This window comes from Thunnus thynnus, chromosome 13 (genome assembly GCF_963924715.1).
Source record: "Thunnus thynnus chromosome 13, fThuThy2.1, whole genome shotgun sequence".
Taxonomy (NCBI): domain Eukaryota; kingdom Metazoa; phylum Chordata; class Actinopteri; order Scombriformes; family Scombridae; genus Thunnus; species Thunnus thynnus.
The window spans coordinates 24,719,125-24,826,741 of record NC_089529.1 but is presented as its reverse complement, the minus strand read 5'-3'; the positions used below and the strand labels follow the sequence as shown (position 1 = coordinate 24,826,741).

The 107,617-nt window shown below is 38.4% G+C and overlaps 4 protein-coding genes and 2 long non-coding RNA genes across 12 annotated transcripts; 3 read left to right on the top strand and 3 right to left on the bottom strand.

The window, feature by feature from the left end:
- Positions 1-364: 364 nt before the first annotated feature.
- Positions 365-17,153, bottom strand: LOC137196005 (smoothelin-like protein 2). The gene is made up of 14 exons (XM_067608767.1): positions 17,018-17,153; positions 16,062-16,878; positions 10,495-10,564; positions 10,280-10,420; positions 9,354-9,512; positions 9,053-9,211; positions 6,613-6,813; positions 6,351-6,500; positions 6,080-6,142; positions 5,698-5,755; positions 5,386-5,511; positions 5,169-5,283; positions 4,810-4,961; positions 365-3,011 (listed from the first exon to the last, which is right to left on the bottom strand). The coding sequence occupies exons 2-14, from the start codon at positions 16,569-16,571 to the stop codon at positions 2,885-2,887; spliced, it is 2,031 nt and encodes a 676-aa protein (XP_067464868.1). The 5' UTR covers positions 16,572-16,878; positions 17,018-17,153; the 3' UTR covers positions 365-2,884.
- Positions 17,154-17,230: 77 nt separating this feature from the next.
- LOC137196008 (uncharacterized) lies at positions 17,231-18,921 on the top strand. The gene is made up of 2 exons (XR_010931199.1): positions 17,231-17,489; positions 18,712-18,921. It is a non-coding gene; the product is annotated as an uncharacterized lncRNA (long non-coding RNA).
- Positions 18,922-20,005: 1,084 nt separating this feature from the next.
- Positions 20,006-60,556, bottom strand: tlcd3a (TLC domain containing 3A). 7 transcript variants are annotated; one of them, XR_010931198.1, is made up of 8 exons: positions 60,113-60,556; positions 59,925-59,979; positions 59,702-59,767; positions 43,056-43,142; positions 39,249-39,468; positions 32,439-32,534; positions 23,152-29,108; positions 20,006-22,744 (listed from the first exon to the last, which is right to left on the bottom strand). XR_010931198.1 is itself a non-coding variant. In XM_067608768.1 (8 exons), exons 2-8 carry the CDS (start codon positions 60,159-60,161, stop codon positions 28,803-28,805), a joined length of 879 nt encoding a protein of 292 aa, XP_067464869.1. In that variant the 5' UTR covers positions 60,162-60,175; positions 60,290-60,556; the 3' UTR covers positions 20,006-28,802. The 7 variants fall into 7 exon arrangements, 6 of the variants coding, with proteins under 6 accessions (XP_067464869.1, XP_067464873.1, XP_067464870.1 ...); XM_067608768.1 differs by having other exon boundaries at positions 20,006-29,108; positions 60,113-60,175; positions 60,290-60,556; XM_067608772.1 differs by having other exon boundaries at positions 20,006-29,108; positions 60,105-60,175; positions 60,290-60,551.
- Positions 60,557-60,758: 202 nt separating this feature from the next.
- On the top strand, positions 60,759-61,601 carry LOC137195052 (uncharacterized). The gene is made up of 2 exons (XR_010931065.1): positions 60,759-61,248; positions 61,464-61,601. It is a non-coding gene; the product is annotated as an uncharacterized lncRNA (long non-coding RNA).
- Positions 61,602-71,941: 10,340 nt separating this feature from the next.
- LOC137196004 (circumsporozoite protein-like) lies at positions 71,942-76,811 on the top strand. Its single transcript, XM_067608766.1, has 4 exons — positions 71,942-71,963; positions 72,633-72,777; positions 74,259-74,768; positions 75,829-76,811. The coding sequence occupies exons 2-4, from the start codon at positions 72,732-72,734 to the stop codon at positions 75,870-75,872; spliced, it is 600 nt and encodes a 199-aa protein (XP_067464867.1). The 5' UTR covers positions 71,942-71,963; positions 72,633-72,731; the 3' UTR covers positions 75,873-76,811.
- A 9,957-nt stretch (positions 76,812-86,768) lies between these two features.
- LOC137196003 (ubiquitin carboxyl-terminal hydrolase 2-like) lies at positions 86,769-98,305 on the bottom strand. The gene is made up of 12 exons (XM_067608765.1): positions 97,971-98,305; positions 92,637-92,684; positions 92,406-92,523; positions 91,331-91,442; positions 91,085-91,195; positions 90,593-90,657; positions 90,395-90,498; positions 90,053-90,133; positions 89,863-89,941; positions 88,545-88,652; positions 88,302-88,422; positions 86,769-87,745 (listed from the first exon to the last, which is right to left on the bottom strand). Exons 1-12 carry the CDS (start codon positions 98,166-98,168, stop codon positions 87,640-87,642), a joined length of 1,251 nt encoding a protein of 416 aa, XP_067464866.1. The 5' UTR covers positions 98,169-98,305; the 3' UTR covers positions 86,769-87,639.
- Positions 98,306-107,617: the final 9,312 nt, after the last annotated feature.

Below are 107,617 nucleotides of genomic sequence, written 5' to 3'. Positions count from 1 at the left end.
GGAGAACAGTCTGCTGAGACACAAAAAGTGATTTTTTTTTTTTTTTTTTTACTAAAAAGACTGTAACTGTGGAAGATATCCACTTTATTTGACTAACTCAGATGGCTGAAGTCTCATATTATCTTCAGATAAGCTTTTTAATACATTTTGGCTCAAAACGAGGACTGCGGATTTTGTCCCCCATCACTTACATTGAAAGTGTATTTGGAAGAGATCTTCTAATGGTCAGCATGAACAGGAGGAACGATTACAGCGAGCAAAAACTGTTGAATGAATCTATTTAATCTGGTTGCATGCTTTGGTTGCATTATTATCACACATTTCTGTTCCAGTTTTATGTGAAAAAATAATTTAGATCCACAAATTTGCACATTTTGAAGGAAGATTTATTTGAAGGTTTATTTATTCCAATGGAAAATAAAGACAGTGTTCATAATTGCCCCAGCAATTCATGTGTTTCTGTTAGCTTAATCACATTATGTTCAAATCTAAAGCTTAGCAGAAAGTATAAAACAGCAAAACACACACAACATAGAAACATCAGGATAATTAAACCACTGCTACACTATTCACACTACACTTGTGCTGCTGCATGTGTGAGGAGTACCCATACTGATGTGCAGGTTAATTGCACTAAATTTATTTCACCAGTAGATGGCAATGTGCACTCTATCTGATTTTTTTTATTATGGCTTCTCCAGTTGATGTCATTAATGTGGACCCCTGGTTAGTTATAAGAGCTTAGCTGATAGGTGATGGGTTGGTCATGGATAATAACTGCCCTCAACATCCCCTCTGTCTTCACATTGGTTAGTATCAGATCACTGCATAAACATGTCATTATCTCTCTTTCTGCATACTGTTGGAGCTCACACAAAGAGTGAAGTTTCCAGTATATTCAGATATCAATGTCAAAATGGCTGTTTGGGGAGGAACCCTACAGATGTTCACCATGAACATTTGTGCTTGCTTTTTTACATCTTCCACAGCAGATGGAATTTGCACAGATGTCATCTCTTGATCAATGGCACTTTTTGGTCCATGTACTGAGTAACATATAAAGTAATTTATACTTAAAGGGGATGTATCATGCAAATTTCCAGCTATGTTTTTATTCTGGGGCTCTATCTTTGCATGATTTACAGTTCCAAAAACACCTTATTCATCTTATACTGGCTCTTTATGCAGCCCCTCATTTCAGCCTCTGTCTGAAACAGGCTGTTTAGCTCCTGTCTCTTTAAGGCCGCCCTCCTGATGAGCCCACTGTTCTGATTGGTCAGCTTCTGAAAGCTGCCTCTGAATGCAGAGGCTACGTAAACAAACAGTAGTAGTAGGATTTCACCTCTTTTTCTCATTCTTTACTCAAAATGTCGGCTTCTCAAATACATCCGTAGATGTTCAAACAAAAATGTGATCTGAAATATGTGACATGAACAACCTTAGCAACAAAAACTACAGAACAGACAGCCATTTGTGGACATGCGTGAACAATCTGACATCAGTGCGTTGGGGAGGTAGAGGTAACTTTGCAAATGGAGCATTCAAAGCAGGTTAAAGCTCTGGCTTTTGACTTTCAGAAATCATATTTACATAGATTCACCTCATGTTTTAGTAATTTTGAACATCTTTAACATAGACATCCAACATCATAACAGTATGTAAATGATATTCACAAAAAAAGCATGTTATGTCCACTTTAGTACTGAATTATGAAATAGTGTAAAACCTGTGTGTATCTCTGTGGGTGTCATGCCAACTAAAGAAGCTTTGGTGAAAGTTCAAGAAGGAAGATGTCTTCCTTCGTGTTCTGCCTTTACCTGTATTTATCTATGGATGAACGTCACCTATTTCCTCCTGTTCTATTTTTCTCCATCATTTCCACTTTTCCACACTGTCAAAATCCCTTCATTCACAATTCTGACATCATCATACCTGACCAATGATCTTTCTGCCCGTGTTCCTCAAGCCAGTCAGTCCCCAGATGCAGTTCTCTAAATATCGCTGTAATTCTGCCATTCTGTCTTTCAGACCTGCTATTGCGCTACCAACCTCCACCCCATCACCACCATGACTCTCCATGATATCCAGGAAGACAGGAAGACTTATCCAAAGGTTTCCATCAACCATCTCCTAGCTCCGCTCCACCACCACCAGCATCTAGACTCTGGGGGGGGGGGGGGGTCCTTTATGCTTTTTTTGAAGATTCTTCACATTGAGGCTAATCCCCAAAAATGTTGCTAACATCAATAAATAGCGTTATACACTTACAACTGATCTCTCCTTATTGAACTATCATTAGCGGTGGCCTACCCTCATAAATTTAATAACTGTTACTGAACTGACTGACCTGAATTTGACTCCTGACACTTCAATTTGACACTTCAATTAATTAGTATTAAACTCCAACTCTTGTACATATTTGTTTTTACTCGTCAGTCTTAAGTAAGGAGCAAGTGATTTTCTAACAATGACGTAAAAAATTCGCACCTAAAATTGGAAATATTATAAAATTACTTTATTTTGCCACATTGCAAGACTTAGGCAAACCTCCTGTTCATTTTAACTGAAGCGTCTCCACAGTAGTAATCTTTCTTCCTTTGATTACTGTCATTGATTTTTAAGTATCACTGTCAGTCACTCTGATGAGAGAGGAAATGGGGGAAAATGGTGAACACACACAGTATAAAATCGATCAATATGTATATGATTTGGCAGAGAAATATATTTGTCAAACCCCAAAGTCATTGTTAATGTGATTTGAAGATTCTGGGTTCTTTGTTAGTCAGCTTATTTAAAGTGTTCACGACACACTGTGGTTACCAACAGCAATACAGGGAGTCAAAGGAGAATGTGTACTTTGTAAATCTACTCTGATACAGAGTTATTATTCAAACTTCTTCAGGTGGTTGTAGAGGGACTGGACGTACGTAAACACACACATGGGGTCTGGCTTGTCCCCCATATCCATCATGTCCTCCACCTCGATCAGACGGAGACAGTCTGCCTGCTCCCTGTGGGGGAGGGGGCAAACATAAAAGTACAGTAAAGATAATTAAAATAGAAAGTAGTGCAAGGGATGTATCTATTTCTAATGAAATGAAGAAATGCTGACATAAACTTAACCATCACTCATTTTCAAAGCACATCCAAACACGTGCTGCTGAGCTTCCTGAAGGCCTACAGTTTGAATAACTGTTGGATGGATTGCTATGAAATCTTTTACTGACATTCATCAATAAGATGATGGAGATGAATGACTTTGGTGATCCCCCAACTTTTCCCATGACTTTTCCTCTGGTGCCACCCTGAGAATGGCTTTTGTGATTTTGTGTGAAATGTCTTGACAACGTCCGTACTCTCCTGAGGATGAACTCTAATAACTTTGATGGTCCCTTAGCTTTTCAGTCACTGTCATCATTGGGTTTAAATGTCTCCAACGCTCTGCTTAATGACCAAATTCCTAAAAAACTAATGATATTCTCATCAGCCTCAGCTGTACTTTGTGTTTGGTGCTAATTAGCAAATGTTACTGTACTAAACAGAGATGGTGAACATTGTAAATATTATACACATCAGTATGTTAGCATTGTAATTGTTGACGTTAGCATTTAGTTCAACACAACGCTGTTCTTAGTCCAACTGAAATCACATTTAATCATCCCTCTTTGCAGTCAAAAAAAAATGTCAACATATTTTTTAAAATGTATTGTTAATAGTTTTGTATTATTAGAATGAAGAAAATTGCTGGCTGGCTGGCTGGGTGAGCATGTCAGAGGTTTGTTTGACTGCCATTAGCTGGCAAGCTACTGGTGTTACTCCGTACAGAACGGAGACAAAGTAAACAAACTGTAGTAGCTACAAGTCATGGACAGACAGTGTGTCGCTGAACAAGGATTTTGAAGAACAATGACCAAACCAGCATCTAATGGGACCGAGGTGATATTATATGTTTACATGCTGTTTATTGCGCAGCAGCTGAGCAGCTAATTAGCCATCTGGCCTGCTCACTGATGTTAGTGGTGCTCAACAAGCTAAGGTGCAAGACAAGACTTGTGTTCATGTTTGTAAGTCAGATAAGAAGGAGAGTTTTGCAGGAAAGCTAATGTGGGTCATTGTTCAGAGTCTGCGGCTCCTGTGTTGTGTAGCAGGATGCAATCAGGCTCAGTGTGACCATCTGCTCTGACTATGATTGAAAGCCATGTTATCACTTTATGCAAGATTTGCTTTGCTGGATTGAAATAAGGACTCCAGCTATGTAAGCAGATGACTGAATGGTATTTTATCAAAATAATGTTAAACTAGGGGGCACAATCATGAAAACAAAGAATGTAAAATATAAATTTCTCCCTTTTAGTTTTGATTTTTTTCTCAAAGCAGAATACAGGAAAAGTGATTTGCAGGGCAGATATGTATGCTGTGCCAGACAAAAAAGGCAATTTAATTCCAGCCTAACAGAGCTGCTAGGATATCTGTAGACTTGTGATAAAGTCACATAAATGCCTAGTTTTGTGAAATTGACAGTCAAATATCTTTTTAATAAAGGTTGTTAACAGTTCTCAGATTTTAATGTAGATTCTAGCTGTGCTATCCTCCAGTTCAAGTTTCGTGTTTTGTGTTTGAATTTTTCCAATTTCAGGTCATTTGTACATCAAAATAGTTGCTGAGTTGCTGCCAGTCAACTAAACTGTGATCCCTTTTGGTAAAATTAATTATACTAAGGTATCACAGCCTATAAAAACTATCACCGAAGTTAAAATACCTCACATTTTTGCACAGTATAGTTTTATTCAGTCTATTCTAGCCACTTACTCTGCGGTGGTGAATGCCAGCTGTAAGTTGTGTTTGCGGTTTGCAGGGTCCAGAGTGTTGTAATCAAACTCCAGTGGGAAGAAAGAGTGGACTAGAGCGCAGAAAGCCATCCCATCACTCCAACTGGAGGAGAAATTCTGGATGTCTATGTTCTGGGGGAAGATTATAACGGCATCATGTTTAATGCGTAAAATAACGACGGACAACATTTAGACGGCAAAGATTGTACATCTTTCATAGCAAAAGGGCTCCAAAGCATGTTAATAGGTAAATATACATGCAGTAGGTCATCAAATAAAGAGCATTTGATTTATAGAGGAACATATGACAGAAAAGGAAAATATATCCCATTGTCATACCCGATAACCAATGGTTTTTGAGCGGCACCACTCCAAGAGAATCTGTTTAATACCACTGGCACTGGACACTCCAAAACTCTGAGAGCGCTTCAGTTTAGGCTTGGAATCCCTCGGCCTATTCACGAGAAAGCAACTCACTGTATGACAAAATGTCATTCATATCTGGCACTGAAGATATGGCTTAGGATGAAATGGAAAATACTTTAAATACACGTACTTGGTAGGCTCTGAGTTCATCCTCTCAAATAGAGCCCGTCTGGCCTGAGCACCATTTGAGCGTGGAAGTGTTTTAGATTTCATCAAGTCCTGCTTTAACTCATCCCCTCCTGCTTTGTTTGCTTTCCTGTGGAGAAATATTGAACAACAGGCAACAATCAACTGGAGATTTCGCCGATATGGGCTTTTGAAGGCAGATACAAATATGTTTTTGTACTAAAGCTGCCAATAGGCTGCAAACACCACATTAATCTAATAATATTATATTAATTTAACTTGATGTTATAAAACAGGATTCATGCTAACGACTTACTTGTCCAACTTAGGTGAGAAACCAGATTTTATGATTGATTTGGAGGGAAGCAATTTTTCTGTGGAGAGACAAAGTTTGAGAAGTGAACAAGAGAAACAAAATGAGGTGGATGAAAAAGCAACAAAACAAAAAAGAGCAAAATAAGTGTTAGAGCACTCTGAACTGAATGAAGAATATCTGGGTGACATTTGTGGTTTTTAGTGACATGACAACTATTAGATGCATTGTTATTACATTTGGTACAGAGATACATATATTACCCTAAGGATGAACTGTAATAACTTTTGTGAAACCTTAACTTTTCATCTAGCGCCATCATCAGGTCACAGTTTCATTTTGTACAATAATTTATTATAAACTGTTGGTGTGGTAGTTTTTTTACCTGCTGATTGAGGGAAGCTCACACTTCTCTTTAGACTGGGACTTGATGTCTTGAGAACTGGTGCTGAAATGAGGAGGTGAGACAAAAAAACAAGCGTCAAAGTGAAATACAGTAAAATAGACAAAAAAAAAAAAAATTAAATAATGTTTAAAATATTTAAAAACATGCATTACCAAGTGAAGAGGAATGGAGAAACTGAAAACAAGGGACTACCAATGACTGCATGACCTATATTTTAGAGGCAGATCTTTGCACCTTTGGTTGAACTCACCTCGCTTAAAGGGATATTCCCCTGGTTTTACAGTAGAGTCCTGTGATCCTGAAAGACTTGGAGTCTGTGCTGGCATAGCAGATGATGAAGACTCTGTGTTGGGTTTAGTCATGGCAGTGAGCGGCAGGTACGGCTTGGGTTCACTGACATCTAATGAAGAGAGTAACAACGCGTGTCTCAAAACCACCTTTTGTATATTTTAAAAAATGCAATAATATCTCAAAATGAACCAATATTGCCAATTTTGAATCATTGTGCTCACCACGTCTAAATGGATATTGGCCTCGCTTTATTGTTGGGGATTCTGGTACTGAAGCAGAACTCTGATCAGATTTGGGTGCAGCAGAAGTGTCAGAGCTGTTCTTGGTCACAGCTGTGAGTGGAAGATGGGTGACAGATTGGGATTCAGAGCTTGACTGTTCCTGAGATACCCGGGAAGGCACCTCTTTTGCTCCAGATGTACCTGCACAAGTGGAAATTGAATAGTATAATAACTGGAATCAAGAAGAAATAGCATTAAAAGAGAAACAAAAAATGACAAACTAGAGAGGATTTTACATGTGTTCACTTCATTCATTGAAACCATTGAAATTGAAGGGGCATTTAGCATAAAAATAATGAAAAAGCTAGAATTGGCAGTTAAAATGAAAGGGCTGAAAGGAGTTGAAGTGTTGTTTTTCTCTTGTTCTTCAAAGGTGTAAACTTGAAACCTGAAAGGGTTCAAAGTTCAAAGTGTAAGCACTGAAAGCAGTTGAAATGTCAGTAAGAAATGAATGCGGATTAAATATTAGTTGATGTGTAAGTGCAGCCAAAGCGCCAAAAAACATAGAATGGAGGAAAAACAGACTGACAAACTAGAAAAGGTTTAATTTCCTATAAAATATAGTGGCGCCCTGTTACTAAGGAAAAATCAGTTGGATTGAGGTGATTGGTTGTCATGAAAACCTACAAACTGACAGCTCTCCATGGCACACTGTTGGCCACCACTAGAGTCTGAGATATTGGAGCTATGTGTTCTTAAGTGATTGTTGGGGCCCCAACAATGCCAGGGTTTCATAGGGCGTTGCCAGGTGAGTGCTACAGTATATTATATGTTTGCTAGGGTACTTCCTAGTGGTCACCAAGGAACCTATAATATATATAGGTTCCTTGGTGGTCACCTGGATGTCCTTTATGTCCTGGTTAGTTTCTCTATTCCTACATGGTTATTACAGTGTGGTTGCTAGGATGTTGTTGCTATGTAATTGTTCAGATTTTCAGGGTAGTTGCTAGGGCATTACTAAGTGGTTATTAGCAGGGTTCTTGAGATATTCTGAGTGGTTAAAAGGTGTTAGTTGGTTGGAACTAAATGTTCCCTAGAGTATTGTTACGTGGTTGCTACGGTGATTGGGATGGTTGCTAGTGCGTTGTGATAATAAGAGGTGTGAAGGGTAGATATTACATGACCGTAGATTGCCACAGCAAGAAATCTAATACTGGTAAAAACCCTCATCATCTGTTATTCCACTTTCAGACAGCAGATACTTGTATGACACAGGTCTTGTGACGCATATTCAACCCTCGTATGACCCATTAATATCGGACTGTCGGACATAAGACCAGCTCGGGTCCGCTACAGCATTTCCACATACGTCACTGCCTGACGTCAATAAAAATGGATGTTGTCTGTACTCTGTGGAATTAACATGTTGGGTACAGTCGACATTTGCGTTGCTCCAGGCAATCATCTATTTATTAGGATTTTTGTTGTTCATGCGACCACCTTATGAAACATTATAAAAGATACAATCGAGAGGAGCAGCAGATTCCTGAATGTCAATCTGCGTCACGGACCTAATCCATGCAAAAATTGACTCGCGTCCAACGAGGATTGTGAAGGAGGGTTGGCTGGCGTAGGCTGACCCATACAAATAGACCCCTGACACGAGTTTAACCCACATCACTGTGTTGGTCCGAATAGGGTAAGAAAGTTTATTACTATTAGACGGTCTCACATTGCACCTATACTTAAAACTCTTCATTGGCTTCCTGTTGCTTTTAGGATTCAGTTTAAAATTCTCACTCTTACACTCTTACTTACAAAGCTCTGCACGGTCAGGCTCCCGCCTATGTTGCTGATCTACTACACCCATACACATCAGCTCGCTCTCTTAGGTCAAACATGCAAAATTTGCTCTCTGTTCCACTCACCCGCCTTAAGACCCGCGGTAATCGAGCTTTTGAGGCCATGGCACCTAAGCTTAGGAATGCTCTGCCTGCACCCTTGAGGTCTGCTGATTCTGCTTATTCATTTAAAAAGCAGCTGAAAACACACCTTTCTAGACAGGCATTCACTTTTTCTATGTTTTTTACTGTGTACTTTTATTACAGATTGTGTGTTTCTCTGTATTTCTTTATGGCATCATGCTCCTATAAAGCACTTTGTGACGATTGTCTGTGAATAGCGCTGTATAAATAAATTTTGCTTCCTTACTTTTACTTACTATGGGGTAAAAAGATGACTACATATGACTGCATACAGAAAGTGGAAGGCAAGTGAGCAGCCTCTATTCTTTACAAACATGCAGAAAGCTACATGGCCCGATGTCATGTCAACAAAACATGTTTTCATATGAGTGCCGGGGACCAAATCCCATGAATGCATTTCCATATTTTGTAGAGTCTGTACACAATAACGTTAAATATATGTCCCACTAACTGACCTCTTTTAAAAGGATATTCCACTGCCTCCCCTGTTGGAGCCTCTGCTGCTTTAGGCACTGATGCTGGAGTCTGAGCAGGTTTGGCTGCAAGCAGACCCTCAGGACTGGGTTTGGTGCTCATGGCAGTGACGGGGAGATGGGGCTGTGGTTCATCAGCATCTGAAAAAAATGGAGAATATGAATAACTGAATTAAAGAGCAGTTGATATTGCGCCTGGTTATACTGACGTTCTGTGTCTCAGTGGTATGAAAAATTGGGAGAAATACATTGAATTACACAACACAGATGGTTTTCCACTCACCACTTTTAGCAGGAGACTCTAATGATTTCACTGGCGTTTCTTGTGTTTCTTTAGCCACTGAGGCAGGACACTGAGGAACTGCTGGAGCTTCAGAGCTGGCTTTTGTCATTGCAGTGAGGGGAGAATGGGGTTTGGTAAGAAGACTTGAGTCTTCCTGGTCTGAAAGAAGAAAAAGACTGATTCATTTTTCTTTTCATCATTCTTAAAATGATCACCGACTGTGACAGCAGTACAGATTTCTACACATTTACAACATTTACAGCAACAACTGATGAAATAAATCATTGCAAGTACAAAAAAATTACGACATACATAATGTAATGTATAATGCACAATATGTAAATGAATGTAATACACAGAAAAACATCACGCAGCACTGATGTAACCATTATATGAATTAGAGGTTATTCATTTCCATTGGTACTGTATCATATTAATCAACCACTATTTACTGAAGCTTAAATCAAAATCATGACTTCAACGGCTGATTGTTGACAACTTGACTGATCCTTTCAGGTTTATCTGGCTCCAAATTTATAGCAGAATTGATCAACACTGGTATTACAGAAAATCCTCGATTGATCGTCATGCAACACTTTGATTGAATTCTATGTTACTATATTGTGGATGTTATTTTCATCATTATTTATCCTGGAATATTGTTGGGAGTTTTATTGAAACTTTTATATCCTACCAGAGATACTATAATTCTGGAGAAAAGACTCAATACTTGATTTTTCTAACATGACCCTAATTTTATGGCACTGAAAATTATGGCAACCTAATTTTTTTTTTTTTTGGCAATCTTTTACAATCTGTTGCTGCATCAGCGTCCCCACATGGATCTTCTAACTAATCGAACAGAGCACTACAAAAAAGGTTTTTATTTTAAGTAAGTAATTAAAAATGAACCATAATCAACTGACCAGACATTTTGGGGGTTTCCACAGAAGAGTTAGTTATGGCTGAAGACACTGAGCCTGGTTTGGTGATGGAGGTGAGAGGCTGGTGGGATTGGGGAACAGTTTCAGCAGTTTGGGCCGCATCGGAGTCCACTGATATGTTTTCTGAGAAGACATACCCAAAAGTCAGGTCAGCTTGTCAGGTTACCTGTGTGGAGCTTCTCGGTGTATCTTCCTACCTTGATGCTTGTGATTCCCATTCTCTTGTGCAGTTGTGGTAACATTTTTCTCCCCTTTTCCATCAGTGCCCTGTTCAGTAAAGACAGTAACGTCAGCACTTTTTTCATTTCAGACTTTAAAACATCCAAAAACTGATCATTCATAGCCTTAAAGGTGTAGTCCAACTGTGAGGAAGAGGATATCTTATTGGCATGCACAAGATTTTTAGGCTTTCATACTTATGTTGTTAATTTATTTCTGGCAATGGATTACATATATAATATTTCAATAACAGCTGTATAATTGATCCATGGGTAGTTGTTTCCTCCTCCACATTGTTTGATGTTTTGTATTTTAAGGTATCATTACACGTGCTGGCTCAACTCTAACTTTTAAAGAGGGGGTATTGCGGAAAAACAACAATTGTCCAGTGTTATGTTAATGCTATAACAGGTGTTAAGGGCTGTTCAAACATAAAACTGGTGCTCCTCCACTGGTTTACCAAGTTTTTGCAAAATTTAGAACAAATAATTCTAAACTGCCCCTTGGTGTTTTGACATGGCTGAAAAAAATAATGAAATTCAGTACAAATTCACTACAATAGAACTCAGTATAATAGATTAACCCCAAGAATCTATAAATCTATTGGTAAAGAAATTTAATTTCTCCAAGGAAGGTAAATGAGTTATGCAACACATGCAGCTGACAATGTCTTTGTCTATTTGTACATTTGCCTTAGCAACATCACTCATTGGATACTATACTGATTTTCCCACAACAAACAAAGATGGTGCTTTCAAACTGCTGCGTCCTGTGGAGCTAAAATTAAATTTAGGCCTTTATCATCCATGGTAAATCTATTTGTGTTTGTGTATGTGTGTGTGTGTGTGTGCACTAACTTCTCTACAAGTGTGATCTTCAGCTGTTAACAGCTGAAAGCTTCTCCTTTAATGACAACTGTGGCCAACAAACACACATTCCTGCTGAGAGGCTATTTTAGATTTAGCAATCAGCCCCTTTGCAAGAGTTTCCGCTGCCCTCTTCTTACATCCCAATATAGCTACAAATGGATGCTTTGGAAATCAGGGAGTTAGTCTGAGCAGCTCAAACCATGCCTAAGTATATCGCCCTGAAGCATGGCCTTTATTTGCCCCCACTCCAACCCCCAAGCCTTTTGCTTTCCAGAGACACGCAGTGGTCTGGCAGCCACGCAATAAAGCCATTGCAGCCAGTCCATCAACTCGTTGTCAGGAGGGAGATTAGCACCAGAGTGATCTGTGGGCTCTGGTAGCTGCTGTAGGATATCACAGTCTGACTCTGTCTGACCCTGTTTATCCCTCCAACCTCTGGCTGTGTTTACCTCCATATACTTCACTATGGCTCCTTCTTAGAAACATGCAAACATACTTTGGTTAGATACTGACAAACACAAACATGTCCATCATTTCAATATTTTTTTTTGCCACATCATTGAGGAATTATCTTTATTGTTAAAGCCACAATGGATCACATGGGTACATCATGTGTAAGGTAAAAGGTTATGCTCGTATTGTCAAACCCACAGAAAATCATCACCCACTCAGCTCTACGGAGCGTTTTAGTATCTTTCAGCTCCTTGTTTTGGTTTTATAGTCTATTAGCATTATTCCCAGCTGCCCAGCACTAAATGACAGAGCTATAATGAGAGTGTATTTTGGACTTACATTCTTCAGGTGGACACAAACGCAACTCTAAATAGATGCTTGATACAACACCAGACAACATTATGTGTAAATAGATGTGTAAATAGCAACAAGTCCTCCAAATCAAATCAATCAAATACGTCTTTTGACAATGTGCACGCCAGAATGACACATAGGAGCATTTTCTAATCTGGTGCCCTATCAGGAGTTATCAGCAGGATAGTTTGTCTGTGCTTTCCAAAACTGTCACAAATCACTATTAAAAAATAATTTTGTTAAGGTTAGAGAAACATGTGGTGTGGGTTACAGTTACTACTACAAAGTGCACTATTGGGTTACTGCTTCCATCCACCCCACCTCCAAATGTGGAAATTTGTTGACATACAATACATATTAGGGATGTGCAGAGAGCCCAGTATTTGTATTCGTATCTACATTTGTTGAGGCAGCAAAAGTATTTATATTTGTATTTGTATTCGAATAAAAGTAGAAATAGGCATAAAAAATCCCATTTTTGTTTTTATTATGCTTTTAATTTTAGGATATTCAAGTGTTAAAATAAATGTTTATGAATAAACTATCTTACAAAGGAGGTCTCCGCACCGGGTTTTAACTCAAGTCTCCTAAATCATAGATGACCGCGCTGACTACTGAACTAAACTGAGTGCATCACCAATGTACAGACAGACCTCTACCTATTTATACACCCATAACACAGAGACAGCACGGCATGTAATGTGTAGAGAGGAACTTCAAAGGCGATTCTTGCTTTACACTTCTCATTTATTGCCTATTTTTTACAACCTAACTTTGTGGAAAGGAGAAGAGGACCAACAGGTTATGGAAAGTCTCTTATAAGCACTTTGCTTGTGTCAGTAGCTCAGATTTATGTCTGGGGAAAACCCCCGACTCCATGGGTGATGTCCAAATAAAGAAATGTGCGTCATGCAGCAGGTTTATGTGACTCCCCTCATTGAGACCTGCTGATAGACGTAACAGCGGAGCAGAGGAGAGAGACTGAGATAGCGATGTAACTGACCTGCATGCTGTTATTTGACATGTTTTTTTTTTCTTTCCGAAAATGAATAATTTTTAAAATATTTGTATGAAATGAATGTTCGTGAAAAATCCACTATTATGTATTTGGATTCGGGCACACCCCTAGTATATATATGTCATCTGAACTACGCCACTGCTCCGGGTCATAATTACTATGGCTGCTAGATGGCATCTTTCATTCAAACGTAACTATATGTTGCTTTTCAGTGACTGACATTACAACCTATTGTGTCGTTTTTCTTGGGAGGACAGTCTCGTAAATAGGTAGCTGTCTGCTAAAACGTTCAGCAACAAAGTGAAACAGAATAACACTTCAGCTGTTCTTTTTGAGGTTTTCTGGAGCAAACATCCAGTGGTCATTGGTGGTATTACATCTTACGGCACTTGGCACTGGCTTCAGCTTGGTGACAACGTGAGACAAGATACGATAATCGTTAAAATGGGAATAACAGTGCACACTTTGAGGACAGACTCTCCTCACTCGTTAGCACATATGAAAAGTGGCAGAAGTGGTTATGTGTAGAATAAAAAATGCTCAAACCCAGCCTACTATTTCACCTCTGCACACCTGGCCAATTGCTGCATGAAATAGTCAGATTGTTGGTTTCAGAAAGTTTAAAAAAAACAGTCGGATGCACCCTTTTCAATTGCCCCCTATTAAGGTCTTCCGTTGCTAGCTGCAAGGAAAAACAGGTTTTAAAATCAATTTGAAAACTGATGAATCAGAGGGCTCTCTTGGTTCTGGGGGGTGGAACTGTTATACGTCAGTGTAGGGGGCTGACGGGTTGGGAAAAGACCAACTGATGTCAGTGAAGAGGAATGTTGGCAGGGTGTGCGTTTCAACAGGACAGCTGGTTGTCCGTCTCAGGGTGTTGGGTGTGGGTATTATTGACAGGGAGGTAGATGCAATTCAACTTTCCATTAGGAGATTTGAGAGTTGGGTTGGCTGGGAAGCAAGATGCCTTAGCGATTAAGGGACGGAGATTTATTTCTATACCTGTCTTCAGAGTGTATGCATGTCACTTCATAAAGATGCATCCTTCTGACTCACATGTCAGACGGATGTATTATACTGGCCTTGACTGTGACGCTGAGTTCTGCTCCAAAGTTTTGGGACTTTATTTACAAAGCAGATATTGATTATGTATTGACAAGTTAGGCTTGCAAGGGTTTTGCAGTGCTATTGAAGTCTGTATGGAGCATACAGAGGCTCCAAAGAGCTGCAGCCCTGTCCCAAAGCACATACCCAAAAATACATGTGCCCTTTGGAGAGCTTGCTGTTTTAAAAGAGGGTCATGAGTGGCTTAGATGGGGGGTAGGGAAGAGAGTAAATGTGTAAATTCATTTGAGCAAATGTAAGAATATAATCTCTGTAATGATAATTATATTAATATGCAAGGATAATAATGTTAGAGGTTATTATTATTAGTAGTATTATTATTGGTCTGCAATTGAAATTAAGGATATAATAATATATAAAAATAATAATGGCAGGTGATGCAGAGTGTATAAGGCTTTGCTCCATTTACAGTTGTGTGAGGATGGACTTGGAGGTTGAGTATACCATATGTTAGACAAACATTTACTTATAGTTCAGGCGGGCTCAGTCTCCAAGCATGTCTGATCTTTTGAAGGGTTTCTTTTTACACGCGGAAAATAGCATCACACTCGGGATTACATTGAAATACTGCCATGCCGTTTGGGTTGAGGAATGTATGTTCCAGTCACCGGGGTGGTTTCTGGTTGGATGAGTCAGTGATCTGTAGTGACATTCAGCAGGATCATGATTCATGTACAGTACATCCAGACATTGTTTGAACGCCTGACATGAGCGGAACTCAGTCAAAGTTTGCGTGAGCTTTCAGCGCTAAAGGTTAACCCCCGTCTAACTACAAAGACAGAGCTGCTCAGATTCCTTGGCATGGTATAGGGTGATACAGAGGTGACTACACTAGGTTTTTGTTAAGATAGACATTGTGAGAAAAAAAGTAGCTGCATCTTTCATTTCAAGGTCACTGTGTTGATGCAACACATAGGGTTGTCTGGGGGGGAAAAAAACTTGCTGTAACGCAATGCAGCATCATCTGGCAATGCACTGCTTTGTCCAATAAATTATGAGCAAGCGCACATTTCTGGTACATTAATTTGTAAGGTGAGGGAGGAAATTCAAGGATGAAATGATTGTCGCATTTTTCAGAGTTGTTAAATCTTTCCTCACAGTATTACAAACAGCTGTACAGTCTTATAAGCTTTCAAACTCATGAGTCTATCGCTGAAACCAGCATCTCACCCTTACCAACATGCCGATTAACACAGTGCCGTTTTCAGTCTGAATACCTTGTTACGCAAAATGCAATAATTAGTAATGAGCAAGGATCAAATTAGGAACTAACTAATAATTAATAAACAGCTGAAGAGTGGTTTCAACTCTGAATCAAGGATTATACAATAGATGATAAAAAGCTATTGAACAGACGGCCATATCATATTGATGATCCCTCTGATCAGTTACTATTTTTGTGCCTCTTTGAGTGAAGTGCGGCATCATTCCGAGTTGTCACTGAGAATATCATTATTTCATGATTACTATTATTTATATTTTTGTCTCATCACCCAACCAAAGTGACAAGCCGGCAGGTGGAAGCCTGAGACCTGGTGCATATAAGCTGAAATTTTTTTAGTGACCAGAACACTCTACACCTTTTGTTCATCCATTCACCCGTTTTACAACTGATATAACAGACCTGCATGTTATTTATGTTGTTATCCCTCTTCTATTGCAATCAAGAGGCAGGAAGTAACATTCTTGATTGTGTAAACTGCACCAGCTTTGAAGGAATACTCACATTCATTTCAGCAAGTCTCTTTGCTCTCCATGGAGGAGGCACTGAGGTGTTGCTGGGAGCAGCGGCAGCGGCAGCAGCATGGCTTGATCCTGCACTTGAACCTGATGGTTCAGAGTTCGAGGTAGTGGTTCCAGAGTTAGCCAGACCCCTCTTGTCTTCCAGGGTCTTGGACTGTATTTCAACATGTCCATTCTCTATACTTTCCTGCATGATTGTCTCCTTTACTTCAGCAGGACTCCTCTCGATCTTCACCCCATCGAGACCTTCCACCAGGCGGTTGAGGGCCTCCAGCTTCCCCCTGAGCTGCAGGTTCTCCTCCTGCAGCTTGGTCACTGACTCGGCCAAGCGTCCGTTGGAGATGCACATTTCCTCGATCCTCTGCTCTATGCGCTGCTTGAAAGCACTTACGTCCACGTTCACCTCCTTTATGGCATCTTGCAAGGTGGCATTGAACTGAACCAGAGCCTCGCTGACCACTGTCTCCTGAACACCCTTTGTGGTTCCATCCATGGCTCTCACCACCCCTGTGTTTCAAGTAAAATGAGTAATGGGGTGGTTGGATCTCAGAAACAAAACCTTCTATTTTTCTTGTCTTTCACTCCGTCAGTTTGTTCTTTTATAATGCTTTTCTTTTGAAATTTTTCAAAGATATCTCCGGTGTTCCATGCCAATATTCCAGCAACGTTGAAGATGTAAAAGGGTTTTAAAGGACGGACGGGGTTGCAGAAGAATTCCTTGGCAGCAACTCATTAAAGTACCATCAAGCTCCATGGAGGACTTCTTTCAACGTGCGTGTTCTCTTACTCTCTCCTCTCATCTGGTCAAAGCAAGAGCAGTTGTTATTTATAAACCACGGAAAACTCATGCATAATGTCATCTTGGGAAAAGAGATTATGTACTGCACAGGCAGATCAGGTTCTCAGTGCATGCAGGAGCTGAAGAGTGATCAAACCAACCTTTCTAAGTAATCCATTTGAAGTGACAGATGATTTTGTTCCATCTTCCTGTTTGGTTGTGAACCTACTGTGTGTTTCCTGGAAGTTCACCCCTGCTGCCCCTGCTCTGTGTGTTGTCTAAGCTATCTGTGACTCTTAAGCTTGGGAGCAACAGGTTCGACTCTGTATTTTGGGACGTAAAGGGGGTGGGAAAAGATCAAATGGGGGGGGAGGGGCCAGTATTATTCATGTTTTTGTCTTGTCTTTGCTGCTGATAAAACTGATACCAGATAGTGTGACTGCAGTTTCTCTGGGGCGCTGTCATGACTTCCACTAGTCAAAGAGAAGACCAATTTTATTCTTAAAGAAGCTCAAACAAGAGGAAGATTAGATCAGTAACAAATCATAACCTGAGCAACAAGGGATATTTTTATAATACTTTAAAGATGCACAAGGAAGAGGCAAAGATTTTTTGAAAAATTGTTTCAACAAGGTAATGTATCTCTAGATTAAAGCTGTGATATTATACTGCAACTTGAAGATTTCACACATCTAGTGTGTGAAACTGGCATGCAGTAATTAACCATTTAAAACCTAAAGACCCTTAGATCTGTTGTTTTTGTCATTGAATCCAAGACTGAAAAAGGTAAATAAAAACATCTTTGCCACTTTGACAACACATGTTGCATTAAGATAACAGATGAGCGTGCTAGTAATTACTAAAAGGCTTATATTAGGTATAGAGCAATATCCCCACTAATATCAGTCAGAATGTTAAAACTAAAATAAACATCGTTAGCTCATTTTCCAGTACAGAATCGTGCATCCAGACATGTTCATCTGTTCATCTAGTCTCCTGGAAATCACTTTACAGAGTGTTGCATCTCAGTTACTTTTAGTTGTGTACGACTTACAGCATTTATGTGTTTACTGGTGTGGTACATTTACATTTCTTTATGTATTTCTTAATTTTCTTGCATTTCATTTAATTTCAGCTGTTGGTTTTTCCTAAATGTGACACCATGTCAAAATGTTGCAGATGTGCTCTTAATTTTCTTGTGTTTTGTCCATTTGCATGTGCTTTGTTTAAGTTGCAGAGCACTTTACACCTGAAAATAGCACGTTTCCCCACTCTTAACAGTAAGCGAATAACTTTACAGATGTGGCCACAGGAATACTGAAAAGACAACGAAACACTCCTTCCTTTTTCATGACTTGCAACGTTGGCAAACTCAGAATAGGCAGATATTGATGAATGTATAAAATAATAAATTACAGTACCCGAGGTCACACTACAGTGGACCTGAAACTTATAGATATCCACATGAGCCGTAAAGAGGAATTCAGATTGCATTTCATCTTTTAATGGAGGCTGATATTTTTCCTACTTACATTAACATGAAGAGTCTAAACCCACTTCTGTGTTTGTCTTGACTTCAGGAGGTCATACAAGCCTTCAAAGTTTTCAAAGACTCATGTGAAACAGCTTGTAACATGTTGCTGCATGGGCTGAGATTATACATAACTTCAACTAATAAAGCTATGGTAATTATTTGTAGGTTGCTATTTAGCCAAAAATGTTAAGGTTTAAGAAATATACTCTGGTTTATTCTACCCACAGATTTCAGCATTGTAACTCATTTTACACTTGCAAGAAGCATTTTTGGACATTTTGATCAGATAAACACATGAAATTTGTGTCTTCTCTCCTTCAGTTAAAGCAGAATATGACAAGAGTAGAAAGAGAGAAGCAGGATGATCTTACAGCACCACCATGCACCTCTCTGTGTAGGAGGATCCTCTTCGGTCCAGCAGCTGAGCAGCTCAGCCTCGGCTTGAGCCAACAGTGCCTCCGTGTGGCCGTGACTTCACATTACAGCCGAAAGAAGAACTACACCATGCATCATGCACACATTGTTAATGCACACGCTAAATTTAAAAAAAAAAAAAAAAAAAGAGGAAAACATGTGAGCAGAAAATGTAAATCACTTTTATTTAAAGCACACAGAGATGATGACAGTGGACTTGGGGCTTATTTCTCTGTTTGTTCCTCAAATTCTTTCATGATGGCCATTTAAATGTCTTTGCCTTATCTGATGTTGTGCTCATTGACGACTGTTTCAACTATTTGGAGAAAAAAATCGACCAATCAGAACTTTGTGGGCGGGATTAAGAATGAGGATGTTGTCTTCCGTTATAGCTACAGAGACACATTTGTAAAAGTTGGTATTGGTCTACTTTCATAAAAAAAAAAACACTCTTAAATCAATGTTTTTCTTCAATCGTCTTGATAAACTGTTCCTAGAAACCACGACTGCAGCCTCTGTTTTGAATGAAAATGACACTGGTTGATAGATAAATCACTTTCTGCTTATTGGTTATGGGGCAAAACATAATAAAATACCCTTCTGAACAGAAATCAGCTAACATGAGCACAGTCAGGCTGAATGAATGAAGTGAAACGAAATGGTATTTCAGTCTGATTTTCAGGCTAATGATGTCCTTGTATATTAAAAAATAATGTAAAACAAATTTAAAGGCCCCCGAAAACGTATTTTTTTAAATCATCTTCTTATGTGTGTAACTGCATCCTACATTAAAATATGTTATTTTCACAAAGTTATAACAGTTTTGGTTATTCACATGAGGGATTTCTTCATTTGTGTTTTTCTCTGCTCTTCTGAACGGTTTGAAGTGGGCGGGTCTCAGTTGGAAAAACACGATGTCACATACTTCACTGCACCAATCAGGATTAAGCAACAATTAAATCTGATTGATGACAGTTGGTGGGGTTTTTTTGTCATTGCCCATTTTTTGTTGAGTGTTAAACTTTTAAAAAATAATACTAAAATAAGTTTTTTTTCACTTTGATTGTTGGATATTTAGCCAACTTTTCAGGGTTTTTAAAATAAATCCTGCGTGAAAACTGTCTTTCTGGATAAAAGTTTCAGATTTGCAGAGACACAGATAACAAGACAAGGAAAATAAAACTGAGACTTGTTCAAAACAGTCTATCAAATCAAGTTTATTGAATTTTAAAGGGGTGCTCTGAACTCACAAGTTGCAGCTACAGTACATAACTCCTCTTACATCATTACAATAGTAGTTGTTTTTTTTTTCTTCATAAAACAGTCCAGTCTCTTTTCAGATAGGAAATTTCCTCAAAAAAAGGGTCACGCTACAAAAAAGGACAGATGCATCAAACCTGATATATATGTATGAAAAATTAGAATGCTATCAAAAATAATATGGGGCAGGAAGTGTTAAAGGTTGTGAAGGTGCTGCATTTAAGTCAGTTACACACCCATATGGCGGAACGGTGAGTGATATGGACAGCAGGTCAAGATTCAAATCTCCAAAAACACATCCACTGAACTAACAGATGACGGGTCTAAAAACAAACAACGGAAACACAGCAAACAAAGTCAAGACTACAATATATCTGCAATTTAAAGGGTATCGACCTCAAATGATGTGTATCCATTATGAAAAACAAAATTATGGGGTTTAAATGCTACAAAATATGAAATACTACAAAATATTAATATAAAGGCCTTAAACTTGCTAATAATTTCAACAGGATCACAGGACAGGTTTTTATTCTCATTCTAGCAGTAAATGCATAGCAATTTGTTTCACATAGTGTCAACCTGTTAAAATATAAATATGATTTTTTTGAAACAAACAATGAGAGTTTAACGATATGATGATACATTGATAAACATGATAAATACAGCCACAACCTGTAAACACTGCCTGCCATCTTAGTTCTTTCAACACTCTGTTTTGTGGGTATCACAAATAGATTCTTCACAAGGCACTGGAGACCAAATTTGGTTCACTGCCCACAGATCAAAATCAGTCCCAGCAACACAGTTTTTGCAGCGCAAGCTCATCCAAAAAGAAAAAAAAAAAAAAAAAATTAAAAAACAAAAAATCTGAACGCTCAAATGTTTCAGTCATGTTTGTGCATTTTCCATCAGCCTAATGCCGCATTCACATCATATCAGAGCAAATCTAACAGAATATTGACGTTTAAAATCAATAGAACACCCCACTCATAATTATATTTATTAATAAATTTAAAATCCATAATGAACAAAGTGAAGCAGAAGTCACTTTAGATGTCAGTAGAGCTGTATATGTGTGATTAAATCCTTTTACTACTGATCTCTGTGCATTTCTTTCTGTGTCAAACATTTTGCAATTAATATCAATTAAGTGGCAAAAAAAAAAAAAACTTTAAAAAATTACATGTTCCATTTGTAATAAGTAACAATGCCGGGATCAGACTAAACAGTATTTTTGCCTTTCAAGATGGTTACTGTGTCACATTCAAGAAACAACGCAGACTGTACATTGGACCCCAATCAGTCATTGCCAGCTTTCATGACTTTGCGTGACCCACATAGGTGATTGGAAAGAAGGGGCCAAGGGTCGATTTCAGGACTAACTCTGTTGCTCTCTGCTCCTTTGAGTCAAAAATCACAAACACATCGTAGAAGTTGTCAAACTGGGCGAGAAAAGGCCAAAAATGTCAGACATGCAAGTCTTTTTGCCTTCCGCATGACACACTCCATGGAATAAAAAGAGCAATTGTCAGGCCTGACGCTCATTTTTATTCCACAGGCAACTCTTGGGAATGATATTGTGTAGTCTGATCCCAGCATGTTACTGTCCATCCAGCAGCTCATATTTACATCTAACATGGCATGAACGTGGCATTAGGCCACAATTTTTAAACCCGTTCTAACTTCATAAATTTCAGCCTTACACCCCACCACCAGCCCACTCCAGCCCAAATCCTGTCACTACCCACAAAGAAGGGAACAACCCTGAATGCATATGTGAAAATACAAAGCAACAAAATTATACAAAAAGTGCCACAGGGGAGGGAGACGCAATTATCATCCCCATTCACATTTCATCAATCCACAGCAACTCCAGACACATGTATGATCTAAATGTGCCTTATCTTCATACTGTTCAGCACACTGGTTTGTTATTTTTGGATGTAAAAATAAAAAAGGAATTAATATGTGCCTTTGTCAACTTGCCCTTTAAATGATGAGAACATAGACACCAAAATTGCTGTTGATTATTGTGCTATTTACATCTCTAAAAAGATATTTTCTCATATATTTGTTAGACAAAATAAAAATGATAACATTTTCATGAAATGTAATACAAACAGTGTATTAGGGAGCTTTTCTTTTGTCAAAGATGTTTGCTAGCTTCAATACAGCAAACAGGATAATTTATTATTTCCTCTGCTCCTCAATGCTTCTTCTCACTGATGATTTCTTTAATCTGCATTTCTGACAAGCAACATCTCCCATAGATATGTCACCAGAGGGCCGTCAAAACCTCATGGGAGCTGACGTCATAGAAAGCTTAATAATAATAATTATTCTTTTATGTTTGTTAAAATTACAAGGTGCAAAAATCTTTACTAGCAGATACCCATTTAGCTTAAACTATGGGCATAAAATCAGAGGAGCATGCTTCAGCTTTTCAAAACACTGATTAAAGATATCTCCAAATGAGAATGCAGCTGCGTCAGTAATTGCAGATACTAAAATGTCAGAGTCAATAGCCTCGATGTAGTGAAGACCTATGCTAAAGTGTTAGCACGGAGCCTACTATCACTAAGTGGTAGCTTGAAGTGAAATCTCACTCAAAATAATGTTACTATTGCTCAACTTAGCATAGGCCTATGCTAATGTGTTAGCAGGGAGCCAACTGTCACTTGGCATATGTGAAGTGTTAGCTTGGAGCTTAGTGCTACTTGAAATATAGTGTTAGCATTTAGTTTACAACCACTCAACATATAGTAACATGTGCTCAAGTGGTTGCATGGAGAGAAATCTCACTCAAATAATGTTAGCAAGAAGCTAACTGATGCTAAACTTAGCACAGGCCTATGTTAACATGTTAGCATGGAGCCAACTGCTACTACCTAACATAATATGTGATAACGTGTTGGCATGGAGTAAACTACCAGTTATCACATATGCAGCGTTATCTTGGTACTATAGCTCAAAAGATGGTGTTAGCTTAAGTGTTAGCATAGAGTGAAACCTCACTGAAAATAATGTTAGCAAGAAGTCAACTGTTGCTACACTTAGCATAGGCTTATGCGTTAGCATGGAGACAGCTATGTGATGAGGTGTTGGCTTGCAGCATAGACTGTAATATACAGTATTGAGAAATTTATATAGTCTATGGCTTGAAGTTAACTACCAGTGTTAGCTTGGAGCTTATTATCACTCTACAGTGTAAGATAAAGTGTTAGCATGTAGTCTGTAGTGCTACAGTATACGATAACGTACACACCTGCTAATTTTGGTATCCATATTCCCATTCAACAGCTGATAAAAGGCAAGGGACAGGAAAGAATCAAACGCTTTTCTAGCCTTAGTGTGACCAAAAAAAAAATGCATTATGTAGTTTCACAACCAATGAGCTAAAATTACAGAGCAAAATGTCAGTGACTTCAACACAAGCAACATGTAGGGTGTGTGTTAGTGGAGCATCAACTAAACAGCAAGCAAGTATTTCCTCCACCAATAAATCTTCAGAGGAAACATCCATCACAAACCCAACAAGTTGGTCACTTCCTGGGATCAAAAGAAAGAGGATAAGACTGGAGGGCAGTTATGTGGGTTATGTATGAGAAGTGGGTCACTCAGCTATGAAGTCAAACAATCTAATGCTGGTCTAAAATACTGAAAATCAAATAGATTTTTTTATATATATCACAACAGTTACTATGATTAACTAAAGTGCCTGACAGTCTTTGGTTTACCAACCCTTAGTAGTTAAGTATCACAAGCCATGTCAGAAAGCATAAATAGAAGAAAAATCAATAAGAAAAAAAAATGCTTTAAAAACACCATATAGAAAAGAAAACAGCATACCATTCTAGATGTGATCATGTTCAAAATAACTCTCATAACCTCAGTTTCATCATCTTACAATAAACCTCTACATTATACATACATGTGTTAGCAACTTTATCATACTTCATCAAACCCTGAGCAAAGAGGATGAACTTAAGACTTCCTACATTAATAATCTATCAAGTGACAAATACACCTGTTAATATATGTGTAGTCTGCATGCTTTGAACCTTTCATGTGTCTTACTGAGGGATTTGCAGGTTAAGGATCAGATGCTGTTGTATGTGGCAGTGATCCAGACTCCTAGCAGTGGAATTAATGTGGCTTGTCGTCCTTTAATTGGATATGAACCTCACAAGAACTAAACACTGTAGTCAGGTCAATGAAACAACCTCTGGGCTGATTTCTGGTTATGCTAATTCATCGGATATTAGTTTGTTTGTTTGTTTTTAATCAGGTATTGGCTAGTCAGTGTCTCCAGATTTGATATGAATGTTATGTTGGAAGAAATAACAGAAATAACATCTGAATTTTGGACACACACACACACACACACGCTAACAAATATATAATTTAGCTTTCTTAATTACCAGCAGGCCAAAGATGTAAAGAAAGAAAGAACAAACTGCTTCAGAAAAGCTGTTGCAATCAAAAAGTGGGAACTTTTGATGATTAAATCTAAAGGAGAAAAAAAAGGGTGCAATGTTGGGTTTTCTGTTTTAATACCATGATTTTAGAGCAACATCTAGAGACCGCTGTTAAAATCTTAGGGATCCAGCGCAGTGAACCTCCGACTACATTACCTCCAATTACATTCCCTCTATTGGACGGTTTCCCCAACTGTCTGTCAAATGAACCTACCGAATTCAGCGACTTATTGACTTTTTGAAAAGCTATGAAGCAGTTCTGGGGAAAGTCAAGCTCAAACTGTCATGACAGGCTTTATCTTAAGGTCAGGAACTACTACTCCTCCTCAAAAAGGTTTGTCTAATCATGGTCTCCCAAGATAAAAAAAAGAATGAACTTCTACCAAACTATTTTAGGTGTTAAAATTGTCAAATTCAACAAAACCATTAATGAATCAACTACTCTCTAATCAGTACCACTGTTAATCAGGTGAAACCAATCCAAAAGCATTAAAACAAACGTATATGTCAGTTTTTTCAGTGTATTAGGTGTAGGGTGAGGTCAAGGTGGCTGAAAACCGAGATCAATTTATCTCAAGGTAGCAACTACATAAAGAGACATGAACAGTATCAATAGGAAATGCCCTCCTAGCCCTACTATTCTTGACTGGCCCTGCTCACTCTGCTCTGCCAACTCTCTCAGCAACTTTCAATCATTGCAGATCACATCAGCCAAGAGACCTGGTGACTGGAGGTCATAGATAACCAACATTTCATTTATCCCTGCAGACAAGTGGATGCAAGAGGCCGATGCTGGACAGGAAAGTAGAAAAACCGTGGGAGAGCTCAGCTGAAAGAAAGACAGAGAGCAGAACAAAAAGCCTGGGATGTTTCCAGTAACAGTGGCCTGGTGAGCCACGGACAAAAGAGCCCTGCACTCTCCTGGTCTCCAGCCAAGCCAGACAAACAAACCCATCATTCAGCACCCCGGCTCTCCTTACTCCCTCATCCTCACGTTGCTGGTCAGGCAGGCTACCAGCAAGATGACTCATCACCTTTTTCCCTACACTTCTGTTCCCACTAGATGCTGGATACCAATGTGTTCGCTATTCAGGGGGTTCTGGATCTAATCAGATCCCTACTAATAGGGCATGATGACACTGCAGAACCCAAAAGTGCAACACTGGACACTGGTCTTTGCAGCAGTCTTGATGGTTCCACATATGCCAGAAAGTTGAAAATTTGACTTCCTACAAGAAAAAAAAATGTATCTGAAAATTGAAAGACTGTCGTTTTTTTTACTAGAAAGTTGAACTACTACTTGAATGTGGATTTTTTTTAAGACTGTTGGAGCCATAATGGTTTGTCTGAATTTGAAATTCACAGTGTATAGGCACCACATGTTTGTGAAATGAAGCATCATTTTAATCCTATCAGTAAAGTCGGCGATTGTTCTCTATAGTACACAGAATGGAGGAAAGTAGTGAACCGTGCTGAATAGTCTGGACATTTTGGATTTCGAAAACCAAAGACACAAAAATGGCGGATAAAGTTAGGGCTGTCAGAAGTAGCTAAGCTGCCTTTTAAAAATGCAACTGCCTTTACACACAGCAACAAAAGTCTGTGGGTAACTGAGGGTAAGTGAGTTGCATTCAAACTTGATTTTTTTTTTTTGAACAGTGACAGTCCTTTCTGGTCGGCATCCGAATGGGGGAAACTCAGTCAGATTTGTCAACTGAGCCGCTGTTGTAAATGAGTACTCTACGATCTTTACACAGATTGTTAATAATGATCAATATACTATACTTGTTAATTCAGCACTACTTCAATTTGAATTCATCAAAGCACCTGTGAGGTAAAATCTGAAAGACAAGCAAACAGTTTTCGACTTCCTACTCGACTGGAATGCAACACGAGACTTGTGTGATAATTTGTGGTGTGGAGTCCCAGTAGAAATGTACAGTAGAAATAAATGTAGGGTCCCAAAACATTCAGAAACAAAGCAACATACTGAGACTTGAATTTGATATGACTTGACATTAGTCTTGTATACATGCACGGCAGCCCCTTTTGCATAGATTAAATTTGCAGGACATAGAAAAAAGCTCATTAATGCATTTTGAATCAGTTAGTTCACTATAAAGCTTATATGACCGAGAGTATTATCCAAGGGTCTAGAATGTGTGTGAAACTAACCCTGTAGCATTTTTTTTTTTTTTAAATAATAGCTTCTGTTTAATTGTATTCAAAAGTGAAGCATGTGACATTGATTTTCTCTCATAAATGCCTCTAAGATAAATGTCTTTCTGCATCTGTGACTCCGACAGAAATTAAAAATAGCTTCGCGTGATAAAAAATGGTCCTCTCAAGTCAAGCAACAATGTCTGGATATCAGTTTAGATATGATTTTTTTGTGATGAAACTTTAATATGATGTAAATCTCTAAAACATTACAGCCCTGTGTTAAGACCTCATACACAAGTGCATATAAATCTCTAGAGCCTCAAAGAAAAGTAACTGGATGTCATTCATTCTCTTACAAATGTTACAGACACTTTTCAGGAACTATACCTCCTGATATACTTGATTTTTTTTTGTGGCTAATTGCTCTGAAATTTCAATCCTCGGTATAAGTTATTGCTCTGACCTGGCCCTGAGATCAACCAGGCATCATCTGACCTCAAAGTGAAACCTACATTAGGTGTTACCATGTTCTTATCACCCCCCCTCTGAGGTCTGATGGGCAGATCTGACTGACTTTCAACTGGACGTTTGACTGTAAGTGACCCTAGGTGCTCCACATCAGCGCTGGCTGTCAGCAAGTCAACATTTCTACGGCAGCTGCAACGCTCCAGTGTCATCTAACAAGAGATTTTGGATTCATAAGATGAGTCTCTCAGTAGCAAAAAATAAACTTGCCCTTTTCTCTGTAAATACATGCAAATGATACAGATGCAACACAGCAGAAATTTGAATCTGAATTAGTCCAAATATACTACATTTTCTATCAGAGGGCTATATCTTGCCTTATATTGGCTTTACGTGATTATTCAGACATCGTCAGCGATGCGGTGTGTCGTTTTCGCCATGTGATTAGGTTGATGTCATGTCACAGGAAACCAAAATCCAGCATGTACTTGTTTCTTGACGTGTACTTCACGACGAGCAACCATGAAAGTGACTTACGTGATGGAAATCTTCAATTTGTGAGAACAAAGCATGAGTTTGATGGTGCCGCCATTCTCCAACTCGAGACGTTGGGAATTATTGCCAAACCGAATTCCTGAAAACGTTCAACCGGCAGTAAAAAAATATTTCCAAGTAGGAAGCTTGTATTTACAATCTTTCCCATGGAACATGGATGCAGCATTAATTCTGTGGGATACACTGCGCATACAAAACTCTTACTGAAGGGGACGGCTACTGGAAATAAATGAGCCGGGGCCTTAAAACTGTGCTGGATGTTACGGTGAGGAACGTGGGATTGTTGCTGCAAACTGATGCCATGGTGACATGATGATGTATGGGGAAACCACAACAAAAAAAAACAAAACAAAAAAAAACAGCAGGGGTGAAAAGTCAGAACCTATCACATTGAAGGAGTATAAACAAAAGAGGCTATTGCAAACAAAATATAAATTAGCTGTCAAATGTGAATGAGGTCACATGTGTTCCTCACATTTTTTCCTTCTAATACTACCTGAATTTGCACTCCCTAAACCTTCATGTCTGCGTGATAAGTGGATGAACGGGAGGTGGGAACGCAACTCCGACACATCACTCTTACAGCGAAACCATAAAAATAAATACAACCTGTTGTAATGGCCACTCACACACACACACACTGTAGCAGACCCTCAACATCAGCAGAGGCTGTAAACACAGTAGGAGTAATAGATAAGATTACTTCTTTCCATGGAAGCGCCTCCTCAGTTTCTGGTGCTTTTACTCCACGTTTTCATTCTTTCCTCAGTGCTGTAAATGTAGACAGATGCAGCGTAGCACTTCAACAAGATCCAGGCAAGAGCCAAACCCAATAAAAACCTAAATCATCAAACTTCAGTAGTAGAATTGGATTGGTGGAGAGGTCCACTTAGGCAGCAGATTTCTAACCGAGGAGTTAAAGTGTGAGGAAAATGCCAAGGAGTGCAGGCAGTCCTGGTGTACTACAGTACAATGGTGGGGTTTGAAATGTATTAAGTCAAACTAGTGCCTTTGCAGAAGTAGTTGCGTTAGTAGCTGAGTGTGCGGCTTGAGCGAGCATTCGTGAACTGGATATCAATCATCCTTAGAATTGTCAGTGACAGCAGCCGCGGGTGACGAGTCTGGCCTACGGCTACGCTGGTACAGACGGTAGCCCTTTCGGCAAAGCAGCACGAACCAGTAGACCTGCGGCGCCAGGATGCAAGAGTTGCCCAGGTTGGCGGAGAATGGCAGGTGGAAGGGCACGCTGTAGAGCGGGATGCCGTAGTGGTGGCCGTACATCCAGTACATGTAGGGGAAGAGGGCTATGCGGCAAATAAAGAAGGTGAGTAGTACCATACCGCCGTTGGCCTTGTGCAGCCAGAGGTCCTGGAGGCTGAGCTGGTGTGTGGAGACAAGAAAAACAGGGAGGGGTGGAAAGAGGATATGGATGAAGACAACATTTCAAGGTAAGCTGGTAAAGTAGCTTTTTTTTAAAATCATCATGGGCAGCTATTATTTTAAGTCCTTCGTCACTCAAAAATCTGTTTTTCTTCTTGTTCCTTCAGTTGGTTGTTTGAGCTTCACGGTGCAGAATCATGTACAGTGTGTATTTAAATTCTTTTTTATTTTTCATATGTCTTCAACCATGAGATGTTTAAAGTTTGCTGAGATTAGGGTTGAATTCTTTGGGTGTTCCACACCTTGGCTTGCCCTGCTGACATTGCATCTATGGATTATAATATCTGTTAAAGGATGTGTTCATCAGTTAGTCTGCAGTGGAATATTTTGGCCCATTAAACTGAGTACAGTCATTCATGGTCCCCGGAGGATTCATTCTAACGACTTTGGAGATCTCCTGACTTTTAATTGAGCGTCACCAACAGGTCAAAATTCCCACTTGTCTAATACTTCAGTTAATGATATGATCCCTCTAAAATGGTGGTAATATAGTGTACTACAGTCTTTATTTTATTTGTTAGTAGAGCTGAGATTAATAGATTAGTCAAATGACAGAAAGTTAATTTTGATCTACTATAACTATTTTGATAATCGAATAATCTAAGTCATTGTTTGAGCAAAAAAGCCAAACATTTGCTGTTTTCATCTCCTCAAATGTGATGATTGAATGCTTTTATTTGTCCTACATGATAGTAAATGGAATATCTGAGACATTTCTAGATGTCACCTTTGACTCTGGGAAACTGTGACAGTAATTTTTAATTTCATAGACCAAATGATTAATCGAGAAAATAATCATCAGATTAAACTGATAATGAAAATAATCATCAGCTGCAGCTCTATTTGTTAGGGTATACTTCTTAGATTACATGGTAATACATAATAAATAGTATATTATGTTTTTGTTATAACCTTTTTATTGGTACCTCTTCACCATTCTTTCCTAAGTCATACCTAAGAACGATTATCATAAGTGATTCAGTTATCTTCTTCTTATCTTTGAGGTGAAACACTGCAGGAGTGCTGGTCTGCACAACAGAAATCAATAGGAATCAACGCTGCGGTTGAGAGCAGTAAAAATGTCTGGCAGAGTTTCTGTTAGTGCTGATCTAGTCCAAAGGAGGGCGGCGTTTTTGAAGACAGAGGAGCAATGGAGCTTTGCTTTGCTCTTTTTCCTCTGCTGACACCAGATGTCAGCAAAGACCTGGAAGCTCACGGTCCAGTGATTTTACTGAGATACACAGCAAGGCTCTTCTATTCTTAGATTACTGCTTTTCTAAGACGTGGCGCCTCTGACGATACAGCACATACGTGCTTGTCAACACGCAGGATATACTGCCTGTTGTATGGGTGGAACCAATAAAAGAATTAACTGCAGTGGAGACTGAGAGAGTGAACAGTGCCATAGCTTTTTAGCTAAATGCTACTGACTAATGTTTGCTTTTTTTTTTCTTCTTCTTTTTTTGGTGAGCCATGCACCTTAATTATTGATGGTACAGTGACAAGCTACATCCCAAATGAAATGGAGGTACTGTGGTTTTTGATGATGCAAGCACTGCATATCACCTGAAAAGGAATTGCATAAGAAAAATGATGAATGAATTTCTTGTGCCCGGGCAGAGAGTCATAACAAGATGGCTTTAGAACTACTGCAGTCCAGCTCCTATTTACAGATATCAAATACCATTTATGCATCTCTGTCATTTACACTGATAGCTTCACATAAATCTGAGGTATCTCTGACAGCATTTGTGTATTTTTGAAAATCCATTAAAATTTTTTATTTTTATTAATTATTTTATACCAGGAAAATATCATTTCACATTAGGTTGGCGACAATGTCCTGAAGACAGTGACATTAACTAATCACACATATTCAAGGTGATGTATCACCTGACAGTTCAGGGAAATTACAATTATCCTGCTGTAACCCTTGGCCCAAAGTCTCACTAAGTTGCCTATTAATCATTTATATACTGAATAAACCTTTAAATCATATTTGGGGACGTTACAATTGAACATTGTGTAATCATATTTAAAGTGTCATGAAGGGAAAACACCTGAACATTTGGAAGCTTTTTCCAGCCTATTTAGCATGCATTTAGCATATTTATTTATTGCTAAAAGTGTTATAAATTTGTTTTGTTGGTCTTTTTGTGATGATTTCTGGAACAGGAACACAGACTACTGACTGTTTATCTCTCAGTAGGTGGAGCTGTACGTTTTTAAGGTCGGCTTGGTGCCTCATAGCTTTTAGCCTCCATGCTAATACAGTGCTTTAGCAGGAACATGTGTGAAAAAAAGTGAGAGCTTATAACTACTTTAAAGCTAAAAAGTAAACAATCTAGGGCTGCAACTGACAATCATTTTCAGTATCAAGTAATCTAGCAGTTCTGTTTTGATTGATTCATTAATTTGTCTATAACATGTCAGAAAATAATGAAAAATGCACATCACAATGTCATAAAGCCAGAGGTCACATCTTCAAATTAGTTGTGCTGCTTAGAAGTGTATCAGTAAGCATGATATATGATATCCTACTAATAGTGTGAGGCTAAAGCTACATGTCCCCGGGGCAAAAGTCAGCCTTCTCACTAGTTAATGATCCATGTAGAAGATATGGAGATATAGAAACAGTATTGTTCTTATATAACAGTGTAGAGCTTGTTAGCTTACATACATAAGACTAGACATAGTTAGATATCTGCTTTATTGTTTATATTTTTAAAACTGTAGGTTTTGCTTTAAATGTAACAAGAGAAAATGCTTTTAGGATGAGATATTGAAGTGTTTGGCTGACATTCCCCAAAAGCAGCAGGAAAGAGGTGCTAACGTTAGCCTACATTCTGATAAAATAGCCTGCAGGACCGGCTTTCGCACAGAGGGAAATACAACAAGATGGATGTAACAGTCGTGAACATGTAACCTGACAAACTGATGTAGTTAATGATAGGCTCTCGGCCTTTGAAGCAACACTATGTTACTACTAGTGAGCTATTTAGCTGGATATGCTAACGTTTTCAGCCTTGAGCAGACCAACAGATCATTTTTAATATATTCTCTCCACTTTTAAGATTGCTAAGCTATGATTGGACATTTGCTGTTTGGGGGAAGGGTTAAACCTGTCTGGCAAAGCAAGGGTGGCCTTGTCAGTGTCAATCATATAATGTGTACACTACATGTTCTCTTTACACAAAAGGCACAGAAAACACGACAGAAGTATGACCTCCTGTTTGTGTCTGGTGCATGCACACACACATGCTGTCTCACCTGAATAAGTATCTTCCCCAAGGAGACGAAGGGTGTGCTGAGCTCTGTTAGAAACAAGCAACCGATGAAGAAATCCCCCTGGTCCCTTCTGAAGAACTGAGGAACAGACAAACAAGAGCACACACGGAGTGAGCAAACAAACACGAGCAGGGAAAAAACACAGCTGACATTCAAGGACGACTTCTGGAACTGTCTCATTGAAAATATGCTAAGAGAGGCTTCAAAAGACACGGGATAGTATCAGGTTTTGACTTGTTGTTGTTTTGATTAATCGATTAACACTAATCCTGACATAATTTATGAATAAAGCTGCTGTTTGCAAATATACAGAAGTATAATGTTCCATCCAATGTTATCCTTTACATACTAATTTAAGGGTGTAAAAAACTCTGAATCAGCCTTTACTCCGTCATGTGACACTAAAATGATTCACTGAAACCGACCCTTCAGGCTGCCATATGGTTCACATGGTCATTAGTCCTCTGTAAAGCCAATCCTTTTGATCTGTTTGATAGCTGAATAGCAAAAATATAGCCTGAATAAAAAGCTTTCCTTTACTAGTTTTGTATAGAAGTTTGCTCTGTAGTGTTTTGTGTTAGATCTGTCAGAAGAGAACTGTCAGTGTGGATTTGTTGAGGCAGGAAGGTTTGGACAACCACTCTTCAGTTATCAATCAACAGCAGCACTTTAGGGGTTTGGTGTACCTGAAAGATGTCACTGACACTTTTTTCTTTTAACCCACCCTGACTCTGCTTGCCTCACCTGCACTTGCATGTTGTTACTGCGGTGTATCTTTAATCAAAACCGCAAGTTGAGAGTACAAAAATTGCACTGTACTCAGACAGCAAACATACGTCCACATACACAGACATATTGAGCATGTTTCAATATAAATCAGATTCAAACAGATTACATTTAAAACTGACAACCAGAAGCTGTTGAGTAAAATCCTTTTGCCAATATTGGACAGATAATCTCTACGTTTTTTTTTTTGTGTGTGTGTAATGCCACAACCACAAGAGGCAAATGTCTTACACCACCACAACTTCAAGATAGCAAAAAGGGAAGAGAGGCCGGCCAGGGCAGAGAGAGTGATGTCCTGTACATAAGTAATAAATTAAGTTTTGAAATATTGACCGGCTGCACGGTGCTGTGAGGTTAGAGAGGCCGTCCTAGAATAGGTGAGTCAGTCTAGATGGATAAAGGGACTCCAAACAAAAGACAAGTGCTGTCTGTTAGCCTAGCTTACTGTGTGCTGATGATGAATAAAGCATGAGTGGCTCCAGACGAGGCCTTGCCATCTGGCCATGAAAGAATGACTGAGACCACAGAGGGGAACTTTACACCACGCCTAACCAACTACCTGGCTACCTCATTCCACCTCCACCTGCACCTTGGTGTGTATGTGTTACCTTCATACTACTGTAAGTCTGTGCATGAGGCGTCATTCAAACTGCCAGTTTGCCTGCAGCCACTGACAAAAATAGGTGTATCTGCGGTTGTTAGCATTTGATGCTCACCATCTGTCCAGAGATTTATTCTCCTGTGTGCAAATAAAATGTCATGGTTAACCACTTGCTAACCAGACATGAACATAAAATCTATTTCATGCTAACTACCATTGAGGTTGATTCAACACCTTACACCATCATGTAAACCAGTGTCAGTACAGGGCTAAAATATAACAATGTTCCTCTCAACAGCCATATCTTCTTTCTTCCCCTGCACCTTCTGGGGTATTGTTAACCTTCCCAGGTCTGATTTGTAATATCTCAGGTACTCTATGTCTGCCCCGAGTTCTCCTCCTAGTTGGACTTGCCCTGAATACCTACACGAGATGGCCTCTCAGAGGAATCCTGATCTGATGCCCCTACCGTCCCCATCCGGCTCAGGAGAAGCAGTTCCACTCTGAGCTTCTCATCCTCTTCCTAAAGTTAGTCCACAAACATTGTGACAGACACACTTTATATTGGCTACATTCATTTTCTTTTGGTTATTTGGTCCCAAACAGGGCTGCAACTAATCATTATCAATCATCATTATTATTATTATTACCCTTATTATTGGCCTTTTAATACTGATACAATTTAAAGGATAAGTTTGGTGATTTTTCTTATGGTCAACTAATCCTGTGACGTCCCTAAAACCAACGATGAATTGATCCTTCCTCTGTGGGTGACATGCTTCTTTATTACACTTATTACTACATTGTTCCACTGCTGTAAATAACTTACTTGCACACCAAGTTTGCGGTTGAAAATAATCCCCAACAAATACATTATTTGCTCCTGTTTGAGTAACTTTATGTTATGCATATTTAAAACTACAGTGCCTGGCTGTTTTAGGAAATTACTGAGTCTTTTACTAAATGAAACTGTATGTTTGTGTCCTTTTTGTCTTCGGAAGGTGCTTGGAGTGCCACAGGAAAGTCAGAAAGTATCAAGAGACTGAATGAGAGATGGTTGGTTATGGTCTTTTCATGGGTTTTTATTATAAGAAAAATACAGAATAATGCCTTTTTCTAACTCTAACATTGAAGCAACAATGTATTTCTGAAATCAGCTGGGAAAGTTTTTGCTTGTCCTCAATTTAGTTGCTTTAACATTCAATCTACACGTCAAGGTTTGGTCTTTTCCTTCTCCTGCGTGTCACTGTCCTCCCAAACAGTTTTTTGGATAAGTATACCAGGTCATGTATTACCCGAGCAAGCCAGAGTGGCATAAAAGCTGATGAGTGAGGGAACAAGAGGAAAAACAGAGGGAGGGGTGGCGAGTTGAGAGAAAGAGAGGATGACTGCAGCTGCGGCTGAATAATGTAGGGTAATGTGATCTCATATTGCAAGTGACTGCTACTGCAAACAAAAGGGCCGGGTTTCCACTGCACCTGGCCTGCTAACCTGGGATACTACTTGGAAAGGAGAGTAGCTCTGGTGCATGTTTCTGTAAACCCTATGGGATATAAACTGTAATAGCAGGTTGACGGCGGTCTGTAGCAAACTCCTGAACAAGCAAATTCTAGTGTGTGATGAAATAAATATTATATATATCAGAGAAAATAGAATTATAATACATTTAGACAAAAAATATTCATTTATTCAACACTACAACTGTCAAGTTCTTCTATGGACTGAGTTTCATGCTTTTACGGGACCTTTCTTTGTTGACACTGTGAACTCAGGTGTAACATTTAAGTAGGTCTCCAATTTATTGTTACGCTGGTTAATCTTACATAATAAGTCATCCTGGTGCACAGTACCTCTCCTCTTTTGTTGCCTGCTCCCTTGTTTGCCTTCCCTTAATAACTGACTGTACCCATTTAAGATATTGTTTTCCAAGCTTTGATGCTTTTATGTACATTGAGATCTTTGCTTCAGTTTTCAGAAAACAACCTGCTTCTTTCACTCTCCCTTCCTTCCTGCCCATTCATACTGCATCTGCCTCCCAACACTTACAATTCAAGGACATAAAATAAATCGATAAAGAATAATTTGTTGCTATTTTTTTTTTCAAAGAAAGCAATCAATAATTACCAGTTAACTGTTTTCTTTCCCTTCCTGCTATTTACCCCCCTGAGGCCTGAAGTCTTGTTAATCCTTTGAACTGAGCTGGACTCGGAGGACCTGTTTCCTCCCATGAACCACACAGTAAATCAGTCAAGCGGTCCTTTCTACTGCATAAAGCTGTTTGACCAAGAGTTCACTTTTCAGGTACCAGGATTTTGCATAATAGCACACTATCGTCATCCAGTTATGACAGTAGTAGTTGCGTGAGACAGATGATCAAACCCTGCTAGCTACATTCATCTTTATGGTTGAAACATACTGACTCCAAGCCACTGCGTAACTTCATTAGATAGTTTTAGTGTCACTTTATGGTCTAAGTTTGGTTTTAAAGGACATTCCATCCAGGTGGAAATGACAGTTTAGGGTATCAACTCACTGGTTCAAACTTGTTGCATTTAGTTAAATACAAATCTCGGCCCATACAAGCTCTGCTTATAAAGGTACGTAGCTCAGCTGCCAATTACTTGCAACAGAGTTAATACATCTAAATTTTTCTGTGGCCTTTGCAGTCTTAATACGCTTCTAAACAGAAGGTAACAAACTTAATATCACAGCTAAGCTGAAAACAGAGCTTTCAGTCATCAGTGAGGTGAAAAGCTGCTAACTAGTCAGCGATAAAGACGATTCTATATCGTCAGTTCAGTTTGAAGATTTGGTGTTAAAGACTTGTTCATACATATACCCAACACCTCTATAATTAGTACAATTCATAAGCTACAAGCAGCTTCAAACCATGTGTAATCAATGTAGTTGAGATGAGCGGGATAATAGATGTTTTGGGAACCAGATGGATTAGTGCGTTTGCATGCTGATGTACAGCATGTTATGTATCTTTTACGTTTTACTTGCAATGGTGTCACTTTTTAGCTACATTCCAAGCAGCCTCTAGGTCCATTTATTTCAGTACAGGTTGAAATCTGATTTGCAGAGACTCGAATATGACTTGATAGGTAATCCATGACTGTGAACACCATGTGTACTGTTTTTGTCGCCGCTTAAAGTCCAAGTGAAACAGAAGTTAGAGCATCTTTAGCTTCTGTACTGTGACGTATTTTCCAGTGAAACAGAATATTTAAGTGGTGTACAGTTACAAGAGGAATTTAAATTAAATCCTTTGTATTTGATTGGACCGCTAAAAGAGTGGGTGGGCTTATTTATATATATATATATATATATATATATATATATATACATATATATATATATATATATATATATATATATATATATATATATACACACATATATATATATATACATATATATATATATACATATATATATATACATACATATATATATATATATATATATATATATATATATATATATATATACATATATACATATATATATATACATATATATATATATATATATATATATATATATATATATATATATATATATATATATATGTAGAGTTAAGTGGAGCTACAGAGGATTGCTTGCTCCACACACACCTCCCTTACCTGTTTGATGAGGAAGAGGACGAGGGAGAGATGAATGAATTAGACTTCAGCCACATTGTTTTGGAAATGAAAAACACACATCTCTTCAACTCTCTCTTCATCCGTTTCCATATTGCTCTGTTAGCTACTACGACCCACGAAACGGTGAAGTGCGGTTTACTATGACCGGTGTGGCTAGCTAGTCGCCCAAAGTCACATTTGACTGGATGAACTTTTGTAAACGCCCCTGAGTGCAGGATGAGTCATCAAACATGTGAAACTGTTTAACAAGAAGATAAAAGACAGGGATTTTGATGTAAAAATACTCTGATACTGATTTTTTCATATATATTTGGCATATAACAAGAAATATCAAGAAAACAAGAAAATCAACACAAGGACATAGAATTAAAACTGGGAAAATGTATTCTACATTTTACTGGGACTTTAAATAATCATGAAGAGGTAATGCAGCTTGAAGCGAGGATTGATTTTGAAAATGCACAACAATACAGCACACACTACTAACGCATTACTGGAAGTGGACAGTATGAAGAGAACACGACTTATTACTCATCACTGGGGCTGATGGAGTATGAATCAGAGTTATGAGACAGTTGTTTCGGTTGCTTGACTTGATTGTGTTGTTGCTGCAAACAAACCGCTCCAGGGTTCGACTGGAAGCGAACTGAGACCTCCCTTTCTTGGCGATCTCAGCCCGCTTGATTTGTCCCGTATCCGAGTGCGATTGCTGTGTTTACATACGTCCAAACGAACCAATCTTCGGGGGGGGGAAATGCTCCCGGTTTATTAGTTAACAGCCAGTAATCCAACGGTGTTGATAGAGATTGTGATGCAAATCATTTTAGCACCAGCGCTGCAAGATTAGGGGCAATCACTGCCAGTACTGCTTGCATCATATTCAGTTTTAATCTGAATTAGGGATGTTAATTTCAGTTTATTTTGCTTTCAATTGACCGACAGCCATTAACCAGTAACTAACTGGTTAATTTTTAAGAAAAATTGTGATATAGCTTTCACTTGTGAGAGCTGTCCAGCAGTCGGTGGTCAGAGCCAGCTTGTCTGCCCTGGTTAGCTTGACTTTTAGCTCATCCTTCTTCACCTCAAATTGTTTTCAATGCGTTTAGTCACAATAGCTATCAAAGGCATAACGTACTCAGGTTTGAGGTACTGAACTAGCTCTTTCAGTCTCTTGCCCTCTACCACACTGAGTGACAGCATATCGGTCTCTATCATTTGGCACACCAACTGGGTAACGGCCTGATAACAATGTGACACCTACGTTGTTATTACAGATTGACTGTAGCGTTAGCATGATAGGCTAACAGTCCTTCAGGCGTGTGAGTTTATATCCGCCCCGTGAAGTCTTTCAGAGCACACAAACATCGTGAACACACCTGTCACCTGCCCAGCACGGTGCAGCTACACCTTATTTTTACACAGTCTATGGGCTACGCACAACACGGCACGGCTATGCTAATGATTCTAGCCATGCTAACTAGCTGCAAGTCGCCGTGCAGGCTGGTAAAATGGATCCGTCATGTCTCTTCGTATCTGCAGGTTGGTGCTCCTGTCAGTGTCGGAGACGCTTCTTTCGGTAAATGTGTGTTTTTAAAAGTTATTTCAGGGCTGAGCGGTCAACCACTGAAATCCGTAACCTAAGTTACTGGTCTTGACTACAGACAACATGACCTCATCAACGCTGCCTCAATCTCTACCTCGTTTTTCTCATCAACCACCCCTCCCCTCCCCTCCCCTCCCCTCCCCCCTCCTTACCAGTGTGACAGGCAGCAGGATAGTGAGTAGGGCGATGTGATGCAGCACCAGCAGGAACTCTCTGCGGACGAAGGAGTTTATGGTCCTCAGTGAATGCTGCTTGTACTCCTCGTGCCCTTTGACGCGGAAGCGGTGGTAGTGGCTGAGGTACATGGCGAAGATGTCGTATGTCATGTAGGGCACACCGTACCAGATGACAAAGTAAGTGGCCAGCCAGTGCCTGAAGAGGAAAAGACAAAATACATGTTTATATTTATTTATCTACATCTTTATTAGAGCTGCAACAATCAGTCAATTAATTTTCTGTCAATCAACTAATCGATTAATCTGCAACAATTTTGATGATCATTTATTGGTTCATGTCAATTTTCAAGCAAAACTCCAAACATTTGATGGTTTCAATATCTTGCTTTTCCTTGTCTTAACATTGTAGTAAACAAGACATTTGATAACATCACCTTGAGCTGTAGGAAATCATGGTGGGAATTTTTCAGTTTTCTGATGTTTTATAGACCAAGCAGTTAATCAATTATTGAAAAAAAAAAATGTATATACATATAAAGCCTTGAAAACAGTAACATCAGACTCTCATCAGCCCTTTAGGCTACAGAAATTAACTGTATTTCACTTCTTTTTCTTGTTCTTTACTCTAAATATAAACTTCTCAAATACATCCGTACCTGTTTATAATGTGCATATAATTACACTCCGTCTAAGCAGACCAAATGGGCCATCTCACAGTCATTTATGAGTTTAGGTTAAGGTTTAAGGTTTAAATAATATCATTAACATGTACTTTGCTCCAGTAGGCTATGCAGTTGATGGTGAACTGCATTACCTTTAGTTTCAGTTTGAGTAGACACTCGCCTTCCTTCTCCTTCCCATAAGCATGCAAGGGCTTTAAGGCAGGCGTATGTAAATACAGTATAACAAACAGCTTGGATGGCTGCAGCAGTCTAATGAGCACAGATTATGGTGATGGTTAATTATGTGGACAGAACGGAGTAAAGCTGGAGGGCAGAGCTGAGCTACTGACCTCTGACCTCTGACTGGGTTCTTTAGCTCTTAAGGTCAGTGGATGGAGATTAAGAGCAGAAAGGCACAACAAACAGCTCGGGGTGGAATGAATGCTGCACGACTCAGTGCTGTAGTATACATATAAAAATATCTGTTGTATTAAGGGCAATGGAAAATACAAAATAACTGTTTTTATAAGCATACACAGAGGAAACACTCTTGAAACTTGCTGATAAGGCCTTTCCCATAAAAGTATGTGTATACCAACACACATCCTTACTCAGCCTCTGTGCTGCACCTTACAAATGATCAGAGAGTTGCTTTGGGATACGTTCAAGGTAGTAATGACTGCTGTACAGCTGTGCGTTACTGTATTATATTCTATAGGATACATGATTAGTAATTTTGTTTGACTGTTTTGTGCTATTGAATAGTACATTACTGCATTTATAGCAGTTATAATTATGCACGATTTGTGAGGTTACACTTAAGTGTACATACAAGATAATTACAGTTTACTACAACTTGGGTCCTCTTTTTGTATCTTTGGAAATTGTTTCTGTTGGTTACAATGACACTGTGCTCACCAAAGTCAGAACATAAACTGCTGAGATCTGGGAACATGGCAATGTTACAAATTCAGAGTTAAACAGCAAAAGACAGACAACTGACAAGTTTTAAACAAGTCAACAATTAGTTAGATTTTATAAACCACTTTATTTGGAGGTTTATTTGGACAAATAAATTGGATGGGCTGATATATTGACCAAAATTTACTTTGTGCAGATATATATCGTTATCTGCATGGCCTATACTAGAAGTAACAAGAAACAGTAGTACAGAAATGCAAGACATTATATGCTTGAGGCAGTTTAGAGACAGTGAACAAGCTTACGCAACAAAAAAAGATATTATTGCCTGATATATTGTTGTCAGATATGTTAAACTTTCAAAAACAGGAAGTCTAAAAAAATCTAGTATCACTGGGGCTCTCACTCTCAAAATGTTGGTAACAGTCGCTCAAGAAAACTGTGTATGCAAGTATATGGTGAATAGGTCAAACTTGAACCAGGAAGTCTGTTTGTAAATTGTGAAGTTGTTTAAAACCTGTCTGATCATCTGTCTGTTTGTGTTTCTTGTCCCATCTGACTTCGCTGTAGCAATGTTGCTGTCTGTTAGTCAATGTGGCTGTTCAGTGTGACAACACGAACACCAAAACTATTAATGATTAGCATGAGGAATAATATGCTCCATGCTGACACACTCCACATATTGTAGGCTGTTTCCTCAGTATTGGAGGTTTTTTCACTGCCAAACCTTGTAATAGTTGTTGCAACTGAGGCAATGAAGGCTAAATGAAGTGACAGATTGTGATGGAGTATTAGAGTATTCATGGGCCTGACTGTGGAGCATGTGTCTGCTAAGCTCCAGGCCCTGAGCACGTCACAGGACAGCAGAACTGAGCAGCGTTGTGGAGGAATTAAGCCCTGTGGGTGATGGGGAGGGGCGGTGGAGATTAGCAGCCTGAAACTGGGCCTGCCCAGGTCTGGCCGCTGACTCAGTAGGATTAATAGGCTAGCATTAGCTTAGCGTCACACTTTCATAAACTGCACAGGGGGGCTAACGCCAATGCTAATGCTAACTTGCTGCCAGGTGGCTGATCTGGAGGCAGGACTTAAATGAAAACGGTTGAATAACAGTCAGACTGTGCTGGAAAATAATGTGAAGGAAAATGTGTTTTGTTGAAATAAAGGAAAAGTTAACTTTTTTATTACTCTGACCTTATTAAAAATGAGCACTGAGGAACCCGTACCCCTTCTCAATGGACACCTACCCACTGTCATGGGGTGAAACATATAATATCTCTTTCACAAAAAGCATTGCAGTCATTATTGTAGACCTTCAAACTTGCTAGCATTTCCTTCTACAGATTACTTTCAAGCTAAAATAAACTAGCAGCACACTTTCTAGTGCAGATATGGCAGGGTGGTACAATAGTTTTTTCTTCATGGATATTTAGGGCAGCCTAAACCATGGACCATCCTAATGTATATAGGTGCACAGGTAACGCTTGTTTCCTAACTTGTGCAGCCATTACACTGTAGAGACAAGATGGCTAGAGATACAGTTCAGTTATGTAAGCATATGTGTGCATGTTTGTGCATCTATTTTCTTTTTATTTTTTTCTTGAATCACACCAAAAAGTGAAGTATACAGTAAAAAAATCAATCAAGTGTAAGTGGGAAAGAACATATGAATAAAAGAAGTCAGCTGAGTCTTAAAAAAAAAGCACAATGCTAACATTGTGTTCAGGCGTACAGATACAAAGAGGCAGGCAATGTCTTTGCTTGCAGGCATGTTAGCACTGAGCATGTAATTTACATGAGTCATTGACCATGCCAATGAAGCTTTCTTCAATTCTCTTTCAAGTACTTTCATGTAGTTGAGTGGAGGAGAAAACAACTATAATTTTCTGTTTATTTGAAGGAATCAATATGAATGTCACTCGGTTTTTACCAGGCTGTTGGTCCCGTGCTCTAGAGGACATCTGCATAAACTCAGACCTTTCTCATCTTTATCATAAATAGCATTCTGTTGCTTCTCCATTGTTGGAGTGCGTATGTCAAAATATGGAGTCTTACAGATCTTACCCAGCCTTCTGACTTGGTCCTGAGGGTGTGGGTGAAGCTAAGAAAGTGTAATACTTGAGATGGAAATCTAAAACATGTGAGGGGATTCAGAGAAGAATACGTTATCAGCAGTTTGGGGATTGATGACATGAATTCTAACCTGTCATTAATAACGTTGCCCCGGCACGATGACACGACGATGACTCCTGCCGTGGTCGCCATGACAGCATGGATGGAGGACACCAGCCTGAGAAAAAGAAAGACACATAGAAAGATTGAGACATTCATGAATATTCAATCAACACACTCCACATCTACAGTATCTAATACAAAATCAGGGCATTAATGTTGTATGTTTTTAGCCATGCTAGCCATGGCAGGGTCAGTCTGTTGGTCCACTTCTTTGGTCCAGACTGAAATATCTTAACAACTATTGGATGGCTTCGTGTGAAATTTTGTAAAGACAACCATGGTTCCCAGAGGAAGAATCCTAGTGACTTTGGTGATCCCCTGACCTTTCCCTGTAGTGCCACTATGAGGTTGACATTTATGGTTTTGAGTGAAACGTCTCAACAACTTTTAGATGAATTTCCAGAAAATTTGGTGCACATGTGCATGGTCCCCAGTGGACCAACTGCATTTTGATCTCCTGACTTTTGATCTAGTACCATTGTTAGGTCAGTATTTAAATTTTATTGACTAGATGCCTGCAAAAATAATGAAATTCCCATCAGGCTCAGCTGTACTGTGTTTAGTGCTAATTAGCAAAATGTTATGCTAAACTAAGATGGTGAACACAGTAAACATTATACCTGTTAAACTCAGCATGTTAGCATTTTCATTGTTAGCATGCTGACAATAGCATTTAACTCCAAGCATGGCTTGTTGTGATCAGCATTGGTTTGATTAGGACGTGACTGCAGCGGCCTGCAAGTCTAATTTGTCGTGCCACAGTTTCATAATGAACCAAAAATATTTTTACGCTTCTCATAATAACATAAAAAGATCTGTAATGTTGTGTTTTGCGCTGTTGCTTCAGCAAAGAATCACAGCTTTGTGTCATCCAATCCAAACTGACTCCATCCTCTGTTAGCGGCACAGCGGCCGGCTAAACTGCCTTCACCAGGCTGACTGACAGCAGAAATTTACTGAACCAAAACGGTTTTCATGTTGGCTCAACAGGAAAAATATTAACAGTATTTATTGATTCAATGATTTTATTTCCCCGCCCACTGTAGTGAGTGAGAGGAATCTGCCTGTAGTGAAACAGGCAAGCTCACAGCAAGGGAGCCTTGATTAATCAATGTAGATACAGTTAATAAGTTCAAAACACATATACAGCGGGATATTTGTGTGATTTAAACAGTTGTCTGTGCAGATTCTGCTTCACTAAACGTGACAAAAATAGACATGAAGCGTGAAAAAACATGGGGGGGTCCCCATGAGACGCACGAGTCTCGGATTCAATGCAGATTGATACATTTAATAAAACGGAAGCGTATCTATTCCCTGAGACACGTGAATGACAGATGTCTAAGTGAATTGGCCGTGACTCCCACTCAGTCAAATGTTGGGTATTCATGAATTGACACTCAACTCAACTTCAATTTTTGTTCTATGTCTGATCTCCAGACCACCATATGATAGTGAATCCCCAGTTGATCAAACTTTATTTAGAGTGTCAGTGTTTAAAATTGTATTTGGTGGTGTAGGGTAACTCTGGGATTCTTGGAACGGATAAAATGTACAGAGAAAAAGAGTTGAGCAACATGGACAAACTGATTTATGATATCAAATACATGGAAGATTACCCAGTAAACCTGCCACACTTGTCAAAATCCAAGAAATTATATTTGAATGGTCGACCAATTCATGTGATTGACAACCAAACAAATCTAGGTCAAGTTTAAAAAAAGTGTCCTTTCAGGTGAGCTACTCAGCAGTCAGACCTACAAGTTCCATCATGGGATTAGCAGTGCTTGGCCTCGACTTTCCTCGTCTATAAACAGACCTGTGACATAGGAGAACCTGCTACATCTCTATTTGAAGTGTCACTGTGTGAGGTGGCATAAGACACTACTACATGTATAACATTGCACCTATCTTAAGAGTTAACTCACAAGTCATGAGCTTCCAAGAAATGTTCAGTAGTAATTTGTATATTAAATACTGAATTTTGAGAGTTGAAAACCTTACTGACTGTAGTGTTATGTACAATAGATGTGTTGAAAAAAACATAATGAATGTGCAGTTTGGATAGTGCAGAGATGCAGAGTTTTTTCAGTTGGTTAAACAGAGTTATATTCTTGTCCATTTTAAACAGGACGTTGGATTATATCACCAATTTGTTCAAACTATGAATGACCGCTTTTGCTCAGACAAGCTCTCTCCCTGGCTGTGCTCCAACTTGGCAGCACTGACAGTAAGCTGCTTTGAAATCAGAAAACATGTAATTTATTCCCCTGCACTCACTGCAGCCATAATAGACAGTCACCCCTTTAACACAACACTGTTTTTAGGAATGATTTAAAACCAAATGTTTCAACTTTTCTCAGCACCTTGTGGGTTCTGTGGGACAAAAACAGTTTACCTTGAAAAACTGCATCTCATGCTTGTTCATTACGGATGAGAGGCTTGTGTGAGCTAGAAAGCAAACTAATTTTGAATTCACACATTTTCTGATTTGCAGGCCTTGTTTGGGTAAGGGTGAGGGCTGAGCAAAACTCGGGAGAGACTTAGCAGTCAGACATTTCTCTGTTTTCTGTTTAGGAGCAACTGAGATCGTCACTAAAATGAGAATAGCTGGTCCATCTTAAAAGGTCAGTCCACCTTAAGTGAGCCTGGTCAGGTTCCAATGGGCACCAGGTGTAGCTCATTTATGCTCCACCACAAGAGGCTAACTTCGCTTGCTAACTTCGGGGCTAACCCTTTTCACTTTAATCAGCAAGTGGAAAGCAAGACATGGGAACTTGGCTCAGGTCTTGAGGAGCTGTACCATTTATCAAATGATAAATAGCCTAGACTGTACACACACTTCACTGCTATGTTCACAGCTATACTGCTAACATTACGGCACGGACCAGCCTAATGACAGTAAGTGTTAAACTTTTCACCAGCACTGGGATGAGGTGCCGCTCATAATGGGAATATATGCACTCCGCCTTGCGTAACTGAACGCCTGCCTCTAGCATCCAGGCGACATTATCTGTGAAAATAGCTGCGTTGGGTGCATGTTTACAGGCAGGTGATACACAGATTCTACATGTACAGTGATCACTTCAGTGATTCCCCTATAATAGTACAGACCTGGCAAGTCGCCAGGCCAACGAAAACCCCCGCCAGGCCAAAACATTTTTTTTAAATGCCAAAAATAACGCCAAATATCCATTCATTCGGATATCAATAGCGTTTGGGAGCCTCTGAGCAGCGCTGTTTTGAAACACAAGTCAACGCCTGTGTCGTTGCCTGGGAAACTACAGGTAGGACAGTACCAGCGAGTGAGTGGTTAAGCGAGAGAGCGAGTGTCAGAAAAGTGACGGTGAATGTGAGCAGAGCAGAGGAAGAGGTTAGCAGTAAGGTCTAATTCAGACTAAATCAGGCAGTGTGACGTTCAGCCGCAGGGTCGAGCGGAGGTGCGTGGGGGTGTGGGCGTGTTTATTTGTCCTCTGGAACATAACCTCTACGAGACAATCAGAAAATAACGTTTTATTGATCTGATTCACCCGCATTCTCGCTACCAGCGCTCCCTCTCTTCATTCACTCTCTAGCTCGCTCGCCCACTGCTGCCCTCTCTCTCTCTCTCACTGGCGCCCTCTCTCTCTTTCTCTCTTCTTTTTTAAAATGAGTCGGGAAGCAGGCAGCAAAGCCTAACTTTACTTTTAAAGTTAGTTGTCCTTAGTAAGTTGTCAGTCTGGCAGTAAATATACAGTACAGACTACACTGTGTCAGTTAATAATTGCTGCAGCCCCCCCGCCCCCACCAGGCCAAGCCACTCAACCCAGGGGAAACACTGTACTTTGCTATGTGCTCTTGTCAGGGGTGCACTTCATCAGTTTATCAAACAACCAAAACAGGCAAGCTTTGGTTGTTTGATAAATGAACAACCCTGAATTTTTTTGCTGGGGCTCTCTGTGTTGGCACCCCCGCTGGGTCAACACACTGCCCTCATTCGAATGAATATGAGGGCTGTGTTTTTTCACACAGACCTGATGTCAGTCTGAATGCCACCTTAGCATGTGATGATTATAACGCACCCTGTGATTGGAGCTCACAGCAAATCCACCGGGATCAACTAGGGTATTAAGACATATGAAGCGCTTTTGGACCAAACTGTTCTGGTGACTCCCTGAGAGGAACTACCCCCTTGGGAGCTCCCCCGAGAACTACAAACTCCATGCTTTGTTCTGTTTGCATTCACACTGCCAATAGGAATGCTGAAGTGACATAAACCAGCCAGCAGCTGATATAGCAGCGTCACATCTGCGCAAGATACAACAAAAACAACAAGATGTGTGATCGGAGTTGTGTGTAGTTGGTTTCATGATAATAATGGAGTTGGAAAGGAGACATGCAAATTTAGACTATGTGGTTGTTTTACACAGGTTTTTAAAAATGGCGGTTGCCGGTACTGCACTTTGACCAATCACAGTACACTTTTTCGTCTGGACCAATCACTGTACACTTACATCAGTACCTTACCTGAAGTTGGAGCTAAAAAAAAGTCCCTCAAAATGGCATTGTAAGACCTGTAATTGTTCCCAGTTCCTGCAGTGCAGACACAATAAAAAGGGGGTAGTTCCTCCAACAGCTCTTAGAACTATGAAAAAGTTCCACCGGTCAGAAAGCGCCTATTGACTCTAATCCTAAGATTCTAGCCAATACGAATGGACTCTGCCCAGAACTGAATATCATTCGGATTCAGCTCGACTCAGTTCTCAGTTGGTAGGAACCAAGAGGACCAGTGAATTCCTCCAGGGCAGGCAGGACTTTAAAGACTTTTAGTCCTGATGTAAATAACGACTAGTTTTACAAGGCTAATAAAGACTGTGCTCTTTCTCTTTTTTTAGAGTTATAGTGTGCTGCAAATGGCAAAGATTGAGAAACAAAGAGTGCATTTGTGTGGCTTCCTGCTTGAACCTGCTCTCACCTCACACCAATCTCCATGGGAATGCAGCCATGACACCGGCATCGACAAGGCATCAGCAAGGCAACGACAGCCATGTGACTGGCAACTACTAAACCCCAGGCCAGAGCTGGAAAAGACTAACTGCCCCCCCCCCCCCCCCCCCCCCCCCCCCAGCACACACACACACACACACACACACACACACATTTTACCCCCACGCCTCGCTGCCTTCTAGGACTGTATGGTTGCATACTCTGTCATAAGACCCAGATTTTACACAGCCCATTCATTGTGTGTCCGCCTATAACCCCCTCTCCCTGCTGATGAAAGGTTGAGGTTGACAGGGTGAGGAGCGTGCAGAGAGGAAAAAGGGAAGAATGCCTTGCTGCCTTGTTCGGCAATGTTGTCTTTTCTTTCCTGCTGCGTCAGGCCAGTGAACAACCTCGGCTTCCCTTTCACTACGACCAAGTCTTCCTACCGACTGTTTTGTTATATACGGACCACTTGGTCTTTCATGTTCTGTCACACACACAGTGTCTGACAGTCAGGAGTGGTGTTTTTTTGCTCCTCCAGTAAATGGGCTACGTAATCTGTAGTTCCATTGGCGCAGCAGCAGAGCAAAAGAAAAAGTGACAGCAGAGGCAAAAAAAAAAGCAAACGGAGTAAAGTGCATTTCATGGCAAGTAGGAGCTCTCTTTCTCTGTCTCTCTCTATCACAGTCCTACAATCACACAAATGGATGCAGTTACATCACTATCTACATGGTTCCTTAACCAGTTTGGCAGTAGTAAATAAAGGTGGGTGGTGCAGAAACGACAAATCATTAGACGATCAGCACACAATCAATTCATTGTTTTAGTCATTTATCAAGCAGAAATACCAACTGGCTCCAGATTCTCTGACGTGGCAACTTCTCGATCTTGTTTTATATTAAACTTAGGTGGGTGGTTGGGTGGGTGGATGGATGGACTTTATTGATGTCAAATTGGGAAATTCTTCTGTTACAGCAGCAGGTTATCCAGACATTGCAAGGGACAGTAAATAAAGATGTAAAGATGTGCAAATTTACCATGAGCAAAGTTGTTGAAGGAACAAAACAGTAGAGTTTGGTTGAGACAGAAACTATAAAGCTGAGAGTTCAGTTAGAGTAAGGTGAGATGTTGTAGAGAGTTATTGCTTTGGGCAGGAACGGTTTCCTGTATCGGTCCTTGTGACAGCAAAGTAGTTACAAGCACTTAATGGGTTCTGGACGGATGGTTGGACAAAACAAGCAATTTGAAGATGACACTGTGAGCTCTGAGAAATTATCACAATGTTCTAACATTATATTGATTTTGGATTGGCTTTACTTAAGGATTTTAATATAAGTTGCAGCTCTAAAAGGTGGGTAGACTGAGTAAACACTCTAGTCAGTGATCATCATAAGGCAAACAACAAATAATATCGGGAAAAATTCACTTATTTTAAGTAGGGCTGCAACTAACAATTAGTTTCATTATTGATTAATGTTTAGATTATTTCCTCCATTGTTTGGTCTATAAAATAGTGAAAAATGTCAATCACTGTTTCCCAAAGGCCAAGATGCAACCTGAAATGTTTTGTTTTGTCCGGACTAACAATTCATAACCCAAATATATTCAGTTTATATCATAGAGGACTAAAGAAACCAGAAAATGTTCACATTTAAGAAGCTGGAATCAGAGTGTTTCAGCATTTTTTCTTGAATAACCAAAACAATTAATCGACTAATCGTTGCAGCTCTAATTTTAAGAAAGCCATCTATTCTATATCTATTAAAAGACCATGCCCTCATATGACTTAGAGTACAATAACATAATGTAGTTCAACTGACCTACATTCCCTTTGAATAACTCACTGTAAAAAGTTGAGAGGTGGTCGTCTTTAAGACTTTAGATTGTGGAGGCATTGAGCTTGACACCACCCTATTGTCAGCTGTACCTAATGTTTTTACTACCTTTTGTAGACCCCTTTTATGTACGCAAAATATTTTTACAAATACATCACAATTACCAGTATTTATGGAGTTATAATTAAGACCAAACAGTGAATTTACTCTGTTCATGAATCAACACAGATTTATGTCAGTTGCAAGTTGCTTGGCTGAAAAAGGCAGAAAGCACTCTTAACCAGCAATAAATTGTCACTGTAAGACCAATGCTACTGTTGAATTTAAGGCATGACTATGGCTCTTATGCTAAGAGTGTGCAGAGTGACACTGAGCATTATAATCCCCTGTGAAGTCAAGTGTTGTTCTTTAAAGTAGGCTACGGTTGCACCTGGTAATATATGAGATCCTTTTAGCTGATTTTATATTAAGGAGTCATCACAGCAGGTTTTATCTCTTTATTTTTGCATTTTTATTGCCAAGCTCTGGTTGTTGTGATGTTTCAGCACTGCTATTTACCTCCTAGAGACCGTCTGTCGATCAAGTCATGTGGCCAGTAGTAACATCTGTTTGTCAGTTCAGTCAGGATCGTTATCATTGCTGACACACACTACTCACTTCTCTATTTTCCAAACACACCAGACACTTAAAGGGACGTTCTTCCTGTGTGGGAGATCAAGCTGAAGAAAAACAAAAAAAGGGGCCTCTTCATCATTCTGGGAGACTGGATCACTGGTCTGCATTAGCAAACAGTGTAGCATGCTAACTGCTAGTATGCTAACTCTAGTTACATAATGTGTGTTAGCATCCTGACCTTTAAGGATAAGGTTGGCAATAATCTATATTTTCCCATGAAAAGGCCAAAACCAACAATGCTTTCATACTTCCAGGTTCCTACTTAAGATTAAAATCTTTAAAAATGGCTCACAAATATATAGTTTAATTTTGTATAAAAGGTTAAATAATTTCCTTAAACGGAGGAAGCTGTCTCATGTCTCAACCAAGCAGCAAGCTCTGGGTCTGAAAAGTGAAGCCAATGCAGAAGTGCCTCTCTAATGGCCAGCAGGGGGCGACTTCACTGGCTACATAAACAAGTCTGTGAGAAAATGATGATTGATGTGATTATTTATTTATTTATTACCCCAGTAAACATTTTCCTGATGTGTTTATGGTTTCAATCGCTAGTTTCAAGTCTTCTTCAATACAGCATAATGTTTATTTTGTTTTTGGTAATTATGGTACCATTTAGAGTAAAATAGACGATAAAGCAGAGTATGCTTTAGAGCATTGCTACCTTGTGATTGACATGTCGCTACCATGGCAATAATGTTGGTTATGTATGTTACGTAACATAACCCCAGATTAGAATAGGAGTATAGGCATAGCCGTCGCTATTTTAGTGTGTTTTCAGTTCATGAAAGTTAAGTGTAACATTTGGTTGCTTAAAAAAGTCTTATTCAGCATTTGGTTGTACTAAAAGACCCTCGAAGGAGTCGGCTGCTCAGTTTTTCTGATAAGTACATTTTGTTTTAAGCCTGATTTTCACTAGCCAAAATTAGTATTAGCATTGTCCCAGTTAACCATAGTCTGTAAATGCACCATACTATCCAAGCTAGCAGCCAGCAGCTAGCAGCTAGCGTTAGGGTCACCTCCACCCTATCGTCCAAATATGGTCACTTCTGGCTCCAAAAATCCAAGATGGTGATGGTAAAAATGCCGAATTTGAGGCTTCATAACAGGAGTAAACAAACCAATAGGTGACGTCATGGTGGCTACATCCATTATTTTTTTACAGTCTACAGTCTGAACTGACCTGGAATTAAAGGGAATGACGACATCTCGGAGGTACAGAATGACCAAGTGTTGCATGTATCCTGTTTAATAAGTCATAGATAACACCTATCACTTTACCTAATCATCACTACTGCATAAAGCAAATGGAGATCACCCTCTCTCTCTCTCAGTGGCTCAAATTAAAAAAGGAGGCATCCCACCGACTTTACACAAGCAAACAATCCCTGATTAAATTGTGTCATCAGGCTATGTCAGCTTGGGCTTGCAACTTACATTTTTTGGCAGAAAGCCTGCATTACAAACCGGGGATGTAGAGTTTAAAAGATGTGGGCACTTACCAGAACAAGAGATGCTATGCAGTTACATTATGGGTTTAAAAGCCTTTTCTGCATCCATTTTGACTTTTTTTTTTTTATCTGCCTCTCGCAGGTAACCCTTGTACTGTAATAATTTATGTATGTAAAAGTGCATCATGTTACATACAACTAGAGCTGCACTGATTAGTTGATTAATCAGCTAGTTGCCGATACGGCTGAGCAATAAAATTATCTCAATCCAGGATTGCAATAAAAGTTATATTGATAATGATGATAAACTTCTGACATTCTTTACTCAATATGCATAGATCAGCCTATCACACAGCAGAAATAAACGTGACAACAGCCAGTCAGTCTGCAGTTTTTGGCTTGCACATGAAAGTACACGCCCATTTCCTACTGCAAAGCACTGTTTGAGCCACTAGTAAAGAAAGTGATTGTCCTCTGGAAAAGAGGGAAAAAATGAGTGGAACTGAGGGGCACAAATGCGATATGATGATACTACAGCACGCTCAGATTAGCGTCTATGTTGGAGTCTGTCCCTGGGTAAACAGTGAACCCAGGCCGGCTAAGAGGGACAAACTCTGCCGATGAGTCTATGCTAGTGCTAACATTAGCAGGGCTACAGCTGGAGAGCCCGTCACATCCAAAGTAACCCTAGCCAAAAAAAAAGCTCCTCTAACTCACAGACACTTCTCTCTAGTAGAGATATTCTGTCTGCAACTGCGGAACCATCATCACACATCATAGTTTTAACAAGGCTGCTTTGACTGTGAATTCACAAATCTAACTGCAAAGCTAGGCTAAGCACAAAGCTAAGTAGGCAGAGTAGCAAGGAAAGGCTGGTTACCTGCTAACACTAGTGCTGTTTCATAAAGAAAACTAGCGAATCTAGTGATATGAGAACTAAGCACAGAAAATAACATAGTCAGTAAGATAAATGAAGAGGTTCATATATATATAAATATATACACACATAAAGATGTAGCAAAATGGTTTGCTTTTTACCCAGATTTCTACCTCTAATACTGAGACACGGCCAAAGGAATTTGATATGATAGTAGTCGCTAGTAGTAACCTTCTGGTTTCTTCAAGCTTCAGTCATTACCATTACCAATGAATATCTTTGAGCTGTGGACTATTGTGCACAAACAAGACATCTGAGGACGTCTTCTTGGGCTCAGAGAGTGTTTGACATTCTTCACCATTTTCTGATATTTTATAGGCTAAAAAACTAATTGATTAATAGAGAAAATAATCGACAGATTAAACAATAGTGAAAATAATCGTTAGTTGCAGCCCTACATGCATCAAATCCTTCAAGTTACTGTTAACTTGCATATATTACCTGTTATGCTACATCACATGCGTTTAAGTGTACAATATTTAAATGGTCAAAAGAGTTTTTTTTACAGGGCAGTTGAGGCTAAATGGAGTACACATATATATATATATAAAATTAGGCTTTTGTAAGACTTATTAGATACATGAGATGAGTTGCAAATGGAAATTTGCCCTACACAGGGACTTAAAAGAAATATCATTTTTTCGTGAACATGAAAACTGTGACCTACTGAAACTAGCATGATCCAAGCTTTGGACCTGTGCGGCAGAGTACATACAGTAGATATCATTAGATAGACAGTAGATATCATTAGTAGAAGCGTTATTCAGGAGTAGGGGCTCAGTGTTTTGCAGTGCATAGCTAACTCAGCAGTCAGCCCTGACCAGAGCTCAGAGGAGGATTAGCAAGAGTGACAGCGTACAAATGAGCATTGAACTGAGCTGAGCACATGTGAGCAAGTCACACTGACCCACACCCACACGCTGTATTAAGTATTACTACTGTGCAACTCAACAAACATAATACAAAGTTACAGGAGAAGGCTGCATATGTCATTTTTTATTTTGAGTGTTCACATTATAACATATGGCTTAAGCTCAGGTTTGTTCACCTCCAACAAAAATGTAACTTCCTATTTTTGGCCAGTTGGGAGTCACTCAGTGATGGGCAAAGCAGTTCTTTTTAGTGTACTGAATCATTAGAATCAGTTCATTAAAAAGATCTGTTCAAAAGATTTGTTCACCAAATCATTCACCGAATTGTTCAGTGCTTGACCGGAGCTCCGACTGCGCAGCCCCACTCACCGAACTGAAACACGGCCAAACGTTCAGTTCAGCTCACTAACTAGTGAACTGAGAACGGTTGTTTGTGAAGGATAAGCCAGTGGGCTGAAAATTTAGTTGGACAAAGACACCGTTTGCAAACTGAAAGCTGCTATAACAAAGTCCTACCCTATTATGTTCAATCAGCTGTGTATTTGCTGTCTTGAACACACCCCCATTCCTCCTGCGAACAAATGACTTGAATCACTCAGTGAGTAAGTGTATCCCTGCGAACAAATCACACTCGCTTGCAACTGAACTAAGAAATGAACGGATCGTTTTAGGAAGTGATTCAGTTCAGTTCGTTCACCCAAAAGATCTGTTCTTTTGAACGAATCGTTCATGCACGACACAATAGCAGCGTCCCCTAGTGGATGCAAGGTTTTCCCAGACTTCTTACTGATTGTGAACCACCATCAAAACATGCATGTTAATTAAACTTTTGAATGCACATGGATGAATTATGTCCTCCAAAGACAGATTTCAATCTCTTACACATGCATATTAATTAAAATGCACCTTTTATAGCACGTCTATCAAGGCTCAGTGTGAACTTAAGTCTTTGGCATTTTTAGCCTTTTATGTTGTCACTAACGTTAAAGCTTTTCTTCATCCCTACAAGGACACATAGTGTAGCTATGATAGTTGCAAATCATCCTTGAGAGAGGAGCTTTTTGTACCCATTTTGCGCAAAAAACAATAGTTATAAATTAAAAATGTACAGAAAAATTTAAAAAAAATTAAAGCGATACAGTAGTAATTACAGAACATATTTATACCGTTAATCCCATGCGAATAATGATCAGTATAATCAATTAAAAATAAAACAACAACGCCTTAACATGCTAACTTAAAGGAACGCGCTGCCAGTGTTACTAGCTAACTTACACAGCATTAGATAAGCTAAAATGCTACACCTGAGCTCAGCATTAGATGTTATTTTGAGAGTTTACGTTGTATAATCTGATGATTTTACCTCTCGCTGACCAGCACCACGTCGGCATCGCTCCAGTGTTTGAACACACACGGCAGGAATCTCCTGAAGGCGAAGAACAGACCGGGGAAAACTACGGCGCCACAAGCTAAAACTTGCAACATCCTGCTGTTATTTTCCTCTAAACCTGCCTGGAGATCTGGCTCTCTCCCCTCCGCGAGCTTCACCCGTTTACACGCGGCGGTGAGGCATTTTTCATGCGGCCGGGGATCGGTGTTTTTCACCGGGAACACTCCACCATCCACACACACATACACACATACACACTCTCTCTCTCTCTCTCTCTCTCTCTCTCTCTCTCTCTCTCTCTCTCTCTCTCTCTCTCTCTGTATCTCTCTCTCTCTCTTTCTCTCTCTCTCCCCCTGCTGAGGCTCAGCAGCAGCACCACTGTCGAGCTACAGGCAAAGAAAACACACCGGACTTCCTGTGCAGACTGTTAACATAAAAGATCTGGTAGAATTTAGGATTGCACGAATAATGTATAAAGCAAGAGACTATTTACTTCCGGGTAACATACAAAACATGGTCTTAAACAGAGGGGGGAGTTATAATTTAAGAGGAATGATTAATAATAAAAAAAACAACATAGTGTTCCTACCACTCTGATGAGTTTGTGTATTTCAGTTTGGTCCAAGCAAAGACCAAACATGAATCAATTCAAGAGGATGTACAAAAAAAAAAAATCATTTTAAAGAGGTATAGTAATGAGGAATGGTTGGTAGGATGAACGTTGAGGTAACTGTCTAAGTTATATCTGATTGACACTGGGTGGAAGAAGTATTCAGATCTTTTACTTGAGTAAAAGTACCAATACAACAATGTAAAAGTCCTGCATGAAAAATCCTACTTAAGCAAACGTACATAAGTATTATGAGCTTGATGTAGTTAAAGTATTGCAGTAAAAGTAGTGGTTTGGTCCCTCTGACTGATATATTATTATATATGACATCATTAGATTATTAATAGTGAAGCATCAGTGTTAGAGCAGCATGTTACTGTTGTAGCTGCTGGAGGTGGAGCTAGTTTACACTACTTTATATACAGTTAGCTAGTTTAGTCCAGTGGTTCCCAACCTAGGGGTCGGGCCCCTCCAAAGGGTCAGCAGATAAATCTGAGGGGTCGTGAGATAATGGGAGAGGAAAGAAGAAAAAACAAACTTCTGATACACAAAACTGTTTTCAGTTTTTGGACTTTTTCTTTTGATTTTTGCTGAAATATTGAATCATTTGAACATTTATTGAAATGAAAGCACATGAGAAGTTTAGAGAGAAAAATCACTATTTGGTGGAGCTGTTAACAACTCATAGACATGTGAAATGTGACCCCGACTACACACTGCTTTTTGTAAGACGTCAAAAGCCAAAAAGGTTGGAAACCACTGGTTTCATCTTTAACAATGTGTTGTATTTTAAAAGCTTGTTATATTATCCATTGTGTCAAATCTTCATCTGAAAAGTAACTAAAGCTGTCAAATAAATATAGTGGAGTAGAAGTATAAAGTAGCATCAAATGAAAGTACTCAAGTAAAGTACAAGTACCTCAAAATTGTACTTAAGTACAGTACTTGAGTAAATGTACTTAATTACTTTCCACTACTGCTTGGGTGGATATTGGGGTTGTATATAATAGCATTGGGGTAGTTGGTTGTGAGTTGGTTGATAAATACTGAGTTAACTGTTTGAGTCATGAAGAAGGGGTAGGACCATACAAGTGTATAATTCTTCCTACTCCTTTTCGGACATGTAATATTTATTTATGTTGTTTATTAATGTTTATGAGAATTAGTTTATTCAAATCTTTCGGTATATGTTTACTGCTCATTTTATTTGTTATTTGTGTTTTGTTTTTTACTTGTTACATGTTGTTACATGTTCAAAACAAACACACAAATAGCAAATAAATAATTACAAAAGTCTTGACCCGCGCCGGAATTACCTTGTTGTCCTTACTGTGAGAGGGTTCACATGACCCTAGCACACCACAGGGGAAAAAAAAAAGTAAGTGGCTATTGGTACGGATTCCTCCATAGTAATAGTCTGTTTATTGTTGGTACAGAATTATTACACATGTACATTGGTATTGATTGTGCAAGACCATGTGATCATGTGGTTTGGGTTAAAATGGTTCAGTTAGGACACAAAAACCACTTGGTTAGGGTTAGGGAAAGATCATGGTTTGTGTTAAAACAGTAAAATGTGGTAAAAAATATCCCGTTTAACGGCACTAAAATGCTTGACGCGACAGTAAAATATGTCCAGTTGGTGGTCTACAAGAGGTTTGGCGATAAATTCTGGAAACCCATTACTTACTAATAGAACAAACCCAACCCAATCCCATTCCATGTCAGTGGTTGGTAAATTATTGCACTGGATCCATAACCGGCCGGTGCCCAAAAAAAAAAAAAAAAAATTACATCCATGGAAAAAAACCCCATTTGTTTCAGCAGTAGAATAATACTTTACATTTCCACTTTTATTTCTTTTATTTGATTAAGTTTAGTTGATTAAGTTTATTTGATTAACTCAGCCAACTTACATTTGTAGGGTAAAGTCCCTGCATGTTTTGAAGGCAGACAAGCAGCACAAGCCTCAAACAACCTCTTCAACCCCCCAGGAATACTGGCCAACAATATATCAGTGAGAGTCCCAAACTCCTCACTGACCAGACCATCTAAACAACATCCTGCAAACGGAAAGTATCAGGTAAGGAATCCCCCATCTCCTGCATGGTCACTAAACCAGACCACTGACCCAAACCACCTTTTGACAAAGACGAATTCACACCCCACTGTGAATTGATAGTACCACTTGGATAAATGACTCCCACCACTGGCTATTATAACTCACCTCTAAGAACCAGTCACACACAGAGACGAGCTGGCACCAACTTTAATCCCACTGTGAACTGATATTCAGAACTTGAATAACGACCCAAGAACTGATCACTGGGCCAACCAGCATAAGAGCACCAGACAGCTTGCAAGTCATCACCACCAACAAGGAGAACTTGCCGCACAACGTCATGCTCCAATGACATACACACACTTACAGACATTTACCAGAACAATCAAATAATGTGCTGTTATGTGCTTTAGTCAGACTTTTATTCCACTGCCCTCAAGCCAAGAAATGTACCACTAACATAATTTCATCATCTTTGATAACACTAAAATCTTGTTTAGTACCATTCTGCTTGTTTCACTCTCAGAACGCTAAAGCTACTATCAAAAATGCAAAATTAGGAATCGTGCAACTGTTAAATGTAAATACTTTGATTAAAAGAATAAGTCAATTCAGGAATTGTACCCGCCTGTCCATGGGCAGGAAGGGACTGTCTCTGCTCCCCCAGAACTCTGCAGCCCCTGGAATTGGCCAGGATGCACCTTCTGGGCGGGTAGACTGAAACTTTAAAACGGTCTCTTATCTGAGACTCCAGGCAGGCGGTTTTTTCTTGCTGGTTTCTTCTTGCTTTTGTCTTTATCTTCTTGCTCTCTGCCATGCCAGTGGAAAGCTTGCATTTTGCTTGTCAGAAGATTTGATACCTTAGAATGAGTCCTTTATATCTACATAGGGAGCGGGGTCCTCTTCCACGGAGCCCGCCATGTTTCTACAATAGCCCAGAAAAGACAAACCAAACTCTGGCTCTAGAGAGGGCCTTTCGCGTATTTCACAAGTTTTGCGGTCATAATAGGTTCTCCTACATGCTTGGAAGGGGAGGGTGAAGGGAGCGGTCGGTTCGGTTGGTTGTAATCTGCAACCACACCACTAAATCCTACACACTGGTCCTTTAAATTGTTGTTCTACACTTAATAGAAAAAGAGACAACTCCCTACCATAGAAAACAAAAACACAAAACCCTTCAAAATACATTTGAAATATGAATTTAACTATGCTGCCATATTTTGAAGGGTTCTGTCTGTTTTGTATTCTATGGTAGGGAGTTGTCTCTCTATAACAATAGTTATATCTTGGTATTAACAATTTAAGCTTTGTGTTGATGTAACCCAGCTGCAATTTTAGTCAGTTTGTGTGATTATATTGTCACTTCCATCCATCACGACAGTACAACTTTACGACCGCCTAGCAGGAAAAGTGGGCTCAGATGGTTGTAACGTTAGCTGTGGCTGTTAGCCTTTGAGAGCCGGTTACTCAGTCCCTGCACTCACTAGCCTCTATTTTTTTGTTAGGTGAGCATTCATATTTAAGATGTGTGACATTGTCTCTCTTATGGTAACATGTTGCCTTCCTTATGGTGAAGTTTTAGCAACCAAATTAATGTTTATTAGCATCAAGGTCATAACTTTGGCTTGAACATGGGGGGGGGGGGGGGGGGGGGGTCCAGGGACATGCCCCCCCAGGAGATTTTTTCGCAAATAGGCTGTTAAATGGTTGTTTCACATTCATTATAAGGGGAAGAGACATACCAAAACAACATGCTCTACAAATACCAACCAGTGCAGTTGAATAGCATAAAATAATTCACTTTATATAAAAGACCTCATTACCTGCTCACCTGTGCCTCCTTTCCCTCTCTGGTCACCTTGCCTACTGCTACATTCACCCTCTTGGATCTGATATACATATATAAAAAAAGACACACCTTTGAAATAATCACTAGTGAATATCAGTCATAAATAAATAAATAAATAACATATTTAAGTTACTTTCTTGACTTTTTGGATCTGTGTATTCATAATTATGTCCTTGCCAGAGCATTTATGTTCTCACCTGCTCATCTGAAACTCCCCTGCCTGCTGGACGGCTGCCCTCACCCTGTCCCTCACTGTGAGGAAACCACATGATCCAGAAAAACGAAGTCGGACACTTCTATGGACAACTCTTACATGTCTTTTAGCCTGCTGAACAATGTTTGCTTGCCACAGCATTTTAAGTCTTAGACCTCATTACCTGCTCACCTGTGCCCCCTTTCCCTCTCTGGTCAACCTGCCTGCCCTGCTGCATCATTCACCTTCTTGGATCTGATGAAATATAAGATACAACTTAGAAATAAAAACTAGTTTTACGTAATATTAGCAAGATAATCACAAGCAGCTAGTAGCTGCAGTAAAATTAGTCTGATTATGATAGCTAACGTTAGCCTAGCTAGCTTGCAGTTCAGTTAACACAATGACACAGCAAAAAATAATTTCATTCCCTTTCGTTCATATTTTTCTCTTTTTGTCGTTGGTCAACCAACAACTTTGTTGTTTTTTGGTTTTGTTGGTTGGTCTTTAGTCACTCCTCTTCTCATTTTGTATGCCAGCTTGCTATATGCTGTTCTCACCGGCAGGTACTGCTGCTGCTTTAGTAGACGCAGACGATGGGTTGGGCACAACCAAGTCTCACATTACAGGGGTGGGGAGGGGTTGAAAAAATGTTATATTTTATTCTTTGCTTGCTAATTACATTGAATCGTGAAACCAACCGCTTTATCATGTTTTATAACAGTTAATACTTTTCATTTATCATTATGATATGATATGTGGGGGGGGGGGGGGGGGGGGGGGGTTGTACTGTCCCGTTTTGATTATTTGGGGGGGGGTGGGGGTGGGGGTACATCCCCCCGTAATTTACGCTTATGATTAGCATGCTAATCGCCAGTTAAGCTAATAGCTAATTAGCCACCATGCTAGGCGGATTTTGGAGAGAAGTTTATACAAGTTACCTCTGTGTCCAGAATGTAAACTCACATGCTGTTTCAAGCTAAATGCCACAGGAATATGTAGCTTTAGATAGCATAGTTTTACTCCTTATTTTATGGAGTAACGTGTATTTTGCATTTAATATATAGTTAGTTATACTTTGCATTGTGTATTAGATCTAGAGCACACTACTGTTAACACCTAACAAGTACGGGAAAGAAATATAATACTTATCATTTTATGTTTGTTGTGCAGTGACTACACCTGAGCAGGTGATACACAGGTACAGGTATATCCTGAAGACATACAAAATCAAATAAAAAAACAAAATCAATTTCTGTGTGTCTTAGGCCTTGAAACGCCACCATGGGGACAAAATAGTGATCGCTCTGACAAGCATCATTGCTGAGGTACAAAAATGTTATACCTGTATTTGTGGGGCCACTATACTTGCTTTTAAACTGTTCATTCACTACTATAAATTACTTACTATCAGAATAACTTGTAACTATCATTTTTAATGATAGTTGTAATGAATGTAATGAATGCTGTTATGTAACAATTGTTTCTGTGTGTTTTTGGGACTTTACTATACTGTAATACACTTACATAATTGTGATTACAGGTGGACATAGCTTCAGAAGGGGAAAACTTTGTTGTGTGTGTCCCCCACCCCCCACTGAAGGAACAACCCTAAAATATTTCGCATTGCAGCTCAAAAGATTTGTGGACTCCTGTCCTGAGCTGAAGGACAAAATAAAAAGACCTCCTCCCATTGAAGTGGCAATTTAGAACATAAGAACAAAGTTTCTGAAGATTGTTTTTTTTATTGGTTTGTTACAATGCTAATTTAAACATAGCTTCCTGTTTTGTTCTTGTTTTTGGTTTGTTTTTTTTTCATCATTTTCACTACATTTTGATTTTAATTGCCATGAAAATTTGTAGACCTGTAGACCCTTATTTCCTTAGTTAAGATAATTAGTTCAGAGTTAAGATATTTTGTTGTTTAATTTTTATATAGTACAACTCATATAGCACATTTATATTGTATAATAGTAGTTTATATAGTTAAGATGTTATAAATAAAACATATTCTATTTAATCATGTTCAATATTCTCATTGTCTTTTCAAAATGTAGTTCCAGTCTGTTGTTAATGACATGTTGCATGGTGTTAGTGTATGACATGAAAGGTAACCGGCACCAAACAGGTAGTCTTGGATTCCTTATTGTAACATCAGATAGGCACAACTCCTGTAATGTTTGACAGTGTTTGCTGTGATCCGCAGTAAGAACAGGAGAATAGCACATACCTTGTTGGTTCTGTTTTTATTTACAGAGTAAGAGCGGGAGAACAGTGTAAACTTCTTAATCCAGCCCACCCTCTGTTGTTGCTCTGTATTTACAGAGTAGGAACAGGAGAAGACCACATAGCTTGTCATTTCTGTGAAATTAAGAAAATAAAAACATACCTCCCCGCATACCTTATTATTGTGTAATTAAAGATTGTGGAGTGCAGTGCAGTGGATGAACATGACTTCCAGGAGCTCATTTTCAAAAGTATAGACCATTGACTGTATAGACCCATTTCCTGACTTGTTCTTATTCAAATTCATACAATGAAGTAGAAGACATAAGCATAATAAACCCTGGAGCGTGGGTGAAGCCTGCCAAATTCACATGCATAAAACTCACATACATAAAAATGATTGTCACGATTGCCATGAGCAAAGGGCAAAAACATTAATTTTTATTGCCATCATCAATATACCATACATATATGCTTATTCAAACAAGGAAGTTACACCATAAGTTCTGGGAAATTTCATGGTAAATGACGTGAAGTTAAACTGTAAAACATGGGCTGTATTATAAAGTGTTACCATGTTTTTCTTTTTGTTCCTTCAGTTGTATGTTTGAGCATCACTGTGCAGAATGATGTATGTGCAGAGTTTGACACTAAAAAGCAAAAGTAGCAAAGCAGAATATATTATATACAGTAGTTTGTGTCTAGTAGGGTTTTTCCAAAATGTTCAATTACCTTGTTAAAATGATTACTATTCCTTCTCCCTCATTGAATATTCCTCAATATATAAATAAACAAATATTGTTGATTTGAAAAGTTTAACTGCTGGACACAAGATGTCTCCTACTTCAAAGAAAAGTCTGTTCACAGTTGTGTAAATTGCATACTAGACCACGAATAGCTTCAAACTATTTGTGATGTCACAAATCATACTCATATGTACAGGTCTTAAACTCAGATTTAAGGTGAGCTCAGAGAAACGTTCCTCCTTGAGCAGATTAATGTGAAAACAGCCTTCTAGTGTCAAACGCTGCACATACATCATTCTGCACAGTGAAGCTCAAATGTCCAACTGAAGCAAACTAGAAAAACTACACAACCAGCAGACATAGTGTAACATTATTTATTTGGAATCATGTTTCTGTCTATCAGGGGTGGTTTGAAAATACATTAGATGATATTTGCACCAAAAACTGTACACAGTGTTCTCAGTGGAGGGAATGATCTGATTACAACAGAATTAAACAATTTCTGGCCACAAGGGGGCAGAAGAACTTCACAGCAAGCTGTCAGACACACAGCACGGATACATTCTTGTCTTAAATTAGGCTATAAGTTCTTATAGCTAAAGTTTTAGCAAACAACTGCTTACTGAAACATCCAGTACACTAGGAGCAACATTAGTATTCATTTGTGGCTCCACTATGTTCACCAGCTAGTTGCTAACATTGTCTGTCTGCTGTTTGGTGCTGGGCATGTACCAAACACGAGGCTAAACAGTGCCATAGAGCTGCAGAGTTGGGAAGTAATTGTCAGTGAGTTTGTCATGTATATGAGTCTATGTCAACGCCTCTGACACAGTCTCTCTACCTGTAGTCCATCCATGCTAAGGTGAGGCTATCATCCATCAGGTGCTACTATCAGCTGTCACCTAAACGCTCTTTTTAAAGTCAATTGACTCTACTTCTCTGGCCTTGGTGTGTAGTGTCTGATGGCAGCTTATAAAAGAATGTCTGGCATCATGATTCACAATGATCCAAGTAAACTCATAGTGTAGCTGCAAGTGGACATCTAGGCTACACCAATGTACCATTTACTGCTCTGAACATTTGTTGAATGATACACATTCAAATATTGTAGTAATGATATAATGTTTTGTGAATGGGAAACCATACTATTAAAATTGTAACATTTTTAGATTAATGGTGAACAATAAGTGCTAATAGTTGAGTTAAAGACTGTTCTTTGCGATAAAACTACATCATAACTGTCATTATGTATATTATAATGACACTGTATACCAGATATTAAGATAAGTTATACTCTATTATCCCTGAGGTGAAATTTCACTTGAGCAATAGTGCAATATAAAGCTGCAATCGACCTAAATACAACACATGACCAAAAAACAGTACAGTGTTACATAAAGACACAATAATATTTTGCATATAATAAAATAGGAATGAAATATAAAATACTGCACATGCCATGAGCATTAAAAGATATAAATACCTAAATGTTATAAAATGAGGAATCAAATCATAGAAACCATAAGACCATAATTCATAATACATAAAGCTAAAGCAACAGTGCCTCCTTACTTATGAGGCACTACATGATGTTTGTTTGTTGAGAAGTGCTATAGATGTAGGGAGGAAAGAAAGCTTAAATGTTTTATCTTTCATTGTGTAAATCTTTTACAAATTCTGAAACTACAACAGGTATGTTAAAAGAGAGCAGTACATAATTGTTGATAATGTGCTCGACTGACAGTTTCCTCCATAAGTCTCTTACCCATTAGCCTTGACTGTGGAACAGTTAAAATTTTAAGAGGCCTAGAGGTGGAGTAAGGGCAGATAAGTTCAGAAATGTTCTCATGTGCCAACCTATATATGGCTTTAAAAACTAATAAAAGAACCTTGTACTCAGTCTTGTATTTGATAGCCAGCCAGTGAAAGGATGCATGTATGGGTGTAATGCTGTCTCTCTTTCTGGCTCCAGTAAATTAGTCTGATAATTATTTTAAATTACTTTCAGACTGATTAAACAAAATCACAGTTTATAATTCTCCACCAGGTCTTGATTGGGGCGGAACACTGTCCTTCTTATCTAGTGTTTGTGAAGGAAACAAGGAGATAGCTAAAGATATTTTATTTATTTATTGCTGTCTTCACTGGTAGAACACTCCTCTTTGTATGAAAAACAAAGCATTTGACTATAACTGTAAGCAGAAACAGTCATTTAAACTCATGGAATATAGCTCACCAAGCAATCTATAGACTTCATGTACTCCTGATTTATCCATCACAGCTCATTTATATTATTCTTGCAAACGTAGCCAGAAAAAGATGACCTGCTGAATGCGCTTGCATCAAGGTTGAAGGAACCGATATGAGGCAGAACAAAACCAAAGTTGTTTGTAACTTTATTCTGTAGCAGCTTTACCCACAATGAGAAAGGGAGTATTTGTGTCACATGTCTGCTCTTTTACAATTAATATCATATTGATCAGTATCATAAAAACAGCGCCTGAAATTTACAGTGGAGTGCTGTTTACTGCACCTCTGAACAGCTCCATAATTTCTCTGAGAACAACACAGTTCCTGACAAAGTGTCATTGGTTTACCCTAAATGCAAATCTCAGGTGCCAGTTGTTTTGGCTATCTTGACCATAAATACACAGAACACATACCTAAATATAAACATCTCTACCCCTCGCCAAACCGAAGACTCAACCATTTCTAATGTATCATCTGTCTAAAACTAACCTATTTCATGGCCGGATTAACCGACTACAGGGTTGGTATGAGATGTGGGACTATTGATCTTCCCACTTCATGTACATTGTACCAATCAGGTTTGACGCACACAGCTCAAACTTAATTAATCATATTTTGCCCAAAACCAGCTGACAGACACCCAGCCCTTACAAAGTTTGTAGGGCTTACATTTTAGCAAACAATTGCCTACACTGGAATCATGTTTTAAAGGGCTGCAACTAACAATTATTTATAGATAATAAATACAGATCAAATTACTTGTTTGTCCTACCAACAGTCCAAAACCCAAAGATATCAAATATCAAATAAGGCACCATTGAAAAGCTGGGGGATGTTTTAAGTTTTTGCTTGAAAAATAACTCGATCACATAGTTGCTGATTATTTTTCTGCAGTTTGGCAACAAAATTAACTTATTTTTCCCTCTTTTTTGTTAGTCAAACAACACATTATGGGTTTAAAGAATAAGGGAATAAAGATCTCATGTTTTCTTCACCATGTAGAGCAATTAATGTGCAGACAACATTAAAAACATGCTATGAGACTTTCTGAGAACTTTTTTAAGTCTTTTGAGGAAGGACTTCATATAATGCACGTCACCACACAAGTCTGTCAAATCTTTGAATGCTAACCATTCTCATTAATGACACGGCAATTGTTATAGTGGGTTTGAGCAGGTTCCGTTCAAAACTGTTTTAGCCACAAGTTATCAGACTTTGTACATTTGTTACTTGTCACTAAAATACTAATGCCATACCCGTATCTCTTACAGAGTAAATTTACTCACAGTGAAACTTAAAATGTAAAATCAAATAAAACTAAATATCTTCAAAACGACTAAATTGTGCAATTATAAACTACAACTGCAAGAACTTTTGGTGGCCTAATGCTAGCATGCTGATGTTTAGCAGGTATAATGTTTACCATGCTCAATGTGTTGGTTTAGCGTGTTAGCATGCTAACTTTTGCTAAAAAAAGTATAGCTGAGGCTTATGGGAATCATGAGTTTTGCAGGTATAAATATAAATATTGGACACAATTAAATTTCGACTATATGTTGGTGTTAGATAAGAAATCACCAATGTATTTTATTCAATACATTCTTCAACTGGGGACCATGAATGTTTGTACCAGATTTCACAGCAATCCATCTAATAGTTGTCAAGACAAATTTCAATAAAGAATTAAAAAGTCAATCTCATGGTGGTGCTAGAGGAAAAGTTGGAGGATTACCAAGTTGGTATGATTCACCTTCTGGGGACCATAAATATCTGTAGAATATTTCATGGCAATCCATGAAGATATTTCTTTCTGAGCCAACTGATAAACGTTAAGTTGAGCTAAGTTTTCAGGTCTGAAGTCTAAAGCTTTGAAGCTTTGTAATTTTCCATGACTCACATACTGTATGACAGTTACTACAAGGACCAGTACATCTGTAACTTCAGATAAGCTATAATTATCTTGGACAGTGCCAAAATCCACGTGATCATGGAGTTTGCCACCTGTATATTCCTGTCTTTATTGCCACTGCAACTATCATAAGAGTTGGTTTCATTTCATGTGAAAGAGTGATGCATATAAAAACTGATACTGAATCCAGGGTCATCCGAGCACAGAGCACTTTTATTCGTTGTTTCAGGGTGTGTCGATGGCAGATCAATGTTTGTAAGACATGGCCCTTCGTGCATGACCCTTCATGTGATGTGCAGTTCAGACAATGAGCAGTCAAGTGTCTGCTCAGTCTGCAGTGGCTGAGAGAGAAAGATTAGAAAGTAAAGATAATTTAAAAAAGAAACAATTACCTTTTACGCCCTATGTGAGCCAGAGTTCACTTTGTTTATGTCATGGTTTAACTGATCTTTTTACAGACACATTGTTACAGTAAATTGTCGTCAGTATAGATTTTTGAGGTGGGGTGGATTACAACTACAGCTATAATAATTTCAGTGTTGCATGATCTCACAACTTCAGATGTTATCTTAGATCCTCACCCATTCACTCTGATATTAAAGGAGTACTCCATAACTCTAACATTGTCATGACAACGGACAGTTATTTAAAAAATAATTAAATCAGATACAGCAGAGCCGTAGATATTGTCTTTTTTTTTATTCAATACATTCTTCTTCCTTGTTAAAACCTGGTACCTGCATGTACATTACCCACAATGCAACTTGATTCACTTGACTGTACATATTCAGGTGTGTTTGCTAGTAGTACGAAGATAAGGAGTCGGCTACAGAAGTCTGGTTATCTCACATTTTTCTAACTCCACATCCCCAGATTTTCAAACTTGTAGTTTTCAGCCCCAGCCGACATTAGCTCAAGTGATGTCACCTATCAGACTTTGTGCAGCTCTCTCTGGAGCCACAAAAGGCCTAATACAACATTTCCTCCACATATGCAAGACCTGTAAACTGTAAAAAAAAAAAATGATGGAGTTTCCCTTTAAAATACTCAAAACTCCCCCAAATCAAGTAAATGCTACAGCAGGCCAGATATTAAAGCCATTTTAGAGATCATAAGTAAAGCCTTTGATTTATCTTAGATAATTATAGACTATCTATTTAAACAAGAGCACCGATTAGTCAGATTATTTATATAATACCTACTGTAGATACATGCAAATTTGACCGATAAGAGGCCAGACTGTCAAAATGTATCAAGAATTTATGATCAAGTTACAGAAACAGCTGGTAAACTGTTCTCTTGTTCCTGTTGTCATACAAGTGCTGAATGTCTTTTACAACACAATTAGAGAAAAAGTGACTTTAGTTCTGTTGCTATTACTAGTTTTTACTCCCAATGGAAGTTTTTTATTGTCCATGAGTGTGGTGTGTCTTAGTGTAACGATGTCAAGACAGCTGCCCCTATTATTTTTCTTCTGCAACTTGATATAAAATTGCAAAATTTAGTTGTGAATTAAGGCATTGCTGTACAATCTGTCTGCTCTCTCATCTGGCTGGTGATATTTTGGGGTATTTTGAGTCTACGTGTTAGTCTCATCAATTAATTGATTTAGATCGGCCCTATTTGTTTTATTTTACTTATTTTGGATTGTTTTCAGGAGTCTTTAGGCTGTAATGTTTTATATAAATGTATTGGAGATTTTATTCATGTGTTTCAGTCCGATATTGTGATGTATTTTGACACATATTTTGTGTTTATTTGTTTTATGTGCTTGTTGTTTTGGCCCATCTTGGCCAGGACACTATTGAAAAAGAGTTTTTTTTATTCTCAATGAGGTTTTCCTGATTAAATAAATGTTAAATAAAATACAAACATATTTTTCAATGGCCATCTACTGACTATAACAGTACACAGTGTATATGATGTGTACCAGTCAGGTTCAGAGCTGAGGAAGGTCATTGACCGAAAGTTGTATATATTAAAGTATCTTTATTGAGTAAGTGAAGACAGTGTGCGGATGTCCCGTCCTCTTTTTATACCACTAATTTTCAACAGCAAATGCAGTTTAAAAGGAAACGTAAAGCTGCCTCAGTTTTATCAAAGATAATGAGGAAACATTTTAATGCAAGTTGCAAAATGTTTAAACCGAACAAATCTGCAAAACGTTCAGTCAAAGTGCTTTTGTTGCCTAAATCTGACCATTATCAAAGTCCTGCATCTTCTACACTCCGACCACTTGTGTTGGGACTTTGCCACTGAACATAATCCAGACAGCAATTACTTTTCCCTCAAAATGTAATAGGCAAAAACAAATAAGTAGTGTTTAAATGTAATTTCTAGAGAGACAGAGTAGACTGATGTACAGATGACTTGTATTTTAAGTTTTTCATGTCCTCACTGCTGTTTGTGACACAGCTGATCATAATATCTTAATTCACAGAAATCTGGTTGTTTCTACCAGGTTTTCTTCCTATGTGAACAGATAGGAGCATCTATGTTTCCACTGGTATCTGTAAATTGGCTGAAAAGTATACTTTTCTCAGGTTTTCCACAAGGGGTCAATCCTTGGACCTTTGCTTTTAAATCATACATGCTTCCACTTCTGCTAAGTAAAGATAATATGTTCAGTTTATCAGTTATACTGCAATGGCACACATTTTCCACTCATCAAGTTATCTCTGTTGTGTTAAGAAGCTTGTAAAATTGTGCTGAATTTAATCTAATAACTAGGACACACATTTTATCACTTGAAACATACAACCGAACAAGATTCATACATCAAAAATGAAAAGTGGATCGTGTGTTTATCTCGAACGGGTTAGACTATTGGAACGCTATGTCAGCTGGATTGTTTTCTGGAGAGAACAATCACAAGCATATAGATGCACACAAACATACTGTATTATCCCTCCAATAAACTTCTGACATGCTCACTGACTACAATCCAATTCTGTCACGACAGATCTTCATGTAGCGGTTGTGGTAAGAAGATAAGAAAAGATAAGAAGGTCTGGTGAGGAAGATTTTTGTCCTATCAAAACTGTGTCCACTTTCAAAAGTATTCTGTATGTTTGATTTTACTTTTACTTTTTTGTGTGTATTTTCTTCACATGAAATTAAATTTGCCTTATAAATAAAAGCTTTCCAGATTTTCCTACAACCAGGCTACCACACATTGACTTCTTCTGCTACTTTTGCTACTTTTTGGTTTTGTACTTGTCTCCTTGGATGATGAGAACATTTAAGGTACTGCTGTCGTACTATAATAAAGATAATATCAAAAGATTTGGTTGTACTGGTTATTTGGAGAACAGCGTCTTCTGTGATACTACTCCTGAGAGTTACTATAGTCAGAAAATTTCAAATCTGTCACACAGAGGCTTTATGAAGAATTAGAAGTGCAGCAAATGGTTCACCTGTTCATTTGAATGCAACTTGCTCACATAGTGCATGTGGCAAAAATGTCTCTCCTCCTGGTTAGTTTCCATGTTATGAGGCCAATGACACATGCTTAACCCTGGGCTAAAATTAAGTTTTTCTAATACAGTTTACATATCATGTCACCAATGTGTCTTTTATATTGGCCGTCAATGTGGAAAATACCCTGCTGTGCTGTGGAGGATTTTCTTAATTGCAGGTTGGTAAGTGGGAAAAAAGTGGAAAGAGGTACTATTACTGTATCCATGTCGATAACATGTCAAGAAAAGCTGCTGTGCTAATGGCAACCGTGTGTTTTCAGCTACAGTTGGCTGAACAGCTCACCAAGCAGAACAAACTATGGGACATTCAGACAGTAACTTTGTGTTTCTAGGCTGTGTTGTCTGTCGGATGAGTCTTTTTCCTCCAAGGTACTGCTGCTATTTGGCTAGGTTAGCTCATGTTAGTGCTGCTGACTCAAGGAAAAGCTAGAAGCTAAAAGAAACCAGCAAAAACAACTGCAAGAGAAGAGCAATTCACTATGTAAGTGTTTCTAGATCCTGAACGTTTGTACAGTATGGTTTTATTGTGTACATTGTTGGTACAGCTAATAGTAGTATTACGTTCTTGTTCAGACTTTTGCAAATCCTGGGTTTGCTGGCTCTCCAAGTGAGCGAGCGGAGAATTGGTATGTTTTTTACAACATGTCTTTGAAACTAAACAATAAAATTAAATTTGAAAAAATAAAGCATTAGGAAAAGAGTGCGGTCACTGTTAAATTAAAACAATGTTGACCTAAGGACCTTATTTACAACATCATGCAACTTCTTTTGCTTCTGAGACCCCAAATTCATAATTTTAAATGGTCACATACATTTACAAGTTACATTACACGTTAGATACATAGACATACGTATACACGTTACATTCCCAAATAGAATATGTTACATGGTTGGGATTGGCAAAGATACAGAGAAATTTGGCTGACTTTTCACAAGGTATTGATAATTTTTCTTCTTGTTAAAGACATGCAGTTGAACTTGGAAAAAGTGGAATAGCCTTCACATGTGACACAAATTCACCCCACGTTCACTTTCCATCAGGCCTCCTTTGCAGTTCCTTACTACTTTGTCCACCCACAACCCCAGCTCCTCCTTTAGGAAGACTGTGTTCTTCCTGACCAATGTCTACTGAATGTACAGCAATGAGGGAGCCATAAAAACAAATATAACACTGTGGTAAGCATTAATAAACCTCTTAAATCAATACATGCATTGTCTGAACAGTGGTAATATATTACAACACACACAGATGGGAGGGCTAAAGAGGATGTGGGGGGGTGTGATAAAGGGATCATAAAAGCAGGTATCAGATAATATCCTCTGGTCTTGCATGAGAGGGAGAAATCATCCTTGACAGCCACTCAGGTGAGTAACACAGCTTTCCTCACGGGAAAATATCTGGTCTTACACATGAACATTTGCATGCTGCACAGGTAAATCTATCTTAAAACACACCTGAAAATCAATATATCTTTGTATCAGTTCTGATTAATAATGCTGCAATCATAAACATCTTTTATGTGAAACAACAGTTGTAATTTAAGTGCAGGTGATTACTTATTATTCTTATGAGTTCTCTGATATGACCACAAACATATTAGTTTGAGAGTTAGATCTTTTTTTTGTTACTATATTTATAAATCAATTATATGTCTGGTTTCTTTTATTTGTCAGGAACAGTGATTTGTTGGGAAGGACCGGATCATCAAACAGCCACCAAAATTTTCTAATTTAAATTTTAAATTTTAAAATATCTTAGAAATATTAGTAACATATCATTTAAGTTGATTTGAAACTACTTACTCTGACATGTAGTATATGTTTAACATAAATTATGAGTTTGGGTCTGCCTAAAATGGGGCTGTAAACTCTTTTCATCGAGTTAAAAAAATGGTAATTCAGGTGTTCTTTCTCCTAAGTTTGTTTTTGCGGACATGACAACGCTGAAGTGGGTGTAAGTTTTAATTAATGCAGTTTGTAGGCAAAGAATAAATTTCCTGTTTGTGACCTAGGAACGTTAGATAACGTGAACCAGAGCATATTGCATGTGTGCTTGAAGAGAAATTGACTAAATCTGTATGTTTGTGCTTTTGTGTTTCCAGCGGCACTGCTTGCCATCCAGAGAGCCTCCTTTAAGACACTGTCTGTGTGTTTTATTCCCTGCTTTTGTGGCGCTGACACTGACACACAACGCTGCAACAATGCGAGTGACTCTTCCTGTACTGACTCTTTGTCTACTTGGCGCAGGTAAAAAAACAATTTACTATGGAGATTTTTATGTAGATTTCTTGGGAACACAACTCATAAGCATTTATAATTTTTTTTATCGTTTTTATAGATTGTAACTACTGTCTTTACAAATGGTTACTTACATATTTACCAATGATTTATATAGATCAGGGTTTCTCTTTCTAATAATCCACAAATTCTGCAGGTAAAAAAGGTTAATAAGTCATCATCAACTCAGCAGTTGTCAGTGTTGATATGTTTAGTAGATTCTGGTCCAAATTGTTTGCAGAAGTTAAGAGGTCAAATGGTCCGGCAGTTAGTTTTTAATCGATGCTCATAACTGATCGATGAATATTTATTAGCATTAATAATAAAGAGTTACATTTGCCTTATTAGAAAGTGGTAAAACATGTTTTTTTAGGACACAACATATAACAGTAGAAGCTAATAACTTCCACATCAGTGGGTTCAAACAACTAAAAATTGGCAATTTAAGTGAGCATAAAACACTAGCAAAGGGATGATAGTGATTACTTCTTTAGACGTTTCAAGCCTTCAAATGTCGTGAAAGATGTCATAAAGATGTCCTAAAGATAAAATATGTGCTGTGCAATAAACTGTGAGGAGGAAATGGAAAGTAAGTGCGTGGAGGTTAGATTGTGGAACAGTGGACATGCTCACCTTAAACTCCCACGTGTGACATTAGTAATTGGCCTGAGCAATACAAAACGCTACCCCCAACCTGTTGTACCATCTCATGTGATGGTATGATGATTATTTGTCATTTCATTTAACAGGAGAGAAATCCATTGCATGGTGTTGACACATTTTGTGGTAAAGGAATGTAATAATTGGAGGAATGTAATAAAAATATCATGGGACACACAGCAAAATTAATTACATTTTATGAGTCTGTGCTATTACAGCGAGCTAGCTTACTTTTGTTCATTGTGAAAATAAATGTATGACTTTACAATTTGCCGTCGTATTTTGACGGGATGATAGAAGGATTGGGTTCTGGACAAATGTTGTAGCATTTCAGGTGAAAATTAATCAAAGATTCAGAGTCATAAATGCTGATATTGTTGGTTAAAAGGGTTAGTCATAGTCATATATAGGCTTAAAGATTAGGTTTATTATATTTGAGACTGTCCTCTTTATTAATATACTATCTCTTACACATACAGTAAAGACCACCGTCATTACTCTCGATCATTAAATTGCCCCATAAATACTGTTGATGATGATCGACTAAAAGACTTGCATCAGGACTTCATCTGAACAGCAAACATTTCAATAGTGTAAAAATCTCTAATAAAATTTTACAAAATCAAAGTTTAGAGGAAGTCAGTACTTGTGTACAGCTGATTCTTGAATTTGTGGAATCTTGAGCTAAATATTTTAAAGGGTTAATACAAAATTTTAATGTGTTATTTGGAACATTTTTAATGATTCTTCTTAAACCGATTTCTTTCGTCTTTTTGCTTTTATTAATTCAGTAGCTCTGAGTACTGGCGCCCCCAATGTCCAACCCCGAACTGCGGCACCCATGCCACGCGCTAATGTCACACACGGGGCAACTGCCAAACCCGAGGGAACCGCAACTGCCGAACCCGAGGTAACTGCAACTGCCAAACCCGACGCAACTGCAACTGCCAAACCCGACGCAACTGCAACTGTCAAACCCGACGCAACTGCAACTGTCAAACCCGACGCAACTGCAACTGTCAAACCCGACGCAACTGCAACTGTCAAACCCGACGCAACTCCAACTGCCAAACCCGACGCAACTGCAACTGTCAAACCCGACGCAACTCCAACTGCCAAACCCGACGCAACTGCAACAGTCAAACCCGGGACAACCGCAACAGTCAAACCCGAGACAACCGCAACTGCCAAACCTGACACGGAACCTACCCATGAGCCTGAGCCAGAACCATCAGGCGAGCTTTCACCTGGGGCCATTGCCGGTATTACCATCGGCTCTCTCGCTGGGGTGGCTGCTGTGGGTGAGTACAATACACAAGCACACCTTTTACGTAACACCTAATTTCTGCTTCCTCAATAAACATTATCCTGTTATCCATTAACAAGAACACACTGGAGATTTGATATTGGACAAAGCAGGGACAAAAAGTTTTCTTGGCCCTGCTGCTCCCTTATTGATCCTGAGGATATGGATTGATGCAAATCTTGCTATTGAAATCAACCTATCAGGAGATGAACAGTCACTGCCATTTCCACAAGCAAACAGAGAAGTGAAGAGAAGAGAGGGAAAGAGCAGGACTGACACTGTAATGTTAAGCAGAGATCGGGTTGTAGCAGCAAAATATTAAGATCCCTCACTGTTCCAAAGCTATGGAACAATCAGAATTATGATATTAAGATACTAAAGATAGAAAATCATACTGTAATTTAGAGTCAATAAGTAAAGATCATGAAATTTCAAAAAATTTAAGATTTCTAGTTCAAAACGACAAATTATTGCATCTTAATTGTTTACTCACATCCCTATTTTTTTTAAGTAAATCATAATTTTTCTTAGAAAGTCAAAAATCTGACTCACTATCTCATAATTTTTGACCTGTTATCTGATAATTTTGGCCAAATTAGTTTGATTTAGTATTTCATAAATTTGACTGACCATGTGTATTTTTTATCTTTTTTTTTTTTTTGTATATTTGTATGGTTTTTTGGGTTTTTTTTTTTCATTTCCTGGTTGTAACGAGCCTCCATATAAATCAGCTTTCCATCTGAACAATGGATGTTGCTGTCAAGTTACAAGCAAACACATGCAAACTGGCAGTGATATGATAATGCAAAGAAAATTTGCAGAAATAATTAAAAAAAAAATAAATAAATAAATGTAATCATATGACACATAAATCACGGCTGATTCCCGATGGGGTGTTACATACTTAGTTTATCCATGTTTTTATATTGTACATTCACACATAAAAAAGACAAATTTAAGAATAATTAAAACACCCAAAACAGTCCAAAATGCTTCAAACTCCATTTTAAGGTGATAAACATTTAAAAAAAAAAACATTTATCTGTTTTTTTCAGGTGGTGGTGTCTTTGGTGCACTGAAGTTCACTGGGAGGATCTGAGAGAAGAAAGGATCCAAATTCAATTTTGACCCTTTTAACTGGACAGTGAAAAACTTATATTGTCTGAAAGGCCCAAATCGGAATACAGATGACATCATGGGCGAAGAGGAAGACATAAAGACAAATTTGACTTTGCTATTTTAACTGTCTGGCTACAAGTCAGGAAATAATCCTTAGATGATAGAAAATGTATTTTACACCTTGTTTCCTTGGGGATGTTGTGTTTTTTTAATTGGCAGAGCATGTGACATAATTTATATATGATAGATAGATATATAAGTGTACTTTTTGGAAAAGTATGGAAACTGCTTGTCTAATGGAATCAATGTAACCAGGAGTGTTTGAAAGTGAATTTCTCTTAATGTTAATGTTCACTCTTTGGGATTTCTGTTAAACATTAACGAGATAGATTATGTAAGAAGTATTTTTTTATGATGGCAGTACATGATGTGTGCAGTTCCTGTAATCAGACGTCAGTGCCACTATGCCAATGATTAAATATAAACTGTAAGTTGCACTTTCTTGGTTGCACTAACTAAATTCTATGGAAGTTAACAGAAACACCAGAAAGTAGGAATTTATTGTAACTTGAACTATGGCCCATTTTTTCCCCATTGAACTCAAATAAAACAGCTTATTATATCAAACACTGTAAATATTATTAACCACTGCTCAAATATTGCGAAATCGAATTCACTGTATGCACTTAAATCCCACAGGAAATGAGTCCATGTTAGAGCAGTGCTTGATGTATTTCAGAAATTATATATATGAGTTACATATATTGTGATTTACAGGAATCGTTCTTAAGCTGAGTAACTTTATGGAGTTTTTGGTTTGGGCTTTTGAACCTAATTTTTGTATTTTCTTTAAGAAAACACTTTCAACTCATAATACATATTTTAAAATGTATGAATAAAATATTTTAATACATTTTCACACTTTTTTTTCAATTGACTTCTGTGACATCACATCTCATCTTTATTATATAATGTAACAATAGCTTAAGCTCACTGGGTAAAGTCCAGGTGTTAATGATATAAGTGCTCCCCTGTAAACCTAAGTTGTTTGTTCATTTTTTATGAGCGTAATGAGGATACAGTATAATATGTGTACGTACGTCATGAAGATGAGACAAGATTAGAGTCTTAAATTAGTTGTTGCAGCACATAAGAACTTTCTGTCTAATTGTAGACAAACTAGTGTCAGGTCAGTGCTTCAGGTCAACATCGGTAAAGACTGAGCAATAAAGTTTGTTACTGACTTTGGAAAAAGCAGTCTGACAAAAAACCCCACTTGATTCCAGGGTCATGTCTTGGTGAGGGCTGTCTAAAATTGTGGTAACTTGTCAAAATTTAACATAATGTTACATGCAACCTGATATTATTATCTCATCTTCTTGATAATGTATGCTGATCAACAAAGGTCGATCACAAGACATTTACTGTTACTGTATATTGTCATGACATTGGGGAGCAGGTGAACCCAAATGCAGAGACTGGGCGGGCACAAGGAACTGAAGAATATATTTATTAATTAACACAGGAACAGCAAACAGGAGTGCAGGCAGGCAACTAAACTGAACAAATGATCCAACAAGACTGCACTAAAAACCAGGACTTGAATACAAACTAAACTAATCAGACAACAAGGAACAGGTGACAAGACAAAGGGGCAGGCTGGGAGCTGATAGGCTGGGAAAACATCAGGGAACAGGGCAGGGCTAACGAACATGATGCAGGGCATGTGTGGAAGGAAAGGAATGCAGGAACACAGGAGGTAAACAGAGCAAACAGAAAACCAAAACCCAGAAAACACAATTAGGCTCAAGAAAGCCTCAAATGCCAGCAGGCCAAATGCAAACAAAACACACTCTGCTACTGTACAGAGCTAAATGTGCTGCAAGATAAACTAAGACATGCAAACTCCTGAAGTCCAAAACATAGATCTCTTCCACAACCCAAAAACCAATTCACCAATTGGAGTGAGAACTGCATGAAAAGCATCAAACCTGGAAGTACAGAAAAACAAGCCCAAAACACATTCTCAGGTAGTAAAACAAACAAACTCATTCTGCATCATGTTAGTATTATTTATGAAGTATTACTTCAGCGCTGTATGCTCACATGTATACAAACTTAAATGTCAGGACAAAAGTTAACTACATTAAGCAATAATATCTCAAGGGGTCCTTCAATACAATACTATCTTATCTGTCCATCTTCCACTCAGTCCAGACTTAACATCACAGTCAGAGACATCAGGTCTCTGGTGGACTGATGGAGAATGGCAGATAGGGACACAGAATCAGACTGCAAACATATTCCACTCAAGTTCCTAACAAGGTATAATATCTACATAAGAGAAAGAGATAATCATGATTATAACTGTACTATTCTGTTTATATGCCTGTTTATTTCAGTCCCCATATAGTGGTTTAGGCCTCAGCAGAACTTAATGGACTCTGCTTGTTTGCAGCATGGAGGTATTGATCAATAACCACATCTTTCACTATTACACTGTTTACGAGAAGGCATGGTCACACTGATATACTGTCAATATCATAAACAAAGCCAAAATCCGTTGTTAGCAAGGAATAAATATGATGATATTTATAATCAGTGCTGGGTAATTTTATACAGTCGGGGGATATTTAATTTTTGGGTGCTGTAAGTATTGCTTTGTCACTCTATCATTTTCAGAGCTGGCTGTGTTTGCTGTCTTATCTTTGAGTGGGAGGCCCGACATCTGTACATTTTCACAATAGTTTCAGAACATGTTAGCTTAGTGCGGGGAATGGGGACATAGGGAGATTTGTAACCCTTGTCAAAAACTCCTGTAGGATTTTTGTCTTTTCCAATAGAGTCCTTTAGGATTTCTATACAGTTTAAAAAGCGTTCTATACCCTTTATAAGAAAAAAGTTTGGTTCTATGTATCTATTTGGTTTCAATCTGATTTTTTGGGTTTTAAATTGTGTTTAAACTTGTTTCTATTTTAATTTCATTGTCTTTATGCTTGTATGTGTATACATGTGTGTCTGTCTTTGTGAAGCACTTTGGTGCAAAAGTTTTTAAAGTTTTTTAAAGTGCTATATAAATAAAATAAACTTGAAACGTGAAACTTCCTCCAGAATTTTCACAGTCCTATTGGAAATACTGTTTTTCTATTGGATCTTAAATATATTTGAAAAGTCACAAATATGTTCTTTAATCTTTATTACTATGAAAATTAGCAATTTCACTCTTGTTCCTTAGTTATGATGGATTCTTGGAAAATCATGTAAAGTTTTGGGACTACTGCACCTCAGCTTATGTGCTTGACTTTGTCTGTTAAGGATTAAATTTAAGATTATAAATATATTCATGCCTACAATCATCATATAACTAGGGATTCTGTTTACAAGATACAGTGCAGGTTTGGTTGAACTAGTTTTACAGTTAAATTTTTACAATAAAAGTAAACATTTTTCCACATTCAGATTGCACTTTAATACAATTATAGTGCAATTACAAACCTTCCACCAAAATAGAAGGAGTACCTATTTACGTGTCGTCCTAGTTCGTTAGCTAGCTGCCAGTCTATGTAGGAAGTGTTATTATGGATCCCATTGCTTTTCTTGGCAAGACACGCCCTTGAGTAGTATTCAAGTGCTGGGATTGGCCAGGCGTCCACACTCGCTATTTTCCACATACATATAATACAGCCTCTATGCTTGGCTCAAAGTGTTAACTCGTAGTCCTTCAGAATTGGTATTTCCCATTACTCAACACCAGACTCAATTTCCAATTTCCAATTTAATTTAGCAGACGCTTTTATCCAAAGCGACGTACATCTGACAGCTGATACAACACAAGCAGTCAGGAGACAACAACACAAGTGCCATAAAGTTAAGTTTGAGTCCAACAGGATGTAGATGCCAACAGGCGGTGCACCGAGGCAATGCATAGAGTACTTAGAAGCAGATTTTGGGGGGGGGGGTTTTCTACCTTCAGTCCATCAAATCCAGAGTGCTCGCAAAAAAGCTGGGTCTTAAAGATTGAGAGGGACTCTGCAGATTGAACAGAGTTTGGTAAGTCGTTCCACCACTGGGGATCTACAGAGGAGAAGAGTCTAACTAGAGACTTAGGGCCCTGTTGTGGTGGTACCAGGCGCCTTTCATTGGCAGAGCGTAGAGCGGGAGGGAGCATAGACCTGAATGAGGGAGTTTAAGTAGGCAGGAGCCGTTTTAGTTGCTGTTTTGTAAGCGAGTGTTAGGGTTTTGAATTTGATGCAGGCATGACCTGTGCTTTTTTGGGCTGGTTGAAGACTAGCCATGCCGTCGCGTTCTGGATCATCTGCAGAGGTTTGAATGTACATACGGGGAGGCCTGCCAGTAAGGAGTTGCATGATATTATGAGAGCCTGTACTAGGAGTTGTGCTGCATGCTCAGACAGGTAGGGTCTGATCTTCCTAACGCTGTACAGGGCAAACTGATACGACCGAGCGATTGGGGGCACGTGAACCTTAAAGGTTAGTTGGTCATCGATCATGACACCCAAGTTACGGGCAGACTTTGTGGGCATGATCTGGATTGATTCGAGTTGGATGCTGATGTTCTGTTGTATATAGGGACTGGCTGGAATGATAAGGAGCCCGGTCTTAGAGACTTAGAGACCAGACACCCACTGAACATACAGTTAGGAATGGAGCATGGACGCCTGGCCAATCCTAGCGCTTGAATGCTATGCAGGCCATGTCTTGCCAAAAAGAACAGTTGGATCCATAATAATGCATCCAGGAATCAATCTGGCAATCGATAAGAAAACAGATAGCAATTACAGCAGAAGCAAAAACGAGAAGGAGGGGAAGAAGCCATACTTACACTTTGTTGGACGTGAAGAAGCAAATGCATTCATAATATTTATTTGATCATCTAGAACTACAATAGGTAGCAAGACAAATCTAAGGCATCACAAGATGATTTACTCAATAGAAAAGTAGAAATTAGTGATTTCTGTTGCATCAAATAATGTTTATTTTCTTGTCCATTACCCCCCAAAAAATTCAAATAAAACAATATCAGTCTTTGGTTGAACTAGTCATAACTAGTGGATGCTACCAGAGAAGAGGGGTCACAAGTAGACTTTGTTTTCAGGGTCACAAGCCAAAAAGGTTGGGAACCACTGGTCTAGAAAACAAATAGCAATCTTGTAGTTTAGGTCCTTTAACATAGAGGTCATTACATTAAAAAAAAGTTTAAGTGTTCACAAAAATTATTCTATATAAATGGTCAATTATCAATGTTATGTTTTCAGGTACATTAAACATGTTAACGTTTTAGCATTTTAACTTATATTGTTTTTGAACTCTTGAGGTCACTAGAACCTGTTGAAACTAAGCCCTGATATGATAACCTTATAAAGTCTTCAAAGAAACAAAGACACATTAGCATTAATTATGTGTATTGTCCACCTGAAGAAGTCCATTCATTCTCATTTTGGCTTTCAACTCTAACTAGTTTGCTGTATCCTCAGTAATCTTCCTCAGTGAGTCAATACAGCTATCACCACTGAAACCAGAGAAATGAAACTTAATTCCTACTGTGTACTTGTACAGGTTGATAATACAGCTCTCTTGAGTCAACAACTTTGTCAGCCATTTGACTCTGAGCAGGTAATAAACAATGAGTTTATCACACAGCTTATTCATTATTTTGTTGCTGAAAAGCCTGGTAAGACTGAACCATAAATCCATCGGCTATAAAACCAAAACAATGAGTGTAAAATAAATTGTTGAGTTCAGTGGTAAGTCTGTGGGTTTGTCACTACAACGCCTTTCACATTACATGTCATTTAGTTTATTGATAATGTAAAAAAAAAAAGATTAGATTAGCTTGGAGCTATGATTAAATTTTAACTAGCATTAGCACACGTAGTACCTAACTTGTAATAAGTGATTGTTAAAGACTAATACATTCTGACAGCTGATATAAACCAAAGGGAGGAGATTGGTAGAATATAACGTGCCATAAAGAATCCATTTGTCAGAGATGTTGGGCATAATATACTGATACAAAACACTATCATGAGTAATATAAATTCAGTGCTATAGTTTTAAGTAATTGTAGGTAATTAGTCTAAAGTTGCTTTTGGTGTTTGTTCTGTGGCCTGCAGTTAAATCACGTCTGACAAAAACATGCTATTTGTAATACATAAAATCTACTAAAGACATGATTTTGGCGCTATTCTTTCAGGTGATTGACCTTTGGGCCAAACTCCCATTATATCAGAGGTAGGGCTGTACTTTAAAGTGGACTTTAGAACACATGAGGCATTCAGGGTTTTATAGTGGGGCCATTAGCTATGGAAGTGTCAACATAGGGAGCGCTTGGTAACTACACCAAAAACAACACTGCTCTCATGCAGGAAAATGACTGTTAATACCCTGAGCTGTGTGATGAGCCCATATGGTGCGCATGGGAGCCAGGGGGATGTGCATGTGTGTGTGTGTGTGTGTGTGTGTGCATGTTGGGGGGAAGGGAGTGTCCTATCTGCATGTATTTGCAAATATGAAAATGAAATGAAAATTTAATTGAAGTACAGATGATGGTTTTTACATATTATAATATGTTTTGTTTGACTAAGCTGCCAAAATTCTTGAGTAAATGTTATCTCACAAGAGTTCATCAGTGAGTGTGCATATATTTGTAAATGTATACAGCTTGTGTCCTTACAACCAGGGTAATAAATGAACTGCATACTTTTGTATGTATCTATAATTACATCTCTCTTTATCTTGCCTCTGTTTGATGAGTTTATAATGTTCTGATTATTTTACCCATTTTGACTTACCCCATACAGAATTTGGTTACATAAACACAAACACGCCCTTTGTTAAAATAACACATTATTGACTATTTCTGACTGTTTTGGGAATGTGACGTGTTCACATTTGCACACATGAAACTTTCAAATGTCACTAAAGTGTTGATTGTGGTGTGTTGAAGCAGTCATAGCTGGGAAATAAGTGTGGAAAAGGGGAGCTCAGGGGACTGTTGCATTTATTTGAACTCCTGTTTCTGGCCACCTGATGAATATAAGTCCAATATTCCAATATATTAGCTCTGTTTTGGTTTCCACAAACCCCCCTGAGGAAAATATTTGTCTCTTTAGCAGCTAAATGCTCCGCTATGTTCATCTGTTAAGTCACTGAGTTTGTGTGGCTGCCATTTGTTGATGGGCAAGTAATTTGTCAGAACTTTTTCACTGAAAACAGCTGGCTGCTTCAGTTGTAAAGGTGGCTGATTAAGGTGGTGAGTGTCAACCAAAAGTAAATATGAGGGCCATAAAACCAAAACAAATAGCTGAAAGATGGTGTAATGTTCTGTACAGCTGAGGGGAACTGCACTAGAGACAACCCCTTTCAGCTAAGTCATGTGATCCATTGTACATATAAAAACATGGAATATAACCACTTTAACATATATAATCAGTGCACTCTGATATTTTTAAAAGCAATATGAATGGGTTAGCACTCATATGATGAGGCTAACAAAGCATAGTCTCACAGACAGGAGCTTTTTAGTGCAGCTGAGCAGCAGAAGTTCATTAAAGATCCCTTCCAAACATGTTTTAAAATGTATAAAAATACTCTTCTTTGAATAAAAATGTGTGTGTAATATGGTTTTTCCGAAAAGAAATTCAATTACCTTGTTAAAAATCCTTAAAATTACACTAAAAATCCTGAATCTATGAATATGCAAATATTTTTCATTTCAAAAGTTTAACTGCTGGACACAAGATGTCTCCTACCTCACTGAAAAGCCCGTTCTCAGTGTATGTGCACTGGGGGCTTCAAGTTTCCACATCACACTTATGTAGGTAAGCTACATACTGGACCACAATTGGATGAAAACTAGTTGTGATGTCACAAATCCTGCTTGATGGTACACGCCTTGAACTCAGATTTAAGGTGAGCACAGAGAAACTTTCCACTTTTCCACAGATGAATGTGAAAACGGCCCTCTAGTGTCAAACTTTGCACAGTGAAGGTCGACCATCCAACTGAAGATGTAACTGAATTGAATAGATGGGGGCTGTAATGTCATTATTTGCACCTGTGCTTTTGTAAAAAAAAGGCCTATCCATCTAATATTTGTCAAAAACCAAATATGTTTATCATCATTAGAGGCATTAGAGGAGATGTCAGAGGATCAAGCGTTTCATACCAATCCATCCAGTAGCTGTCGGCATATTTCAGTCTGAAACAAAGTGGTGGGCTGACCGACAGACTGACATTGCCATTACTAGAGCCACTGCAATAGAGTGGCAAAAAATAATGTTTTGATTTTCCCCCCATAAATAAATAAGGTTTGTCTAGGTTTTTTTCGACCGAATCACGGTGAGTAAGGAGAAATGTACAGAGTGCTGAGGTCACAGTGGGGCTTGTGGGAACCTAATACTTTTGAGATGAAGGCCTCGTTGCTCTGGACAACAGCTCCAGATAGATCTTATACCCAGTATTTCAGTTTACAGCTCCACAATAGATCAATTAATCAATTTTAATCAAATGAACTCTTCATTATTATAATAAACTTATAGGTAAATATCAGCCCAATATCCTTATGACCCTGATATCCCACTGTCAGATCAAGCTCACTGTGTGTATCTAAACTATCTCAGTGTTTTGGAAGAGGCCCAGTTAGCCCTGCTCCGACAACTTTATCTTTTCTACTCACAAAATGGCCTCGACACAAACAGATCATCTGTCTAAGCCCCAGAGACCTAATCACACACACACACACACACACACACACACAGATTTCTTTTCCCTCGGGCGTTAACAAGCTCAGTGGCTCAAGGATAAGAGTTAACTCAGAGGGGAAAGAGAAGAAACATGGGGGAGGTGGCAGTATGTGCACTTTATTAAATATCAGGTATTAGCCAGGTGGTGTTTTTTTTTACTTGATGTGTTAGGACTTCCATCCTTCCGACATCATGCCTCTGAGAATTATTCTTCTTATTTAACCGATGATAGAAGTAGCTCAACAACTTATATTAGTTTAAGTGGAGAGTTTTAGTGCACTATGAGGGCTGTTTCAGAGGCTGATAAGGATAATATTCTTTAAGAAATACTGCACACTGGAGATTCTGGGGGAATAGAAATTACTAAATGTCAATCTATTAGGTTTAAAATATCATATTATATCAAAATATCATCATCAGTTCTTAAAAGCCCTCTTCTGTCTACACGTAATTATACACTCACACCTTATGAGACAGTACCATTGCACACAGCTCCATCTAGTGGGCACAGCAGGAAACGAGCTCCTTCGTCTGGTGGCCTTGTTTTATGTGGGTCAGAGGTATTTCTGACATAAATCCAATGTGACCACAATCTGCTCATTTAGCCTGGAAGTTCACAGCAGGCAGTGTGCACTCATTGACCTCTGCTTGTTTTCATTGTTATTATATTATTCAATGTCAGGTTGTGTAGCTTTATCAAAAAAACAAACTACATTAGGACTCACTACAATCCTTGTTAAGACTTACAACCACTACAACTTAAAGCTGCAATATTTCTTTATATTAATATTACTATCAGTATTATCAAATGTTTAATATGAAAATGTTTGCTGGTAGGGACATATCACCAACTCTGCAGTCCTGCTCACCTTTAGGGAGCTTTTTAGTTTATTTTCAGCTCTTTATCTTATTCTTTCAGCCTGAAACTTTACACAAGTCAACCCGACAGATAATAGCATTATCTGCAAAAACCTTATGATGAACCTAGTGACAGACAAAGTTAGTGGCCAGCTAAAAAACAGATATTTCCCTCAGGAGTCAGTAGGGACCAAACCAGAGCAAGAAGCAGAGTGAATATTGGACTTACATTCATCAGGCGGCCAGAAACACGACTCCAAATGAATGTTTATGCCGCTCTGCGTCTGCTAGATGTGTTAATACGTTTACCAACTTTATAAGATGATGATATGTCAATGTTGCGTTTGCAGCTTGTTCCTCTACGTCAGTTAATGCAGCTGTAAAGACTGGCAATATCTATATTTTTCATGTTTTTTAAACAAATCCCATGAAAAGACCAAAACCAACGATGAATTGATTCTGCTAACAAGTATTGTTAGTACTGGGATTGGCATTATTTTTTCTTTCTTACCCATCAACTGTGTGTGTATCTACTGATCTGGGTGACGAGCTGCTGCATACAATTGCCCTTGAAGGGAGAAATAAAGTGGTATTGAATTGAACTGAATTGTCTGTACATCCAAATCCTTATATAGCTTAGTCCTCTTAGTCCTCCATAGAGCTCCGTTGTTGTCCAAAAATGATTGAAAACACATCAGTGAGCCGCACCGTTGCACTGGATAACATGTTCCTTTATTACCATGAACACAGCCAGTAGTTTGTTTTGAGTCAATCCCACATACACCAACCTGCTGCAGCAAATACTCACTAGTGCAATAGCGCAACATATTGTGCGTGTATTAATATGGTGCTGAAAATAGTCCCCAAGAAACACAAAATGTATTCCTGTTTAGAGTAATATTTGCTCAAGATGAGTGTTCACCTGTTTACTGAGCATTTTTTTAAAAATTGAAACTAAACATTTGTGAGCTGCTTTTTAAGATTTACGTCTTAAGTAGGAAAGCATTGAGAGATGGACTAACACATTGTTGGTTTTGGTCTTTTTATGGGATTTGTTGACAATAAGAATAGCACCAGCCTTATACTTTAAGTGTCACTGTAGTATTCTATGGTTTGTGTCTAATTTATTGTATGTGATACATGAGCTGAACGGTGAACAATGCATAAAACATACAGTATTTTTATTGCCATTACCATCATGGAAGCAGTAGCCTGAATAATGGGTTGAATATAAAATAAACACATGATGCAGTGTAAGTCAACACTGAATTTTAATCATTTATACACTCTGAACAGACTTAAATGATAAGTCAGCTACATTATTCCTGGTAGAAGTATTGTTGCATATCTTACACAGCTGCTTTGGTATGTCTGGCTTTGCCACAGTAGTTACATTCACTGTGTTGCCTATAAATACTGTACAAAAATAAAATATGCTTTGACATAAAGCAAACTCTCTCTGTTACTAGATTTCTATCATTCTAACAGGAAAACATAAGGCTTTAAATGACACACAGTATATGCATTTTCAATTACCAGCATCATATTGAACAGAATAAATTATAACTTGCAGTCGGTGTTTGAGACATTTTTCAAGTCTCTGTAATATACTCACAATATAATAATGTCCATATTTAAAGTGCATAAAAAAAGAAAAAATATCCACTCGAATGACAAGAAAGGATATAAATTTAGGTCCAGGAACAGCTATGTAAAATGTCTTTTTTTTGTGAGTGAAAATAACCTAAAAAATATCATTTTCTAAATGCACTGTTGCATGTGTACTATGAAGAGTATGTTCTTATTCTCCGATAAAGTATTTTAAGTTTGACTTGTAGCTGTGCCTGGAGCTGAATTTCTACTCTTTTGTTCCCAGTGTCAGTTCCAGCTTTAAGTCCTTAAGCACAAATATGCCTTCAAATCCACCCTCTAACCTAAAAAAAACACACTGAGTTGAAGGTCAGAGGGTGTTTTTCTTAGCAACATGTCTCTGAACTCCGTATTCACAGTCTGTAATGGCAGGACTCTCTCCACTAGATGGAGCGCTCTTCCAGCAGGCGGTTGTGACTCTACTGACTCCATTCTTAGGCTCAGGATAGGACAGCTTATCAGTCGTCTGCAGCATCTAGAGTCGACATGTCTGATATTTGCTGTGAGGGGAGGCGGCCAACTCGTAGAAGAGGACGTAGGCGTTGCTGCTGCGAACTTGGCTGGAGGACATTGGGCTCACCCTGCACAGAACAAATGATACACAATGTAGTTGTAACACTGAAGCATTATTTCTTATAGAACAAATGCTTGCACTTGGGTGTTTAAGATGTTTTTAAAATTCAATATGGCTGCATAAAGTGATAAGAGGGGTCCAAGCACATAATTTGACATACATATATTGTACAACTTTATACACAAGCGTTCACAATAAATGGGCAGAAACAGAAGGATGCACACACCTTGGTGGCAGGCTGATTTGAACAAGTAACCTTACAGGGCATGACCATCAGGACAACACAGCTGTCACTAACAGCAGCTTGCACTAAACAGAAACTTAGCTTTGCTGCTTGGACTCATACATATCGGCACTGAAATTATCTTAAAACTACAGGCACGTACACGTAATCTGCACAGTTAATTTGCCATCAGTAAATTATGCCAACCAGTTGACACAACCTTTATACATCTAGAATGAGGTCACGTTATCTTGACAGCAGACATATAAAGTCTTCTCCTTATCTAATAAGTAGTTGTGTGAGGTGATACCGCATGAGGAGTAGATGTTAGAGTCGATACCTGGAGTCGTTGTAGCTGTACCACTCCCCCAGCCCCGGGTTCCTGCAGTAGGCCGTGTAATGGCCTCCCAAAGCGTTCCCCGAGTGGTTGGATACTGCATACAGGTTATACACAGCACGCTCTGCAGGGAGAAACAATACTGTCAGTCCTTACTTATCAAAATCCAGCTGACCTTGGAAAGTACATGAGAGTTTGTCCTCCTCTCCTTTGGTGACAGCGTGTCATCTTCGGGAAAATACTCACCACTGTTCTCTGAGGTAAACTCCCGCAGGTCCAACTCTTTGAGAGGGAAGTTGACATAAGTGGAGAGTTTGCTTGCTCGGATGTTTGAGTCTGAGAAACGCTTCAGGTCTGAGAGGAACGCTGAGTCAAGGAGCCAAATTATAGTACTTGAAGTGCAAATGTGTTTATTTTATTTACACAAGTAACTTCTTCTCCTTTTTATTTCAGATGGATTTATATTAAATAAGGCTGAAACGAACAGTCAAATAATCAATTAGTCAATCGATAAAAAAAATAATTCGCAATTATTTTGATAATCGATTAATTATTTCAGTAACTTGCTACACAGTCACAGGTTCCAGCATCTCAAATGAAACAATTTGCTGCATCATATATAACAGCAAACTGAACATCCTTTTGTCAGACAAAACAAGACAATTGAAGACGTCACCTTGGTTGCTAAAAAGCTGTAATTGGCATATTTCCACTTTTTTTTTTTTTTTTTTAACTATCATAGACCAAACAATTAATCAAAAAAATAATTGCCGGATAAACCGATAATGAAAATAATTGTTAGCTGTGGCCCTAATATTAAATATAATATATTGTACTTTTACCCCACAACATCTACTTGACAGTTTTACTTACTTTACTATTTACTTCAAAGGTTTTACATATGACACATACAGTATGATGCTTGCTAAATATGATGCATTGCTACAGTATATAGAGTAGCTAGACTTACAGTAGCACGACCTGGACCACCTCGAACTGCCTACTCTTTGTAGCATTGCTTGATTTTTTTTTTTGGCCACTTGGGGGCAGCAAAACAAACTTAAAAACACAACACTGACATATTATTGCCTTATAAAGTTGTTGTGGCTAACAGATTAGCAAAATGTTGCTTATTTACAAATCCAGCAGACACAGAGTGACATTAGCATTCACTTTAAGTCATGTGTCTGACCACCTGATGAGTTTAAGTCCGATATTCACTCTCCTTTTAGCTCTGTTTTGGTCTCCACCTACTCCTGAGAAAAATATCTGGCTCTGTAGCTGCTAAATTCTCAGCTATGTTCACAAGCTTGTTGCTAGTTTTTATTTCATTTTTGTTGCTGAAAATATTATTAAAAATTGGATTGATGATACACACACAGCTTCTTCACTTAACTGGACACTGGCTCGCTAAGCAACTATAGATGACTGTTTGAAGTCCGGTCCACCAAACGTATGCATATTTTTATCATAAGCAGACTTTTAGCATGGTGAATGCATGCACATGCTTTAAACAATAAACAAAAGGTGCAGCTGATGTCAAAAGTGGGAAAAAAAAGGATACGAAGCACAAGAATCTGTGGGAACTTCTGGATGCTGAATCTTTTGGTGCATTTCCTTCTGGCATTGCAGCTGTTGCATGTCTGAGAGAGAGTGACAATCACAGATAAGCCAAATGAGACGCTGCTGCTGTATAATCCATATATCATCTTCACAAAGGAATGTGGAGCATGGTGTTATGTGAGGTTTCTTACCGGTCTCTCTTCTCCATCCAACACATCTTCCTTTGTGAAAAGTCTAAGGCAGTCTTTGAGAGTCACCTCTCCTGAGCTCTTCTGCAGAGACACAGATTATGCCCGGTCAGAAAACAGCGAAATACATTAAGACTAATCAAGTCCTTTACCCCTGGAGTCTTTCTGAGTTGGTCAAAATATGATCAGATTACTGTTAGGCACACAAAAGAAAAATTTTGAAGTGAAATCAGATAATGTACTGTATATTATATTCATGGTCAAGGACTCCATTGCAAAATAATCATCTTTAAGGTCAATTTGTTATGTGAAAACCCTTTACAAAGCGTATGTGTGTGTACTGACCTGTACAATAGGTATTGATAGGTCCCAGAATGGATCAAACACAGTGGAGCGGAAGCCACAGACAGTGCAGGTCAGAGAGCTTTTCAGCTGTCCGACAAACAAATCTACAGGCAGAAACACGAGATGAAGAATTACATTTAATACACATGTACGTTCAAGGATGGATGAAGCTACAGCATAGCTAAAAAAATCACTTACCCACTACTTTACTGTCCTCTCTCTCCAAATACATATTCCACATCCGTTTGCCTTTCTCATCATCCCTGCGAAGGAAAACCATGAAGTATAGCTCAAGTTAAAATGTATTTTTTACTCCTAAACCCTAACAGCAGAAATACATGACGATGTTACAAATGTTTTTAGAAATAAATCTTTGATGTTATCAAAAAATTGCAAATCCATGAAATTGTAGTTGTAATTGTAGTGGAAAAATAAATATTTTCAAGTACTGGTGGTACAAGATTTCTTAGAAAACACATCCTTTTCACATAACTGGGGTATAAGGTCAGAATTGGCCATATAACTACAAAATCTTAAAGCTAATTACTTACACCATAAATGTAAATAATTATACAGTTTATTTCCAACATGGCAGCTCGATCAGGCAGTGAAGTGAAGTGAGAGGTGTCAGTGACATGGCAGTTTATGAGTGACATATTGGGGGCAGAGGTGGCTGGTATGCCGACTTACGAGAGGTGGTCAAAGTCCTCGACAGACACCTTTGGTCGGACCGTCACTCTGTTCACCTCATTATGGAGGCCGTCCAATAAGAAGCGCAGAAACTCCTGGGCGTCCTGCTGACTGCAGAAGAAGAACTGATTCATTATTTCATTATATAACTGATACATTTCTGACAACAGCTGTTTTTTTTTTTTTACAGCTACATTTAGTTAGTGTAAATGAAAAGGCTTGTAGTTGCAGGGAGGGAAGACTTACTTGCAGCCCACAAATTTGGGAGCGCATCTCTGGATCTGGCTCCTGAAATCAGAGGGACTGATGACCTCGTTGTTCACAGAGGTCCACAGGTTCTGAGTCAGTTTAGCAAACTCTGAAATAGCGGGGCGGAAGAGAGAGAAAGACAGAAAGAAAATTAGACCATGTTTTTGTTTCCACCAATCTTTTACAAAATTGCTTGAGAGCACAAAGTCTAAATGCTATTTTTTTAAAGGGAACTCCGCCAACTTTAACCTTTCATTGATAAAATGAAAATATTCTCTTTTGTGCTTATTTGAATGAAAATAAATACTATAATTTAAGCCTGATATGTATGAAAACAAGTGGCCTATGTGTGGAGATTTTTTATGGTAAAGTAACAAAAAAACATAACAAAAACCTTATCCTAACCTAAACTGATTTTTTTTTGGGCATGGAATAATGTCAATTCAACTCACTAGCTTTCCCAGGGCTTTAAACTGCTTCTCACAGTCTTTATCAGCAAAAATTCATATAAATTCATTTAAAAAACTAAACCAAAACTGAAAAAAAACTGGTGAAGCACCTTTTTTGTACTAATTATAGAGAAAAAACAAAGTTTTGGTACAAAAATGCATTTATGTATTAACTGTTGAGAAAATAAGGATATTCTGAGGATCTTCACACATGGAGTTACAGTGGTAACTTGTGAAAACATGCTGTGCAAACACACTCTCTAAAAAGCCCTGCAGGAGTGAAATAGTCTGGTGCGAGCCCAAATTCTGCGGTGAATTATAATTAGTACAATGTGATCTGCGTGTAGTTTGATCATTATGTTCTGGTGTGTCTGCCCCGTGAAAGCGTGACTTTTAATAATCAGGGTATTAAATTGTCAGATGTTTAGCGCTGATGTTAGAGCTCCACAGCAATGTATAGTTTAAGGAACAGAGATTGGGGAGTATAAATACACACAAGCTGACAATCTGTGACATACTGCTGAACCATAAAGTGACTAAACTAGACAAAGCATTGAACAGGTCTACAGTGTTTCTCATTACACAGCTAACTTGTGGTTTAACAGCTCAGAGGCTCATCCTACCTTCCATAAGAGCAGCGTTGGTCCTGCTGTTGAGGTCTGTGCGGTGTATGTCTCTCAGGCAGTAGTCTCTCAGCTCTGGAGTGTTACTCAGACATTGTAGGATTGAGTTCATGAAACACTGTAAATAAAAACAAGACAGAGAAAACCATAAGAATTAATTAAATGAAGATTTATTTGGAGGTTTGGTGGTGATATACCAGAAAGACCAGAAAGAAAAGTAAAAGCACTTACTGTGTTACCCAGGTTCCTCAGTCCCACCAAGCCTTGAGGATTCTTGTTCTGCTCAAAGAGAAAGAGAAAGGAGATTCTAGTTCACTCGTATATTTGTTTGGGGCATGATACGTTTGACAGATATCACATTAAAACTTTAAACAGCACGAGAAACAGCTTGTAGAAACATTTGATTTATTATTCAATAAGTTCTGAAGGAAAGATGTGAGCATGCTACAAATGTGGATTCACTTTTTTTCATTAACTTTTTTTCAGCCATTTTTTGACCACTTTTTTCACAAAAGTGCAGAAACATTGTTAAGCAAACACGTTGTCATGGGCCCAAATAAGACTGACACATAAAAATGTTTCTCTTGGTCCCACATATGTGTCTGTCAACTGGGGTCAGTAAAGGGGCCAAGATCAGCTAAAACGTTTTTTATTTTTTTGTTTCTACTTTGGGCTTATGACTGGGTCCAAGTGGGCTACAAGTGGACCCACATGGACATGAGCCAAGATAAACTGGAAGTGAGATTTTTATGGGCAAAACTGGGCCCTTAAAAGGATATGTTCGATTATTAGAGGTAGGTAGAACATGAGTAATAAGCCAGATTTAAACTATAAATTAATTAATAGAGGCTGACAGTTTTCTGAGCTATTGTCCTTTGTGTTCCCACAATTATATTCACGTCAAGTAGGACTGCAGCTAGCGATTATCTTCATTATCAATTAATCTGCCGAGGACTTTCTTGATTAATCGTTTGATCTATGTAAAGTCAGAAAATAGTGAGAAAGTCAAAGATGAGATGACTTAAATGTTTGATTTAATGTTTAAATGACAAAGAAAAGCAATAAAATCATCACATTGAGAAGCTGAAAACAGCAACGACGATGAATCGATGTATTGACGCTAAAGAGACACATGCAGCAGTTTTCTAAAAGTGCTCATATAAATTAAATTTTTTGGGGTACAGATCCTCAGACCGGCTGCACATCCCAGCAGAGAAACACTTCAGCTTGCACACAGTCTCAGTATGATGGAAACTACTGTATGATAGCAACCCTGTCACATTTCTCAAGTGTGACTAAAGCCTCGAAGGACTGCGTAGCACTCATCTGACGCACACCACTTGATGGTCACATTGTTGGCAGCATCGCGGCACTGAGCTGTGGATACCAGCGACTGTTCCACATGCTCTGATGAAATGTCACAGTCCTGACCTCTGCGTTGCACCGATAGGCCCACCAGCCACCACTCACACCGCGGTGACATCACACGAGCATGTGACGCAGGCCCGAGGAGAAAGGCTCTACTGAGAACCAACGGGACAGGACGCGGCGAACAAGTGTTTGTGTGAAGAGTTTCACATCACTGCACGAGTAACAGATCAGCTGGTTTAGTTTCCGACATATCTGGTGTCACATGTAGTGAAGTGTTAATCATCTGTAGGCTCAGACTGATGCACATCTGACGATAGAGTTACTTTTAGATTGAGACGGTGGATGTATGTATGGCCACGAAACGCCAGAGCAATCACAAGTGTTGGTCGGAACAAAAGAAGACATTTGAGACCAAACAACCAACAAATTCCTCAAAAAAATGATCAACAAATTAATCAATAATGAAAATAACTGTTAGTTGCAACTTTAAAATCTATTCTTGATCCCTCTACCTGTGCAAAAATGAATACATAAATGGGTCTTGGGTAAAGTAAAGGCTTCATATTTGGCAGTACCGGTTGGGTTCAGGTTGGGTCTTAAGGACAGGACTGTAGCAGGGACCCACTGGAACCAATTTACAGTTAAAAAGATTCATAAAATGTACAAAAACAATAATTCCATGCTTTTCAAGCAGTTTTTAATGTCCCCGTTGTCCTATTGCTGATAGAATATTTAGCTACCAATGCTTGATTTGGAGCAAAAACAAGAAATATTATCCTCAAATGACTTCCTCGTCCAAATCTAGTCACCTGTTGCTGAGATGTTTCACTGCGTAAGCTTTAGACAAAGTAGGAGAAAATTCTAAATATCACTTCTCTAAACAGAATGAGTTGAATAATTGTGGGGAACAGATTTTACTCTTTGACACCCGTATGTGTATGTGTAGCGACGCCGGTATCTGAGTTTAAACAGGTGACATATTGGCTTGTGACCGGTAGCTCTTCCTGAATGAGGGAACATAGTAACAGAGTAACATGATGACTCTGAGCAAGTCAGCAGTTACGCATCAACGCCTCTGCTGACGGCTGAGCAGATCCATGTGGAAATACCAGCGTCAAGGTAGCAGCGCGCTGATGGAAGCATAAATAAAGGAACAAATGTAAACATGGATTTGTGCAGCTACCTGTATATCACATAGATATATATACTGTAGATTTTTTGGTTGTTAATTGTACTACTTGTGAGATCTACTGTGTCTTTCTTTCTTCTTTTGCTGTTGCTGGATAAAACATGTGCATGTTCCCCTTTTATTGTGCAGTGTTCTATCTTTACTTCACTCTATTATCTTAGCAAATGCATTACATTTTTGCTACAGTGCTCAGATTTTCAGATACAAGGTGTGATTTAAAACACAGAGCTAAGCAGAGAGCTTGTATTTCGATAACAATTTGCTCACACTGCACAGAAAAGACATTTTCAAGTAACTCTGAATACTTTTTTGTTTGTAACAAGTCTATTTAGCACATGATTTAGTACATCCTGGAGAGTGGAGAGATGTAACGCCTCATGATGAGCATTTCAACCCTGAAAATAGAGCTGTGACAATATAAGCTATTAACAGCCTGTTTGGCTTACATTTCATTTATTTTTTTTTCCTTTTTCTTCTCTGCAGTGTTTGAAGGTGACCATATGGTTTGAGCCCCAGTCTGCTGCATTGCTCCACTGAATACTGACCAGCAGGGCTCGGCACACTCAGCAGGTGGCTTGTGATTTAAAAGACCCGTCTAAAAAAGCGAGGAAGCGAAGCGTTCACGTAATCGCTGCGTTCTGAACAAGAACGCTCTCCACTTGTTGGCATGACTTCAGAGAGAGAGACAGAGCCAGAGAACGTAATGTCCTAAACCAGCTATGCATGCCTAGTCAAGGCCATATAACATGTGACGAAACAAGCAACACACACATGGTGCCAGATTTGCCACTCCCTTGGAAACAGTATAAACATAAATCTCTGCTACATGGCAGCCAGGCTGGGAACAGTCCAACATATAATACTCAAGTAGAAATATTGGTACTTTCCTGAACCTGTACAAAGTACAGTAAATAGTACTGAAAACCCCCCAAAAAACTAATTTAAAATGTTGATAAGTTGTTGAATTCATTTTTAAATCACTGACAAGTCTCAAGATGTTTGAAAAGGCAGAGAAATCTTCTTTTCTCTGCTTCTGATCCTTGTTGAAAGATGACAAAAGTTGCACCCTGACAATGTAATGTAACAATGTAACCCTGCGTGTAACGACAACACTAAGAGTCTACAGCCATACTTGCTGTACTTAGTGGTGCTCTGAGATGAATGCTAACGTCAGTACGCTAACATGCTAACAACGACAAAATGCTGATGTTTAGCAGGTACAGTAAAACATTTACTATGTTCACTGTCAGTTTAGCGTGTTATGATAACATTTGCTTATAAGCCCTAAACTCAAAGTACAGTTGAGGCTGATATTTTGTAATGAACCAAAGTATTGGACAAATTGAAAGTCATTAGGAATCATCCTCTGGCGAGCATAAAATGTCTGCACAAATCTATCCAGCAGTTTTGTTGAGATATTTCACTCTGGACCAAAGTGGAGAAACGAGGAGCGACGTGGAGTGGCTGCAACTAATGATTGTTTTCATTATTTTCATTATTGATGAATTGTTTTGTCTATAAATGTCACAAAATAGAGAAAAACGCCCGGTATAAATCTCAAAGAGACGTCTTCGATTATCCTGTTTTGTCTGATAAACAGTCCAAAATCCAGATATTCAGTTTATTATCATGTTTGATACAGAAGAACTTCAAATTCTCACATTTGAGAAGCTCCAACTACTGAATATTTAGTGTTTTTGCTTAAAAAAAAAATGACAAAAACGATTATTCGATTATCAAAATAGTTGCGTATCATTTTTCTGTCAACTAATTATTGCAGCTGTGTTAGCATGGCCAAAAAATGAGTCAATTACAGGATGAATTTCCATCTTTCCATAACACCGGCGCAGAACATCAGTGCATACACATCAGTAGTGACAGCACAGATCCTCCGTGGAGACCAATAATATCCCCTACAGGACTAACACGGACAAGGACATGAAGTGATCTCATTCACACTACTGTAAACACATCAAACCACCATGGACACAAATATGTGCAGGCTGTGGGCATCTCTGTGTATTAACAGAATGTCCTGTGCAGATGATAAAGGCATCAGTCTGGACACATTCCTTATCAGCAACGCTCCTTCCTATTACGCAACTAACGTCCCACTCAAGCTGTTATTTTGATGCAGGCAACTGCTGTTCTTCTTAACTCTGCTGCATTGTGTTCCTGAATGTGTTCTGTGTGCTTACAGCTCAGTCATTTTCCACTTCAGGGCTGATAAAAGCCTAAAAATCAGATTTGGCCCTCCACAAAGCTGTGTTTGGACTTGCATAGAGTTTCAAAGTTGAATAAGATGTAGAAAACTGATTTCATTGTGATTTTATGATTTGTTCTTTTAAAGGCTGCACACAAAGACATTTTAGTGCAAAACTCACTCATCTGCCTTTTTCACAGTTTTCATTCAACAGTAAGGACTTTAATGTGACTAGCTTGTATTTTATGTCTTTTTTTAAAAATTTCCTCACACATCACCACTTCAATGTTTCCATGGATATGAATCATTGTTTATCATTTTGCATAGAAAAACCTTTACATTTTATGAGCGATCATAACACTTATATGAACATAGGACAGGCTTACATCAATTTTTTTCTTTATTAAGAAGTAAATATGCAGTTTTTGCCAGTTATATAATACTTGAGTGAAATATATATTTTGCAACAATATTTAAAGTAAATTTAAGAGAACAAGTTGTTTTGCCCTCACTGAAAGTAAAACATTCAAACCCACCATCATATGGTTTAATTTCTTCATGCTAAAAGACAATATTTGACAATTAAGCAAAGCTAAATGATTTAATTTTAAGCCTGTTGCAGCCCTAAAATATATCTGTGTTACAAAGTAAAAATAAGCCCAGAAGAACTTTATAAACTCTGTGTGGCAGCCAGGTTTCTTTTTTAGAAAGTTGAACAGGATGTAAGATAAGAGGAAGATGCTTTCACACACAGGTGAGACCGACAGAAGCAGGTGTGCAGTGGTGGTTCGTATAGACTCACCTTGGCCTGGTTGATGATCAGACCCATGAATGTGGACACCAGCATGGACCGGGACAACGGCGGATTCTTGCGCCGCAGGTCGGATTTGTCTACGGGTAAAGCGACCGGTTCCTCCGGTACTGTCACCGTGTAGGAGTGTCGCAGAGACGGCATGGTAGCGCTGTTGAATGCTGTCCGACACCAGGATGGTATTGTCATCCACTGAGAGGCTCTTTATTGAAGATGTTGTCAAGGAAAAATCAATCGCTTGTCGTTTTTTTTCTGTATTTTGAGGCTATCAGTCTCTTCTGCTCCCGTACGTAACCTTCCTGTATTAGAGAATAACAGAGGTGGTATGTGTGTTGGAGTTTTTACTGCGTGCAGTGAACGCCCCCTCCCACCCAGAGAAGTCTGATGCTGCCTTTAGGTGCTGTAGGAAACATTAAAACTCTTACAGAGCAGCGCGAGTAGAAGCTGTTATGTAATAAGAAGTGACTTGATTGCATTAATATTAGGTTTCAGGACTGAGTCACTGGCCTCCTGATTTTAATTTAAGTTAATTTAGTTTTTTAGAATATAAAATAAATGGTTTTTTGCCAGTTCTTGCGCAGGAAAATTATCCTAAAAACCATTGACGCTGTTGGGGAAGACGTGTTGTCACTTGTCAAAATGTTATACTCGGGGAGGACTGTTCACTTTTTTAATCGTTTTCTTTGAAGAGATGGTTTCAAGAACATGGTTTGTTATTTTTGCAATCAAATCTCTTACAGAGCAGAGCTGCAAAAGACAAAAAAGCTCCGAAAATTGCAAAAATTTCTCTTTACTGATTTACTGAGTTACTGGTGTACTGATTTTATTTTAATCTGTTTCAGAATAGACTAAATGGGTTCTTTACAACTAAAGAAGCCATTAACACTGGTGGGTTTTCTCTGACACTTTTACACTAACAGTCAACAGTTAGTGGTTACATGTCATGTAAACAATTACATGTCATTAGGGAAACTAATTACATTTACTCAAATACTGTAGTGAAGTACAATTTTGAGATACTTTACTTGAGTAATTCAATTTCATGCTGCTCTGTACTTCTTCTGCACTACATTTCAGAGGAAAGTATTGTACTTTTTACTCCACTCCATTTATCTGACAGCTACTAGTTGCTTTGCAGATTCAGATTATTAATACAAAATATATAATAATCAACAAATAAATGGTGAAATAATGTATTATTAGAGATTAAGCAACTCAGCAGTACATAAAGTGGTTAAAATTAGCTCCACGTTTACCAGCAGCAACATTAAAGTGATACTTACACATGAATGCATCAATAATTATAATCCAACTCTTGAAATGAGCCATTCAGCATAATGAGTCATTTTACTTTTGGTACTTTGAATATATTTTGATTAAAATATTTCAAATTTTGAATGCAGGATACCGCTAAAGATACTTTTGTACATTTTATAGACCTGTGCAACAACTGCTGGCTGCTGAGAAAATTAAGAAAAAAGTATCCAGACACTGGAAGGGTCACATAATTTACCCAGCTGAAACGGCAATGAAGGCACTTGATTAATGTGCATTTTCTTTGCTATAATTTGCTGCTGTAGCCGCGTGTTTCAATACTCATCATATTTTTTCTTTCAAGTAAGCAAAAGTGTGTGACATTCATTGTTTATCTGAGATCTGGGTAGCTGGAGTTGAGAAGGAGGTTTGATAAGTCTTCTGAAGAACTCTGGGTGATTATCTGTCTGTCTATTGTAGCTGTAAGAATACTAGTGTTAAAATGATTTTACTCTGCAGGTTTATCTGTTTCAGGTATTTTTTTATTAGCATCCTTACAGACTACATTTGTACGATATATAACAGTTATATAAACAGATAATGATAAACTTTATGGAGTGAGCTGGTTTAGTGTCAAGGACATGAGTGGCTTGGGATTGCTCATTCAGCACTTCAGTCAGCAAATCAGTATTTATAATGGAGAAGTAGCACAAGAAACTGAGGCACTATCTGACTAGGATCATCGTTGTGTTTCAAGAATATGTTAAACTCTCCAGAAACTGCATCAAATTCGGCAGAAATAAAGGTATCGCTGTTCATGTTTGGGTTTATCTGCTATTCACATTTCGTCGATAAGATGGTTTTAGGAATGTGGTGCAACCTTTACAGTTTGTTTTTTTTACTTTTTTAAAAAGGCACAAAAGATTTCATGTGTTGGCAAGATATTAATCTTTCATCAGCTTTATTCCTTTTTTTTCTAAAACCTCAACCCCCCTACTTGAGGAAGTTTCTTACTTTGACTTTGATCTTTGACTGTGGTTCTTACTTATTAACTTGACACAGAAAGAGCTCACAGCCTGATAAGAGGCTTGATTGCTGCCTCGTAAACCTTCAACCATCTATATTCACCCTCATCTTCTTGTTATAACAGAGAATCACTGAGCAAAGTCTCTCAGACTCAAGTAAAACATCATACTCAGCAGATGAATCAGGTTTTATATTATACCAATTATTGCATATGAGGAGGGTGAAACTGGGTTTTTTTTAATGAACAGACAGTATGTCACAACTAAAGGCCCTAGCATCTGTTGAAGGAAGTGAACAACATATGGAGCTAAAAAATTAAACATAATAAAATCAAAAGTGTTGATTCCCTTAGGAGCATTACTTTATTGATTAAAACTCAATGCAGTCAGCCCATTATATTTAAATATTTCTATTCTACAAGGGGAACTTGTGGCCTGATTGTGGAAGAAAGGTCAGGTGGGTGATCACATTTTCAGTCATGTCCAGTGGCATCTGCATTACAAAGAACTACTCTGTGGAGACTAAAAACATGATTACTGTTATTAGTCAATGGAGCCATTTCTAAACAAACTAACGCGACCAAACTCGTCATGGTGTAACAGCGTGGCTCACTGATGTGTTTTTAATAGTTTTTTGACAAGCTACAGCACAGAGAAATAAGATATATCAGGCTTTGGATACATACACAATACCCTTAAGCAGATCTATTCAAAAATATAGACAATCACCAACCATATCCTTTAACAGAAAATTTTATGCCAGTCTGAAAAGTAACAGGCTAGTGGGACATTACATTTAAAAATGCAATCCCATTCACACTTGGCTGTTACGCCATGGAAACAATTAATCTTAATAATTAATGGAAACAATTGATGTGCATACAATGCGTCAGCAAGGGAACATTTCAAACAGTAGTCATATCTCAACGCTGAGTGAGGGAATCCCTCTCTACAAACCCTATAATTACCACTCACTATGCACGGAAGAAGAATGTGACTTGCTAACTTTATCACATTCCAGTCATGGCTGACTCTCACTGCAAGTTCAACAAGACAAACTTTTAATGAGATCTCATTCCAGGTTGATCGCGTCAGAAGGAGCTAGTTTATGTGACTGCCTCCAGGTTGGTGAATTAAGCAGATAATCTGTAAAATATTTGGTTTCCCTCAATCTTGGCATCACTATCAGTCGTTGGTCATTGATTTGAGTGTTTCACATTAAATGCATGCCTAAAAGACAAATCAAGATTGTTGTTTAAGTTTAAAACATTTTTAGTATGGGTGAATATTGTGAGAAATGAATCTCCTTTTGACTCTGTTTGACTTTTTCTTCCTATGTTCAACCATGTAAGCTATCAATAGCAGTGAGGCTAAGGATGGTCAGTCATGAATTTATTACTTGGGTCACTGGACAACTACTGGCCAGATTGACAGCCTTTGATTTTTTGATAACCCCATGACCTTACTTGTACTGCCGCAATCATGTCAAAATGTCTCCTTGAACATGACAAGGTATCTGAAAACAAGATTAAATTAAAATTACTTGACAATGACAATGCTTACATGTTGACGTTTACCAGGTATAACGTTTACCATGTTCACCATCTTACTTTGGTGTGTAAGCATGCTAACATTTGCTAATTAGCATTTAGCACAAAGTATATCTGAGAGGCTGATGAAAATGTCATTAGTTTTGCAGGTATTTGGTCATAAACCAGAGTACAGTACTGGTCAAATTGAAATTTTGACTTGATGATGGCGCTAGATGAAAGGTTAAGGGATCACCTTAGTTATTACAATTCATCCTGTGTGGATCATTACCAAATGTCATGGCAATAGTGTTTCCAATATTTGTCGAGATATTTAACTAAAAACAAAAAACAACTTGGTGGCTTGGTGGTCTAGCGGTTCATCAGAATGAGTGTGTTTCATCCTCTGGGGACCAGAGTGGTGGACCTTCTGACCTTCCAACAGAGAAAAAACTAATGGCTGGAATTTTTGTAAAATTCACTCTTGATATTCATCATCCCCACAGGATGAACCCACTTCATTTTGGTCATTCAAGCAGTGTTCCTAATCCAGTGTAATTCTGATGACCCCCTGACCTTTCTTGAAGCACCACCATCAGGCCAAGAATTCTACTTATATTATACTAAAATAGTAAAGCTACTACTCCAGTATAATATTTGAAAATTACAGAAAAACTGAGAATAAAGGGCTGAAAGCAACACACAGACTGCACCTTTTTTAATGGCATTGTCCAGATTTACATCGTCAGAATAATCTGAAAGATGCTAGAATTACGTAAAAATTCTTCACATGGGGCTTTAACTTGTAATGGGCAGATTAGTATCAAATCTACTAGCACATTCTTGCTAACCAGGGGATGAACCCCTGACAATTTGGACACTCAATTAGCTTTCTTGTATTAATGCTAAAATGTCAGCACTGCACACATAATATCTCATGTTCCCAGGGTGACAAACCCATTGCCCCCCATGGCTTTTTGTTTAAATACAACCATGAGGACAGACTTTTACTGAATCACTGATATCAAAAATGACATTCACCCACATAAAAATAGGATATTAGAGATATGATCCAGATAGCAGCCATGTACAGTACGCTCCATGATAAGAACTATAGTTAATAATCACCTCATTCACCAATGTCCTGTTATGCAACAAAAACAGAGAACATGCATGCAATAAAAATGAATTATATCACAAACATACATGTTTGAGGTTTCTACTGTCTTCAGCCAGTGAGAAAATTTCTATTTCCATCTCTCCCAAATAATTACAATAATTACAACTTCAAATACACACCCTCCACTTCAACAAAGCCCATCCCTTCATTAAGACACATGCAAACATGCACTTCATCCCCAGGCAATAGCTTTAAACAAATGTACGTCAATGAGGGAATACCTACGGCCGTACTCAGCAAACTCAGGGAATCCATTTCTATAAACTCCCCTAAGTGAGTCACTCAATTAGCTGCTTTTACAAAGAGGAGTGAATCATCATCATCATCGTTGCCATGATACAATAATTTAGTGTCATGGAAACCTATCTTGAGTGTGGTCCGAGCAGAACAGCAACTAATGTTATAATTTCTGATCAAGTTGGTGCAGTTTTATTATAAACAACATGCTTTGGTAGATATACAGTATTTGTCAAAAAAAGGTTATTAGTATTTAGTACAAACTGGTCTGCCAGTTATTACAAAAGGGAGTCTGAACGGGGAATTTATTGTGGGGAGGGGTCCAAAACACAGTTGCCCAATTTCATTCTGCACTTTTTTTTTGCACTGGCAATAGAGCTGCTTGCGGAAAAAATTAGACAAGAGCCAAATGTTACAGGTGTCAATATAGATAAACATTACTATAAAATGTATTTATTTGATGATCTTTTGAAATATTATACAAAAAAAGGAACCAGATTGTAGTGGCTAAACACAAAAATGTGCAACAAGTCAGAATAAAACCATGAGATATACAAAGGAAAGTCTGACACACACACACACACACACCCATAAATACACACCCCTTCAAACTTATGTAACTGTAGATACATAACAGGCTAAACATTCACGATAATGGGAGAGCAAATGAGGACAAGAGGCCGTCTTGTACTTGAGCAGTGTTTTCAGTACCAACATGTCAACAGAACACATTTGAATGGCATTTAAGTAATCAGGCGTCCTGGCTGCTCCACACATGACAGAACATGCCCAAATGGGTTGAAATGATTTTAATTGTACTGTCAAACATGTTCCAGCATGTTCTGCTTCTCTGAAGGTACAATTCTACATTGCTGCTGAATATTACCCAGCTGAAAATGATATTTTTCATATTTAAACATTCAATTTTAAATGCCCTCCTCACCTTCCAATACATTTATCTACATAAAGTCTTATCAGTTGGATGGTTCACCTCCAGTGTCAACCTGCCCTTGGCAGGCGCTTTTTATTTTGTGTGGTTGTCTTTCCATTTTATAGTTATTAATTCAATTAATAGTTCATTTATTATCATATGTGATTTTCCTATTGATAAGTTATATTGTTAATCTTCAATATTTTAAACATCAAAAATGAAACTAAACATTCATTTTATTTCTGTGCAAAAGAATCAAAAGAAATTCAGATTTCTTAATTGTTAAAACTTACAACTCTGTCTTTGTCTTGGCAGGAGCTTTCTAGTTTTAGGGCTGAAAATTTTAATTTGATAGTCACATGGTGTGTGTAGTTGTTAATATGGCCTGTAACTAAACTGGGTCAAAGTCTCTTTATGACACACAAACTAATTTAAGACACTGTGCAAGCTTAACCCTTACATACTGTTCGGGTCAAATTTGACCCATTTTGACATTTGAAAGCAGTAGAAATACCCTAAATGACATTCTTCAAGCCTGAAATTTTATGACTTTTCCCAAAGTGACAGCCTGTATGAATATTTGTACATAGAAGGTGCTCCAGGTCAAATTTGATCTGTATTTATTCAAAGGGATTTTAAAGTCACTGGAGGCAGTCAAATCAAGGTAAAGAGTAGTTATGTGGAATCTTAAAACAGTGAAATTATAAATTGGCATGTTTGTGTATTTCTGTCATTGGGACAGTGGAAACAGAGTTCAACGGGGACCTCGTTACTGTCACAAGAACTGCCTGTGTTCCCACCATATTGCACGTTTGCCAGATTTCTCACTCAGGTGAGCATCTGCACCTGCAAATAAGCCTGTACAAGGCAACAAATCAAATCCATCAATTACCAGGCAACCAACATAGTGGTTGCCCAACATAATCTTCCCTTTAGTGGATTGCAGCTTTCGTAGGACTATAAAAAGTACCTGAGCCCCTGTTTCACTGATTTAGTGGAGTGGAAGGAGTGATTTGGTGGATCTGTTATTCCAAGATGACAGGAGACGGTAAGTTGAAGAGAAAGTATTAGAAGAGGAGGACAAACATAGAGAAAATGGAGGAAAGGTTACCTTCCCCACACGCCAGCTACAGCAGCCACAGCAGCACAATAGTCCGAATCTCGCCTTCATCGATCTGCAGTCCCACAGTCAGTTGCCACAAGGGGACAAAAGAGAGGGAGATGCAATTTCTGCACAGCAAAAGGGACTATAAAAATAATGTTTTTTTGCAGTTTTGTTTTATGACTAATACACTCAGTGCAGAGTTCAATGTGTACAGTTGACAGAAAAGGTGGGAAATGTGGTTTGCGGGCAATGTTGATTGATGGTTTTATTGGTTATAATGAAACCTACCATCCAAAAATGTTGTATTATTCACTTTCAATAAAATTAATAGAAATAATTATATTATTATATGTTATATTCTCCTGTTTTAGATAACATGAGATCATAATATAGTGTGATTGTGAATGTATTTTCTCTATAAATGAATAATGTCAAACCTAAAGAAAACACTCTGTGCTTTCTGAAACATTAATGCAGGATAAATCACACATTTATTAATGACCAATAAGATAAATATGGATGACAAATACATTTGTCATTGACTAATTATACAGAGATACTTGAACTGGATCAAAAATGAAGTATGTAAGGGTTAAACATCTGTGAAATTTAGACAATGAATAAGATATAACATTAATTCCAGATGTTTATAAATTGTAGATTTGAAAAAGACAATGAATAAATGGTGAAAGAAAAAATGCACCCATTGTTATTTCATATATTGGGGTATTAGTCCTTGTGAAGAAGTTTAGAAGCGGCCATATTTACTCTGGAAAAGGTATTGACTTATAAAGGAGGCCTGAGAACTAGAACACTTTCAAAGTTTTATAGAAGATATTGTGTAATATATTTACTCACTTTGTTTGAACATTGCAACCCAACCTACTTTCTTTCATTTACCCTTTCATTCATCATTCAGCTACTGTCAAATGTCACTAATGGCTGATGGATGATGACAGTGTTCATAATGTAAATACCTGGAAGGCACGGCACACACTCACCTCATGTTTCAGTGTGGAAAGAATTTATTGGGGACCGAACCCAAAAGGCAGAGGACTACTGTAAAACAGTAGTAGTAGCCTAAGGGCGAAGACCCTATTGTATTTTGTGTGTTTGTTTCTTTCTTATTATTATTCTTTCTTTATTAATACGCCACTTAAACCCTAAATTTGACCCCCTAAACATGCTCAAAAACTCACCAAATTTGGCATGCACATCAGGTCTGGTGAAAAATTTGATAAAATGTAAAAATTAACCCCTAAAGTGCCAAAACGTGCTCTCTAGCACTACCTACATAACAAAATGGCCACCACGGCCCGTAGGAATGTCGTAGAGAGATCAAACCAAAACTCAATTATTCGTCTCATCAAGACCTACAAATCTTAATGATGACACCCCTGACCTAAATCCAACAGGAAGTCCGCAATCAGCCTTTCAAAATAAGACTTTGCCCCAATTTTGGACCCCTAACAAACACTATCTCCTCCGCGGGTGTCAATGGTATCAGCTTCAAACTTTGATACATGACTTATGACACTGTGCTGAAAAAAAGTTGTTAAAAAACTTTGTAATGACTCAAACGGTTTGGATTTTATAAGCCCTAAAAGTTGCAGTGCCACATCACACCTTACAATGTAAACCAATGGGGAGGCAATCTATGGGCATGAACTTTGTGTCAAACAGAGGCTTCTGATGTCTAAACTATAAGTCTGACCACTTTCAAACTTGTATCAGTGGATTTGCTATGAAATTTCCTACTAAAATATGACTTTTAATGTAAGATTTGGCCAAAGTCATGGGATTTATGAGGAGATTTCACAAAAAGTGTACTCTAAAATCCTCCTCTCCAACTACTCCTGGTGATGTCACTCCCTCAGTGATGTGAAACATTCTGCAATACACACTCATTATAAAATCACAGGAGGAGCAAGAAAAGACTTTAAAACTCACACTCTAATATCTCAAAAACAATAAAAGATAGAAAAAAATGTAAATTCAAGATTTGTAGGTCAAAGTCTTGTGACTCATTTAAAGTTCAAATGAAGTCTGTATCTAAAACTATGTGGGAGCAGTAAATGTTCAAAAAGGTGTGGGTTCGCTCACAAAAAAATTCGGAAAATAATTTGTATTACACACAAACTCATCAAGAGTTTTCAATTTACTAATTGAAATTCAAGTGAATGGGCCCAAAACTTGCATGATTTTGATGACACAGGTGTGAGCAAGACAGACATGTCTCACCCTGCAGAATATTCTCATGCTGTCAATCAAACTTTCAAAATAAAAGCACAACACACTTGTAAGAAATATCCCTCATTTTTAAAAGGCAAAATGATCTGATCCCGACGGGCCAGAGTGCGAGGTCCCGACCAATGCT

Excerpts from the sequence above, each read along its gene's own strand:
- LOC137196004 (XM_067608766.1), top strand. The coding sequence starts at position 72,732 with ATGCGAGTGACTCTTCCTGTACTGACTCTTTGTCTACTTGGCGCAG. Across the intron at positions 72,778-74,258 it reads TCTTTGTCTACTTGGCGCAG|TAGCTCTGAGTACTGGCGCC; the intron begins GTAAAAAAACAA and ends TTATTAATTCAG. Across the intron at positions 74,769-75,828 it reads CGCTGGGGTGGCTGCTGTGG|GTGGTGGTGTCTTTGGTGCA; the intron begins GTGAGTACAATA and ends TGTTTTTTTCAG.
- LOC137196005 (XM_067608767.1), bottom strand. The coding sequence starts at position 16,571 with ATGGATGGAACCACAAAGGGTGTTCAGGAGACAGTGGTCAGCGAGGCT. Across the intron at positions 6,501-6,612 it reads CCAATATCCATTTAGACGTG|ATGTCAGTGAACCCAAGCCG; the intron begins GTGAGCACAATG and ends TCTCTTCATTAG. Across the intron at positions 6,143-6,350 it reads GGAATATCCCTTTAAGCGAG|CACCAGTTCTCAAGACATCA; the intron begins GTGAGTTCAACC and ends TCCTCATTTCAG.
- tlcd3a (XM_067608768.1), bottom strand. The coding sequence starts at position 60,161 with ATGATGCAGCAGGGCAGGCAGGTTGACCAGAGAGGGAAAGGGGGCACA. Across the intron at positions 39,469-43,055 it reads GGCAACGTTATTAATGACAG|GCACTGGCTGGCCACTTACT; the intron begins GTTAGAATTCAT and ends TTTCCTCTTCAG. Across the intron at positions 29,109-32,438 it reads TGGGGAAGATACTTATTCAG|CTCAGCCTCCAGGACCTCTG; the intron begins GTGAGACAGCAT and ends TCCACACACCAG.
- LOC137196003 (XM_067608765.1), bottom strand. The coding sequence starts at position 98,168 with ATGACAATACCATCCTGGTGTCGGACAGCATTCAACAGCGCTACCATG. Across the intron at positions 89,942-90,052 it reads TGGATGGAGAAGAGAGACCG|ACATGCAACAGCTGCAATGC; the intron begins GTAAGAAACCTC and ends ACTCTCTCTCAG. Across the intron at positions 87,746-88,301 it reads TACAGCTACAACGACTCCAG|GGTGAGCCCAATGTCCTCCA; the intron begins GTATCGACTCTA and ends TGTTCTGTGCAG.